Source organism: Hippocampus guttulatus, chromosome 19, assembly GCF_054856545.1.
Source record: "Hippocampus guttulatus isolate MCC_2025c chromosome 19, RoL_Hgut_1.0, whole genome shotgun sequence".
Taxonomy (NCBI): domain Eukaryota; kingdom Metazoa; phylum Chordata; class Actinopteri; order Syngnathiformes; family Syngnathidae; genus Hippocampus; species Hippocampus guttulatus.
Window position 1 is genome coordinate 6,220,825 of NC_141279.1, and position 137,633 is coordinate 6,358,457.

Here is a 137,633-nt window from a genome sequence, read left to right on the forward strand (position 1 = left end):
GGGGGATGACTCACGGCTCAACACCAAAAGAGCTCCATGATGAGGTTAGTTTAGGAAAGTGAGATTCTTAGCACCTGAGCCCCGTGCTAACACCCCTCCCCAACTCACCCCCAAAGTCGTGACCCTTTTTTTTTCCAGCCCACGTGAACACGTCAGTCTCTGTCTGCAATTAAACACTTTCCGAAAAGAATACATTGGTAAATCTCTAACCATGACCTAATCCTGTTCAGAGTCCTAAACCCAACCTGAGATACACACCTAAAACGTCCGAGACTGTAGTCTGCATTAAGACCAAATCTTGACTGAGACCCATACCTCGGGAAATCACCTTACACCAGGTACTAGACCTCGACTCAAACCTAAACCTTGCCTTCGATCTAAACCTAGTTCTAGCCTAGAGCTGAACAAAAACTAAGGACTAAAACTGGACATCTATTGATAGCAACACCTACTGCAAAACCAGTTCTAAACCTGAACCGAGTCTAGCCCTAACCTTAGACCTTAAGATAGACCCAAAACCAAAGTTTGGACCCAGATAAAATGGACACCAAAATGAGACATAATCCATGACAAGTCCGCTGCCTCTTCTTACATCTAAACTAGACCTTGACCAAAATCAAGACCTAAGACTAGAATGATACCAAGATTTTGATCTAAACCTGAACATATCTGGAGTGATAGCTCGACCTTAACTTCGACTTAATGTCAGTGCTATACCAGTCCGAAACATTCACCCAGACCAAGACTTCAACCCTTATATGAAACTAGACGTGCGCCAAACCCAGACCTCAACTTGGATGTAAACATAGTACTAGCCCAAGACTACATCCAAACCAAGACCCAAATGTGGGCTCGGACTAAAATTTAAGCTTCAAAAAGAACTACACATTTCAATGACGAAATCTGGTCCTTGACTTAGCCCTAAACCGAGATCAAGACCCAGATCCAAACGTTCACCTAGAGAGGAGGACTTGCTCCAGCACAGTAGCACCTCCTCCTGCTGGCCTCGCATGGGACTTGGTGGTGTTGCATAAATGGTTGCAGAGCCCCACAACATTCACAGTCGCTTTGGATTTTTGCCTCGGATTAAATCCCCATCATGCTCTTTTCAACGAGACCCAGCCAGGAGGGGGGGAAAAAAGGGACAGCGGTGGTGTTGAAGGAAAGTGGGGGTTCGTATGGTTGGAGGGGAGGGTGGGGGGCAGACGTCTTGTCTGGACACACTCTGAAAAGAACTTTTTGAAGAAACCCGATCAGCAGCGAAAACAAGAATGAAGTCAGATATTTATTGAAGGTGGCCAGCAGGATGTGAGATCTCCAGAGGAGAGAAGACAAGGAGGTCGAAGGTGGGTTGGTGGAACCCAACCCCCCCCCCCCCCCCACCACCTTCCGTCACCCTCCCTACACACCCACCGCCCCCCCTTCCCCATCGCAAACTCTTTTCTGAACGCTCGCCAGGAAAGTTTAATGGCTGTGGAATTTTGACAGGAAAAAGCAGGGCTGGAAGTTTGACAGGAAGTGGGAATTTGTGTCTCACGAAGGCAAGAACGCGCAGGAGAGGAAGAGCGTCAGAGCGCTTTTCCAACGGCGTCCCCTGAGGGGTGGGGTGAGGTGGGGGGGGTGCTTTTGGGTTTGTGGGGGAGGCTGCAGACTGACAGGACGTGATCATCTGGCCTCAAACAATCCAGGAGCGCCCGTGGAACAATGCGCACACACCGGGAGCACACGTCGTTTACATCGCATCAGGAGCCGAAACGAGATCTTCGCTTTCACGCACACTCATGCGGAAGCTCGCGGCAGCTGCTTCTGACTCGGGCCTCCGCAACAAAACCTCTGCTCGACTCTTCCCAAACCTTGAGACCTTAAACGTAGACTTAGACCTAAACCTTGAGCTATTAGCCCAAAACATACTGTAGACCTACTGCCGGTCTAAACCTCGGACCTCGGAATTTCTCCATATGAGAAGATACCTCTAGTCCTGGACCTTGAGGGACCCCTAAGTTATGGACATAGGTCTAGTTTTAGCAGTAAACCTAAACCCTCTAGCTAAACATCGACTTAGACTTAACTATCAACGTCCTCGATCAAGACCTAAAAACAGCTTCAGACCTAAAACCTAGACTTGCTTTGTGATGTAATTACTGTGTTCAAATCAGATTTTTAAACTCTGGTTCGTGAAGTAGCTTTTATCCGTGGTACACACACACACACACACACACACACACACACACACACACACACACACACACACACCCCGTTAGATAAACATTAGCGTCAATCATGTCCAGCGACAGTGGCGCGGTGCCCCCACAGCCTCTCACCATGTCACCCCTTAATGTCGGCACATGTGCTCCACTCCCCATCCTTCAGCGCACACCTCCCCGCCGCCCGGCCCAAAGACAGATGCCGAGACATGGGGACAGACGGGTCCGGCGCCCCACCCCCTCTTCCTCCGCTCCCCCCCCCCAACCCGCCCTGACCATCTAGCCACTCATGGATACGTTACATACTTAGTAAAATAAAAAGAGTCACGGGATGTTTGTGGCGGTCTGTGAAATGTGTCACAGGTTATTTAATTCTTAAGGGGGGGGGGTGTCATCACATGTATTAAAACAACCACATAGTTTTGCCTTATTGAGCAATTAGCCGAATGCTGAAAAAACCCCGAATGTAAAACATTGTACACAAATAGCGAAGCAACACATGTAGACAGACACATAATCTGAGCATATATTTTTATTTTCTGTGAAGAATAATTTATTACTACAGCTTACTTTTGACTATTTCCACATCTGTTTTATACTGCCCCCGGGTGGCCAGGGTGCACAGGTGACCAATAGAAAGAGCAGTCCAATGTCCATTAAATTGAAGCAAAAAAAAAAAAAAGATTTACATTCCGTTTAGTTTCACCTCACTTCTTGACTGAGAACATACAGTTTTCAGTCAACAAATAAAACGTCTTGGCCGAGTGCGATGCCGCACACTTTTGAAAGGCAAACGCACACAATGAAGAAAACGCGGCTCACCAAATGGTCCTAAAAGTCTGCGCAGCACTAAAACACAGCCTTTAGAGGCGTGAGGTCCGCGGCCCACATAAGTAAAATTTGACAGGGCAGACGTTAACTTTTGGCCCTCTTAGACAAACGGTAAGCTCAGCTGGACGCTGAAGGAGTCTTGAGAGAACTTCGGCACGCATTTGTGAACATGCGGTTGTCCGCAAAAGGGCCTCCAAGGACATTTTGAACAGAGTCAGTGCGAGACTTGAATTAGTGATGTGCATTTTGAAGACATATCATCAAGGCATTTTCCATAGAAATATGTCAAAGCAAAAATTATTTGTATACAGTGGACAGAAAAAGTCTACACCCCCCCCCCCTTTTTGCGTCCCATGGTTTTGTGAAATTAGTTGTGTAACATTTTTAAAACGTTCTCCACTCGTCTGATTTATAATTTTTTTTTTTAAGAAGGACAAATAAACAACTCTGATAATGTGGTTGCACAAGTGTGCACACCCCTTTTGAACCGCGGTTATTTTCACATTGAATTTGCTACGGTGCAAGTTTTACTCTTCGGTGCCGTCCAGTGGTTTTTACTTTGAATCGATGGAGAATGTAATTGCGTCATTTGAAAACCAAAGCAAATCAGAAACGGACTCCCGTTACTCTGGTTTGACGCCGGGACGCACGCCTCCCGTAGCCATCCACATGGATTTCATAACTCTTGTGTATACTTTGAGCTTATTACATGCAATTAGAAACTCCTCGGGCGGGACGTTTATGACTTGTGACAGCGCAATTGGAGCAAAGCTAAACATTCGTTCAAAGCTCACATTGGGTTTATTTGGCCGCATTACGGGCCTACAATCGCCTTGTGAATTCCTGCCAGTTGAGTCTTTAGTCATTCAGGGTGGGGGGGGGGGGGGTCAAGGCAGACCCACTCCTGGGGGGCCCTCCACTTTCATGTATTCCAAAGGTTTTGAATATGAATATTTATCATCAACTGAAAAGTGTAAATTCACCAAAAAAAAAAAAGATTTCCTGAAACCGGAAAAGAAGGTGGGAGATTATGCGCAAAGATTGGCTGTGTTTGTCGAATGCTAAGTCCACCCCTTGACTATCGGAGGGGGTGGGGGGGGGGGGTTCCTTGTCATAAAAGGCGATCATAAAAATGTCCGACCTCATTTGTTTTTCCGCTATGTGATCTTTCCCATGATTTTGCTTTTTTTGTATTCTGTGGCTGCAGGGATCGAATCGAAAGCATATCAAAGTACGTGTTTCATTATAGATGTTGGGGATCATCGTAGGCCAGACATCTCATTTGCGTGCTTCACTTTGAAGCGGGAAGCATCCGTCTGAAAAATGTTTCGTACCACTTTGCACGCGGGCCTCCTCTTGCCAGTTGGCCTGCGGTGTAAACAGGTGTGTGATCCACTTTGCAATGTCAGAGACATTCAAGGCCAAGCTTTTGAGTTTTCTTGGGATTTGTGCTCTTTTGTTTTATCATCATCGTGGCAAAGTTCAGCATAAGAGTTGCTACCTGTAGCAAGGTTTGGGGTGAAGCGTACTCGGAGGGGGGATCCCGATTGGGCCCTTGTGGAAGGGCCCGGGACGGCTTTCCACGGTAGCGGAGGGTCCTGTTTACTCAGCTGCGCGGCTCCAGAGGGATGAGAAGATGTGTTTGGGGCCTCATTAATCACAGCCGCTGCGGAAGAGATAAACAGGCCCGACCCAGCAGGGATGCTGCGGCTACCGCCGTTAAGACGGGGTGTAGCGGGGAGGTCACACACCGAAGGGGGTGTGGGGGAGTGAGTTTGGGGTCGGAGGGGGGGGGCGCTCTGCACCCCAGGGGGATTGACCATAACACTTGCTCTTTGGTTCCACATCTGCATGCCTGTGCAAGCTTGTAAATCTGCATTCCTGCTCTGCAGCGGCTGCAAGTGCATGAACCTAAAACAACCTGTTTTTTTTTATGTTTGTTTCAATTCCCTTACAAATGCACCTTAACGCACCAGCTTCAGGGTCGGTTCCAAAAAGCCCGATTAATCTTGCAATGTTGGACCCCAAAAGCCCCACCCACCCAATTACCATTTCGTATTTCCATCTTAATTGTCGTACTTGTTCACAGAATCAGCGCCGAAAACTTGCGCTGACTTTTCTTTGGCCCGAGCGAGTGACTGGCCAATCAGTTCGGGAGCACTGCAATAAGCCGAAGCGCCCCCCCCCCCCCCTCCAAATGGGTTTTAAGATATTGTATTACTCTGTTTATGTAAGACTACTTCTTAATTATAGCGCGCGTGTGCGCGCCAGTGTCCTTGTGCGGCCGCCTAATTGCTCTTGATAGGCTTGGAAAAGTGACATCATTGCCGCAGTCGGCAGAGGTCATGCTGGGGGTGAGGAGTGAAATGGGAGTGAAACAAGCAAAAAAAAAAAAAAAAAAGTTTGTCAGCAGTCAATCCAAATGCTTCAGTCGTGATGGACTGCAACTGAACAGCCAGGAAATGTTTTTTTCATAATGCTTCAAGTCATTTATTATAAAAAAAAAATGTACCCATGTCTCTCCATTTTTTAAAATTTTAATTCATATTTGATTAATTAATTTGTAAATAATAAACTACAGAATATTTGTAGAGTTGGCCAATATGAGTCAATACTTGGTCATGCTGCTTACTTTTTTCTTCTCCTCCTCTCGATGGCTAAAAAGTTGTCGTACCAGCATTGTATGGATTTTCAAAGGCAACTTCAATTGGTTGATTACTACTCTTTGAAAAATATTTCTTTTTATGTATTGTTTATTTGTTATATTTGATGTGTAAGTTGGTCTTCAAGAAAGGGACCAAAGGGGGGGGGGGGGGGAAGACGTTTGAGGGGTTGCTCAAAAGCCATTGTGTATTTTAAAATATTTAGGAATGACTTTTACCCACAACTACAGTTAAATTTTGCTCACGGGGCGACTCTAATTTATCTGTATTTAATGGGGTGCTTTTGTTTAGCGTAAATTAAAAATAATACCAGTAAAATAGATCGATAGACAGACAGACGTGCATGGTCTTTACATCGGGTCATTTATGCCACCTAGTGGCCACGTCAGTGTAGTACAAGGCATGTTTCCTACGCCGTTGTTTGGGGGGTAGGGGGGGGGGGATGTGTGTGTAGTTCTTTTTAGTTTTATTTTTTCCCTTTTAGTACAACAATTGAAGGATATATTTTCACCAGATGTGGTTCATCTTGCATGTTTGTTCAAATATTTTTGGAAAGCAAAGACAGCAATGGAGGCCTTGTAAGGTGGTTATGCCCCCTTTGTGGGAGTGCATTGGTAATAATAACTTTATTGCAAAAATACAGGTTCACTCTTTTACCCCCCTTTGACCACACGACTACCCCCCCTTAATCTCAAACAAACATCAGCTTCTTATGCCTCCTCATGCACTCTCATCTTTTAGTATACATTCATTCCCTCTTTTACTACCTTTTCTCTACCTTTTTTTTTTGTTTTGTTTTGTCTTGTTTTTGCATTCCATTGGTTGAAACTATAGCATAAATAGATGCAGAACAACAAAGTTCACCAGCAGCATTAAACATGAAATCTCCTCGTGGTGTTGGTGTTGTGGGTCGGCGGTTGTTGTGTGGTGGACCTCTAGGGAGGCTCGACTTGCATAGCGGACTCAAGCGCTACAATTGGGCTACATTCTCCCGCAACCTCAAAATAAATGTAAAAAAAAAAAAGAAAACATTTCTGGGAAATAATGCCAACCTTTGGTTTAGTTACAACGATCAATCTTTTTTTTTTTTTTTAAAATGTACAGCATGAAGCATTTCATTAACGTAGCTGAATAAAGGGGACGGGGAGGGGCGCGACTGTACAACTGGTTGATATCTCTCAGCGCATCACTGGCTGAAAATAGACCTCTTAATACAGCGTATAAAGCAACGCGTGTCTCGGCTTATCCAGTATAATAAAGTGTTCCGTGTTTTTTTTTTAATATATATATTTTTTTGCCCTGAGGTCCATTTTAAAGTGAAACAAGCATCCCTTTACAGTCAAGCATCTTCCCCCCCCCCCCCCCAAAAAAAAGGGCACTTCTTCTACCGCTATATCCGCTTCGCGAAGTGCACTAGAGGCAAAACTTAGTGCAGAAGGAAAAAGAAAAACCAAAACATGCTACATTCTCGCTCTCACCTGGTCTCCCCTCGCGACCGTCACCAGAGTAGACTGACAAGCAGCGGAAATAAATAGTCGACACACCTCTGTTCAAAAGACATCTTTTTGTGAACTTACTTTTTTTTCTCCGCCATTTAATCTGACTATATAACCTGTGCAACTCCATTGAAAGTAGGAATAAAGAACCGCGCACACCTTCATACCAGGGGATGTGGCTGAGTTCATAACTAACCAATCACATTCAAACTCCTGTCAAATAGGAATCACGGGAGTTATTTTAAAAGTACAGCTGATTAGGGCCAAATGAAGTTCAAACCTGATTTTCAAATATACGGCTCGAAAACTTCCCAAACGCACGTGCTGCGGTCCAGTGAAGTCGTGGTCAGGAAAAGCCTACTAGAACAACTAACTCTTTCGGGGACAGCTGGTCACTACAGTGGACAGCTTATCATGTTATTAGGTTACGGGATGCATGAAAGGGTTAATTTCACCCAAAAAAATTGCATTTGAACAGTGGTGTGTGGACTTTATACATCCAGTGTATGAAACCCAGGCCTGTGTGTAGGCAACCTTAACCCAAAATCTTAACGTTATTATATCAGACTGACGTACGTAACCCTAATGTGAAGCCTTCATATTTGGAAGAAAAATATACGATGAATAATTAAAAAAAAAAAAAAAAAAAAGAACATCCAAAGGGTGCCAGGAACTTAAAAAAAGTTTTAACAGAGGAGGCGCTTTTCTTGTTCAATCTCCCGGTAGAAACGGGAGAACTGTCTGTCATTCAGGTAGGTGAGCTAGCGGCGAAAAAAGTCGGAAAGAGGAGGAGGGCGGCGTTCGAGGGGCAAAAATACATCCCGCTCCGACACTTGTGAAGTGCACCCCCCCACTTCGATGTTGAATAGTCACAAACATTCCAGAAGGTCTTAGTTGCTACAGAGTTCATACATGTTCTGTACACGGCCTCAGGGGGGAGGAGGGATGGGGGGGCAACAACAAAAAGAGAAAATATGGCTGTCTAACAGAGAAACGGTTCCGCTGCTACGTGTGTGCGTCCGCCAGGAAATGCCCGTGGAGAAAGAGGAAGAGGCGTGGCTACTCTGAGCCTCCACGCGCCCGACCCCCAAAGTGTCATAAGGGGAGCAACAACAGGAGAGGTTTGAGGTTTTCGGGGGTCAAGAGAGACTGCATAGACAGAATAGTGGGACGAGAAAGAGAAAGGTGAGGGCGGGGCGTTGAGGAGGGGCTGAAGCAGGGGGGGGGGCTCTACTTTGCGCTGCGGGGGGTGTGCGTGTGTGCATGTTTGCGTATGAGCGGCGTCTCCGCCGGGGGGGAGGGTCGTCCGTCCGATCCAGGCCCGTTGAGGCGTGCGCATCCGGGATGTTGTTAGAGATCAGTGAGGACGAGCGGGACCCTGACCAGAGGACAGTTTGACCCCCGTCAGACACAGCCAGAAACTCCCGGCGCTCCCTGACAGCTCCTTTAAACACAAAGGGAAAAAAAGCCATGTTGAAACTGGATATTGTTTAGCCGCAATATGCTGCAAAGATATGTTTTAGAAAAGTTGTATCATTTAAAAAAAAAAAAAAAACTAACAGTGATATTTTTTCCAGAATCTTTTTGAGAAAGTTGTCGCGAATTTTATTCTTAAAATGAATTGGGGGGAAAAAACAACAACGAATAAAAGTTGGAGTGTAAGTTAATTTTTGAGAGAAAAAAGTTCAGAAGAGTATTTTGGACAATTGTAATTCTAAATCTGAGATCAAAGTCTCAATCATGCGCGAATAATGTATATTTCTGAAAAAAATACTGCTTTTGATATTGTAAACGAAACGAACATAGTAAAAACAAATCGGAACCTCCTAACGGATAAATTAAGTCCAGATCCTACTCACTCCTTTGTACCACAAACTATGATTTGTTTACCTTGTGAGACAGAGGAGGGAAGTGGTGATGACAAGGTGATGAAGAGGATGGAGGAGGTGATGGCGGTGGAATAGCGACAGGGACTCAGGACAGAGGAAGCAAGCAATGGGAGGAGCAGGCACTGACGTCAGCCTGCTTCGCCTTGGAGATGAGACAGAAAGAAGAAGAAGAAAAAGAAAGAGACACCAGACGAAGAAACAAAGGGAAGCAGTGCGTCACTCTGCTTAGCCACAAGGGGGCGGCAGAGCTGTGTACTCACAAAGCTGCGGGTGGCGGTCAGGCGGGCGTGGCGCGGGGTCACCACCACAGTGCCACTCAGACTACGCCCCATTCTCCTGGGGTTGTCCCCCTCGACATCTGGCCCCGCCCCCAAACGCAGACCCTGCAACATCATTGGCTGCGAGGCGCGAGAGGAAGAGGACGTCAGTCATGTGGATGGGAAGAAGACAAAGTGGGAGAGAAGGGGATGGGGGAGTGGTGGGGGGGGGGGGGGGGGGGGTCACCTTGTTGAGGTAGGTGGGGGTGCTGGCGCCGTCCGGCCCAAACACGCTCCTCTCCATGTCTGCGTTGGGGGTTCTGGAGCGAGCTTGCCCTCCCACCCTGGAGATGAGCCGCTCTGACGGGCTGCAGCCTACACAGGAAGAGCGACCAGTTTAGCAGTGGAAGTTAGTCAATTTAGAGAAGCTTTGAAACCGTGTCGTAATTGGCCGAGATCTCTTCAGACAAGGTGGGGGTTATCATTGACATATTCAGTGGTGCCTTGAGATGTGATTTTTTTTTTCTGTGACCGTGCTCGTAACACAAGACAATCCTATATGAAATCGTATTTACACCTTGAAATGAATGGAAACATTTTAACCCCCCCCCCCCCCCGGCTTTCTAGTTGATATGTCTTCTTCATTGCATTTTTTAAAATCACATTGACCCTAAACTTTTGAACAGTAGTCCGTGCATACCTGTCCTCCCAGCCTGCAGACTGGCCTGGTAAAGGGTGTCAAGCTCTGTTAGCGCTGTTAGCTCGGGCTCCTCACGCTCACAGCTGGTGGGATCGCCATGTTGCCCCGAGGCACGTTGGGAGCCGTAGTTCCCTCGAGCGGGGTGGCGACCGGCCCTGGGTGCTTGCGACGGGATGGCAGCGTAGCGGTCCGGTGGGGTGTCGTAGGGCGTCACCATTGCGTCGGGACGATCTAGACTCCAAGAGGACCAATGGCGGGTGGCTCCGTCGGAGGGCAGCCAAGGTTGAGGGGTTGTGGTGGAACCGGGCTGAGGGGGCTGCCAGAGAGGCGTGACAGGTTTGGTGACGGGAGGCGGCGGCAGAGGAGGAGGAGGGAGCGTTACGGGCGTCTCCCAAAAGCGCAGCGGGAGGGACGGCAGGGAAATGGCCAAGTGCCTCCCCAAGGGTCTGACGCTCACCCCCCCGGCCTGGAGCAACTCGCACAGCCTCACCCCCCCGCCGACGTCGCTGGAGGGGGCGCACGGGTGAGCGATGCTGAGAGTGAGCGCCGGATGAGGGGGAGCCACCGTGTGGCGGTAGGGTGGAGGTGGAGGCAGAGGGGGCGGGTCCTGGCTTGGAGCTGCATCCTGATTGGCCACAGGGTCCTCTTCCTCCTCCTGATTGGGCGTCAGCAGTACTTGGACTGGGCCAGGCTGTTCACTGGAGGGAGGGGGACAAAATAATTTGTTTTGACGTCCGAGTGCTTTGTGGGAAGGTTTCAACATGCACTTGACAGGGTAACAACCCGGCAACACACACACACACACACACACACACACACACACACACACACACACACACACACACACACACACGGCCTGATGATGTTTGGCAGGGCTTCTCAAACTTAGTGACCTTTAGGACCCCTATCGTGTTGAAATTAATTAAAAATTAAAATTAAAAAACAAGTTCTTCAAGAAAAGCTGCAGTGTGACCATAACAAATTCTTTTTTTGTAGGGGGGGCAAAGCTATGAGAATAATCCTTTTTTTCAAGGAAAAAAGATTGGCATGCACTTTTTAAAAAGATATGATACATTTAAATGCCCCAAGCCACAGCTAACGGGCACCCCCAGGGATCCAGGGACCCCAGTTTGAGAACCCCTGATGTATGGGATTTCACAGCCAGGCACAGGCACAGCACACACACACACACACACTCACACACACACACACACACACACACACTCTTTGTGATGCCAGCATATCATGCGTTTTAATCAGACTTTCCAAACAGCCATCTTCGAGCAGCGCCGCAGAAAATAATTCGCTCTCAGCAGTCCGCCGGATCACTTCATTGATTTACATGTGGGCAAGTGATGTATGCGCGACATTAGGGGATCCTATTTGCGCGTCTTATCTGCGTATGTGTGTGCGCGTGTGAACAGCTCGCGCATCAATTTTTGCTTTTTTTTTGTGTTTGTCTTGGTGTGTGCGTGCATGCACCCCCCATCATCTCTTTTCAGCCTTAGTAATTACCCAGCAGGCTTTGCAGCAGTGGCTATAAATCAGACACTAGTGTTGATCAATAGAGAAGAGGTAGGATGTCGAATTAAAAAAAAAATAAAGGCACAGAGGACTAAGTGTTTTCTCTCTCTTCCTCTCTGCGAACAGTTTGGCTTGAACAGTGAAGAAGTTGAGGGGGCAAAAGAGCTTTCTTGAGCCATTGGATGCCTTCAGGATCTCTGCAGACTGACACGCTGTTGCCCTCAAGCACATCCGCAAAACGCATCACACGACACAAAACGAGTGCGACCGCCATCACACGTCAGTACACAAAGAGGAGAAAGCAGTGGGAGGGGGCGAATACACAACTCTCCTTCTGAGCCCAGCCAAGCAAGACACACACAGCAGGATGTGCACAACAACAAAGCGCACGCACGCACACACACACACACACACATCGATGAGGAGTCCAGCAGGGTTGCGGCAAGAGGCAGGTGGGTCACAGTGGCGGCGTGTATACCTGCAAGGGCCCTGTGGGCGAGGGGCGCTTCCCGACTCCCGTTGCTGCACTTCCTGTTCCGGCCTGCCTCTGAGCGAGCCGCCAGCGCTCCTCATGCACGCGGCGGCTACGGGCGAGCCGCTAGGAGCGCTGGCCTCATGCAGGGGTCTGAGTACAGCTAAACCCGCGACAGAGCAAGAGGGGGAGTGGCGGTGGACAAGGGGACGGAGTGATGAGGAAAAAGAGAAGAAGAGGATGACAAAAGAGGAGAGAGAAGCAGATAGAGTGGTTATGTTGTCGGAGGGGGAGGGGGGTTTAGCATGCATCCTGCTCCTCTGCAAAAGGTGTGACATTGAAGGTGGGCAAAGTGGGGCTCCTGGGCCAGCAAGGTTCTTTTATCCAGCCTACCGAGTAGCGACTTCATCAAGAGAAATCAAGGGCGTGCAGAGGAGAGGGGGCCTGATGGGGCACCGGCAGCCACCGGGACATCCATCCATTCATTTTCCGTCAACAAAAATTCAAGGTCAAAAGACGAGCGAGACTATTGTTGCGTTTTGCCCCGGACTGTCTTGAGGGGCCTTGAACGCATCGATACGAATACTGCATTGCGAAGCAAACACTTATGTAAGCGCGCCGATAGTGAAGCCATCTGTCCACTCGCTTGACGTCCTCACACTTCAAGTTTGCCTGTACTCGCGGCCGCGTGTGTGTGTGTTTCAGTTTTATCAACACACTAAAGCACACACACACAAATCTAATAATCCCGCGTCCAGATTTACTTAGTGCTGAGCGGGGGGAACCTTCACACCTGCAGTTCAGGCAGGCAGGCGCATCCACACAAACGCACAACAAACACAAATGCATGTCTTCATGTCTCTGTGATGACCGGATGAATTAGCTGTTTGCCACAAACCAACACATAAACACACTTACATGTCTTTGTCTCTGTGTGAGGACCACACTTTGGCGTCATTTTTGCTGTGGGTCGCAGCGCACTGAGGACTACATCTTTAAATTATTTTTATGTCCCTGCGAGGATCACATAATATAATGTCTCCTCTACAAGGCCACCGGCATACACAAATACGAGTTTATGTCCCTGTGTAGATTACATCTTGCATAAACTGTGAGCCTTGAACACTCACACACACATGCGTTTGTCTCTGTGAGGATCACATTTTGCTCATTTTTTGCCGTGGACCACCACTTGTTTTCGAGCTGGAATGGTGCAAAACCAAAAGGAGTCATTAGAGGGGAGTAGAGCACTATCACTTCCCATTTCTAATCACACACACACACACACACACACACACACAGATGTGTAGCAAATGTTGCATAGCAGGACGGAGAACATCCTTTTCTTCGCCATGCCGAGTCTAGTCACGCCAAGTTTTTCTTCACGATTATTCTGCACATTAATTCATGCCGCCTCGCATCCTTTTTAATGAACTCTACAAAATGTCATGCGAGGTTGCTGCCTGCCATTTATTATTCTGGCCTTCCGTGTTTTTAGACGCACTGCTCGAGGAATTATTGCATATTCCAAAATGGTTCTTGTCCTTGGCACTTGGAATGCAATTAATTGCAAATTTGTCAAAGCACATTGAATTTTTGCTTTTTTAGGATCTGCAGATATTCTTCCAAAACATTCTGCAAAAGTCTGTGTGACATGGTGTTTGTGTGTGTTTGTTACAGTAACAAAAGCGGAGCAGCGGAGGGGGCTACTTAATGGAGAGACAGACGAGCAGATGGGAATGAGGGCAAGAGAAGAGGTCAGACAGACGTTTCCATATGCAAGTGACCTCGCAACCAAACAACTCGTTGCATCGCGTGTGACATCACACGAGCGGCCATTCATCAAGCTGAATTGCCGGATTAGAGTGACGTGGACTTGGTCGTACCCTGGTGCTGGAGCTGATCCAGGTCCATGAATTTGCTGGGTTTGGGGTTGAAGCCCATGGCCGCCTCCTGCTCTGCCTCCTTGCGCTTCTGCTGCTCCTGCTGGCGGGCTCTCCTGGCCACCTCCTCCTGGAGCTCGTCCAGCTCGCTGCGCCCTAAGACTGCCAAAAAAAATTGCGGTATTTGCCTGGTTTGGCTGACTTAGCTACGTAACATCCGGTAATCTAAAAGCTTTGAGATCCGAACGCGCCTAGTTGGAGCATTACCAGGCCTTATGGCGTGACCCCAGCTCGGCGAGGGCAACTCCTGCAGAATAGCACCGCTGCTTTTTGACTTGGGCACCGAGCGCCACGACGGTCCGGACATCAGCGCCCGTTTCTGTTGGCCCACCTCCCTGAGGGGTAAAACAATTCAAATAAAAATAGGTGATGATTTAGTTGTTTGTACAGCTGTATTATGGGTTTTTTTCTTCTTCTTACCTGTCAGGGCTACTGCTGTTCCTCTCGCTGCTCTCGTAGCCGCTCTCCATCCTCTGGATCAGGCGAGGCTGGTGTTCAACCCCCCTCGGAGGCGCAGGGGCAGGGGGGCCCATCATCCGTCCCAGAGTTCTGGGCTGCCCAACCAGTCCGAATCTGGCCTCCACCTCCGCAACCTGCCTGCCCTCGGTAAGTTGCGAGCTCCGCAGTGTTGGGGTGGTGGGCCGCACGCAGGGCGAGGGTGGCTGGAGCGGCGGCGGGTGAGAGGCTCCTGGCAGGGTGTGGTAACCCTTAGAGCAGATCCGCTGGCTTTGGCCCGAGAAGATGCTGTCGATGTTCAGGGCTTCTCTCCGGGGCCTCCAGGTGGGCCGGTAGCAGCCGCCAGAAGAACTGAACAAAACTTTTACTTCAATAATATTCTACAAGACGACTAACATCTCATAATGTGAATTCAAACATTTGATAGAAGACGGTCTGGTCCGTACCTGGACTTGCTCTCGCTGCTGGTGCTCTCATCCTCCCAGTGAGGTCCCCCGACGCCGCCCTCGCACCCTCCCACCCCCGAAGAGGAGGAGGAGGACAGTGGCCGAGAGGAGGACGAGGAAGAGGTGAGCGGCCGCCGCGAGGAGAGCAGGAAGACGGCCGTCTCCTTGTACTCCTGCAGGGGGGGAGAGGGAGGCCGACGAGGGCCCTCCACTGCTGACTCTGGAGAGACAAAAGAGTTAACTCATAAGGGGAGGAAACATCCTAAATATAGTGATGTCATTGCTCATAGATCGTAATTAGTCACGCTGTTAAAGATATACAGGCTGAGATTTCCATGGTGAAACGCTACCTCCCGCGTCGGCAGCGTGCGGCGGCGTTCCAAGATCGTAGTTGCAGACCACGGTAGTCTGAGAGTCGCTGGATAGGTGGCTGCCCGTGGACTGGTGCAAGGGCCGGCTGCGGTAGGCGCGCTGGCCGCAGCTGTCGGTCGACGAGTCCGTGCGGGTGTCGCTGGAAATGGACGGCTCCCGACCTGAAGGGAGACCTTTGGCGGTTAATCTCCGGCTCCCATATGTTTAGGAGAAATGATGCCGGGGGGGGGATTAGGAGGTTGAAGGTCGACCTCCGGATCATGGACGCATGTGCGTAATCCAGGAGTGGGCAAACGTTTGAGCTCAAGCGCCACATTTGGTTTTAAAGGGGAAAAAAAAAACGACTCTCAGGCCATTCCGAGATGAGATACGAGGTGATGACAAACTGTTTATTTCCCTCATAACTATCCACCCATTCAGTGAGCCGGGGCCGATCCCTGTGTATTTAAGGTGAGGGACGCGCGAGGTACGCTTTATATTTTGCATGAGAGAAAATCGACTCAATCATAAATCGCATTAGAACAAGAATGGAAACAAATCTGCAGTTTCATAACTTCAACTTCATGTTTCTTGAATCATCCGTCCATTTCTTGTCAATGCTGCAGATCCTGTTCGGTGGGGTGTGTGTGTGTGTGTGTTTAGCCTGGGTTGTTAGCAAAGTTAAGGAGAGTCATTGCTGCATTGGTGTAAAGTCTCTGCTGAGCGACATTTATTTTTCAGGAGGTAAAATGAGTTTAAAAAAATTAGTCTGTAACTTGAGATTTTTCGCAATTTGCAGCAGGGCTCGACCCCCCCCCCCGAGGTGTGGCGGAGGCATATACCCGAGTCTTCGCTGTCGTAGCCGGCTTTGCTACTGCAGCGCTGGATCTCCAGCGGCGGGTCGGCGCCGGCGCAGGGGCTGGCGCTCTCCTGCAGTATCACCGGCGTCCCGCGGGGGTCGGCGTAAAGTAGCAGCAGGGGCTGATAATGGCCTTTGATACAGCGGGACACCACGTCCTTCCACTTAGGGCCGATCTGGAGACACACAGGAACCCGCCGCCCGGAGACGCACGTGTATGAGGCAAGTAAACGAATCCATTTTCAGAGAGACCATGTTGACTTTATCGCCTGAAGCAGAAGGTCAGACACGTCTGCGGTATTGCTATCATGTGAGCAAGGACGTATAGCTTGACTTACACTCACCGGCAAATTCCTACAGAGTAGTCGCCTCGAAACGACCTTAACGCGCAAGCATAGGTGGACGCAAACGCACGCACGCACCTCTTTGACCTGGGCATCGTCGAAGTACATCCATTTGCGTATCTTGGTCTGGAAGAAGAAGGTGGAGTAGTGCTTGCCGTAGTAACACACCATCCCCACCAAGTAGAGCTCTGCCTGGCGAGCCCGCTCCTCTGTCACACGGTAGAACAACTACGGTGAGGGAGGGAGAGAGGTGGAGGGAGGGATGCGGGGGAAGAGAGGGAGAGAGGGTGTGCAGCGTCAGACAGATGAGTTCACGTGAATGCCGGCGGCTTTTTTTTTTTTTAAATGCCATATGTGGTAATTCTGCGCACCAACCGTTTCCCGTTGTCATATTTTGCTTGTTTAAAATAATCATGAAATCACTCAGAATGACAAGAAATGTTTTTAAGAGGATTTTATCATTATTATTATTATTATAATATCCATTACAAATTTTAATTCATATCATTTTGCTTGATAGGAATTTATCCCCAGTCAGTAAATACCGAAATAAATTTCCACCATTTTGGTTATCTACAATTAAAAAATAAAAAATAAAATACAGAAATGTCAGTAGGTATTATTCCAATGTATTTTGTATGTACGGTTTTATAAATAAAACATTTTCTACAAATTTCTTTTAATAATCGGAATTTTATATTTATTACTTCTTAATGTCTTAATTTGCCCGGCAAACCTAAACGCGATATGTCGTATAGAAAATTGATGGCTGGACTGATGGATGAAGGTTTTTAATTTTAAGAAACATAGCACAACATGGTTCCAAAATAATTGTTCTAAATATTGTTTTTCTTTCTGTGATACATTATTTGATAAATGTCAAATATAAATATATAAACTGTCTTTATGTGAAAATGGCCCCAAATACTTTGGACACTATACTTTGGAATTTGGACATTTTTTTGGGCAATTGTATGAAAAGGCATTCTCGGATGGCTTTGGTGTGGAGAAACTCAAGAGTGACCTTCAACCTAAGAAAAAAAAGTCTTTCCAGAAGAGTGTAAACGGTTAAAGCAACTCCCCAGGTGTCCGGATCCCGTTTCCCACTAATATATTTAATTACTAATCAGAATGAGACAGATTTTGCTGCCTTCTTTTGTCTGAAATCCCGAAGCCATTCCGTCAAATAGCGCGTTAAGCGGCGCATTGTCTCATTTAAGAGGCACGACGCACGTAATTATCCAAATTGTCGTCTATTTGTCGCAAATGGGCTAATCGTCTCGAGCGACGAAGAAAAGACGAGAGAAACGGCGACAGGAAGTGGAGGCGCTGCGGCGGCGGGGCATGTGGATCCACTTCTTGTGACACAAAAGCAGAAAAGGCATCGCGCCTGTGACGACGAGCTCCATCTCGGAGATGAAGAATGACAGGCAGCAGTAGGAGAAAAGCCGACATGACGGAAGGAGGAGTTGGCAGTGGTGGTGGTGTTGGGGGGGGGGGGGGGGGGGGGGGGTTGTGTGTAGAAGAACTTGACACGCTATAATGCTGACTTATGCATTATTCATGGAAATCACTTCAGAACGAGTGTGCCTGAGATGTTGATTGAAATGCACCGACATCGCTCGGTCATGACACCGCTTTGCAACACGTGTGCTTGCGTGTGTGTCTGTGAGGGCTGCCCGAGGAAGTCCCTGAATCACGTGTCGTGTCAATGTCTGTGCTCCGTCGATCGATGTGATGGGATCCAATACCAAAACACAGCCTTTACGAACATAACTCCGCTTTTGGGGAAACGGCTATTAGGTTTCGTAGAACAAACACCCTCTCAGTGATATGGGCAAACAAACCCTCCTTCCGTCATAGGTGGCGCTCCTTTAATAGTGAGCCTTTAGGTGGGTCAAACAAGCGCTCCCTTAGCCGAGACGTCTTAAGATTGAAAAGCAGTCCCTCAGTATTAAGTCTCAAGGGGGTCAAAACAAGCAATGTCTTCATGATTTAACTGAAGGGCAAAACAATCACTCCCATCTGTGGGCCAAACAAGAACTCCCTCGGTGATATGTCTTAAGATGGGCAAACCAAGTGCTCCCTCAGTGTCGCCATTACGAGAGCAAAACAAGCGCGGCCTCAGTGAGATGTTTGAAGGTGGGCAAAACAATCACTTGCTCAATTGGGCCAAACAATAATTTGGTCAGTGATCGCATCGATGGGGTGAGCGCATTCACCGGCCTCACTGGAAAAAAAAATTCAAACACGAGCTCGCGAAATGTGTCAAAATCCAACTGGACAGTGGGTGGGGGTGGGTGGGGGGGAGTGCCCCGTTGGCATGACAACCATCGCCCCTCCTCCCCCTACTGTGCCACGCTGTCCTCAGTCCACCAGGGTTTCATCAGCTCAGGCCACTAACCGCCTCCCTGTCCTCAATCTGAAGGTTACTTCCTTTTGCGGGAGCGGGCCGCCTCTGCCGTCAGGTCCTTCGAAGGTCAGAGGAACAACTTTTTCATATTCCTATTCGGTTTTGAAAACCTTGTGTGGTCAGAAGACGATATAGTTTCACGGCAGCATATAATACAAAAAGAAATAAATCAAGCGCTCTCTGTCTCTCTCTCTCAGTAATAGGCTGAAAAAAAGCATGCAATCGGACTTGTTCCGTAATGCCTATTACTGCCACCTACTGGACTGGAGTGGAAGAACCACACTTACATCTCCCAGGCGCAGGCAGGTGCCCAGGCTGTGTATGACGTCTTCAGCCAGGTCAGAGTGATCAGAGTCCCAGACCAGCCCAATGGAGACGATCTCCGGTGAGTTCATCAGCACACGGCGGATGCGCAACACCTCACCACAATTACTCTGAGAGAACAAAAAAAAAAAAAGACACAAAGGAAAGGACAAAAGTATTGAAACTCCCTCCTTTTTCACTTCCTTTCGGTCATATCCTGTGATCTGTGAGGACGACAATGACGTTAATGATGATTATGACGGATAGGATGCGGACGTCACAGGGACATATTTGCCCCTGGGGCCCTCTGCCAAGTTCAGGACTGCATGTACTGGATGGTTCCTTTTGAGTCATGAACTACCACCGAGCTGGAGCGCACGCGCAAGCATACGCGCACACACAGCGTTGGCATGGCCGCCTCGGAAGCAGCCTGAAAACACCCTGGCGACCGGTGGGCTTTGCCAACACAAACCTCCCACACACACATATGCGGCACACACTGGACTCCCTCTTTGAGGAAGTGTGGGGAGGGGACGGACGGAATGGGATGATGCTTTGCCAGTATCTGCCTCTCCATTCTCAAGAGAACCTTTCCAGCACGTTATATAATTGAACCGACGGTCATGAAAAGTGCGGGTTTGCCAGAATACTGATCACGGAAACTCCTCGCAACTCATTAGACACCGCGGCGAGGAGATAATCCACATTTAATCAATCAGCAAACGAAGGAGCGCTGATGATGATGTATTATCCTCCATGTATCCGATATGTGACTACAGAGCAGGTCAAATATTCAAATTTCCACAAAAACTAATATGGTTGGGTGCACAAAATCTATACCTGCACAATCGAGTGTTACCCAGGACAACAATGAGCCCTTGACAAAGATAATAATGCAATTTTTTTTTCTTTCAGCACTGCTACAGTTGTTACGGTGAGCGAACAAAAAACACTCCATCCCTCATTGAAGCGGGCCAACCAGCCGTTCTCTCAGTGGTCGTTTTCAAGGTGAGTCAAACGAGCGCTTCCCTCTGTGATGACTTAAGGTGGGCAAAAGGAGCACCAGAAAGGTTTGTCGGTCAGCAAAACAAGTGCTCCCGCAGTGAGATCATGAGGTGGGCATAACAATCACTCCCTGAGTGGGCCAAACCAGTGATAAATCTTTGCGTAAGCATAACAAGCCTTGCGATGTATTCAGGGGGGCAAAACAAGCACTCTGTCAATTATATGTCTTTAGTTATGCAAAACAAGCGCTCCTAAAGGAATATATCTTAAGTTACACACACCAAAAAAAGCACTCCCTCAGTGAAAACTTAATATAGCAGTGCCCCGCCAGTCGTACTGTTTGTCTTGACTTGAGGAGGGCAAAATGAGCCTCTCCGGTGTCTTCACTTGGGCGAAGCAAACACTCCATCAGCGATATGTCTTAAAATGGGCAAAAACAAACATTCGCTCAGTCATTTTACAAGGTGTTCCAAACAAGCGCTCCCTCTGTGATGTCTCCAGGTGGCAGTTGCTTCCAACATTTATCCCTTAAAGCTAACAATAAAAGTGTCAATCAAAAGTGGCCCTAGTATTTTTGGAGAGATGTGTGACAGGTTGCAGCAGCTCATGATGGAGGCAGGGGGATGCGTGAGGAGGGGGTCCAGAGCTTTGTAAAGAGGCCCAGAGAGGGACCTCTTTGTGGGTACACTTTTTGGCAAGCGGAGGAGCTGCTGCGTGAAGCCAAGCTGGATCTATTCACTTCCCCAATGTGGCAGCACAACACACACCATCCTCATGGAGTCCCTTTTTCCTTCGATTCCAAATTCTCCGCTAAGTTGGACAACAATCCCTGAATGTTCTCATCCCAAATTCTCTCCAAACCCAATTTTATTATTATTATGATGATTATTTATTTGTTAAAATGCAAAACGTTGCACTGCGTCATCGTGCTGCAACAAGCTGAATCCAGCCTCCCTTTACGATAAGGACAAGTCCGGGGGAAAAAAATGCTTACGGAGACGAAAGCGGCGGAGAACATGCAAATGAGCTGTTCATTATGTAAGCAACGCAAACACAATAAAACCATCTGCGATTCTGTTATGTAACTCCGGCATTATTATTATTATTATTTCATCGTCTTTATTATGAAGCACTTGTGCGGATAGGATAGATGACTCCGCGCGTAGTTCCTGCAACTAACTGCGTTTAAAATGTTGTGCAACTGCGAGTGAATGTGTGCATGGGGGCGGGGGTTGTCTCACGGGGCAGTTGCGCAGGTCCCCCATATTGCTGGCGTTGCGAAGAAGTTCCCCAAACATGTCCGGTGTGGCCCTCTCCCGGCACTCCAGCATCCTCACCGCTTGGTTACTGCAGCAACACAAACAACCACTGACATTAGCATAATATCTGTATTATCCATACGTCACATGACCATTTACAGGGGTATCTAATGAAGTGGCCAGAACCCCCCCCCCCACCACCAAACAACTGCTCCACAAATGGATTTTATGTTGCCCAAGACTCCCACTGCCCTCTCTTGGGTCCCTTGAATCGAATCGCTGATTGATGACTTCCGTATAGTATTGACTTCCTGTGTGTCTGCCTGCGCCATGTCGTGTACGCTTATATGTACGTGTGTGTGTGTGTGTGTGTGTGTGTGTGTGTTTTTACCATAGGGACGTGGTCGAGATGTAATGAACCATCTGAATGAAGGGCAGCGGGTCCGACGTGGCGCCGCAGCTGTTACAGACGCACTGCAAGTACAAATACAGATACTCAGCCACGATAGGCTTGTTATATTCATGGCGTGTGCGTGTGCGTGTGCACGTGCCTGCTCAAACAGGGTCATGGCAAACTTCTGGTGCGGGATGCAGTGTTTGGCCGTGCAGATGTCTTCTCGGCTCTCTGCGCTGATGTGGAAATGAATCCGCATCAGGAGGTTTTCCTAACAAGACCAAAAATCATTTTTTTTAAAAATTGGATTGTTTTTGTAAAATTCATGGCTGAAACAAAAAACTGTTTTTGGTGACTAGACTGTCTTTCTTTGTATGAATAACTAAATTCTCATCACAGCGGGTCTCCTCCAATCTAACTTTGCCAAAAGCTTTGGGTGCGCGCTGGCACCCGTGACTCACAAAGCACTCTGCAGCGTCATCCATGATGCCCAGCTGGAAGCGCTGTTCGTCCTGGAATGTCTTGGCCAGGGCGCTCCGAAGCGCGTCAGATGGCAACACGCGCTCACTGCTGAACTGAAACTGGGCAAAGATGTTCTGCAAACACATAGGCGAAGGAATGGTAACCCATCAAAGTGCCGAGCAACAAATGTAGAGACGGCGGAGGCGGCCGGACTTCCGTAGCAGACGCCATCAATAATACATGTGCGCTTTTCTCCCGACAAAAAACAGACCGCAGAGTGCTTTGTAGCGGAAAAATAGAAAAGCCGAGCAAACTGTTGCGGGCTGAAAAGTATGCCTTGAATCCAGACACACAAAAATAAACACTGCTATGCAACAGACTTTATTTGACCCCAAATTGTGGTAGCTCCAACCGTAAAGCCGGCAAAGTTCATCGCGAGATCTAAAATGGACGCCTTCAACAAATCCTCTTAAAACAGACTTTCTGTTTGGTTTTATTTCTTCAAAATTTAAAAGAGTTTCCAGTTGTCTTTAATAACACGTCTATATTTGCTCAGCGGCTCTCGCTCTAAATTTGCTTGCTAGGCTGCTTTTCATTCGTCACGAACAGTTAGCCTTAGCTAAAATCTTTTGCCTTACATTAGCCTTTCGCTAATGTTTTCAACCCTTCTGCTTGTAACGTAGCCCTCCATTAGAAACTAATAGTTTCAGTTAATGTACAGTATATAGTCTTGCCTTTGTTTGCCAGTTAGCTTTCTATTAGTCAACAATAGTTAGCATTAGCTAAGGCAGAAGAAGACTGGGCACCATGTTTATTTCATGTTTGTTTCGCCAATTAAATTACATGTGCGTGTGGGCTGTTAAGGGCAGTCCAGGTGATTGGTGGTTGTGGCGTCGGCAAAGGTGAAAGAAGGCACACAAGGACAGTTCAGCTTGAACGCTGAAGTTACTCAGTCGGAGTGACTGGGCGTGAATCGTCGCACAAAGCAGCTCTTGGATAAATGGGGCATTTGGTTACCGTTGCCCTGACGTTCCATATTTTTAGGTGTTTCTCTCATTTCTGTGTTTCTCATCACAGACGTCACCTTTGACCTTTGGGAGGCAGCGGAGCAAGATGGCGGCGGTCATACCACCGGAAGATGACGTAATAAAACAGCTGAGGGGGGCTGGCATTGGGAAAGGTAATGCCGTCGTGCTGAAAGTGTGTGTATGTGTATAAGTGCGTGTGTGTGTGTGTGTGTGTTATGACTGCAGCAATGCGCCAAGGAGAATGGAGGGGGAATATACCCTACAGAGAGAAAGGGGGAATGGAGGGAGGTTGGCGAGGAGGGGAACAAGGAAGAGATGGGGTGGAGTGAGTAAGCATGCGTGTCCATGTGTTTGTGTGTGTGTGTGTGTGTGTGTGTGTGTGTCTATGCGTAAGTGTGCATGTGCACCCAGCAGTCTAATTGCGAAGTTTGCAGCCATCTACACCAACTCACACATTCATTCATCTTTCTCCTTCACTCCCCTCCCCTCCTCCCATCCCATTCTACTTCTTCTCTGGTGGAGCCAGATGAAATGTTGCAGCAATTTCCAGTGGCCCAAGTCACATGATGCTGTTTTGTCCAACCAAGTTTAATGTGCTGATTTTTTTTTTAAAAACGGTGTATTTATAAATATACACGTTTGTCTTTAAATTGAAGTTCACCGAATTGACATAGGCGAGCGCCACAACACACCAGCGCGCGCCTACAGCAGCAAATCAAAGTGCACGTGGCGTGTACTGATATTGCGTGTAGCCGCTTGTGCGCGTGCGCGTGGGTTCTGCTTAGCTCGGCGCTTTCAGTCAGGCCAATTAATTACAGTGGAGTGCTGTGGAGACCCAACAGTGTGTTGCTGCCGCACTACAGCACATTAGTCACGGTGATACGCCTCCGTTCAGGCCACATGTTGGTCGCCATCCGTGCAACAAATGTGTTGCGTTCTATGATGGGGCTGTTATGTTAACGATAACACCAGATTTTGCCCTGCAATTTCGAAATCATTCAGCCTCTGCCAGTAAAACCACACGGTCCCCGATGTCTCAAAATCGTTTGACTCGTGTATTATTTTGCACTCACATGTCAACCTCTTTCAAATAAATCATATTTTGTCGACGAAACTGTATTAACGTTCTCGTAACAGGAATAAGCAACCAGGATTACCAGAAGGAGCAAACTAATAGCCGCCGTCACTGGACATCGTCATCGCTTAGAGAGAAAGCCACTCTAACTGTGGCTTTAAATGCATTATAGGTTTAAAAAACAAAAACAAAAAAACAAAGGCTGATGTGTTGTTGTTGTTTTTTTTTACCTTGAGTGCGCAGAAGATGCACGAGTCCTCCATGCATTTGTGCATGGTCAGCTGGCGAAAGCTCCTGCGGAAGATATCCAAATGCCACAAAACCTAAAGAGCAAAGCCGAGTTAAAGTAGGTCAAATTTAAAAACAGCAAAGACACTTGACAGAAATAAAACTTTCATTTTTATTTGACTTGTCTGTTAAGAAGAACACAAACAAAGGAGTGCTTTATCTAACAATGTAAACAAGGGAGGGTTATATCGTACGGTAGTTGGATTCATGTCACAATAAAATATATATCGTTACACGGCGCAGCTCTATTTGTGACCTTTAAAAATTAAGAAAATTGGATGAAAATGTGCCCCAATTTCCGATCAGTTTTATTTCTTAAAATAAAAAAAATAAAGATGGGGATGCATGCGCTTCTTTGAACAGTAATCCAGTGTTAAACACCATCTCAAAACCTTTGCTGCGGTGGCCTGATGCCGGCACACTGTTGCTGTGGAAACACAACATGCTTTTTTTCCAGCACGTTGCCCGTCAAGGTGCGTTTTGCTGTAGTCAAAAAATAGCAAGCGAGGCAGCCAGCGAGAGGCAGAACTACTCGAGGGGATCATTTGTTCCGACAAGCGGCGGCCATTATCAGCGCAATTTGTGGCCAAACCCCCCCCCACCCCCCCAAAACCCCTCTCAATGAGATCAGATAACGAATAGAGCACAACAAACCCAATTTACTGGCTGATTTTTATTTATTTATTTATTTTTTAAATGCCGTGACATCGAGCTACCATGTCGTCCTCATCGTATCTCCCTTTCCTGTCCTTCCCCTTTTTCAACAGTTCATCCTCAGCCCCTCTCTCCAACTTCCACTAAGCTTCTGCTGGAGCTTATCGCTGCATCCTCCCATCTCCTCATCTGGAGCGTGGAGGTGTGCGCGCGTGCCAGCTGGACGTCTTGAGAGGTAAGCGCGTGGTGTGCGTGTGCGTTTGTGCGCGCGCTTGAGTAAGCGTCCCCGCAACAACAAACCCACAGTCGCTCTTGAATGGTGCCAAAAGCAAAGCAGTAACATGCAAAACACTCATTAATAGGGAGCTTATCTCGCTGTCACGTTTAATTATCAGTTAGCTGCTATGCGTGTGTGTCTGTGTGTGTTTCTGGGAGAATTCGAAGCTTGCTTTAAAGTAAGCTGAAAGTTGTCATTGACAGGATGTCCACATGCGTCAATGGTAACATTGGGACTATACAAAGCAAGCTCTCTTTGTGCCGCAGGGTCCTGAATCAGCAATGCGATGTCCCAAAAGGCATGCTTGGTTCTGTTTAAAAAAATAAATATAATAATAATCATAAATTTAAAAAATGAATAAAATGGCGTTGGGCTTAAAGGTTGAGGGCAGGGGTCACCGTGCTGTTTTAAGCCAAGATCTGAAGGCCTTCCAGTTCTATACCCACTTCTGAAACAACAACTTTGCTCAAATGACCTTTGATGAAATGTGATTAGGAATAAATAAAAGCAGTCCGACTTGACGCTGATCATGTGAATGATTTCTCACTATGTTTCGCGGTCATGATTCCAAGAGGTCGGAAATGGATAAATATCAATACGCGACGCTTCATTTCTATGAATCCTCGCACGTTTTCAAGCAATCGCTCCTGCAACATTCAAATAATATCCCATCACTAGTGAGCTATTTTTAGAACACCCCTGCATCCACCCATGTGATCCTTAGGGGAGACCCGCTTGACTGTGGGCAACTTTTGGCTCGTTTCATCCCTTTGCACGTATGGCGAACCAAGAAAGAACACGAGCGCTTGAGATAGCTCACCAGTTGTGTTTGCGACGCTTTATTCTAGAAAACAACCATTGGGGGTAGTGCTTTTGTGTTTGGAATTAGGTTAGGTGAAAGGTGAGATTTAGGGGTTGAGGGTCTCTGAGTCCCAGCGTCACTGACCTGAAGGGCGCTGTTCAGGAAGCAGCTGTTCTGTCCCGGCTCATTGCTCAGGCCTTTGCTGGGCGCGATGGAGGTCATGGTTCTCGGGGTCGCCAGCCCCTGCGCCCCGCTGACCGCTCCGCCGCCGGACGCAAAATAGTTCCTCTTCCACGACATCCCTACCTGGACGTCCGCGGTCCCACCGAAGCTTCTATGTCACTCCCATGAGAGTGACAGAAGGCGAATGGGAGAAAAGAGGAGGGAGGAGGGGGGAGGCGGTAGACGGAGAGGACGCCGTGTGTCTTGGACGGGGATTTGGCCCCCATACAAGCCGGCCCCTTTCCAGCCGTGCTTTACTTCTTCAGAATCCGCCTGCTCGCTGCCAGAGCCGCTGCTGGCATCTGTTTGTCACTCGTCCTCTGGCAAGTGGTCGTCTGGCGGATCCTGTCAGATGGATGTTGTTTGGGCCGTCCAGACGCTCCCATGTCCTTTCATGCCCTGCGAGACACAAAAAAGGGCCGGCCGTCGGGCCGCACGGGTCAAACGCCGTCTACGTTGGGCAGGCGAACAACAACGAGCTCTCCCGAATTCCCACAGGCAGGGTTGTGAGGTGAATGGATCGGGCTGCGGCTCACTCGATACGCAGAAAGGGTTAGCCTGTTAATATTCAGCCAAATCTGCGCTCTCGTTTGCTGACGCCCATATGACTCGGCGGGCCAGGTGCATCCTTTTCAAGCTACACGCAGTCAAAGTCACCGATGCTACACCAGCATCTCACACGCCCGTGTTGCTGCGTTGAATAATACAAAGTCAAATTTTCGGCGATTTCTCAAATAATAGTAGGAAGTCGGCCATTTCGGATGAATTCCAGAGCAGAATCAGGTACCCTTGACGGATGGTTATGAAAGGTCAATGGGTCATCTAACCACCCAACAAACTGCATCCAACAATCGGACTCTGTTCTGCAAAGTTCCAACTTTAATAGCAACTAAAACAGTGTGTCCATTGTGCGACGTTGACAGACTTTTTGTTTATTACAACAGTAACATCATGATTCTTGTCGTGGTTGTGTTGTTCTGCCGTGGCGAGGTTTGAAGTGGTCTGATCTGTTTAATGGGCACTTTTGGCAGCCGGTAGAGTTTTCATTCGTCATCTAGCTCTTCACAGTTGACAGTCGGAAGATTGTAGAGCCTTCTTGGTAGATTTGGGGGATCCAATGAGGTCCAATATTACATCAGTAATGGCACACCGAAACCGAAATCTATTCATAATCACAATTTGACAAAAACTAGGGAGATTCTGCCAGTGGCTGTGCTTCTCCAGTAAGTATACGTGTTTGCATAACACCGTTGGGCAGCGAGCTAGCAGAGCCGCAGTGCCTTTCGCTACTTTTGGCAAAGTTCCCTTCCGTCGTCTTTGTTGCCAGGTTGCATTTTGGCCACGGCACGCTCCTTTTATCTATATCCATCCACCTAGCTAGCTAGCGATTTGGATTCGTGTTAAGTCTGTCCGTCTGTCTGTTCGTCCGTCCCTTCGTCTATCCCTCCATCCATCCAGAACAGAAATTCACATTCAGTACATCTGGGTGTAAATACACCAAATTTATAAAAAGGATTTGGCAGCCATGGCTCTGTTTGCCATTTTCCCTCCACCAAACAGAATCGCTAACTTCTGTTTCAGCACACAGCGACTGTCTGCGTGTGCGCGCGCACGTGTGCATGTCCCTCCGACGCCGAGTAGGTGTGGAGAGTGCGATCACACATCCTCTTTTTGACTGCACCCTACAGTCTCGCGCAATCAAGATCACACAAGTGCTGTTATATATGGCCCTTCTCTGTGCGCGTGAACACGCGTGTGCCACTGAGTGGGTGCGGAAAGTGCAATCGCACTTTTCTGACTGCACCTTACAAGTGCCGTTATATATGATGGTCCGCGTGTGCGCGCTGACCATGTATTCCCGTCTCTTCGGCTCGTTACCATGGAAATAGGCCAAGCAGCAGGCACGCGGGAGGAAAAGCCAAACCATGTGATGTTCACACAGACACACCTACACACACACAGCCACACAGACACATGGGGCCGGCGAGTGATGATGATGTGTATTGATGGTGGAGAGTTCCTGGAAGCCACAGCAAGTCAAGGCACTCGTCAATCATATTCCCTGACCCTGCTCTGGTGGCCATTAAGAAAACAGAGGAGTGGCGGTAAATTTACCCCGTGAGGCGTTCAGGATCACGGACCGTGGACTGAACACCAATCATCTATTCATGATTTTTTTAAAAAATGAATAATTTCTAGTATTTTTGTATTTCAACAAATTCACTTCAACTCAAAAATGTTAACGCTCTCACACAATTTGACTGTAAACAGCATGCTGGCTCACGGTGACGTCCGCACCCGCGAAGAGCAGTCAGCGCGGCCGGCGTGAGTCACGCAGCAGAGTCGTGACGTCGCCTTGGGAGGTCGGAATAATCCCGGACGCTTTGTCAGGACGACAGCCGATGATTACTCACCGATCGATGGGAGCCGGCGAAGGCACGGCTGGGAGCGCCGAGGAAAGACATCTGTTTCGGCTAAACTGTCACAAGTGCCGCTAGCACGAATGCCGCGACTCGGATGAGTCAATTATCAAGATGTTTCCCATCACAAATCATCCAATTCTATGTAAATTGGCTCGAATCCAAACTGTATCTTCGGCGCGCCACGTTAGCCGAGGAGTAGCCGATAGTGATGGAAAATTCCAGGGGTCACGTTGACCCATGAACGCTTTTTTGAAAACACAACAGGAGGGTTTTGGTCCGCGTTTATCAATAACATCCGACTTGTGCCATTGTTTGTGTCAGCGTGTCAGTGTACCAGTGTCGCCGAGGACAATAGCTCTCTCTCTCTCTCACACACACACACACACACACACACATATATATCAACCTGAATAGATTCTTTGAGTTTTTTGTCAACAAGCTCACCTTGTTGTTTCGTTCACTTTTCCCTCCAGTAACCTCTCCTTTCCCCATTCATCTTTCTTTTCCAGAAAGAAAACTTCACATCCACGACCTAACGCTTGCACACAGTGGGTTTCCTCGTAAGTGGGTTATGTGTAACTTCAAATAGCCCCGTTTCACAACAGGGAGAGCCTCAAGATCAGCCTCCCCTCGCTGCACTTCCTCCCGCTTCATGTTTGATACGAAGTTAAACATCCGCGCGCAGCATCTAGGTGCGTGAATGTGCAGCGGGGAGTCTGGGATTTTCTTCAAGGTCACTTCCCCGCATAGCCCGTATGACCGCACGGCACAAGCTAGATGCGGCATCGCAGCACACAATCGAAAACGGTGGAGCAATGTGTTTGATGTGGAGACTGTTACATAACCACACTTATTTACAGTCACATGACAATTTTGGGCTCGGAAGAAAAACAAGATGAGGTGATGATGACGTTAGATTTAACATGTCAAAGAAGAGTCGTGATTGTGGGTGGGAGGGGCGGGGCGTGAGAGAGAGTGCAGTGGCGGGATGGTTAAGGTCAAAGGAGACATCGGAGCGTGCGTTCCTCATCCTTCCCTCCTGCCTCATCCTCTGCTATTGTTTAATCTGCTCTTTCTTAAACCAAAACCTCTCAATAATCCCGTCCATGCAGTTTGGGGAGGGGGGCGGGGGGTTGACCATTGAGGCGGGAATGCTGCAACAAGGCGAAGGATGGGGGGTGGGGAGATATACAGGAGTCTCTCTAGGTGACTAACTGTACACACGAAAAATCTAAGCAATATCTATTTTTTGCAAATAGAGATGATCAATCCTTTACCAGTTGGATTTTGCCACTTGTTAATATTTTCAAAATATCAAAAGTAGTTTCCTTGGAATTACAGCAGGGCGGCAGTGAAAATAGCAGGGGCCCCAAGATAGAATCCTGCGCAACACCATACGACACAAGGGCAGAGCGGTACTCAGCCAAAGAATCTAAATGTGTCGCAAGATGAGTTCTAAAAGTGGACAGAGCATGCACCAGCGACCGACTCTTACAGGACCAAAGTTGAAAGATACGTTTTCAGCACAACAGTCATTCAGCCAATAGATTTGACTTTCCCCTCTTAAAATGAAAATAATATAAAACTAAAGACCCCTAAATTGTACAATGTATCCCCAGCAAAGTACACACCTTTGATAAATGTTTTGACATAAACTCCGGCTTGTAAAAAAACAAAACAAAAAAATATCGTGTTCGGGGGCATGCCGTCCTTTGCTAATGGTCTATTAATTGTGTTTAATATTCGATGAGGTAAGCGGCATAAAACCACGAGACCACAGTGTGAATATTTCCTTCCCGCTGAAAACTGGAACCACCAAGCAGAAATAATAAAAGTCGTGTAAAAGTCAGTTAAAATGATCGTTTTCAAGACCCCCCCCCCCCCCACCCCACCCCAAAGAGCATCTGACAGTAAGGTTGTTTGAGTAGGCCCAGCCGGCCCGCACTACATCAAAACAAAGTTCCCGGTGACCACAGAGAAGTCATTTAATAGGCTGATTACATCTCGGCAGGCTATAAAAACATACAGTAAATTCACAAAGCCATTATGTTCGCGTTAAAAGAAGGCACTCATAAAACAGCTCAGGTGCCTTTTAAAATGTTTTTTGTCGTCCTTCATCCGCCTCACACGCGCTGTTGAAACTCTCCATTACAAAGCAGTTCCGAGTGCAAGAGCGGCACCAAACGCGGACTCAGACTGTCAGCAGTCACGGTTAGTCAAATCAAGTGAAGCTCTCCCAAAGCTGCAATATTTTTAGGATTAAACTTCCTCCCCGCCTCCCCTTGGACACTTTCCCCCGGATGAGCCACAGTCGCAACAAACACTGGAACATTTGTGGGGTGGGGGTGGGGGTGAATAAAAGCCATTGGAAGACGTCCAGTTTATATCATCCCAGACTTGTAAAGCTCCACGTTGGCTTTGGAAAAACACATTTCAATACACAAGGACGCACGGCTAACGATTAATTTACTCAAGTACCTTACATAAGTTTCATGTTTTGCTGAACATAAATAAGTTTTTAACTTGAGTACATCTGAAATGTGAGAGGAATCATTCCACAAACATCAAATTCATAAAACAAGCCAGCCAGTTCAAACAACAAAATACATACAAGGCAAATTGGCAACCGGTTTTCTGAGGAGTCATCAAATTTCGAAATGACAAAAGTCAATATTTTTAAACATTAGAACTTAAGTAGCAAACAGATAAAATCTCTAGGACATTTTAAAGCGGAGGAAAAAGGAAAATAACCCCAAAATGGCTGTTTTCCAACATGACGTTAGATTTAACATGTCAAAGAAGAGTCGTGACTTCCCTGTGCTTTGAGATTTTTTTGTGTAACTACTTACAATATGCAATAAGATTAGTTGTTATTTGCAGATGAAAAAAAAAATTATTCTTGTGAGTGTTGCTACATTGACTGTTTACCTGTGTTGCTGCGCCATTTATATTCAACTATCCGTAACTTAACTGCCGCAACATGCGCGCTAATTTCGCTAGCCCGACTTTGGCGTTTTGCATTGTGTGTAAGCATAAAGCTAGCAGAATTTTGTCAGTTGTGTAGTTTGTTTTGAGACACGTCTTAAGTCATTCGCTTGTTCGTCAAGTGCCAAACTTCGGCTTGTCGTGAAATTTGTCTCTCAATTTCTTGCTTGCAGCACAAGACAAAAGAAACCGCCCGAGGCTTGAAAAACTTGAAAAAATCAGGTCAGTCGCAAAATGACATATTTGTAAAGTGTCAATCAAAACCGATCCCATCTTTGTGAGAGCAGAATTCTTATGCGCGGTGTGACATCCTTCTACAGATTTTGTTTTTTTCTTGGCATCGCACACTTCACCTACTTTTCCGCAAATGCATGTGTGTGTGTGTGTCTGCGTGTACGCAGGTTCGCAAAGCGGACAGCGGCAGCATCGCAGGAGTGATGTCGTCCCAAGTCATCAATCTCGCAACCGCAATGTTAAATCAATGAAGCGGCCACCCGGCAGCGGCTGACGGTGGAGCGTGAATGGAGCCCCGGTAAGAGGCTGCGGTTTGTCGCCCATCCATCAACAAATCCAACACAGCTCCTCACAACCTCACAGTCAGACCCGAGAGATGCAGGAACCTGACTGACTGCCTGACTTGCTGGACGTGGGGTGAAATTGAAAAGATGTTGGTGCAGAAATGAGCATGCGCCACGAACAAGTAGTGACCCTGCAACCTACACACACACACACACACACACACACACACACACACACACACCATATTATAATGATGGCCAAGACTCAGGCTGCCCCCGCCCCCCAACGCACAACTGGTTTAAGATTTGTGGCTTCTCCATCAACAAGTCCCCCCCCCCCCCTTCACATCCCGACAAACGAAATGAAGACCCCCCCCCCCGTGTAGGAACACGACTGGACACCTGTGACTGACTGTCAGGATGAACTTGAAAAAGATGCACACACATACGACGATGATGGGCAACACGCTGACGGCACCCCTGACGCGCGCGCGCGGCTCTGCAGCAGCATCGGCCACGGAGCCAAGTACACACACGCGCGCGCCCGCGCACACGAACTGTTCTTACTCACCCCGGATGCAGTCGCCGCCTCTCTCCGTCCGCTCGTGTGTCCCACCGTGTGATTTAACGGCGGAGAGGAGGCTGAGCCGTGGGCGTATCCGCTCCGCTCGACTCGGCCCCACGCAGCCCCCACCGGCGCCATCCGTGCAGCGCTGCGGTCGCGCGGTACGCCGCTGCTCTCGCGATAACTCCTCCTAACTGCCTTCCAGTTTGCGCTCATTGCCATACTGCCGCTTAGCGGGCCATCTGGGGTACTGAAATTTGTGAGGGGGAGGTGACGTCATCGCCGCGGGTTACCTGCGTATCCTTCACCCCCGATAGCAGTAGTGTGTGTGCTGCCTCTAGTCCTCACACACACACGCGCATACACTCAGATTCATTGGAGCTGCTGACAGCGACATGCAGAGGACATCTGTCCAACATTTGACACCCGCCAGCCTCGCTTTGCAGCCACAGCCCCGAGTGTGAGAGGTCGCGCGTACCATAATACACCTCCGTTTGGATCATGTTCCCATCACCATTTGCAGGCCTGTCATTTAATAATGCCGGCGGGTGATTATCTAGGGCAGTTTCCCCCAACCTTTATTCAGCCCAGGCACGTGTTTTACATGACAAAAGTCTCACTCGACACAACCAGGCCAAAATGTCACCCCCAATAAATCTATACAGTAGCAGAGGAGTCTCACCAAAATCTGTGCAACCCCATAATTAATCATCATGGAGTGCCCGGTTTGGTATCTGACAACTTAACCGATCACATTTTTATTTTCAAATAAATGTGTTGACCAGGATGGGGCGGCTCGGCGGGGTTTCACACAGCGTCCCCCAATATGTTTGGGCCCCCCAAAAAGTCTTCCCAATTCTCCTCTGAGATTGACACTCCTGTACAGTATAAATTGTTGTCCCCAAAATCACCACAAATGTGTTGAATTTAATGAAGACAAATAGCAGTGGACTGTATAGAACAGAGACTGGCGTAACAAAAACCTTACAGGTTGTATGGCAGTTTTTGACCCTGCAAGCATGCTGATTTATGACCCCTAAATACAGACTGAAAATAGATTTGTGACTTTGAAGGCAAGTAGTCCATAAAAGACTTCCATGCTTTTCTGGCCTTTACAGGGCAGTAACGAGAATTTCAGAGGCTCCCAGGGCATGCGTCCACCCCCTGCAAACTCAATGTTTAATGACCCCCCTCCCACAACTGAGACTGGCATTATGTCAGTGGCCGTAAAAGACAAATTGTCGTCAAAAGTCATTTTGTAGTTTAGTGTTGATGGTGTCAGCAGCCATCCTGGATCTCAGCTGACTTGGTGTGACAGGTTTGGTACACCCTGGACCCTGGATTAATGTTTTTTTTAAATTACACTGCATTGTAAGATGAGAAGGAATGGCAACATCGCTAGAGGGGAACTTTATTGCTGAATTACCTCGTTTTAAGAGTGCAGAGTGCTTGTTTTTTTTTTTTACTACTAGGTACACGTTAGCATGTTCGCACACACTATGCAAAATCAAAGCAAGGCTCTCTCAAATTGCAGGAAGCTACTTTGTCCCCCCCCCCCCCAACAAGTCACGTTTCACAGCCATGCATTAAAACCGCTATTCCGTTTGAATACGGACAAACAAACGGACGCGTTCAGAGATCGTCGGTCTCTCCGTCAAAGGGGATGGCGTCCAGGTCCATGTGGATGTGCGTGATGTCCTCGTTGCACACCCAGCCGATGGGCGTGCGGTTGAACGAGGGCCGTGAGCTGATGTCGGCCTGTAGGGAGGGCAGAGGCTCGAGCTCGTCGAGGTCGGCGCCGAGGTCGGGCAGCTCAAACACAGTCAGCTGAGAGACCTTTTCCGCCCCGCCGAAGGGCAGCGCCGTCCTGGGGGGGGGGGGGGGGGGGGGGGGGGGGGGAGCGGAAAAAAAAATGTCGTGAAAATAGTCCAGGGACACCAGGATTAGGACAGGTGCAGGACAAGAGAAGAAAAAAAATGAATTGATTAACAGGTGGGTCCCAATACTTTTGTCCACCTAGTGTCCTTTAAATGTCATTGTACGCCTGCTGTGGTTCCTAATGTCACCGCCCGCCCCCCCCCCTCCCCCGCACTGACCATTAAGAGCATTAGGCGAAGATCAAGGGATCACATTAGCTTTGAGATAATCACATCTGGGCCGAACATGTCGTCTCAGTGGGAAACCTCATCACTGGTGCATTTGCGCATCCCAGAAAAGCCTCCCGAGTTAAAAATAATAATAATAATAATAATCTGTTGTCCTAGCAATGCATACAAATCCGTGCCAATGTAAACAATGACGAAGAAATGTTATTTCAGGGTGTACCTGTTGAAGCTCTTGTACTGAGGGAAGTGGACTCTGCCGGGTCCAGGCATACTGGTTCTCATGGTGGCCGTCAGCTCCTGGTTCCCTTTCATGGCCCGTTCCCATGGCGACACGTAGGTGCGAACGTACTCCCTCCTCCTCCTCTCCTTCTCGGACTCCTTGTCCACCACCTCGTCCTCCTGCGCCGCTGAGGACGGGCAATAAGACAAAAGAATCTGTATTTTCTCCCAACATCATCAAAGTAACGCTGGTCACGAACGCTTTATTGGTCAGTCTACGTGCCAATCATGATACAGAGCACCTGTGATTGGTTGATGACATCACATTTGTTGTTGAGAAAAGCAGGTGATGTAAATCTGAAGTCTCACCTTCTTCCTTTGGCATCTCAGGCTTTGGAGGGACAGGAGGAGGTGACATCAGAAGGTTCTGCAGGTTCTGCTGGAGTACAGAAGAGAAGATTCAAGTCCCCGCGACCACTCGACTTGTTTGCCGCGCCATGGTTTTCTCCCACCATATTCTCGTTGGTCGTGATGAACTTGTCGACCCGCTGCTGCCTCTTGCGGAACATCTTGGAGCCTTTGTTGGTAAGTAGCGAGAGCTCCTCAAGCATCACATCTTTGGGGGTCTTGATCTTGGTGCCCAGGTCCAGCTCGGAGGCTTCGGGGTCAGACTCATCATCTGACGGGCAGCCGAGGGACGAAAACAAACTCTTGATTTACTTCTCAATTCATTTGAAGCTTTTTGATTGACCTTACGGGATCCAACGTGAGACAGCCGCGGATATTCAAAAATGTTGGACGACATGAAAAAGATTTCCCTGCATGCTAACACTGATACAAGATACAAGTTAGCGTAGCATGGTGATTTGGATTTAGTTTTGTTGTTTTTTTGGGTTGTTGAAAAGGAACTCATCCGGTCCCACGATTTTGATGTAAATCCCGCAAAAAAACAAACAAGAATTTCACATCAGGCTCAATGATCGTATTTGCTAGCATACAGTCCTAGCCTAAACAAAATGCTAGCACAAAGTGACGTACTCCGCACTAGCGTAAATGTTGTTATAGCTTTAAATTTAGCCTTTGGTGATGCCACATAAAATAATTTTTGGAATATGATAACGGCACTGTCGATTCCACGGCGGCATCGGCATTGTTCCCGATAAAGTATTGCGAAAACCTGTTTTGCGACGTTTGAAGATGTGGGCTTGCGAAACCACGGGGAACGCTAAAAATCAGTAGGTCAGGGTAATCAGACAAACGGCCCCGTAGGGGTTGGGGAGGGGATGTCACGGTTTGGTTTTCATGCTCGGACAGTGGGAAATCCTCACCCATGCCGCCACACTCTCTTTCTGAGACGGATGTGATGGATTTTTCCGCTTCCTATAAAACGGGGAGTTGGCATTGCAATGCTGCGGAGAGACATTCGCCGGGGGGCTCGTAAATCAGACCTGTGCAAGTGGATGTCTGTTGAGCGTGTGTATGTGTGTGTGTGGGAGGGAGAGAGAGAGAAAATAATTGAGGCTGCTGAGCAAAGTGAACTCTCCTGTGGGGATATTGATTTGAGCGTTAATTCCGAAGAACGTGAAACCGGAGCTTGACTGCTGACTGGGAGGAAATCGGACAGACGGGTGGGTGGAGGATGGCGAGGGAGAAAGGGGGGGGGGGGTGTATTCGTATAAGGGGTTTTGAGTCTGACGGACATGATCGAGGCACGGGGGGGGGGGGGGGGGGGGGGGATAAAAGGGCCAACAGCGACAAGAGATGATGGATGGATGAGTGGGCATTAACTGGAGCAAAATACGGGGATAAAGCGGGATAAGCCGCCGTGCGAGCGGAAGCACACAAATGTTGTATGTTGGCGCAGATGTGATAACAATAAGAAGACGCAAAGTGACAGCAGGTCACAACCTCTATTGAGCCAAAGTACGGATTTTATCGATGCCGTAGCACGCCGCTAGACAAAAATGACACCCAAAAAAAAAAATCTATTCACTTTTGTGTGTGTCTTACCATTCTGGCTGATGTTGGTAAAGTCTGTGATGATCTTGTTGGCCTTCTTCCTCTTGTTGGATGAGGCACCACTTGCCACCGACATGGCTAACTACAAAAAAAACAACAACAACAAAAGACACGTGTTGAAGTGAAAGTCTTTAAGCGTGTTGTTTTGCTTCCCTGTACTCATCCATCCTCTTGTAAGAGCTAAACGCATTTGGAGACGAGCATTTAAAGCAATTAGAGAAACACACCGGGAAGTAAATGGTGGCCTTGACTCCTTTTGGAAGGCAATTTGTCGCCAGTAACAAGTAGCCAACACTTCTTAAAAGGACTTTAAAGTTTTGTTTCAACCAGCTGGTACAGGCACAGACACGTACAAATATAATAAATTGATCCATTTCCTTTTTTATAAATGTACCAAATTATTCACATAATTGCTCTTATCTCAAATCATCACATTTTATTTTAAATTGATTCTTTTTCTTGAATCAAAAGGAATCTCAATGATGATATGAATGGTGTGCTGGAGGGTTTAAGTGAGCGGGGGGTTGGGGGTGAGGGGACATGACCATGACGGATTTAGCAACATGGCACTGTTTGACTGGCAGTGAAATGTGATCCAATTAAGGGCGGTATGCAGCCACGGCGTAATAAATAAAAGAGCACATTGGTGACGATAAAGTTGCACGACAGCCACCGGCTTCTTGCCAGCTCCGCCATGAGAACGTAAAGGACGCTGAGTGCGGCAGCGGCGCGCGAAGCGTGCAAGGCCCTTTGCCTTCAGGACGCTAATTCCCCAGCCGAGGCCTTCGTCTCCTGATGTAGGATGGCAGTGCGTCGCCGATGGAAAGCAATTACGTAAGGCGGGTGGGGGGGGGGGGGTCCCTGTTCGTGGTGGAAGGGGCTCATCCGCGGGGAGGGCGCTTCATGTAATTGCGTTTTATCTCTGTAATTGAAGCCATTTCCCAAGCCTGGGATTCAGCTATCCTACATGTTCACGTGACTGAAGATGAATACGCCGTAATGCCTGCTTTTGATTTTTTTTTTTACAGGTGCTTCTCTGCAATATTCTGGTTGCTGCGAGGCGCGAAGAGGTCCTGTTACCACATCAGCCCCTCGATCACACTTAACACCCGCCCACCCACGATAACCCGCCTGTTTTAGTGCCAAGAGAAATCTTGGAAGGGGACAGCTGAGGAGGAAGTAGGTGGCATCACGTCAGCGCATTCCCATATCAGCAGCATCCTCCAGAATGCCAACTAAAAACTCCTCCAAGGTGAGTTAACGTTCTGTCCAGGACGCCTCCATTCTCAAACTCCAAACATGGTGGCATAGATGCATCAGGAAACGGTTATCTTTGCTTGAGCGGTAACGAAACTAGTGTCATTAGGAGAGCTCGGACTCACACCCAAAATCCGCGTTGGCTAATCGTTTATCATCTAAGAAGTGAATAGCGAACCAACTTCAATGGGTTCCGGTGGGGCCGGACGGTGGGGGGGGAGTTGTCTCCTCCAAGGCCTTGCCAACATTTGCTGACAACACAAATCAAATGCATCTGACTGTTAAAAAAAAAATCCTCTCTTGAATTATTCAACAGCACCGATTGCATCGGTGCCAGATCATCCACCATGCAGCAGCGCTCAAGTCCTCTATAATCCACACAAACACACGTCTTACCCAAGACTTGACGTGTAAAACACAGGAGGTCGATCAGCTCCCGCAAGGTTCCCGCAGGAGAGAATTTTCCCCACCAGACTGAAGTCCTGGAGTTTTGTGTTGTGCCAGCGACTCTCGTCTTGGCCACCGGGGACGGAGTGAAACCTTATCAGGAGGTTCACTCCTGAGCTGTGAACATGTGTCCTCCTGTGGAGGGTGTGAAAGAGGGGTGGGGGTGGCCCAGGGGCGTGGGTGTGTTGTTCCAAGTTCAGAAGCCGTTTACGTATGATGTCCAAGGACCAACGTCCCAATCGTCACATGCCAATCATGAGATGTGAATTGATCGAAAGGATAAATGAAAAGAGCTGCGTTGTCTCCTCAAAAAGACCATCTGTTATTTCCAGAAGGTTCTTCCGGAATGGGGCTTTCCAAAAGTTTTACGGCGCAAGGCGCACATGACAAACTGAAACACAGACACTGAAACCTCTTGAATGTTTATTTTCATCTTTGAGAGCATGAATGAATCAACGACACGAAACTGAAAACGGGTGCGTGAGGACAGGAGCTTTTTGATCGTCATGCGAAGGGGCAGGATGACACCCCCCCCCAAGCCCTCTGCTCTCAATCACGCCGTGAAAAAAAAAAACATCGGAATTAAGAGTTTAACACTGTGCCAAATAGCCGCAGATTAACGGCTCCAGAAATAGGTGAAACCGGCGATTGTGTGCAGGGCAGCGAGCCGTGAATGAAAAGGGAAGAAGAGCCAAGCGCTTAAAAAGTCGTTTGAGGGAGAAGTTACAAATTGTGGAACGTGATGTCTGACTCTCCTCCTTGAAGCCTTCTTTATACATCCACTTATGGTCAAAATCTGAGTGTGTGTTGCTGAATCAGAGCAACTCGCTGCGTTCACAACTGTCGCGCATCCCCATTCACAGCCTCCATTCACAACTTTGGGTTCTCGCTTTGATTTTCATAAATCCCGTTATGAGGGACGTATGGTCCCAGATGAGGTATATTTTCTCTCTTCTGAGCTCGGGCCCTAATAAACAGCGGGTGCGAGGTTCTTCACCAAAGGCCACAAGCGGGCTTGTGTCTGGGCAGAACGAGTGAGCTTCAAGTGTCTCAACAGTCTTACACTGCCCCCATGTGGTAGAGATGGAAATAATTCACAAGATGAAATTATATTTCATTCCACCATGATACTTTGTGTGTTGCAGGTTCTTCAGCCGCCGGACCTGTTTAGACCAGACGAAACTTGGGTCTCAACTTTCCCCCGGACTTGCCCTGATCAACAAAGCGTCTTGAAACTTTGAACAAAGTTGGACTCACGATGGCATTATGAAGGTAAATACTGGTGGGGTTGAGGGGTTATTTATTAGGTTTGAGTGCCGTCACGAAGTTCAGGGAAGACTCAAGTTCGCCACCTCTGAAAGCCTTCACCTCAATATTTCATAATATTAGAAAGAAAACAAAAACAAAAAAAAAAACAACACAATATATTGTTAGATAATTACAAGCAAGCTTGGACTTGGCATTTCTACTTTGAACGCTCCGACAACACGAAGTTCATTGGATCTTCTCGTATTTCGTTCACCTTCCAATCAACAACTAAAATCTGTCTCTTTCCACATCCTCCGCACTTAATTCAACATCATTCCGCTGCCTTTCGAAGTAGCTAATCCTTTAATCTCTCTCTGGTACATTTGTTCCACCACCGCGTTGCCTTTAAATTTTCGCAAACTGTGTCAAAATGGCCAAATCAAAGCGTCTGCCCCAACCGCCTCCCTTACAAAAAGAAAATGGATCATTTTTGCTCGTGTTGCCCGTCCAAACTGCTCTTGAGATAAAACACGTGTCCGCGGACATGAAAAAGAATGTTACCAAACTCAAAACACGTGGACTTCCTTTTAAAATCAAATGCTTTACGTTCAGTGCAGACGAGAATGTTCAAGCTCAGTGCGCGGTGGAGCCGGGGCGCCACACGCAAGGCTGCAGGCCCAGGTTGGAGGTGCTGAATCTGGGTCGAGGAACCCTGCTGTACTGGCTGCCGGTGGATGCCTGCCGGGGGCCGCCAGGGGGTCCAAGAGGGCTCAGATCTGGGGCGCTTTTGAACTGCCTGTCAGCTCGTTGAGGCTGGGGATGGGAAAACGTGGGGGACTGGACTGCATTTGAAGGCGATGCGAAGGTGGGAAGCTGAGGGAGCGGAACTTTGGGCGCGGGGGGCGGCGGAGGAGACGGCGGTCCCGGGGACCACTGAGATTGGTACAGGGTAGGAGGCGTTTGAGGGTGCCGGGCGCTTTGTGGTGGCGGGGAGACAGCGTCGGAATGCCACAGTGGTTCTCCGAGAGTCGTGGCTGATCGAGGGACGATCACCTTCAGGGCAGGACTGGTGGCCTTTGGTGGGGGTGTGGAAAAGCGTTTCACCTCGTACACTCGTGCCGTCTTCTGAGGACCACCTCGCTGCTGCTGACCGGCGAACGAGTCCCGGGGCCCCCCATAGGTGAACAGAGACGAGTTGAGCTGGTAGGGCTGGTGGTTCGTGACATCCACCTGCTTTTTGGCACCTTTCTTCCCTTTGGATCCAGCCGGTGCTGACTTTGTCACCTCCGCCTTCTTTTGTGCTTTGGGGGGGCACGAGGGTGACAGGAGAGGATTGTAATTGATGGGAGGAGGGGCACGGATGTTGGAAGAGTACTTCCAGGTGGCCGGGAGGGACGGCGTTGGTGAAGGCTCCCTGGTTTGGGAAGGAGAGAACGGTGCCGGTGCAACAGAGGGACTCCGCTCAACAACATAGCGATCCATCCGGTTCTGTCGGCGGGCGAACAACTGACCCCCTTTCCCCCCCAGCTGAGGTGCCTGAGGGGCATGCGGTTTCGGGGCCACGGGCGGCGGCCCGCTTCCCCGCTGAGCCTGCATGAAGTTGCAAGCCTCCGCCCCCAGCCGCATCCAGTCCTCCTCAGGGCCCGACTCGTGACCGGCCTCACCGCCCGTTCCAACGCCTGACTCCGCCCCCGCTGTTTTCACAAAGCGGTCATCCATGTTTTGCACCATGGACATCAAGGCAGGGTTGGGAGACACATCTTTGCTCCGGATGGCGCTGAACATCGGCTTTTTGTTGCTGCGACCGCGGGCGTCATGCAGGATGCCAGTGCGGGCAGCTGGCACGGAGATGCGCTGTTCGCGAGTAGCCAGTGAATCTGAGGCCGGGGTTTGAGGGGGAGATGCAGGAGTCGTGGCAGCGGGGGCGTAGGGATGGCCAGCGGGGGAAAGCTGAGTGGGAGGAACCGTGGAGACTTGGACCTGGGAGGTGGGAGACACTCCCGGCGAAGGGGGGGAGTGAAATGGTTGCGGAGGGGAGAAGGGTTGAGCAGGCCGGGCTGCGGAACCTTGAGGAGCGACGAGGCCGGAGGGGCGCAAAGACGAAGGGGGCGAAAGAGCCGAGGAGCCGACCGAGGGAGCGGCGCCGTTGTTGCGAGGCGGGATGTAGAGTGAGGTGCTGGAAACCGCTCTCCTCCCATCCACTGCCGGATATTGAGTAGGCGTGATGGTCACCGTGGAGACGGCCGCTGCCGGTTTGGGCTGGGGAGGGCGGAACATCACGGAGGTCACCGACGGGCGGGGCGTCGCGGCGCCAGGAGTGTAGGGCCGAGCCGAGCGATTGAGAGCAGCGGAATTTAAATGTTGGTCAAGGTTTGGACTCGGACTGGGATTGACATGTGGGTTTTGATGAAGAGGGGGCGTCAAAGTCAAAGGGGGTGGGCTTAATTTCACACTGGCCCGGCTTATGGCGACGGGACCCCCATTGACAAGAGGCACATCTGGAGCTGAAGGCACAGCGGCGTCCGGTTGCTTCACGGCCTCCAGCCCGAACACCTCCAAGCTTGGAATTTGATTGACAGGTGCCTCGAAGCTGAAATGATCAGGCCCCGGGTGACCATTGCCAGCTGTCGGTGTGGCAGGCGGGCAGGCGGCGCTCCTCCTGTCCAGCAGGTCTAAGTAACCGCTGTCCCACGTGGGGTCAAACGAGGCTGAGAAACCCTCCTCGTCCACTTCGGAGCTCTGGATGGAGCTCCCGCCTTCCTCCTCCGTCTCCCCCTCGGTGCTTTCCCCCCCGTCCTCAGCCTTGCCGAAGCAGGTCAGCGTGTACTTCTTGGCTCTCTGCCGCCGTTTCTTGAACATAAGCACCCCCTTGGAGTTTGGGTTGGGAGCATCGGTCAGCAGCGAAGCGATGGAGCGGCATTTGGTGCGAGCTTCTTTCACCTGCTTCTCCACCAAACTCTCCCCGCGCTGCAACTCTGTGTAAGAACAAAGGAAAATGGAGGTCAGTACAGGGGAAAAAGCAGTTATGAAAGTCACAAGTATTTTGTTAGCAAGACTTACTCAATGTAAGATTTTTTTTTTTATTGTCTTAAGTATTGATGGCTGGTATCGGCAGCCTCCACGAGAGCCCGATACTTTAAAATAAGGTCGTATCAGACTAATAGTCTGATTTCTGTTCTATCAGGTATCAATACATACCCATCCCTAATCTGTAGTTGTACTTGGCAAAAAGTAGTCCGACCCCAAACTGGTTGACTAATTCCGTACGGTGACAGTGAACATTAGCAGTGACAGACAGCCGTATGTGTTACGGATTTACAAAAAAGAATTCCTGCTGCTCTTCCAACGATGAGCCACGCAGTCCACGATGGTTAGATCACAGAGACCGTTCTGTACACAGATGCTGTGTACAGTATGTCACCCCTGTTGAGTCTGACCCTATTTAAAACTATGATAATCTTTGCTAGTCTCACATGGATTACAAACAAAAATAATACAATCAATAAGTACGACACATAAAAAAACAAACAAACCCTATCATTGCTGACCAATGAAAAAACGTTTTTAAATAGTTAAAAAAAACTGTAAATAAAAGAAAAATATTTTTTATACAAAAACACGAACGTTGTTTCAAAATATAATTTTTAAATGTTTTTTTAATCACAACTGGAGCTACGTTCATGGATTTCATTGAAAAACAAAACAGAAGAAATTATTTACAAATAAATCTACAGCGAGGGAGACTGATTCTTTTAATTTAACAAATATCATATCCATATATTTGGACATATTTTTAATCACAAAATTTAGAGCGACATGCTTTTAATTGAACAGCAAAAAAAAAAACGTATTCAATATGACAGTTTAGTTCTATTTTGAGCACTGTGTTAGATGTATCCTGAAAGCTCTAAATATAAACATTAAATCCAAGGAGTGGTAACTTCAAAATCAATTTTAAATAATCAAACATTGATCTTAATATTTGATTCATCATCAGTGTCAAGACAGATGCTGCATTCACCATAAGAAGAACAGTGTTTGCATTTCCTCCAGTTAGGCATTTTTGGCTTACCTTTCTGTCGGCTTGTGTGTCCACCTGCTGAATGAGACGTCGGGTCCCTCATCTTTCAAGACTTTTTTTTTTTTTTTTGCGCACGTGTGTATGTTTATCCTCCCCCAGGCAATCCTACAATGCTCATATACACACACATACACACTCACGCACTGTGCCACTTGGAGGCACTTAGTAGCTGCTCTCTCTCTCTCTCTCAGTGTTAAAGACCTTTTGTTGTCTCTGTCCCGCCACCCAAAGTGACGCATGATGTCAAGCCACTATTCCCGTCCGCCTGACCCGCGTTAAAACACCTGTCATACACACACGCGCGCGCGCACATAGAAGCAGGAGACCCTCACCAGGAAATATTTAGGCAGCGATGTCATCTTTTTGGCCATGTCTGCGCATGGGAATATAATACAGTACGGTCGGGAGATGTGAGGCAGCGCTGGACGTTTTGCATGACAAACTAAAATATGTGAGCCGTACAATCTTTTCGCATTTCAAAAGGCCTTTTTTTTTTTTTTTGACCTAGTCCAACTCGACTTTAGAAACCAATGTAACGTGAATGTTAACATGATATGCATCCAGTTATAGATCATCGGGCATATGCTTCCTCATAACTTTGCTGACTCCCACCGCATATGCACAGCGCCACTCGACGCTATGGCCATCTGAATGTGTAACACGAGACATGGCGTGTCCCCCGAACGCTTCGTGCAATATTTTACCCTTACCTACATATACAGTCAACATTTTATTCCACATGAAGTCACAGCTATCAACTATCACAACAATACTGCCGAGAGGTGAGGTTGACACTTATTGGACACGTCAGCATCCCAAATGTCATCACAATCATGCATACTTATGATTTCTAGCGTACGGTGCATTCATGTGCCCCGCCGGTGTGGCTCTATAAATATATTTAGTGATGTGAAGAAGGCTGAGCATACGACAAAATCACCCAGGCCTGGAATAGAGCTTGACGTCACACTGAAATTACAAGAAATAGCCACTAGAGGACAGTGAGGTAACATCAAATGTGGTCTATAAAATTTTAGGCCTAACCCCCTCCCTCTATCTCTCTCTCTTTTTTGTTTTTAATATGAATTGAGATGCAGAATTTTTAATCCTCTTGTAATATTTGTTTCAATGTGTTTTTGTAACCCCCCCCCCCCACTGCATTTATTAAAAAACACAATTTAATTTGTATGTATGTATGTTGAAATCCATACCGCAAACCCTAACACAGGCTATATGTGTTAAATCAATGTAAAATTGTAACCGGTGACGCAAACTTAAAACAGATTTGGCATTTATACTCACTGGCTTGCCGTGCTTTCTCCACGTAGGTGGCGGTGAGCTCCTCGCTCACGGGGCCCTGCTGGGGTCCCACCATGGGCACCAGCTGACTCCTGGACCCCAGCATCAGGGCCTCTTTGGCCCGCTCGGGAGATACCAGTGGTGGGCAGGCAGTGAGTCCCACATAGGCCCCCGCATCCTGGAAGCCGCTGTCTCCTTCGCCCTCGGCCTCCGCCAAGGTCTGTTCCGGGGTTGGGGTGAGTGAATGCGGAGTGACGCTGCTGGTTGGGGTGGTCCATCCCAGTTGGGGGGGTTGATAGATGAAGTCCTTGTGCGGCACGCCGTGCCACTGGCCCTGCATTGGTCCTCCTGATACGTCATTAGCACTCTCATAGCTTCAAGACAAACAAAGGAAAATGGTGAAAGGAAAAGAAACAACAGAAAAGCTGGACTGGTTGTATGAGCTTCAGCAAGTGGGGGAAAAAAACATGACTCACGTGCATCTTTTTATGATAAATTGGCTTTTGGGCCATAAATGCCCCGTGAATTCGGCCTCGGCACAAGTGGCGAAACTGTCGTGATTACATTTTTTCTTTTTTTTTTAAATGTAACTACTTTTTCTTAGAGTGCGGTTATGGACCATGTAGCTGTCTGACTTTGACTGTGATCCTGCTCTCCTCTCTTCCTTACCCACTCATCTCAGACGTCTCCTCCTCTTCCCTCCCGTGGTTGTCGTAGCGAGCAGGTGAGCGGGCGTGAGGAGGCGTGCGGCGCTGGCGGCGTTGCGCCTGCGAGCGCGTGTCAGCATCGCTGTCCGTCTCACCGTAGTAGGCCTCGCTCCCCGGCGGCGAGGTGACGCCGCCGGGTGCGACGGAGGAGCTCACAGAGAGAAGCGGAGGTGAGCAACGAGCAGGGTACAGCGGGGGCCGTTTGACCCTCAGGTGCAGCGTGGCATTCTGGGAATCGATGAGGACCATGGCTTGGGCGTGGCTGAGCTCGGCGCATGAGTGGTCGCCGATGGCAACCAGCTCGTCGTGCTCTTTCAGCCCTGCCCTGCATGCTTTGCTGCGACGCCGTACCTGCACATAGAAACGCTGTTGAAATATGTCACTGTGGATCAAAATCACTCAGCCGGTGTAAGTGTGTGTGCAGGTATTTCTACCCTGTATCTGTCCACACACACACACACACACTTGCACTCATCTTATCAATTAGGTGCAAAGATGAGCATGTTCCCAGTATTTTGCCTTTATCAGCAACGCTGACATGTGCAAGGACAACTCCATCTGAAGTGTTTCCAATTTATTTTTACACACACACACACACACATTCCGTTGATCTATTGGCACACAGCACATGTGAGCAGAATGAAAAAGTCAGTTTGAACAGCTGCATCGCCCGTCTGGACCAAAGGAGGGCATGCCTGTCATTATATGTTGCCTGCATACCCAGAATAAAGCCTTTGCGGGAGAAATCAAATATGTCATGAGAAAAGGCGTAACATACAAGAAAATGTATATGTGACGTGCGTGTGCATGACGTGTCTTTATCTTTGTGTGCGTAAACAGGAGGCCGTTTTTCCATGACTGGCTTCCAGCTCCTCTTAAAGGTGCTATTCTTATCCTGCAGCTCTGTCACCCACCATTCCCCGACCGGGCTTATCTGAGGTATGCGCCACCCCCACCCCCACACACGCACATTTCAACAGCTGGATTCACACACATTGATCTGTAGCGTCAGAGGGCGGGAGCAAGGTCACAATCCAAATGTTCTTATGACAGGCAACACAAAAGTCCTTTTGGATGATTAAGCGTCATTTCAGACTGGCATGACTGCATAAAATCTAATGTGCGTTCATTATCTAAGGTCGGACAGCTACTACGTGCCTCAGTTAAGAAACTTGAGTCCATATCCGATGTGTGTCTGACTGTTTTGACCCATAAACCCGTAAATGAATCGCTCAGGGGCACAGCGGGCATGGCTCAAATAGGACAGCGAGTTGTTTTGAGGAGCACTTGATCATTTATTTTTCAGTCTCGTTGAGAGCAAATGGCTCGTAGGTCCTCGTCGCATTAATAGTGTGTCTATACCGGGCGCCGGATCGAGGACGGATACTATTTTGACTCACTGCATGTGGCTGAAATGGAAAATAGCCTTGGACTTTGACAACATAACCAGAAGATACCAAAAAGGCAAATAGCTTCTAAAGTTATTTTAAAAGGTCATGTTACTCTATCTTTGCGACAACTTACTGTTTTGCGCAATCACCCTGTTGTGAAAAAGGACTCATTAAAACAACTAAGCTCAGAAGAAACTCTGAACAAATGTGAAGGTTTTGAATCAATGGTATGTTCATACGGTCGTACCTTGATGTCACCTGACTCAACATGAAACAGATAATTCCAAATTGTGCATTTAAAACAACGACTTAGGTTTGCCTTAGGAAGTGCGCTTAACTTAATGTTAACAAACAAAGCAAAACGTAACAAGTAACCTGATGCATCGAATAAGTGTTGCTTTTTACAAAAACCGATATTTTGACATATATAGCAATTGTCACAGGCATAAATTCTTCATCCTCTGTGAAGAACCACTAATATGACTGCTGCTTCCTGAGGTGCTATGACAGTCCCCAGGTCTAACCATAGGTCAAGATTATAACGGCAGCCATAGCACACACAGTGTCTGTTGAACTTGAAGAAGAAAATGGGCCAAAAATGATTCAAGCTTTTATAATTTGATGATGTGATTCCAATGCATGTTTTCATTGGAATTGACATTCTTGCTGACTGAAATACCTAACATTAGCTTTATCGCATCATTCCTCAAGTCATTTTTGAGCAATTATGATGTTAGGCTAATATTACAAATGACTGACCATCACAAGTCAACGAATGACCACCATCTTTAGTAGTGCATCTAAAATGGATGACGGTGCCATACCTTTGCCACCTGTAGAGGCTTCTGCTGCTCCCTTCCTCCCTGGAGCCTGAACCCCCACGGCGAGCCCCCTGAAAGGGTAACCACAATCTCCTCCACCACCATCGATGCACCAGGTCGTTTTCAATGTATGTGTGTGTGGGAGAAGGTCTTCGCTTGCTCACACTTTGCCAGTGTCCAACGGCACCCAGCCCAAGTGAGGAAGGAGAGGCGGTGGGGCCTGGCTAGCTTGCATCTGCTTCAGTGGGAATGCTTGGTTGGAGGGCAGGCACTTAGGCAGTGTGTTGTGTGTGTGTGTGTGTCTTCATCATACCCTTTTATTCAACACATGCCATGTCACTCTGAGAGGATGCTTGCTCAGACACCATCCAGAAATAACCCTTCCCACCCACGCACACACACCCGCACACTCATACAGCCGCTTAAGCGAGGAGGGGGGTTCAACATGAGTGGGCCCCGGGTAGCGGTGGGTCTACTTTAAAGAATGTCACTGGGTTTATTGTCTTTTTGGGCTTCCTCAGCCATTCATAATGCTGTAAATTGGCCGATTGACTCTTATCACAATTGGATAACCTTTTAAAAAGGTGTATGTTTTTGTTCTTATATGTTTCGTACTGAAAAAGTGAATTAAAGTTTTGCATTGGATTATTTTTTTAACCAAAGCAACTATATTGTGTTTAATTGACAGTGACGACGCAATATTACTTATAGTTTGTTTAATACATAAATGTATTTAAGTATAATGTGACTACTTTGCCACTTCGGAATTAGATGAAATTAGTCCCTGCAGGCGGAAGTGGCTCCGCGCAGGGCGGATGTGGACGTGGCATACCGCTGCAGCACTTCCGCTGAATGTCCGCTTCTCACCCCAAGAAGGGATTAGGGAGAAACACACGGGAACGACATCCATTTTTCCTTTAGCCCCCCTGTCGCTTAGCCTATTTACGGTTCGCTACGAGCGCAGGGACGCCTTACTATTCACAATACTCTGGAGGTAGGTTTTGATGTGAAAAAACGCTCAAACATGAGCGTGACATCCACGTCCGGCTTTTTTGGGGCCATGTTAGAATGCTAATGCTAATTAGCGTGGCTAAAGTAGCTATGGTGTAAGCAACTGGATGTCACTTAGCTTTAGCTAGCGCGCTAGTCTGCTAGCTACGGTGGTGATATGCAGACAGCTGATTGAAACACCGCTGTCATCAGCGACTTGGCCGACACTCAAAAGTTAGCCGCCCACTCTCCGGGCCGTATTACTTTGGACTTTTGTTGAGTCAACAGTGTTGTACTTTGTCCTAGGTCGTCGCCAGTAAAGGTAAAGTGTGATATCTTGTGTTTGTTGTGGCTATGGTTCGGTCACGTTAGCCCGGCTAGAGAGTTAGCAATGCGGTAGTTAAACCAGGACGCTGCTTACCCTGGGTAGCGTTATCAATTAACTCCACACAGGATTTACTTTTTCAGCCACTTCACTTGACAACGATTTAATACGGCCCAGTGGAGTAATTTTTAATTCAACACAGCCTCAAGTGTCACAATCGTGTGTCACTCGCTACAGGCCCCGTCACGATAAAACGACCATCGCGGCGATTGTGTTTCTCGTCGAAGTTGAATTATTTAAAACTGCGCTCGTTTCTCCTCTGTCTTGATAGATGATACTCTGTTGTAAAAGTTAGGCCTCCAGTTAAAAGGCCTAAATGTCTGCCACTCGAGTACATTTGTTTGCTGAGTGACTGACATTGAATCTAGTGTCATGAACGTGGCCATAAAGTTACCCATCGCTTTCTTCCGGGACAAATGGACTCATTAAAATTTAACAAAAAATAGTCAATATTCTTCTGAGTAACCTCATGATCAATTGTCTGTATTAGGTTGAATAAAGTATTGTGAACCATTGGTTAGTACATCTGTCTCGGTGCCATGTTTGTGGTTCGATTATTGGCTCCATCATACATGGTAGGTTCACTGAACCTATAATATGCAGTTGTGTGCAATATTGTGATTCAGATGCCTTATGTAATTTACTCATTGATGCATGATCTGTGAGGGGTAATGTAAGTATAGACAAACAGGGACCCTATTGGAGTTAATGAAATAAAATATACACTCTTTGGATGATAAAACCCTCCAGATACTATTGCCGAACGGACGGAAATGCTGCTGCCATTGTTTCTCTCTCTCTCTCTAATTATAATAATTGCATATCTTACTGGTGCAGCTCTTGTATACACGACTTGTATTCAATCGTGATGCCACTGTGGTTTTGTTTGGCCAGGAAATATGAAGGGCATGCAATGTCACGGGAATGTGAATTCCCATTACAGCAGTTTCGGGTGTGTATTCGAGTCAAAGCAAATAAAGGTGTTGTCACTAAACTTATAAATATTAGCATCATATGCGCTTCAGTTTGGAGATGGTTAAACAGTGTCTTATAACTGCTATCTATTTAGTGCCAAACAGTTAATGATGTCCCCATGTCGTTCAGATTTCGGGATGAACTGAAGATGAATGTAAACCAGCACACTCCCATGGCCTCTCCTTATGGCCAGCCTCAGCCTGGTTACGGGCAGCCCGCCTTTGCATCCTTGGACACCGGGTACCCGCCCCCCTACGCACCTTACAATAGCCCTGTGTCAGCCTACCAGACTGGAGAGCCACCACAAGGTAAAAACTCGACACACACGTGGCTAGATTTGATATTTGTAGAGGTGTGTCGGGGGCCACACAGAAAATTAAATCAAAAGAGTTACGATTATAATTTTGAGGAGAAAGAAAGTCCAAATGTCAGATATGTTGTAATTTCAAGATGGGGAAAAAAAAATCTGAGTTGGATGAATAAAGCGCATGATTAATTATGATGCATGGTTACGGTTTTACGCTTTCACACCTGTCAACCTTGTTCCCACGATGCTAATCACAATCTGAGCTGCCTTGACGTGACTTGATACTTTCACCCTATCGTGTCCTCCTCCCATTATCAAACTTTTCCCCATTTTTCCTCGCTTGCATTTCAGGTTATTCATCTTTCACCACCTTCCCCTCTAAGGCTGTGCTAGCCAACCCCATCTCAGAGCTCTCCTCTCCTCTTGACCTAGGTAACGCCCTCCTCTGCTTCCTTTCACTTTGCCATCATCCAATCCTCTCCGTAACTGCAGGCGCTTGTTTTTCCCATAATTCGCTCCACAGTAGCAGACTTAAGGGTCATCCCCACCCCTTTTTTGTTTGTTTTTTGGGGTGAATTGAATTTATCCCCATCTTTCAGGTCACGGAAGGGCTCCTCCCACTTCAGGGCCACCGCCGGTATCAGCTCCTCAAGCGTACAATCAGTATGGGGGTCGGCATCAGAGCGACATGCAGAATGGCCCCCCACCTATGACACAGGCACCCGCAAGGTGCTGGAGCAGATTTTATTCTCTCAATTCGCTAGTTTTTATTAAAAGGTGATCATGTTCTATTATGTTTTGTGTTATTTGCAGGCCAGTTGTGTCCCAGTCATACAACCAAGAAAGGGTCAATCTGTCGGGACCACCCTCTTCTTACCCCCAACACTACGGATCCCAGCCCGCAATGTCCCACGTCACCAGCCAGATGAGCGGCATGCAGATTAACTCAGGGCTGCCGAACACCGCCGGGCCCGGATATGGTACAAATGCTTCCAACAACACTCCGGGTGGATCGATGTAGTTTCCCTCGCATGCAAAGGAAATGCTGATTGACGCATGTTGCCGTGTGTGTCTCCTCAGCACCACCTCACAGCTCCAAGCCTCCCGTCAGTAATTCCTTCTCAGCCGCACCTCCCGCCACCTACACGCAAGCTCTGCCCCCAGCGTTGTCCGCGCCCACTCAGGCGCCGCCTACTGCTTCTCAACAGTACTACGGAGGCCCCCCTCCTTCCTCGCAGCCGCCATTCAATTCGTCTCTGCCTCCGACTTCTCAGCAGCCTTTCACCCCCCCTGCTCCTCCTCCCCCATCCAATCAGCCGTCCTTTGCTCCTCCTCCCTCGTATTCGGGTCCCCCGCCGGCTCAGGCTCCCTCCCCATCGATGTCGCAACCTCAGCAGTCCTTCCCCCCCACTCAGTCTGCCTTCTCCTCAGCCCCTCCGGGCTCTTTCCCTCCAAGAGCGCCCCCTCCCACCTCCTCTCAGTATCCTCCTCCTCCGACGTCAACCCCCTCCGGGCAGTACCCGGGCCCCTTGCCGCCTCAGCAGCAACCCCCTTTCTCGTCAGGTCCCTTTCCTCCCAGACCCCAAATGCCTCCGACGTCTATGTCTCAGAGCAACCACTTGCCTCCAGAACCACAGGGCCCGCTCGGCCCTCCTGGACCACTGCAGCAAATGCCCCCACCCCAGCATGTTATGCCAGGAGGGTACCCTCCCCAACAGAATGGTGAGCCAATTGACTGAAAGACGCTGTAGCGACACGCAGTTCATTTAGTCAGCTGCTGAGTATCAGGCATCTTTTTGATGTTCTTTTTTCCACCCCCAGCAAAATATTTTTTCTTTGGGTTGGGGGGATAGTATGTGCATGCAGCCAATCTACAAATAATTTCCAAATGTTGTGTAGCAGCGTTCCTCCTGGAATGCTCCATATGAACTTCAGCTGTTCATACTGCCCCACCTGCTTTGAGGTGCATTCAAGACACGTGTTCATATCGGTCAGACTCAAGTTATTTACCGCTAGCTTTTATTTCCTGAAGTTTACCGAGGCATGGCGCTTATTTGTGGACAACACTACACATGTACACTGTGCACTGATGCTTATCTGTTTTCTTTGTTTGTCTCTTCAGGTGCATTTGGGCAGGTAAGAGGGCCTCAGCCCGGTTTCACAGGCCCTTATCCTGCCCAACCGAATTACGGCGCTCTGGGACCAGCACCGGGCCCCGCCCCATCGACACAGAAAAGACTGGACCCAGATGCCATTCCTAGCCCTGTAAGAAGCTACAAACCACTTTTCACATCCATGCAAACTCTCCTGCCACCGTATTATTTCTCTGTACTTGCGCATGTTCGGCAGTAGCAATAATCTCTTAACAGCTCTACTGACCAATGTATAAAAATAACAATTCTTGCAACATCTCGCTGTCTTTTCACACTGCTGCTCCTTTTTGGGGGTTTTTGTCTTTCAATCTATGGTGTTGATTAATTGTTGTCCTGTTTTGCACAATGTTGCCGGACAAACTCTTTGAATGTAAAGCAAGCGTCGGACATGCCGACCGTGCAGAAATCAAGACATAGAATAGACCCAGACGCTATCCCCAGCCCAGTAAGTGTCCTCGTGTGGCTCTTCCTCTCGTCCCAGTGCTGGCTTTCCCAACGCATCCCCACCACCGCTTGACCTTGCACCGCCAGTTCCAAGCCACTATTTGCTTTTCGTGTTTTGGATCTCTCTGTGTTCACAAATGATTTTATTTTTAGGGACTGATCAGTTTTCTGAACCACCCTCCCCACTTACTCTCCATTCGCTGCATGTTAGTCTTCACTTGCATGCCCGCAGAATCCACCCTCTTTCCTGGGGATATCATTTTGTTTGTCGTGTCAACATTATTAAGTGCGTGTGTGTTAAAAAGCTGAGCGTCTGAGGATGTGTGTGTGTGAAAGGGATAGTGAGAGGAGGAGTGAATGAGTTATAGGCAGAATATGTGAGTGTGTCATAACGGTAATGTAAGAGGGCCTCAGTGTGTGTGAGTGAGAGAGAAGCGTCAGCCAATTGCTCTTCAGAGAGTCTGTATTTTGTCAAACCTCAAAGCAGGTCCCGACTAAGGACCTAAGCTTACCTCTTGCTATTAAATTGCTCACTGAGAACAGAGAGGAGTGAATGTTTTTGTCTGTGAAAAGAGAGAATGTGTTTGTGTTGGGGACAGCGCGTATTTATCATAAAGAGAATAGCCAGTGTGGCATGTTTGTTCAAAGTTGCCGTTGTGTGTTTCGTACATTTTTTTTCCTTCCCCTTCAACCTTTGTATCCATCTTGCAGATCCAAGTAATCGAGGATGACAAGGCCAAGAGCACTGAGCCGTTCAGCACAGGCGTCAGGGGTCAAGCGCCGCCACTGGTCACCACAGACTTCCACGTCAAAGACCAAGGTGAGACCTCCAGCATCCCCTGAGCTTGCTGTCACTCAAAAAATGTCATCCGTCATTTTTCACATTTGCGTGTTTGTAGGGAATGCCAGCCCCAGGTTTATTCGCTGTACAGCCTACAACATTCCCTGCACGGCAGATATGGCCAAGCAGTCTCAGGTGCCGTTGGCTGCCGTCATCAAGCCCCTCGCCACGCTGCCGGTGGATGAGGTCAGCCATCCTCTCGCCTCTGTCCATGCTTACCAAAGGAGTGGGATTCTTGTTTTTTGTGCCTGTAATAAACAAAACATGTGAATGTGTTTTATGAGCACAATTGTTTGATGATATGCAGATGCCGCCGTACCTGGTGGACCACGGCGAAGGAGGTCCCATCCGTTGCAATCGCTGCAAGGCCTACATGTGTCCGTACATGCAATTTATTGAGGGAGGCCGTCGCTTCCAATGCGGCTTTTGCTCTTGTGTCACAGAAGGTGAGTTGGTGCGTGTTATTGGGTTTAATTCGGGCTCATGATGTCCTTTGGGTGTATGTGTGTGTGTTTGTCCAGTTCCTCCTCATTACTTCCAGCATCTGGACCACACTGGGAAAAGAGTGGACTTCTATGACAGACCGGAGCTTTCGCTGGGCAGCTACGAGTTCCTGGCTACCGTCGACTACTGTAAAGTGAGTCCTCTCTAGTCTTGCGACATCCTCAAATACATAAGTCACTCACGTTGCTCTTTTGTTTCTAGAACAACAAGATTCCTCAGCCTCCAGCCTTCATTTTCCTCATTGACGTGTCCTACAACGCCGTCAAGAGCGGCATGGTCGGCATCGTCTGCCAAGAACTCAAGGCCCTCCTGGACCGGCTGCCCAGGTAGGTGCTCATGAATGAATAGAGAGTGGAAGGAATACAGTGAACCTGAGGAAAATCACGTCCCTTTTTGGCAGAGTTAAGAAGCCAGAATGCGGCACAGCTTTCTCTCTTTCGAAAATCAGAAAGGACACACATTATGGCTTTATTCATTTAATATCCCTTCACATCTAAACAAACTAAATTTGAGGCTACAGGCCAAGGACAATTCAATTTGTCGACCCGATGACAGCTCTGCACTCTGATCAGAGGAAATTTGAGGTGTTCCAGGAATGCTTCCCGGCAGTGCAGGAACAGGTCCAGGGAAAGCAAAGCCCTTTTCTTTGTTGTTGACTTTATTTAAGCTGACCTTTCCACTTTCTGGCTCAGAATGGTCGCTGAGACAACTTTTCCAGGAAAAGTTACATGTTTGGCTCCATACACGACTGCAAGGCAGATTTCTCCACAACGAACAGAATTGAAATTAAATATCGATCCAGACTCCAAAGATGTCCCCTTCCACATGTGTAGGAGAGTGGCCCTGACTCTATCCAAGCTCAGGTTTAAAATCCTGTCGAGATGCAGATAATTCACTTTAGATCACACCAAATAGACATTAGGAGCTTTCAGACCTTTTGTTTGTGAAATTTTCTCCAAATGGATCTCTTTCAAGTTTAGTTGAATACTCCTCTTTTAAACTCCAAATATTTCCCAAACTATGATCCTGAAAGACTTAAATATCATTTCAAATTCATCTTACAGCCTGGAAAAACACCGGTGATTCATTTCCTGCTATTCATTTGACTACATTTTTTTAGAGAAAGTCAATTGAAACAAATGTTTTTCAAACGCAAACAATACAGCCACAAAACCCTTTTCGATGTCTGATTTGAAGATGAGAGAAAAATACGTTTTGTTTCAGCAAGAGTCTGTCTCATTGTTGTCTTCTCCAGAGAGAACCCAGACTTGGACTCGACGGTGCGAGTGGGTTTCGTTACCTACAACAAGGTACTCCACTTCTACAACGTCAAGTCCAGCCTGGCCCAACCTCAGATGCTGGTGGTCTCGGACGTGTCGGAAATGTTCGTGCCACTGCTGGACGGTTTCCTCGTCAACGTCGGGGAGAGCCGGCAGGTCATCGAGAGGTGGGTGAGACGTACAAACTGCGGGTTTCCACCAAGCGGGTACGGTTTAGGGTCTATTCCAATTTTAATGGCAGAGGAAGGGGTCATCCATTTTCTATGTTTTGCAGTTTGCTAGACCACATCCCGGAGATGTTTGCAAACACCCGAGAGACGGAGACAGTCTTTGGACCCGTCATACAGGCCGGACTGGAGGCGCTCAAGGTAATTTTTGCCGGTCCAGGTGTTAGGGGCGGTTCTCTGCTGTGAGAGTGTAAAACTGGAAGATGTTCCTCAGGCAGCAGATTGCGCGGGGAAGCTGTTTGTCTTCCACACTTCGCTACCCATTGCCGAGGCCCCCGGAAAACTGAAGAACAGAGAAGATAAGAAGTTGATTGGAACTGATAAGGAGAAGGTAAGAAGTCCAGGATTTCCCTGACATCATATATAAATGCATCTCGAGATACCATGAAATGAAAGGTTGACTGACACGCAAGAATCTGAATCTTTGTTTGTAAATGTCGGTGGCCTCTCCAGTCTCTGTTTCAGCCTCAAGTGAGTTTTTACAACACGTTGGCCAAAGAATGCGTGGCACAGGGATGCTGCGTGGATCTCTTCCTCTTCCCCAACCAGTATGTGGATGTGGCGACGCTCGCCGTGGTCCCAGTCTCCACTGGAGGCTCGGTCTACAAGTACACTTACTTCCAGGTCAGACATTCTTCAGGCTTCATCCTGAACTGTTTCCTGCTGACCTTGTAGCATATTTAGCACCCAAGCAACAGGCTTGACCCTCTCGGAATGGCTGTTCATTATTATCCTTCTGCAAGTGTCCGTTAATTGCTGCTGTCAACGTTAACTTACAATTTCTATCTTTCCAGGCGCAGTCGGACCAGGAGCGGTTCCTGAACGACTTGAGACGAGACGTTCAGAAGCCGATTGGCTTTGATGCTGTCATGAGGGTTCGAACCAGCACAGGTAAATCTCTTGTTGTTTACAGTAAGCCAAAAAGATTTCGATTGTGACCGAGCCCTCCCGAGAATAATAAATCTGTGCATAAGGAATACGAGCGACAGACTTCTTTGGCTCGTTCTTCATGAGCAACACCACCGACGTGGAGCTTGCCGGGCTTGACTGCGACAAGGCGGTCACGGTGGAGTTCAAGCACGACGACAAGCTCAGCGAGGAGACCGGGGCGCTCGTGCAGGCGAGTTCTAATTCTTCGCATTGAAGCCGCTCGTTGTTTCTTTCAGTCTAAACTCGATTGCTTGCGCCCCCTGCAGTGCGCCGTGTTGTACACCAGCTGCGGCGGCCAAAGGCGCCTACGTGTCCACAACATGGCCGTCAACTGCTGCTCCCAGCTGTCCGACCTGTACCGCAATTGCGAGACGGACACAATCATCAACTTCCTCTCCAAATATGGTGAGCACCTACACTCTCACTGGGGGCTTTTTTATTTGTTTTTTTGCAGCCGTCAAATACTGTGTTTTTCTTTTTTTCCCACAGCTTTCCGCGGCATCTTGAACAACCCCACGAAGGCGGTGAGGGACACGCTTGTCAACCAGTGCGCTCATATCCTGGCCTGCTATCGCAAGAACTGCGCCAGCCCCTCGTCGGCTGGTCAGGTATAACCCTAAAATCTCCAACATGAACAAAGAAACGCACAGTCAATATGAATCTGAACTATTCTTAAACAATAAGTCCACTCATGGAAAACGAACCGACATCCTTCTACACCAGCAATGTTTTATTGAATTTTTTTTCTCTTCCAGTTGATCCTCCCCGAGTGCATGAAGCTGCTGCCCGTCTACCTTAATTGTGTGCTGAAGAGTGACGTGCTGCTGCCCGCTGCCGACGTTTCGTTGGACGACAGGGCCTACTTACGACAGCTCATCAGCGGCATGGACGTGTCGGAGACGCACGTCTTCTTCTACCCGCGCCTGCTGCCGCTGGTACGCCCCTTGATAATATCGATGCTTGGTGGGCAGGAAAGAGAAGAACCTAACAAGAGTTTCCAGTCTGCTTGAAGAATAAATAAATGATAAGCGCGGTCTGGACGTTCTTTTTTTCATAGATGAAGCTAGAGAGCGGCTCGTTGCCGGTGGCGGTGCGGGCGTCGGAGGAGAGGCTATCCAAAGGCGGTGTGTACCTGTTGGAGACGGGCCTGCACCTCTTCCTGTGGGTGGGGGCCAACGCGCAGCAGGAACTGCTGCTCAACATTTTCGGGACGTCCAGTTTCGGCCAGATCGACACGACAATGGTGAGAAGATGCCGGTCAGGGCCACTGTTTTCATTTTGAGTGTTTCTCTCCTAGAGTACACTCGTTTCCCTTCCGATTGGTAAACTGCACAGGTGTCGAAATGCATAGTCTCGTGAAATGAGTTCTGTATCTCTATGTATTTGCCATGCGATTTATTATTTTTTTTTTTAATTGAATGTTTCAGACGTCTCTGCCTGTTTTGGATAATCCTTTCTCACAAAGGCTCAGAGACATGATCGACTCCTTCAGAGCCCAGCGGTCACGATACATGAAGGTAAACAGATGCTGCCTTGGTTGTTCATTTCTGTCTTGCACAATATTACTCGATTTAGAACTGAAGCATGTGGCACCAGCCGGAATGTTATTCATCCAAAGTCAGGAAGTCCTGACCATTTTAGGATTGATTTTTGTCATTGCTCACTGGAAGCGTGTTGTGGAATTTCCCTGTTTCATTTTTGCAAGGTCAAAGTCCACAATTTATTATTAATTGTAACTTACTGCATTCCCCCCCCCCCCCCCCCCCCCCGCTTTCTTCTCTCCTGTCGCAGCTGATGTTAGTGAAGCAGGAGGACCGCTCGGAGCTCATATTCCGACACTTCCTGATGGAGGACAAGAACGCGAGTGGCGGCGCGTCCTACGTGGACTTCCTGTGTCACATGCACAAGGAAATCCGCCAGCTCCTCAGCTAGACACTGCCGCCGCCGCCACCACCATCTTCTCCTTCCCTCCTTTTTCTCCTCCTTCCTGTTTTTTTTTTAACTGAATAAACTCCTCATTGTGGAGCACCGCAGCTGGCAGATTACATCGTGTGTGTGTGTGTGTGAGGAAATGTGTGTGGGTGTGAGATAATCTGATGTTAATAGAGCTTCACTCCGCCTCAGATTGACTGCGGGGGAGGAGGATGAAGAGGAGGAGGAGGAGGGAAGGTGATGTATGTATATGTGTACACACACACACACACTTAACACACTGAAGAAAAATGTATGCAACGAGACTGTATGTATTGATTGACTAGCACTGACTAAAGGCTGTTTAAAGCACCCTTTCCCATACATGGCTTTTTATATAGAATCCAATCCCGTTATATCGGAAGTCTCCATAATAGCAAGAAACCAGTGGAATCAAATAAATGCTGTAACCTGATATCCGCCGCCCCCCCCCCTTTTAATCATTGCCTTATAGCGAGCCGCTTCCTCCGTTTGTGTGCGTGTCTGTCACTGTATTGAAAAATAAGTTCCCGTCAGCATCTCAATGGCTTTTTGCCTTTCATTCGGCACGCATTTAATCCCAAAATCTTGCGATGGTTAATTTTCGTTTTGACTAACCCATAAATGCCACAGTTAAAATGTTAAGTCTTTAAAGGCCACCAAAATCGAGCATTATCTCTAATAATTGTGGTTTCCAGGCGTACCTCACGCCGGGTCTTCGCTTTTACAGACTAAATTAGAATTTTCGATCGACACACAAAGGTTTCATGACGACCGGTGTGTTTGAGTGTACCCAATGAAAAGTCCCCTCTTTTATTGCCAGTGCTCGTTTAATTATGCCACAGGAGATGCATGACCTTATGTAAACACCCCTGTGTTGGATCGAATGAGGTTGTGCAGGAGTACCTAATGAAGTGTCCTCGATAATAATGTGATAATTAGCGTATTGCTCATCGAATAATGCCACAAAAACCGCATTGTCTTTTGTACGGTTCCCTTGGGTTAGGCTCCATGATGTGTACCGAATGAAATGTCTCAATTTGAAACTTGGAGGCAACCTCTCAACATTGCGTTTCATAATGCCACCAAAACTAGCCTTTTGTAAAGCAAACATTGGTGTACCAACTGAGGTGTCCACTTGGCACATGGAGGCAAGCGCAATAATTAGCATATTTTCATTTAATAATGCTATGAAAAAAAAACTAAGCCTTGTATTTACGGTAGGTCCCATTAGAGGTCTACCAAATGAAGAGTCCTCATTTCATGTGAGGAAGTGTACAGGTGGGGGGCCGTCCTGCGCTCTAATTTCTGCGCGGCATGATTAAAGCGTACGAATGGACCCTTGCCAAACAGTCTGTGTTTATATATAAATATATCAAATATATATAATCTGTACAGAATTCATAGAGAAAAAGGCTTCTAATCCAAATGTGATGGGTTTTGTTATTTTTTTTGGCCATCGCAAATATAAAAATTGTGGCTTTTACTAATGAACGGGGGTCAATGTCAAGACTGACTTATTTTGATGAGTGAGCGCGTGCGTGTGTCGGTCCTAGTGAACATTCTCTTGAGGAACAGAGGGACCCGCTAACAAACTCACCAAATTAAAGTCAAAATCACTGATCGTTCCTTTTCAAAAATTTGTATAAATGCGTTTGGTGTGTATGTGAAGCCCTGTGTTCCGTTAACTTGATTGAGCCAACGTCTTCACTGTAATCTTCATTGTTTTTGTTCCTTTTTCTGTTTTCTCCTTTATCATTGCTCTTGGGACTGCGAATAAAAAAAAAAATGCTTGTTTCAAAAGTGAAATTCAACGCTAGTCTTCCCATGTTGGCTTCGTTCTGCACATGGCCACCAACTTCAAATGGATGTCGTCATCCCCGTAGAACCGAGGCATTTTTCTCCCAAAACAATCTCATCATAATCCATTTGAATTATAAATAAGCGGAAAAAAAGATTTTTAATCTGCAACTAACTCCACACACTAAATTAAATGTCAAACGTATGGTTCCAGGAATATATTAAAAGAATTTGATGTAATTAATAAATTAAAATGTTGTATAGCAAAAAATATTCTATTGTCGTCCCCCCCTCAAACCCTGAGAAAGTAATACAGGTAGTAAGAAATAGATTTAAAAAAATGATATATATCTTAAATTTTCGACATGCTACATTTTTATAATCCCACTTGATTTTAAATGTCATATTTGTACAATAGTTTAGAAATAAGACTCATAAAAATGAATCAACTATTTTCTCATGTTATGTCTAGTACTAATATATATATATATATATATATATATACACACACTGTATACCAGTCTCTATTGCGAGTAACCCCATTAGGTTTTCCAGTTTCATTTTTCTCCACTGAGAAGCTAAAACAACCTTTGCAGCGCACTGCCACATTTCAAAGCGCACCCTGATACTGTCCTCTTAAATAATGCATCCGGGATGGAATTTCCCCTCAAATGAGTCGTTCAAACTTGTACTTGGCAAAAGACCCAAGCCAACTAAGCCGCAGCAACAGGAAATAAAGAAATCACTTAAACCCTTCTTGGGGTTAAAAAAAAGTGGATTAATTTTGACCCTCCCGCAACCAAGAGAAAGTATTTATGGTGCATCTGTCAGGTTGTTGTTTCAGCTCGCTGAGCGTGGCCAACATTGGTCAGGATTTGACTGCACGCCACAGTTAAGCGTGTGTGTCTCCAGTGATTTTCAATCTTTTTAAAGTAGACATTCTACATTCCCCCTCCCCCTTTCACCATTTAAAACAGTTTTCAGCTGTCATAAGATTTATGTCGCATCAAAAATCCCCCATGGATAAAAAAAAAAAAGACATTTTTACAGTATATTCATTGTCATGGTGAAATTCAAGCAAGTAGCAATTAAACTGCATTCTGACTGCAGAATTTCTTCACCAAGAAATATGCAGACAAAAGATTTACTGGGTTGTTTAATTACAACACTTGATGAGTAGACAGGAAGTACAGACACAACGATTTGTATACAAAACATTAAAAAGTCAATTTTCCAGAATAAATGGGAGTGAAACATTAAAAGCAGGATTGTGCTGCATCAGCACAAAAACCACTGGAGGTCAGCAAAAGCACACTTTCTCATTGTGTTGGGAAATCACTCCCAATTTCGTAAATGGCATTTTAAAATCAATATATATTTTTGAAGCTATCTTAATGTAGTCACTTAGTGAGAAGCAGGCTCGTTATGTATGTGCTTAAATGTATTTTTTTCCCCTCTGCAATTGCGACCGTTCAACAGAGGAAGGACAGGACAAATTCCAGATGATGTGTCCCATTACTTTTGGAAAAACTACTTTCATGAGATTCTCCGAAAGGATTTGGACTTTATGTATGGGTGTAACGTGTCTCAATACTTTTGCCCACTCATTTTATTAGACTCGGAACACATTCTGTGGACTAAACTGATCGGGACCCACGTTCACTGTGCCGTGAGAGCTCTAACGTGCCGCGGCAAATGATCAAATTTCACTTAATTGATGATAAAACGATTTTTTAACAACAAATAATGTCCCTCTATCTATGCCAGTCACTTATAGTGACAAAACAAATAAATGATCTTAGATGGCAAAATGTATGGCATTGATATATGTATCTTATGACTTCAAACTAGTACATCTCAAGGAAAAGAAAACAAGGGGGGTTGTGGTTAGGGGGCAAAGGAAGTGTGTCATTACTCAGCCCAGTGGCCCCATCCACCCTCTCATCATCATCATCTAGTGATGATGTAACACGCACAGCGTCGTGGTCACTACTAGTCTCAATATTTTATATTTTTTTAAGTACAAAAGATGCAACGGTAATGATAATAAAATCAAATGCTGTCTTGATCATGACGCTGCGCTTCGCAAAGATCCCTTTGCTTTTCATTTCGACGCCTCTTCTTGTGGCTAATAATAGCCGTGGACTACACAGACACACAGTGGAGTACTTATGATTCATCAAACGATCAGTTGCCAGGAAAAAAAAAGCCCAAAACGCTGTTTCGCTTGCTCATTTTCAAATGTCTCATGTATTAATGCGCTTACTGTTGCATATGCAGTCATGCTACATAGAAGAAAATTTGTACGACTACTGAGAAAAGATAAGTGAAGAAGTGGGTGTGTTGAATAATACTGTTACTTCAGTACCACGGACAGCTCCGGGGATATATTGAGAGACAATTGCAGAAAACACCCGAATGACGACGTCCGCTTTAGAAAACTGATGCATCGTTTAAAAAAACAAAAACAAATCACTCTTGTATTTGTCTTGTGAGTTTGACTGTAATGGGCAAATTTCGTACTTTGCGTCGGTATTCGAACGCGACATGCGAGCTTCCGATTCCGGCTCAACACTGAAAAAGACCATAATGCTTTTTTCTTCTCGAGGAAGAGCAAAATGCGCAGTTTTTTTCGAGGCTGTCAGCGTGGGAACACACACACACACACACACAAAAAAAAAGCCGCAACACGGAAAAGTTCAAATATGAAGAAGTGGTATCTACATGCGCGGCGTTGTGTGCGCGATGAATAAAAGAAGGCCGACGCGCTCGCGCGTGTGTGCGTCAAGACAAATGAGTCGCGCGCGGAAAAACGTAGGCTGCTGGCCCCGCTCTTGCCCTCCTTTTCCTACGTGCGAACCCTGCCGCCTCGCCTCCTCTTCCACCACCTCCTCAGCCTCCACACGCCGTTACATAACGCTCAACTCCTCAGCCCTTTATTAGCGCACGACAACCACACACTGCGCGCCTCGGCCACCCTCGGCGTTGGATGGAGGAACCCAAAGTCTTCTCCAAAAAGCCAACTAGAGCCAAAATGGACACCACGTGTCTCACTGAGCTGCTTAGAAGACTTCTTATTCAATTCTGGTAACATTTTAGGACAAGGGAACCATATTTGGTCACTTGTGCCAAAATGGATGCCACTCAACACTCTAGTAAATAGTAAAACCCTGTGATTTATGTGATTTGGACCCGAGGAAGACCTTAAAATTCATTTTGATAGCTTTTGTGCTGGGCATGGGTGTGTGCGTTTAGTCCACGGTTGTAGAACCTCTATTCCCACAGTCAAGCAAACCGTATGAGATGTAGCACATCTCATAAGGCCGTAAAACCATGTGATGCAAAGCCTAGGAAGTCCTTAAATTCAATTTTGCTTTTACATAGGATAAGGGAACCATATTTGGTAACTGGAGCCATAATGGATGCCATATACTTAAAAGACAGTGGAGAGGAGAAAGACATGTTCAATTTTGCTATCCTTTTTTTTTTTTATATATAGGTTACGGGCAACTACACAGCCGCAGGAACCGTATTACATTCACATAGCTCGTTGATAAAGGGGAATGAACTATATTGGGTAACCAAAGCCAAAATGGACACGACATGACACATTACCATGACACACTACAAGGCAATGAACCATGTAATGTGTGGGGCATGGAGGACCTCATCCAGTTTTGGTAGCATTTTAATAGCAAGGGATTTTGGTAACTACAGCCAAAATGGATGTCCGACACCCCATATTTCCTATTCTCTTTTTTTTTTTTTTTTTTTTGCAGAGAAGGGTCTAAACATGTCCCAGCTTTCTGGGAGCTCCACGGCCCCCACCCGGCCTGGCCTGCAATGGCCTCACGCCACATTAAACATTTAGCAAGGCACTCTGAAAGTGTCCATTGTCGTCTTTTAGAGCCGCCGAGCTAACAGTGGTGCAGTCCCTCTCTGTGTTGCTATCGCGAGCTAGCTAGCCCATAACTCCCCTGCCCTTCCCTTCGCCCCCCCCCCCCCCCCACACACACAACTACCCCCTCCCTGACTGACACACAACCATATGCAAAAGCAAAATCATTGGCTCGGAAAGGCCAACTATGTTCAGAGCAAGACCTGCATTAATCAATATTGATCCATGCTGTGTGTATCTCTATCTGCCGATACTTATGCAATGTGTGGGTGTGTGAGTGTGTGTTTGAGTGACCAGCCGCCTTGCTGCCGCAGTCAAGTGTTACAAAGGCACCATAGCACAGAGAGTTGTATTGTACCTTTAAAAATGCTTGTTGAGATCCACAATTTATCATAGCAGTCCAAGGAACAACACGCATGAGTTAACATGATTGTGAGTGCTTGTCTCTCAGCATTCAAACATTTTTACAGATTTTAAATAGCATGAATGCTTGTCTGTCATTTTCCCACTATTTTAACGTGCATTAATTATCATTGCTGTGAATACTTATCTCTCAGCCTGTAACATTCAACATTAGTGTTGATGCTTGTCTTTCAGCATTCAACCCCATAATGGCAATACTATGACAAATTGTCTCTTAGCATTCAACAATTTAAACATGGATTCACATGACCATTTTACCACACGTTTTAGTGTGAATGCTTGTCGCGCATTCAACTCGTCGGGGGCTACTATGAATGCTTGTCTCTCAGCATTCAACTATTTTAACACATATTAGTAATCATGATAATACCTGTCCCAGCATGAAATCATTTTAAAATAGTGTGAATGCTTGTCTCTCAGCATTGAATCCACCCTAGCAATGTTATCAATCATTGCCTCTCACTATCCAGACAGATGTTGATTTAACATCACTGTGAACGTTTGTCTCTCTGTAATCCCATAAAAAAATATTCGTGATGTGTTAGCATTAGGTGAAATGAGATTAGATTCTCGCCATTCATGAGGCAAAGTACACATGTTCACACTTGTCTTTTTGGAGTGATTTTATTTCAGCACATCTCGCGAGAACTGCTGCGCTCTGCTCACACGCGCCACCAGCGTCACTCCTCCTCTCGCCAGCTCCTCCCTTTCCGTGTGTGCGTGCGCTGTGCTCTGCTCTTCAGACTTGCCTGCCTGTCACTTCGCTTGTGTCGAAAGGCTAGGCTACGCACCACACGATCGGACCCGCGCACGGAGAGCCAGCCGCCGTCACAACCCCCACCCCTTCCCCGAGGCTCGGGATCGCCCCTCACGGCACCAACCATGGCGACCACCGCAACGTCCACCCGGTTCACTGACGAGTACCAGCTGTACGAGGAGCTCGGGAAGTAAGCGGCAGCCGCGCACACACACACTACACACAAACGCACTGGGTTTGTCTTCCAGTCCCCCACCCCCGCAACAACCTGGCCTCACTTTATTGCAAGGCTGGCCAGCTAGCAGGCTAACCTTTTCTGGTAGCTTTGGGAGGGACCGCCGGGGCTGTGGCAATATGTCGCGCGCGCTCGCTCGGTCGCCGCCGCTAAGGGCAGCAGTTAGTCGGGCTATGGGCTCGAAAGCGATCGCGGTACTCCACTAGCCCTGTTAGCCCCATTTCAATTTTTTAATCCAAGAATGGTGGTTTGTGAACGTAGACGCAACCACCATTTTGTGCCCTCGCGGAGCCCCCTCCGGCCGCTGACATTTCCCCTCTACCCACAACCCCCCACCCCCGTCCCATGGTTTCTTCTTGACAGCTCCGCGCGGGCTCCCTCGTCCGGAGACTGTACTCGTTAGGCGATCGCTTTTTCTGTTTTTTTTTCCGCCTCCCCCCACCCAACACCCGCCCACCCCCAATGAGCAGCTGCAGATGATTTGTGCTCCCGTGTTGAGTAACGTTACATAGCTCCGGATCACCTAATGAGGAAGTCATGCGGTCCCGGCTGCTTTTATAAATGTCTGCGCCGTAACGCCCCGTGCACCAACTGCCCCCCACCAGCGCTGTCCTTGAACGCATCGTGGTTTGCTCTCAGTTTTTGCTGTATTATTTTTAAAATTGGACCTACTAAGCACGCGCACGAGGTGGTGACGTACGTTTTCGCGGTATTTTGATGACGACATCACAACCGCTGCTGTTTCATCATCATCATCCTCCTCATCATCACCCCCCCCCCCGCCCCTCAAAGGCAGCATCAGCCATGCCTCTTATAAAGATGTTGAATACTGACTCTCCTTCAACACTGACCACTCGCTCCTGTTTTTCTTTTTAATCACTAATGCATCTTTTCCACCATCGCTCATTCTCGTCAAGTTATTTCACGTGGGGCCTCATGTCACCCGTCACCTCTCGTTTGCTGCTTAATAATTGAAAGCGAGAGGAGAGTGCTGGTAGTGAGGAGCTGAGTGCTACGGCATTGGCCGCGGTGGATACTCTCATGGGTTGACAGGTCGCCAGGAGCCCCCTCCCCTGTAACTGAGTGCTTACGCAGGAGATGTTGGTGCTCTGAAAATGATGGCGCAGAATCGCGGTGTGGTAGACCGTGGAGTGTTCCATCCGGGGCTGTGTGTAGAATAAACCTCGGGCTGTGTGATTATGACAAATGTAATTCCATCTGCAGCATTGTAGTTGCGTGTCTATGGAAGATTAGTCAGAAGTACTTGGTCGTTGGGCTGTGTAGTCCATGACCTGAGCGGATATTAGGCCATGTTTCCACAGAGAGGTCCTGTTCAGTTAACCACTACATGGTGTGGAGTGGATAAATCCTGACATCAGGTCAATGAGAGCCCGTCTTTTGGCTGCAGTTCGGCGTGAGGGTTGAGGTACCCCCAGTGGTATGGTACGCAATGCACCCCCCAGGGGTCTTCCTGTGACGCTGTCCTCTGAAGGACCCTTCGCAAATGGTGTCCTTCCAAGGCTGCTCCTCGTGGAGCTTGCGCGGATCCCCTAAACTGTGGCAAATTTGGACAGGCCTCGCGACTCACTTGATTGTCTGCTGTACCGCCACAAGATGGCGGCAATGTGCTCGGCTACTAGAGACGAAGTGTTGAAGAAGTGCGGCGTAGAAGAAGAGTGAAGCAGTGTAGGCTATAAAAGGGTCCTGCGAAGCAGCCTACGCTCGGGCCTGTTTCCATGGAAACAATGGTCAGATTTGAAGGGTGGATTTGGACAGCAGTGTCCAGTCGCGGCGCACCGGAAATTACGCCATGTGATCTTTGAATTTGGACTTTGGAGGACACAGTGCAACCAGGGTGGTAGAATACCTATAGGGCCTGGAACGAAAAGGTACCACGTTTCAAATTTTTGAACTAGTGTATAAACCCAAAACATAATTTAGGGGTTAGTATTTAGTTCATACTACCTATTTTCAGCTTTACATTGGAGTATTACCATGGTGGCATCTCAGATGTTGCAGTAGATCTAGTAATGCTTATTTCATATCACTTTGACAGATAAGAGCTGTGTTTCCACCTCCCATTTTCGGGAACTTTTGGTTATTTGTATTTCAAGCAGATTTGTTCCAGGCCTGAAAGGTTCCCGGACCTTTAGTTTCTGGCTCCGGCATTAATGCGATGGAAATGCGCTGAAAAGTGCCTATTTCGTAACTCTCTGGTCTTGTTTTTGTAGGGGAGCTTTTTCAGTGGTACGCCGATGTGTCAAGAAATCCTCCGGACAGGAATACGCCGCCAAAATCATCAACACCAAGAAGCTGTCTGCGCGAGGTATGCTAACATGCACGCACAAAATGGTAGGGGTGTAACAAAAAATTATTTGAATCGGAAAATACGTTTGGATTTAACCCATCCCAGTCAAATCATGACATTACATTACGAACGTACCGTCTTTGAATTGTATCACATCCCATATATCGAATAATCTTTTATGAGAGATGCACACTAGGCATACATCGGTGTGATGTTGCTGATTATTTGCCGTTTCTTGTTGTTGTTTTTTTTTTAGTTTTACCATTTTCAACAGGCAGACTGCATTTTGACTGCACTGCATCACACCAACAACCATTTGATTATCTTCTTTAGTCTTCTTACCTATCTGAATGTGTATATCGCAACAGATGCGAGCTTATGCATCGAATGGAATTAAGATGGTGTGAGTGTACCTAATGAAGTAGTCCAGTGAGTGCCGCATGTATAAAAGCAGGACGCTTTTGTGTTTTGTCTCTTCTTCGCTACCGCCATAATTCCAACAGCTGAGGCGATATCCAATTCAATCATAAGCTTTTATGATCAGCTTTAATGACCCTGCCTTTTTTTCAAAGGCTGTATTAAATAACTTTGTTTCTCCGGACAGCTTCTGTGCCGTCAATTGATCCAAATTTCCAGCGAGGGGTTGGTAGCGTGGTGGTGGTTGGGGGGGGGGGGGGGGGGGGTTGGACAGCACTGCTGGGCTTGCGAGGATGAAATAAAAAACCGCAGCGGTAGCGGCGGAGGGGCAGGATGTGAATCAATGTAATTGTTGCCGTGGCGTCTTCGCGTAGCACTGCAGCTCTCGGGGCCTGAATTTTATATGCCGCCGCATCGCCGCGCAGCTCCACGCCCACACACACACACACACACACACACACAAAGGCTTGCTGCTGCCATGTTGTAAGCATGGCACGGACTTGTGTGGAACCTCCCTTGGCTTCACAAACCTAATTGCCTCCCCCCCACCACTACCCAATTATGCTCCGTGCTAGCATTAACACACATGCTCGCGTCTCCCTTTGTTCTCGTCAAGTCCGTCTTTCACCCGTCTTCCTCGTGGCCTCTCTCTTGTCTCTCCGTAAAAGGGGGATTGAGGCTAATCCATTTATGCTAAATGTATCTCGTCAAGCACTAAGACCCCACAGATTCCATAGGCGCCTCCCCGTTTGCCCTGTTGTCGTCTGACGGCATTTGTGTGTGTACGTGTGCGTGAAGTAACACTAATATAGCACGCATCCGCGAGTGCGCGTTACCACAGTTATTGTTCCATCTCTGGCGTCCAGCAGTGGGCATCTTGGCGTGGGCTTCGGCGATATGGCCTTAAAATAAAATCTCCACGTATTATTTTTACACATCAATCCAATTGTAGTATATTTCTTATCTCAAATTCACTTTCCCCATTGAAATGAATTGAAATGCCATTAATCTGTTCCAACCCTCCCGCAAGAAAATAGCATTCTGTACAATTGTACTTCATAAAAATGTACAATAATGATATAATTGCCCCTTTCGTTAGCTCGGCTGGTGCTTTAAATTGCTTGTTACCATTAAGCTAAGCGGACCTGCCTAAGGCAAAACTTTGTGCTTCTTTTAAATACACAGTGTAATACTATTTATTTATGGGTGCTTATATATCCTATATCCTTTATTTGTGGGACAAATAAAGGATATCTTAATCTTAGACAGTAAACTAACTGGGAGTGGCATTAAACAGCCCGAAGGCTCTTTTTTTTTTGAAGACTTGTTCACTATCTGCCATACTGCTGCTTGTTATGTGTAAGTTGAGTTATGTTGACTGCCACCACACAGTGCTCGTATCTTAAATGTTCCCTTGCAAGTCAAAGTAAAAAGTCATCTATATCCTGTGTTTGTCACATGCGTTGCTATTCCCGTGACTCTACTACACGCGACAATATGCCATAATTCCTTCTCACTTGAATCCTGAAGTTCTGATTCGGTGTTGGTGTTTATTGGCCAATCGGCATCTCAATTCGAGTCACCGCAGATTCACGCGCGGTCCTCACAAATACCCATCAACAGTAATTTAGAAAGATGTGACATAGCGGGGGGGCGCCGGATGAATTGCAGTTTACCGCAAATCTCTATTTCTTCGGCAATGTTCAGCGCGATGTGACTCGGTGTTTGCATTCCCTTGGCCTTCTTTCTCGTCATACGGGAAAACAAAATGTGAAAATGGTTGCCTTCATGTTTCTTAGGGGATAATAAACTTTGTTTTGTCGCAAGAGGGGTCAGAAAAGTTAACTCGGCAACAATGACTGAAACTCGGCTTCTTTTTTTTTTAAACTAGCTCCACTCCATTCGAAGCCTTGCTTTTGAGGCAGTCGGGACAAAATCGTTGCAACATGACATGAAAAAGTCATAATAATATAAAGCCAAAATAAAATGCCGTATATTATTTAAAAATGATGAGTGCTAACTTTAGATTTGAGCGCTATGGCCAGTGCAGCTAAGATTTGCAATAGCAATTATTTTGACCCAAGAACAGATGAATATTCAGTTTCAACTGCCCTTCGTTCACACGAGCGTCCCGGATTATGTTCGACCTTGGAGGTTTCAACCAATTATTAGTGAATTCATTTCATATCGATTTTGTCCCTCATTCAGTGATGCTGGTGTACCTAATGTTTTGTCGGGTGAGAGTTTTTCTAGAAAGGTCAGTTCATTGGCTCGTAGCAGTGGGACAACATCAAGGTGAAGACTCGAGACTCAAGGAGTCGCACAATAGAGTCAAGTGTGGAGAAACCCACACACACACACACACACAGAGTCAAATAGCAGCGCAGTGTGTGCAGCTGCAGTGACATGCACCTACACGCACTACGGCAAATGCAACATCTACTAGTTACTCCCAGGCAGGCTCTGCGTGAGGATTTGACTGGTAGGGGTGGGTTTTTTTTGTTTTTTTTTGGCCCGATGGTGCGAGTGTGACCTCACGCGTGGCCTGGTGGGTAAGTCTCGCAAAGCTCTGGTAAACACTGCAGTAATCTGAGGGGAGGGGAAGGCGGGAGGGAAGGAAAGAGGGTGTCGGGAAGCAGCGAGGCAAACGGAAGCAATGGGAACAGAAAGGAAGTGTTGTTAGGCACTCAAGTTTGTGTGTGGGGGGGTTGTTTTGTTTTTTCGTTTTGCTCCCTCTACTTCCATGAGAGCTTCCTGACTAAAGGCATTCAGAAGGTAGCTTTGAGTCAGGGAGCGGCGTCATTTACATGTTACATGCAGGTTGACAACCCCCCCCCCCCCCCCCCCCGCCCCCCAAATCCTAAATATGAATGATCAGATGTTACCAAGATGATAATGCGGTTTGCGTGTGTGTGTTTTATGGACTGGCAGAACTTGTTGACGCTTCAAGGATTTATTTGATTTGCTTCCAGTGCATGGCAGGTGTTCATGGTGCAGCCACCGGAGGCAAAAAAAAAAAATGTTATAAAAGATCACAAGGATCAAGTCGTAATTTGTCAAATAAAAACTAAAATTGTTTTAAGAACAGTCTTAAGCCCTCCATGATTCTGCAAGAATCTGATACATAGAAAAGTGGTCCTATGAATGACACTCCCTTTTCCTCGAATTATTAATGTACTCCCTGCTGACACTTGGTAACACAATTTTTGCCCAAAAGTAGATCATCGGGCGCCCCGAATTGTCCGTGATGTAAGATGGCCGCAGGGCCCGCCCCCCTGGCAACGCAGATGGCCAATTAGAGAGCATCAGGAAGTTCCAGTGTAATTATACTCCCCCCCCCCCCCCCCCCCCCCCATCTTCTACCAACACACGCACGCACATCAACATATGTGGGTGGGGTGGTGGATTGAATGAATTAGTGAGTGCTGCAGTGACACTGCACCATACCGGGCACGCACTCCCAAACACACACAGGGAAACGTGTGATCCTCTTCGAGCAAATGGACGCCGGGTGTAATCCACCCTCCTTCTCGCTGTCTGTCCCGGCGTCCTGCGTCAGCGGCGTAATTAGGCGGCGCTTCGGGTCTCTCCCTCCATCTCTGGAAATCTACACCTTGCGGGGAGGAAGGAAAAAAAAAGAGACAGTGAAAGAGTGATCCGAAATAACAGACTGTTGCTTTAAAAGCTCTCCGACGTAGCAACAGGTTGGACAAAGCGAAACAAAGAAGCCGCATGACAGCTCGAGAGAAAGTGTGTGTGTGTGTGCATGGAGGTGGAGAGGGGGGGGGGGTCGCTTTTGTTTTTTTGCGTTACATCTTATTAAATGTTGTTATCCTCAAATATGTTAGTGTAAAAGCAGTTTCCTCATAAGATTGTATTCTGTGACAATAAAAGCACTGAACCAACCAAAAGAAAGAGTAGACTCTCTTCTTTCACCAGAACGTTTTTCTAGCTTTTGAGTTCTTTTGTGATCATTCGTCTAACAGAGGTTGCTTTCACCAAAAACACGGGTTTCAGAGCAAGCAGTAGAGAAAGCCGGCTTTTTGTGAAAAGAAACCCGTCAGGAGAAATGTTCCTCCTGTTGCCCACTGCAGATCGCTGTCATCTGCTGAACATGATGGTACCTGGCGGATTCCAGTCGAACCTCGTTTGTCAGACCATCCTTTGCATTACAAAGAGAAAGGGGCTCAGATGGGATCCCTGATGGAGTCCCACCTCCACTGTAACTTCTCTGTCACACCCGCAGCACACTTGACCGCAGTCCTATTGCTCTCATGAGTATCCCGTGCTACTCTAACATACTTGTCTGCCATTCCAGACTGACTTGACTCAATGTCTCGACTTAACTTCTTCTTCATTTGTGTCTTTTATTGAATCCAAAATGACTGCCTAAGTCTCTGACTCTCTTCCATCACACCGCTCTTGGCTGCCAAGCCTTCCTGATAATCTACTAGTTGCAAATGTTGCTACTCTTCCGCTAACATGGCGTCTTTGAATGAATAGTGTGTTTGCGTGGCATCCTCGGGTGGTACAGAAAGAGCACAAGAATATGTAAATGATGACGTTTTTCACTGGATAGTTATTGGGGAAAAAGTAGTGAACTCATGTTCAGACAACATACAACTGTAGACCATTCCAGGAGCCGAACAAATCCATAAAACTGTGCGCACGCGCATTCCCATCCAAAAGTGCAAACGCAGCGAGAATCCACACGGGGATGTTATACACCCTCATTAATTTCCACCTGTCCTTAAATTACCTTAAATAAGAGCACATATGCAAACCTCTTCAGTGAACCCTTTTGCTAACAATAATGTGACTCCTCAGCTGCACGATTGCATTTTTAATTGGTTGGTATCAACCGTGAAGTCCGGCTGACTGATTCTGTGAAGTCAAAACCCTCCATTTTGTCTCTCCTCAGACCACCAGAAGCTGGAGCGCGAGGCTCGCATCTGCCGACTGCTCAAACATCCCAACATTGGTGAGTTTGCTCCTGCGACTCGCCCGCAGAATAGACGCCTCGCCTTCTCATGGGGATGTGAAAAGGGCAAGGAAGGAGGAAATGAGGAAATGACTCAATCAATGACACCTTTCTCATCACGCTCACTTCCTCACGTCCTACATTTCTTTCTTTTTTTTCTTCCTTCTTTACACCCTCGCTCGATGGATTTTCACTCGCTTGCTCGGTTTTGACACATTTTGGCACGGGCTGTGTTAAAAGTTTGGACAAAAGAGGGCACAAGAAAGAGACAGATGGAGAGACGCGAGCGAGGAGAAGGAGACAGATGGAGGAAGGAGCGTGAAGATGGAGGAGGAAAAGGAATGAGCAGTCACTCTGGTTTCTCGCCGCGGGGCCAGCCATCCTACTTGGCCATATTATACAAGTGATATTCTTTTTTTTTTTTTTCTCAACGCAACGATAAGCCTTGACATGCTGAAACGAGGCCTCCGCTGTGTCTCGAGCTGGCCCTCTGACGGTTGCGTGTCGCTTGAACGCTGAACAGTTGACACGATTTCAATTTGGACGGGTGTAAACCCGAATGTGGCGTGAATAGCCTGGCGTCACAACAACAAAGTGAAAGAAGCAGGAAGTTGACACAGTAAACAAAGGAGGACATCTGTGTTCTCGTAGTTACGTTACGGACAGAAGAGCGCACATTTGTGTTCTGACAGCGGCTGCGCAATATGGCCTTTAAAATAAATAGCAGTGAAATAATGGAAATAAATATTGCAGGCTTTCCAGATAGTGAGATTAAGTGCCTCCTCTTGGAAAAAATTCCCCTTAGTCAAAACAAACCGTTTCATAAATGAACATTTTAAATGTTAAACAAATTAACGTCAGTTTTTGCTAAGTGGGCAACATGTAACAATGTTTGGCTTGATTGACTCCACACTTGCCTTCCACCAGGCTCCAATCTTGTCATATGCAAAGCAGTGGGAAGATAATTCCACTTGTGTTTTTCGAAGTCGGAACTCAATAGCTTGTCACTTTTTACAAAAAATCATCTTTATAGGAGCCGGAAAGGTCGGCAGCCAAATTGGCAGCACTGACTCTGCTTTTGAAAACTACCTTAGCGCCGCTGTGTTGTGGTCACAGCCATGTTGTTAGTGTAAGCAGTGCAGGTCAGATGGGACACGTTGATTGATCATTTCTTCCAAAATTCGTACAGATAAAAACTATAATTGTGCAGCCGTTTTTAGTTTTAATTCAGTGGAAACTACAAACGTCAAATGCCCCCAAATTTGTACATTTTGGAGTTCCAACGAAATGTTTTTAAGCAATTAAAAAAAAAAATGAAAACAGTTTTACTCTGGAATGCGATGAATTCACCTTCAGGATTTCAGGATGTTACAATAATAATAATAATAATTATTATTATTATTATTTCCGGATGTTACAATGTGCTCATCAAACTGGAATTTGGGTTTATGAAGGCAGAATCTCTTTGATTGGATTTCATCTGGTGGTGTAGGCGTACCTAATGTTGTGGCTCATTCGTACCCTGTCATGAGCCGACTTCCTGACTCATCCACACATGGTCCGGGGGGGGGGGGTCCCTTGAAGGGAAAATCGCCCGGTTTGATCATCGTCGTCAAAGATGTGGCCTCCTATCTTCATGACAGTGTGTCTAGAATTGGAACAAAATGGTGGTCACTTAGCCACTTACCCGCTAGCGGGGCTGTCACGTTAACGAAATACACAGTGGCGAACAGCCATTTTTGAGAGAAGAAAAAAAAATAGTCATTGTAAAAGCCACATTCATTTGAGGCGTGCCGGCGTGAGGAGCCATGGAATATTCCGTCGAGTTGTGCCTGTGGAGTATCCAAAGAAAACCCACAAAATAGTTCATCGGGTTCAAGAAGAACGTGACGAGTCAATGTCCAGACCTAAACCCGACAGAGAATGTTTTACCTGCTAAAAAAAAAAAAAGGCTTGAATGGAGTAACCAACAAAACAAAGTGTCATTCTTGATTGAAGAGTGTTTTGACCAAAACATGTTTCAGACACTTCTATGAAACACGTTTTAAAGTGTGTGCAAATGATGGTATGTCCTTTTTAAGTGGCAAGTGTACTCATCCACAAGTGTGAACATTCACTCTCCCTCCTCATGTCTTTCAGTGCGCCTGCATGACAGCATTTCAGAAGAGGGCTTTCATTACCTCGTCTTTGACCTGTGAGTCTATTGTGAATACACACACGCAAGCACGCACGCAGACACGTTGACATTTGGTCCACGTGCGTGACTGCGGCTTGTTTGTGTATGCTAAGCACACTCTCCCCCTGCTAACCCCCACCCAGGGTGACAGGAGGGGAGCTTTTTGAAGACATCGTAGCCAGAGAGTACTACAGCGAGGCCGACGCCAGGTACGCGCTTCATCAATGCCGCCATTTATATTTCATAGCCGCCTCTCTTTTATACGTCTTGTAAATTCAACGCCGGCATTCACAGTGACAAATGAGGCGTTTCCGAGGCCGGCGCGTAGCTCGTGCGCGGTGGCCGCCCTCCGATCTCTTTTTCCACTTTTTCCTGCCATTTTGTTTGACACTTAAGTCACATCGTCCTCCTCAGGTTTCCTCGTGTGCTATTTGGGTGGTGCAACAGCTTAAAGAGTTGGGTGGACAACTGGATTAGCGCTCTTTCTCTCTTGCTGCACACCAGGGGGGGGGGGGTGTTTAAAGAGCCACCGAAGCCCCCTCTCACGCACTGTCTTACATTCGAATTAGGCCTCAGCCGCTCTTCTACAGCGACCTTGCCGACGCTAACCTTTTGCAGAGACGTGACACAAACATGAGCCCGGAGCAAGGGGACTCGCCGAGGCCTGACACTGCACACTGCGTAAGACCGTCATCATGATGCGGTCGGGCCGGCTGGCCGGAGGGAACTTTTATTTATTAAAATGTTTTAAAAATTTCATACGAGAGCCTGCACGCTCACGAGGCGAGTGTGAAATTGCGGAATAACAGCAGCTTGCATGGACGCCCCCGCCATTAAGATGGCTTCCCACACGCGTTCCTGGTGTATCGATTGTTTAAACTGCAGCGCCTGTGTTATGTCTCAGAGGAGAACGCCTTGTTTGCGAAAGGCTCGTTATGCAACTTAGTGCAGAGCGCGCTCTTTTCTTTTTGTGTTTGGACATGATTTCATGCGCATTACCGCCGCCATTAACGTAGCGCGGCCCATTATGGCGAATCGCGCCCACAGTTGTGAGTGCAAGGGAAGATTCCCATTCTTGCATCATTTCACATTCCTTAATAGCAAACAAATGCGATGTGATGCATCTATGATATACGTTTTTTTTTTTTCCTTCCCAATGATAGCATCTGACGTGTCTATCTTTGCGCCCCCCCCCCCCCTCCTTCTTTGCTCCCCCAGTCATTGCATTAGTCAGATCTTGGAGAGTGTCAATCATATCCACCAGCATGATATTGTGCACAGAGACCTCAAGGTGAGTGGCTGCCCGTTTCCGTGACAACCGCACTCCCTCACACACGCACGCGCATGCACACACACATGCACACACACACCTCTGCTTGTGGCCATGGCAACACACAGATGGCTCCCGGTTTCTCCATCGCTCGCTTTCTATGGCTCGTCTTTTTTTTTTTTTTTTTTTGGTCCTGCTTTTTCTTCTTCTTCCTCTCACATCCGCTGGTTCATCCTCCATATTTGTTCTCACAGATGATGAGTCATGACCATGTGAACAGCGTGCGTGCGTGTGTGTGCGTGTCACCTATGGCAAGGAAAAAACAAGGACACACACACATACACATTGCACTGACATGGGTGGGTGGTAGAGATATAGATGAACCCCTGAAGTTGCCAGGACAACTCGTGTGACATCACGCCACCCGCGGAGCGAGCAAGGGGAGGGGCTTATTTCACCGGCGTGCTGATTGACACAAACGGCTCCTCTTTTGCCTACTTTGAGGCGATGCGGACAACATGGCCTCGAAGAAGGATAGTCATCATCATAATAATAATAATTGGGATTTTTGTGTCGCTTGTCCCGGGGGCGGGGGGGATGTCAGGTTTTCTTCCCCTTGTTGTAGCATAACGCTATGATCTCGACGCGCTCTGCTCGTCTGATTTGTTGGCCTTTTATCCTGAGTGGGCTTTTACCACAGGCCCTTTATGTCCTCCTGCCCAAACAACGGCCATTTAGAGCGCCGCCTCTTGCTAAGTACACTTTCCATTTAGCGTGCTGTCTGCGGCGCTGCCTAAATAACTCCCCGGTGGTTTCTATGGCGACGGGCTTACGTCCATATAAGGTACTGCTGTTGCTGCTGCTGCTGTGGAGATTCTCAACCCACCCGTCCGCTCTCCGCTCGTCCCCGCCCCTTTTCCCCTGCCATCACTGTGCGCTCTCACACCTTTGCTGCCCGCTCCACACACACACACACACACAAGATCCATATTGAATTCATCTGAAAAATGGCTTCAGCTGAGCGAGGCTGTCACTAACTGTCTCTCACAGTCTTGATCTTCTGTCCTGCATTCTGCTTCACCATGTGTGTCTGCGTGTCTGCTCCCCAGCCTGAGAACCTGTTGTTGGCCAGTAAGATGAAGGGAGCTGCAGTGAAGCTGGCAGACTTCGGCCTGGCTATTGAGGTGCAGGGAGACCAGCAGGCTTGGTTCGGTGAGAAAGCACAAACAGACGTCAGTCATTTTTTTTTCTTTCTTTCAAGATACATTTATTTTTCTTCACCGACTTGTTGGCTATTCTGCTTTTCCTTCTAAGGAGAACAAAAATGTTTGTGCATACGCATCGCTATGTCTTGCCAACGCGGATCACAAAAACAAGCTTGCCCAGTATTTTTCAAACGTTTCGAGTGAACATGTTCTCACCAAACATCCCAAAAAAATTAATTAATTGTTGAAAGTCTGTTGGATTTAATTGACATTTAAAGTAAATATATGATATATAGTGCGAGACATAAAATAGTTTTACAGTGGACTTTGACTTTAACCCATTTGTATTGCCTGCTTTTCTCTAAAGCAGTTGATCACTTAAATTTAGGGACGGTCTCAAGCATTCCATCACGCATAAATGGACATACATATATATACAGTGTATATATATATATATATATATATAAATATGTATATATATATATATATATTTATTTTAAATAATTTTACGTCATTAAGGGTCTTTTGCTTGGCTTCAATGCTTAATTTCACATATTTATTACGGTGACCACTGGAATTGACCCAAGAATGTTATTGCTGTCCGTGAGAAACAAATGTAACAATTATTATTTAGATGGAAACACAAATGAAGGCCCTGGTGGCCTCGTTGCATCGGGCGCATTTCGTCATATTGTTTTGTGTTTTTTGTTATTGTAAAGTGTCCTTGGGTGTCTTGAAAGGCGCTTATAAATAAAATCTATTATTATTATTATTATTAAAACCAACGTAAATTGGTGTGAACGTTTGTTTGTTCACACATGCTCGCACTGATTCCGGTTCACGCTTAGTTCACTGTGTCTTGGCGCAGGCCCGAGCAGCGAGCATTTGGCCGACCGTTAAGCACAGGCCAGATGATTAACGGGCATTCGCTTGTGAATCCGCGCCGTCATAATCTGGCCTTGCATTAGATTCCGGGGCGGTCAGCGGGGTCTGAACACCCATCGCTTGCGCCCAACCCCCTTCACATAAGCACAGGAAAATAGCCTTGATGAGCAATAAAAAGATATGACTTAATTGTGTCCTCTGGCTCATTTTCCCCTGTCGGGCAGGCTTTGCGGGCACGCCTGGCTATCTGTCTCCGGAAGTCCTTCGGAAGGACCCCTATGGCAAGCCCGTGGACATATGGGCTTGTGGTGAGTCGTCCTCCATGAGTGATAGCTTTGAATTTTGCACTGTCAAGATTTGGGTAGGTTGCTTGATGTGACGCAAGCGTCATGAGTCAAACCCAATAACAACTAATAACTAGCAATGAATGCTTTTGCTTGAGAATTTCACCCCTGAATTTCCCTCCCTTTTAGCGCTCACATTTCACGAGGGAATTGTCACTTCTAGTCACCGCAGTAGATTTCACGCTACTCTTTCAGGGACCTGTTGATCAAGTTTCTTTCAATGAAATGAAGGGATTGCATATAACAGTGCTCTGATGTTTTCTGTCAGGTGTTATTCTCTATATATTGTTAGTTGGATATCCTCCATTCTGGGATGAGGATCAGCACAAGCTCTATCAGCAGATCAAAGCCGGAGCTTACGACGTAAGTGTTTGTCTGGATGTGTGCGTAAAGGGGTGGCGTCGCGCGGGTGCGGTCCAGGGCTTTGCGAAGCAATTTTTTTTGGAGTGGGGGCGGGGGGGACTGTTTAACTCATTCAGTACCAGCCAATTCTGGACCAAGTCTGAAAAGACGTTTAAAAACGTCTTTGGGAGTGAATGAGTTAATAGTGTCCAATTGAGAATTGGTCCAAAGCTATTGATCCAGTCCGCCTCCCTGACGCATTGCAGAGATGTATGCGCGCGCATGTGGTCAGTCGTTGTAAAACGGAGACATCCGCCAAAATATGCGCATTTTATATTTGAATTCGGGCTCCGTGGCACTTCATAAATTGCACCCCTGCTATATCGTTGTTGCAGACAGATATGTAGAGAGAGAGAGAGAGACATCAGTCAATTTTAATGCCCTCCCATGTGGGAAAGGAGAGCTACATTACTCCGTGCACTTTTCACTCAGACGCAGACTTACTGTTACGCACCAAAAATCATATGCTTGTACACCCAAAAAGTATGTTTGTGTGTTCATATACATTTACAATGTGTTTAAAAAGTGTATGGGGAGGATGAAATGATGTAAATCCCAAAGTTTATATTCTCTCGCTATATGAGAGCTTTTCACCGACTTGCCGGTGGGTCTGACACGTATCCCTTTCACCGTATGGACATGGCAATCAGCCATTCGTAACCTCCTGTGTCATGACTTTTAGTTCCCCTCCCCCGAGTGGGACACAGTGACCCCCGAGGCCAAGAACCTGATCAACCAGATGTTGACCATCAACCCGGCCAAGAGAATTACTGCCGAGCAGGCTCTCAAGCACCCGTGGGTCTGCGTAAGTCACTCCAAAACAACAGTCATTGAGAGAAAAGAAAATATCGGATAGGAAACACCACCCACGTCTTTGCTATATTAAGAGCTTTTTAACACCCTTGTTGGATGAGTAAATGTGTGAAATTTGTCTCCCCCCCCCCCCATTCTGCAGCACCGCTCCACAGTGGCATCCATGATGCACAGACAGGAAACTGTTGAGTGTCTCCGCAAGTTCAACGCTCGCCGAAAACTCAAGGTACCGAGTGAATCTTCACTTTGTTATATTTTGCCAAGTATGGCCCTCAGGCAGACTTGTAGTGTGGCAGAGTACAAATGCTTTGTGACTGTACGGATGTAGAATATTCACGTATCTGTACATTGGATCATTGAAAATTGTAACATTTCACTTTTACTTTAATACATGTCCTGAATAAAATGCATACTTTTACTCAGTTAAAGTATCCCTAACCATTGACGTGGCTGCAAAATAAAATGTGACTATTGCTAATTGAAGAAACGCCTCAACCGTGGCACAACAGAGCGTGCCATACCTCACTTTTGCGTTGTTGTCACCTATGACTGTGCATTTTGAGCTGTTTTTATTTATTTTTTTAACTCACAAAGCTCCCAGTTTGACTTAGCGAGAAGTTCTTATGCCACCGAGGCAGCTTTGAACAAAGCCAATGCGTCTAAAAGCCACACAAAGCCGTCTTATTCGCTTTCATCACCGAGTGTTAGAAAATAGAGCCGTTGAAATTTGCATTTAGAAACAGAATCGACTGCTTTTTAATTCCCTTCCTCCCTCGCTTCTCCTCCTGCAGGGAGCCATCCTCACCACCATGCTGGTGTCCAGAAACTTCTCAGGTGGGTGTGCCCTTCGCCCTCCTCCTCCCTCCCCCCCACGCAGCACACGCAGAGCAAGGAGAGTTGGATAGAGTTGGAGTCCTCTGCACCTCCCCTGCCTCCCTCCTTACCGCACACGCACACACCTTGAAATAACACGAGTGAACAAACAAGTAGGACCAACGTCAACAGAATTGTGATGTACAGTGGCAGACATGCCGTTATTGATTGTATGTGGTCACTTGTGTCTTTGTCCATTCTAATATGTTTCTCCCTCGTTTGTGTGTGTGTGTGTGTGTGTGTGTGTGTGTGTGTGTGTGTGTGTGTGTGTGTGTGTGTGTGTGTGTGTGTCCCTCTGCTGCCTGTGGAGCATTTGCATGTTTGCAAAATAGTCTAGACAATTAAAAAAAATAATAATATATACATTGGGGCAAGTGTGGTGCCGTAAAAACAAGATTGTTTTTTGTTTTTTTGTCTGAGCCTGCTGCTGAGGATGTCTTGTTTTGGGGCCTTGTTCCCAGGTTTTGATTTCGTTGGATTGATTTTGTTTTTTCCATGGGTAACAATTTCGACCCCAGGCCTGGGAATCCACGGGGTGTGCCTCTTTTTTTTTTTTTTTTTTTTTTTTTTGCTTTCAGTCCACTTCTATCCAGCGCCGGCGATGTAGTCAGCGCTGAATCCGCCCGCCCCGTGGCTTCCTAGACTCCCCTTCGGTCGAAAAGTGCAATTTGCATAGCCCCTCCCAACTGTAGCATTTCTCGTCCAATAGTGGGCCGGCAGCATACCAACTCTGCTGCTGCCGCCTCCTCCACTGCCTCACTGGCTCAGGAAGGTACGTCCCAGAAGACACGCCCATCCACTTCCTCTCCTCACTCACTCCTCACAGACGCACTTTTTTTTTGGGGGGGGGGGTTCATGGTGCTGAGGAGGGGGTGGCTTGTGCATGTGCCTCCACCCTCCGGCGGCATCTTCATGACCACACATCTGCATGCGTACACATTGAGCTCATCTCCACAGGGTGTCTGCAGATCCCACCATGTTGTATGTAGAAAGCTGCGGATGCATACGTCCAGGTGCACTTCAATGATCAGAATGTCAGTGGAAAACTTGATTTCAGTAGTTCGATTCAAAAAGCCAAGTAGTTCATGATTTTATTTTTTAAATTTGGATGATTGGAGTTTGCAGCTGAGGAAAAGCCCCAATTGACCATTTCCATAAATAAGACCACTGTTTAAAAAAAAAAAAAAAGTATTTCCCTCTCTTGAATGAATCTGAATAAGCTACTGTATGTCTAGTTTCCTTTTTCAGCAAACGGTGATTGTGCCACAAACTGAAACTTCAGCATTTCAAACTCGTCTTGCAGTGTCCTTAAAAATCGCTGGCTTCCAGAAGCATGTTTGCACGCACATGCAGCAAAGACTCGCTTTAACCTCCACTTAGCAACCGCAAGCTCACCGGCGCTCATCGGCCTACAAAGATGTTCGTCTTTCACTCAAGATTAACCTTTAACATAGTGCCACTGCACTATTTACTACTTTCCTATTGCCAACGTCATGTGATATCAACTATAGGTGAATTCGTGAATATTGGAGTGAAGTGAACTTTTTTTTTTTTTTTTTTTTTTTTTTTTTTTTGCAACGTTCTAATTTATTGAGCTGTACCTGGACGTGCGTTATCTGATTGAACCTACATGGCCCTCTTTCAATGTCATCTTTAATGAGCGGGAGGCCTTGAAAAGTGACTTTCTGAAGCACGCAGATACCCTGTCCACAAACAAGTGGTTGTCCAATTTGATTTAATGCACCAAAACCACATTTAATGCCAATCAGTTGACCTCCAGAGCAAATCCCCTCCCCCCCACATCAACACCTCACCTCTCGGTCTCCTCACCTTCTGCTCCCCACCACCACCGCCACCACACCGATTCCATCTGCAGAAACGAGCCCATGTCGCCACTGCTGACGGGCTCCATCCAGACCTCCGTCTGACCCTCAGACGCCCTCTGAGCAGGCGTTGGCTTGCGAGGACGGGTTTGGGGGCAGCAGGGGATGAGGAGGGGCGATGTATCCTGGGGGCGAGGAACTGACACTGCAGGGGGCCGGCAAGAGCTGGGTTGGCGTGCTGCCATCGTCGGACCTGGGTCTGCTGGGGAGGGATAAAGGTGCGGATGTAGGAAAGGAGGGGGGGGGGGGAGAGCTTTCGAAGCGAGACGGAAGCTGGGCTTCCGGATAATTCTCTCGTCCCCCGCCCCCATTCCTGTCATCTGTTTTAGTACTTACCACACATGCCTCCGTGAAGGAATGCTTGAATGTAGGGCTGAATGATCTGACTTTTATGCCAACTGTATTCGATAATTGTTGCATTTTTCAGAGTTGTCCAGGGTCGTAGTTTGGCCCTTGGTGTTGCCGTATGATGAAAGAAGAGCATTTAAAAGAACAGCGATTGCAATGGCAAGTAGGTAGTCATTTATTCCATTTTTGTGTACGGATGAAGCAGAAGTTTTGAGTCGTAGCCAATCCCCTCGCCTCACAGTTCTGAGGTTTGTAAAATGGTTTCCTCAGGCAAATGAATGATCAAACAAAGTTTGAGCGCCCCGATCTTCGAACTTGGCGCAGATCAAGTTGTTTTGTCGTGAAGTCAACGCGATGTCAAAATCAATAGCTGCAACGATCTCAGCTCAGCCCGGCTCGTCGTCGTATTTGAAAATTGGATTTGGACGACCTTGCAATCGTATCCCCAATGCCATGAATCATTCAGCCCGACTGCCATCCACCACGGAATACGCGGTGGCAAGTACTGAAATCAGACGGCTCTCATCCCCGCCGGGTGGGAATGTGCGCTGAAGGTCGGCGATTCCGATGGTGGCTCCATTAGATCCGAATGCAGGGCAGTGTAGAGCGCAGCGGGTTCTCCGTCACCGTTGTCAGCCACACGGGAGGGTCCGCTTTGCTCTACACTGAGTGAATCCGAGTGTGATGAAGGCGGATTAAAACGTGAAAACGGGAGGCAGGGCAGGTGTTGCTTTGGGAATGTCTGAGTGGTGTGCTGAGATTCCGGAGGGTGCTTGTGAAGGTTTGTTTGTCAGTTGTGGAGCCCTTTCAAGGTTTGCGGGCTCCCCGGACCAAGTTGCCTGTTTTGTAAGTTGTCCCCCTCCCGCCCCCCCCCTCACCCCTTTTCCTTCTCCTCAATATAAAGTGTGACATGAGCGCTCCTCTTTTGTTTTGCTCTTGCATTTCCTCCCCCACTGATGGTGTCCTGCATCACTGATCCTGTAACTCCTTCTTTGCACCCCTTTTATGCAGACTACAGCCCAAAGTTTGACAGGCTTGAGCCTCATGTTGCCTCTTTGTTATGATTCTTCTTATTATTTAAAGAAGCCTCAATGCCACACGAGTGCGCGTCGTTCCATGCAGGAGCAGTTTGCCTTCCTGCCCCTCGCATGCATTCTAAGTACAGTGGAACCTCTAAGGTCAAACGCAAGCAGTTCCAAGACGCTGCTGGCAACGTCGGACGTATTCAAGTGACTCATGAGAAACGAATTTGTCCGTTTCAGCACGGCACCTTTTATGAAAGGTCCAAGCGATGCTTTCCGCAAGGCATTTTAATGTTCGCGAATGTCTTCAAAGTGTTAAGATAAATTAACCAATGTCATTAAAGTGACGACGAGTGATTGAGAAGCCAGTTTATGCTCACAGCCGAGTCTGCCTACAAAAGTAATTTCACCTAATTGGTCGGAAAATTATTCATTCACGACGAATAACGTTCATCTTACCGTATCGGCGGCATATATTGACAGGCAGAACAATGAAATCCTCAGTACACATTTCAGTGTACTGTATACCCTTTTTTTTTTTTTTTTTTTTTTTTGTAATTGCAGGGATATAGCAGTATTCCACATGCGCTACTTGCGTAACATCCGACGTTCAGAGGTTCCACGTATTTCATCGAATGTTCTCGGAGGCGTCGTCTCTGCCGCTCTCTTGAATCCATCCCGCCCTCCGCCGCCTTCGGATCATCTCCACAAAGTGCGGCGGGGGCGGGGGTGTGTGTGAAGGGGTGATTTTAGCAAGCGTATGAACACAACGCTGGTCACCCCAAATGCTTTTTGTGCGGTTGCTGCATGGAAAGGTTGAAGAGAAATGAAAAGGCAAGCTAAGAATACAAAAGCATGACCTTTTTTTGTTTTTTGTTTTTTGCCGCCTTTCAACTCTGTGCCCCTTTATCTTTATTCTCCCATGTCCGACCCCACTTTCTCTCCCCCCCCCCCCCCACTTTTCCTACTGGAAGGTAAGAAACACAATATTGTTTTTGTGTGTCATAAGATCGAGTCGATTGAAAGGTGACCAGGGCCCTTGAAGAGAAATCAATGGTGATACATTAAGACAGCTTACTGCTCCCCTTTTAGTTGTGGGGGGGGGGGGGGGGGTCCTTCCTTCCAGACAGGAAATGGATTCAGGAAGTTTACTTTTGCGCTTGGGTTGCTTCTCATATCCCCAGGTGATAATGAATGGATTACGATGGGAATGGCTTTAGCGGAGGTTAAAGAAGGAAAAAAAAAAACGGTCGACATGTTTCGTGAGTTTCGCGTGGGTGACGTCATCCTGACGTTTGCTGCCTTTGCGCCCCCCCCCCTCCCAAGAGGCGACCGTTGAATCCATCGCCAAATGTAAAACTCAATTCTCTGCCCGTTTCCCTCCCTGTCTATCCTTCTCTTTTCCCCCTTTTTCTCCTTCTTTTCGCAGCATGCAAAAGTTTACTCAACAAGAAAGCCGACTCTGCTAAGGTAAGTTTGTCTCGTCACCATGATGTAAGCGCCCGCACCCCCCTTTTTTTTCCCCCCCTGTCGAATTATTCCCATTGAGTTGATTGTTCCTGTTTTTAGCTCCCGTGTGTCCTCTGGTTTTGAGAAATCCTTCATGTCCCCGAGACTCAATTTCTTTTGTTCCACCCCTCCATGTAACAAGCAGCCCTTGCTCTATTCAAGATTCACCTTTTTTTTTTTTTGTACTTCTTCACTGCGCTCTTTCCCAAGAAATCCATCTTTGTCGGCTATTAAGCATCATTCCCTCCCCTTGCCTAGCGTCCTCCCGCCCCTGGCGGCTCTGTGCAGTTAAGTGGTCGAGGCATAGAGAGTTATTGAGGCAGTAAAAAGGATGATCTGAAGGCCATTCTGTGGCACTCACCCTCTCATTTGCCCCGTTAGCTCTCTCTCAACAGCTTGCAAGCCTTGACTAACGTGAGCCCCATTTCCTGAACGGCGTATGATTCTCATCTGTGTGTTCACTCCGAGTGTTTGCGTTCTTGTCCCAGCCTTCCACCAACAACAGTAAGAACAGTATAGTGAGCGCCATCAATGCCCTGAAAGACAGCAACATGGCAACCAACGCCCAGATGGTACAGTAGGCCCGCCGCAGTGTTGTTGGTTCCTGCATTTTAACGCCCCGCCCACCCCCTCCCCAGTCCTCGTTTGTAGCGCCATCGTCATTGCATTCGTGACGTCTGTTGTCGTCCTCGTTCATCAGATGTTGCACCCGTCCTCCGTAGGCTCCTCCACTGAGGTGCACATGTGCTATCCTGAATTCAAGATAGAGAAAATGAGGAGGCCCCCACCACTCGGGGCTCTTTTTAGTGAGCCTAGGGACCAAAAATTGGAATGGAGTTGGCGAGCATATGCATCTGACCCGAGGCAACCTTTGGCTGGGCAACATTCCAAGTAGGCCTGGGCTCTCATTCTTGAACTCCACCGACAGGCATTTGGAAAGGGGGAAGGTGAACAAAGAACTGGCGGTAAGAAGGGACTCGCTTCGCGTTTTTGTCCAATGTGAAGCCGATCTTGGGCAGGAAACGTTGCGCGGAAGCCTTGCTCGACGTTCCCTGTGGAGCTCCACCATCGAAAGAAAACAAATAAAATAGTTCTGCAAATCTAATAATGACTTGGAACTTTGATCACTATCGGGCATGGAGGGTTGGGGAGTGAGGATTTGGACTCCTGGCTGTAATATTTATCGACCTAAACAGAAGAAAGAGCATTTGTGAGCCATTACTTTCTTTCTTTGATGGGATACCGATGACATTTAAATGTCAGGATGCACACGTTCACCTTGTTTGGACGTCAAAGGAGAGCACGAGCTCCAAGATGATGTGTCAGTACAGAACTGTAATCTGGGTTCAACTCGCCATGCCTGCTGATTTTTGTACGACAGATCAGTATTGTATGTGGCGACGTAGCACATTCAATCCATTTTGGAAAAACGACCCTTTTGTGACTATCTCCTAGCTTCACCTTACACTTTTCTGTGCCCGACTCGTCTTCCTCCTCCTCTTAGTAACCATGTTAAACCTGACTTGTGTTGCTGCGCCGTTGTGGCATGTTTTTTTTTTGTTTTGTTTTGTTTTCGGGGGGGACAACGAGCACGCATTGCATCACGTAGCTTCCGTAATGCGCAATTTGGTCTGTTTGTCAACCGAAGAAAGGAGGCGAGCGGGACAAGTCAGTTTCCTCAAATCTCAAGTTTAGTCGAGTCCCGATGACCCCATTGGATGAGGCACCGGTCCTTAAAAGGCACATTTCCACCAAGCAGTCCAGTTTAGATCACCCTGATCGAATTTGGAAGGAGTAAGTCACGATCTTGTGTTTCCGTGAGTGGAGCTTGTAGGCAGGATGGCAACACGACCTAAATGGGAAGACTTTGCAATTCACAAGGGAGCTGGCGGTTTGGTAAGGGCTCCAGCAGTCCACGTATTTGTGTACGGCAGCAGTTTGCAGCTTATGTTTCGTTTTAGATAATCGAGTCGAGGGAACTGAACAACTTGGTGGAAACGTGCTTGAAGTGGCGCTTCTCCGCATGACTGACTGACTGGTTTGTTTGTTTGTTTTTTTACGTGGCAGGAATCCCAAAGCACAGTGGTGCACAACCCGCCCGATGGCGTCAAGGTGAGCGGCACGGCACGCACTGCCACTTCTCACCTTGTGACCGGTTGCCGTAATATGTCTTTTTGTGTTTGCGGTTCCGCAGGGATCAACGGAGAGCAACGCCACCAACGACGAGGAAGAAATGAAAGGTAGGCGAGGTTACTCCCGTTTGTTTTTTGACGGTTTGGATTTTTCTGTCCCATCCGGCGGGGCGGGGTGGGGGTATTTTGGGCTGGGGGGGGGGGGTGGATGCGCTCTTGACGGTGTGTTTGTACGTGTTGTGCGTCTGGCTGCATCGTGCGTGCGTACACACGTCTGTGTGTGTGTGTTCTAGCGGACAGTTCAGCGCTGAGTCAGAGCAGCGCCACCGAGGAGATGCCCCCACTTCTGCCCTCACCTCAAAGCTCACCTGCCAGTAAGTTTGCTTTAAAACAGGAAGCTTTGTGGTGGAGCTAACAACCGACCCCCCCCCCCCCTTCAACCTCCCACCGACACCCTCACTTCCTCCCACAAAATCCCACCTTAGCTTCCTCTGGTCACCAGGAGTGATGGCTTGCACATTCACTCTTTCTCACCCGCCAAGCTGCGGGTTCCCACTGCTTGTGGGATTTCAATACATTTTATGATTTTGGGTGGGGGGGAAAGAAAAAAAAATTGCTCACAGGGTTCTCACGGCCCCTTAAAAAAAGGGCTTGAATTTTCAGGATAAAATGCTTTGGTGCCGCTTTGTTCGCTGCGTGGCAATATAAATGAAAACATAAACCTGTGCACAACAGCTTTTCATTCTAATGCGGTCTGTTTTTGTTGGCGTGAAACATAAAACTGTCTCTTTAGCCTGAATTTACACTCGGGTTGTTTTGCCCATTTTCCGTTCTGTATTTTTTATTTTATTTTTTTCCTTCCCAGTGTTCTTGTGTTTACAGATGGGAACGCATAAGCAACCCGCATGCGCACATTCCCAAATTGCACATAAATAACGACACAAGCATCAACACTGGGCAGCAGTAACTCGGAAGAAAACACAAAGGCATAAATAATCCAAGCCATTACAACGTTGCGTTTCGTTGGCCTACGTTGACTCGACCCAATTGAATTTGGCTGTCGACTTAATCATTTGGATTTGATCGAGGCAAAAATCTACGGATTGGCTTGAGTAGTTGAGTCCCTCGCATGTGTGTTGCCGTTGCCGCTTCTCTGCATGGACTACAATAATTGGACCTTCCAGCCGAGGCCCGATCCGTTCTGGCAATGTCGGCGTGTTCCCAAATCGTGTCATGAAATGTCATCTTGACCAACTGTGGCTACCCACCCAAATTACATGGTGGGTGGAGCGGGGGTGGTTTTGGGAGGAAGGGTAGACGTTAAATCCCTACCTTGTGTTGAGACCCTCGAGACTCCCGAGTACCCTCAGCTGTGGCATACACTCCGAACACAAAGCTATTGAAGCCGTCTGGCCCACTGTGGGCACCCTCAAGTGTGTGTGCGTGTCTGCGTGTGTGCGTGCGTCTGCGTCTACCTTGTGTGATCACTGCATTTTCCCCTCTTGTTCCTAACGTGACAGCTCCAGCTGGACGACACCCTCACTCCCCTTGCACCTGCGTGCCCGGGAACCTTTTCACGCCCACTTTTTCCACTACTTTCTCCCCCAACCTCTCTGCTACTATATTAACGCGTGCTTACCTTTTTTTTTTTTTTTATATATCTAATGGTTTTTTAGGAAGACATTTTAGGGAAGTTACAGACCACAAATCGTCTTTCGCTCTGGTCACTTGTTGCTAGGCAGATTTCATATCCCATTCATAACTGCCATCCATCTATGATACCTGTGTTCAAGGGAGCTGGAGCCTTTCGCGGTTGACACGAGCAACCATTCACAGTCATATTGGCAACTCTGGGCAATTTAGATCATTTTTGTGTTGGATTTCAGAGATTCAAACACAGAACCAGTGACTGTGAGGCAGGCTTGCGAACCACATCTACCATGTCCCAACTACATAACCACACCAGAAGTCTTTTTTTGTTTTTTTATTTACAGGACCAGACAACCAAATGCATTACTACTCTGTATTATTTCTAAACTATGTAGTGTACTGAAATGAAAGTTGATAGCGATGTGCATGTTATCCACAAATTATTTTCTTCTTGCTTCCATAGGGCTATATTGGCCTTCCACTTGTGGTTTATAGCGCCACCTGCTGCACTCCCATCCACTCGACCGCCTTGCTGTGTTATAGTATTATTTTAGGACGTCGCCTTAATCTTGTTACTCACCTCTATTGTATTCTGAGAGCTCCCTGCTAATCTTTCATGTCAGAAAAACCTGCACAATCATCCAAAGCCCTGAAAGGCGCGCCCTTAACCGCGGGCGATGCCAACGTCGCCTTCTGTCCTTTCTCCTCAGAGGACACCGTTTCATTGTCGCAAGCATTCAGAGCAGAGTGCGCAGGGCCAGCAGTTACATGCTTTGCACGTCATCATCGGCGCCACGCTCATCCAGCTGCCATCTTGTCTCTGACTCTGTGCGTGTGTGTGTGAGACATTTGTTCTTTCAATTGGCAAATGAAAAGAAAAAAAAATACGGACTGATGTAGTTTTTTTTAATCTCACATGTAAAAAAAAAATAAAATAATCATGTTTCATCTTTTTAAAAACCTTCTGCCATTCAATTGCCAAGTGAAAATGGAAGAAAAAACAAATGTTTCTCCTGTGCACACCTGCTTGTGTCTAACAAATCTTTTTTTTTTTTTTTTTTTTTTAACAGCATGAAATGAGCATTTCAGTGTTTTCCCATAACCTCCCGTCTGTCTTTCCACGCATGGTGGGTGTTGACCATCCATTGTGTGTTTCAGTCCCACCGCATGATGTAAAGCGCATGGCTTGGAACAGCACGGGCAACAGTGACTCTGAACTGTCCTGCGCGCCCGCCGTCGCCACCGCTCCAGTAGGGGGCAACAACTCTGCCGCTGCTCAAAGCAACGTTAAGCAGAGTAAGACCACCTCAGACACTCACGGACCACCTGCGTCGTCTGCCAGCCCGCCACTACTAACTCCCACCCTTGCATTCCCACTGCGATGCTCACCAAATACCTCTCATGCTTTGAAATAACTTGGCTGCAGCCTAATTTAAAGCCGTGACATGATTAGAGACCCTAACTTTAATGCTTAGCCAGATTTGAACCATCAATCCAATAGGGAAATAGTCGGCAGATTTCAGAGTGCTAACAATCCTAACTCTGACTTGAAACCCTGATGTAAATATCCCACACTTATTTGGAACCTTTCCTCAAAACTGGTGCGGGAAATTTGAAGCATGCAATTGTCTGAAAATATAAATTCAGTTTATTTGTTGGACGACTCCGGCTTTCTCTCCGACTTCGGACTGATTAGTTGCCATGTGCACGGAAAAAAAAACACTGTGTGTTGAATTGACTTGATTTTATTTCAAGTGGCTTCTCAAAATGATCTGGATTAAAAACAAAAAAATCTGGATCCAGATGATTTTATTTCGTGCCACCACACCAGTAAATTGAACTCAGACTTTTTTTCAGTGTACGGTGGCGCCCCCTGTCCGTGTTACTCAGCTGGAGTCTTGCTGACGGCCACCCGATAAATGGGGCGGATTCAGTTGATACTTGTCCCGCTCCATCGGCTTTCATGACAAGTAGCAACCTCGTTAGCATTTGTAACCCCGCCCGTGTACTCTTGCATCTTGCAGCCCGCAAGCAGGAGATCATCAAGATCACCGAGCAGCTGATCGAAGCCATCAACAACGGCGACTTTGACGCCTACACGTGAGTGCCCACACGCTTTGGGGCTTTACCCTTTACCGTCTCCTTGATTCTCACATCTCTTTGCGTTGGTCCCGGTCGTTCCCGGCGCAGGAGGATTTGCGATCCCGGGCTCACTTCCTTCGAACCCGAGGCTCTGGGCAACCTGGTGGAGGGCATGGACTTTCACAAGTTCTACTTTGAAAATTGTGAGGTCACGCGCGCACTCGTACACACTGTTTCAGAACCATTTTTGGAAAGTATACTCTTGAAAACCCGAATCCTGTCTTGAAACCGTTCTTTCAAACCTTAACCCCGACTTTACACGTCGCTTTGAAATCCTCGCCCTTTAAAACCCTCATTTTGAAAGCCGAACTCTTGTTTGCCCAAACTTTTTTTTTTTAACTCATTCACTCCCAACGACGTTTTTAAACGTCTTTTCAGACTTGGTACAGAATTGGCTGGTACTGAATGAGTTAATAAACCCTTATTTAAAACCTTGGCGCTACCTTGAAACCCGATCCTGCTAACACCCAATCATTTCCATTTTTCAAAACATTTATTCTAATCAATCTGATAGTTTATTGTAAGGCATATTACATTTTTTTACGTGTTTTGTTTAAAGAAAACAATAATTCTGAATCATTCAGTCATACAAGAAACCTCAATTTGAAATGCTAAACTTGACGTTGAAACTCTAATCGTTTCCTTAAGTCCTACACACTGATTTGAAACCCAACTCCATTCGCTTTGGCGGGGGTCTCTGTTCTTGTTTTGAGCCTCGGACTCGTGGTCAGCAGTTTTTGGAGGAAGTAATCATTTTGAAAATGCCGTGTGTTTCAACCCCGTCTGTCCGCATGGGCGCAGTGCTCAGCAAGAACAATAAGCCGGTGCACACCACCCTGCTCAACCCGCACGTGCACCTGATCGGCGAGGACGCGGCGTGCATCGCGTACATCCGCCTCACGCAGTTCGTGGACTCGGGCGGCCGGCCGCGCTCCAGCCAATCGGAGGAGACCCGCGTGTGGCACCGCCGCGACGGCAAGTGGCTCAACGTTCACTTCCACTGCTCGGGAGCGCCCGCCGCGCCACTACAGTGATCAGGTACGGCCAAAATCACCTTCAAAATGCAAATTGGATGTGCTGAAAAAGTGTGACCCCCTAACCCTTATTTTTCATCAAAACCCTTGACCCGAATCCCCATCCCTGGCTTGAAACCCAAATTGTTAGCATTGGCCTGTAATTGGCATTTTTCTTTTTAATACGTTTCGTCTTGTTGTCGTTTGTTCCCACAGTGGTCCTGAGCCTCCACTGTGCCGGTGGAGGCGTTTTGGGGGGCAGTTTTTTTCCGGCGAGTGTGTTTGGGGGGGCCCCGACCCCCCCGCGCGGATCGGCTAGCGCCAGGAGCCCGGCCGGGCCAGATGGCATCCCTCTCCGCGACCACCAACCGAACCCCGTCTCCTCCTTTGACCCGGCGGGGGGGGGAGGGCGCCGGCCTAGCACAAGACAACGCCCGGCCCCCCCCTGCAGCCCGCCCGCCGCCGCCCCCTCCCCCCACGTGGGATGTGATGCATGCATCTTGGCGCCCGCCTGAGCGCGGAGGGCACGTCTTTGCCCTCCCGTGCCTCCCCTCAGCGGCCGTCTTTGTTCAGCCCCGCCCGCACCTGACGAGGCTTTGCGGGGAGGAGGCGACTTACACTTGTGACAGTTTATGAGTATGAGTTATGAATATACTGTGTAAATTATGACTTAGATGTTCCAGAAAACCACCAAAACCCCAGCAAGCATTTATCTTGTCTGTGTGATGAGGGAGGAGCGGAGACATTGGCTTTTGTCGCGGCAGGAAAGGCGCTTGTGACCGGCAAGTTGACGAGAACGAAGGGAGCGTGCGGCCGAGTCCGAGCGGGTGACGACAAAACTTGATATCACGAAGCACCAAAGTGTAGAACGTTTTTACGCTTTTTACGTGTTTTGCTCGTTTTCTCCCCACCCCACACTTTGGAAAGCCAACTTAAGCTCGTGTTGTGTTTTTAGCGTCCTGTGGCGAGCCTTTACCTCGCTTTTATTTTATTTTATTTTTTTCGTCCGATCGGCTTTGTTTTGAAAAGCGCGTTATAGAAGGGAAAAAAAATGGAGGGATTTTTATCGTGAGTTTAAAAAAAAAGCTTCTCGCGCATGTCCTGTCCTGTCTTGTCTGTATGCAGCAGTGGGGGGTGCAGCAGGGAGAGGGGCTAGCCTCCTCGCGCGAGGCAATTGCATGCGTGCCCCAACCGCCTCGTCCGTCCGTCCTTTGCCTTCCCGTCCGTTTTTCTTTTTTTTTTTTTTTTGGAGCCTGGTTTGTTGCTTCTCACTGTGTAAATACTGTGTAGAAACGTGTATCATATGTACATGCATCCTGTGCACCTTCCTTCAAGAGCGTTTGCAGGTTCCATTACATTTTTATTTATTTTGGGGGTGGGGGGGCGGCCCAAAGCTTTGCATCCCGTCACTTTTTCAGCGTCTCATAACACGCACGCCTGGTGCCGTGTACCGTATCCGCCCCACCCGCCACATCATGTTGTAATCTGCACCCATCCCACCCTTGTTTGATCTGTACTGCCCCCAAAAAAGCGTGTTGTCCACCCCCCCCCCCCCCCCGTCACCATTTTGTGTTAATGCACACCGCCCCAAAACATTGCGAGGTCCACACCGCCTCACAATGTTGCGTGATCCCCAGCCAACACATTATTTGTGATCTTCTGCCGTCCCAAGGTGTTGCAGGATCCACACTTCCTCGCGTTTTATAAACCCCACCAGTCCCACGCTGTTATCTCCGCCCTTCCCACTTTTTGGGTGATTTGTCCTTAACACGCAATGTTGTATTTTCCTCCCGCCCCACAGTGTCGTGATCCAAACCGGCCAGAAACATTGTGATTGACCCCACCTCATTATTTTGTGTGATGCGCACCCACCCCACGATGTCATCTGCACAAGGCCGCAATGTTGTATGATCGCCTCCCCGCCCTCGATGTTGTGCACTCTTTTTCCTCACAGCTTAGCGTCCCTGTGCCTCCTGACAGTTTGTTGCATTGATGTTTTGGGGTTTTTTTGCAACTTGTCGTCGGCTGTCAACTTTTAGGTGTTGTTTTTTTTTTTTTTTTTTTTTTTGGTTGGGTGGGTTTTTTTGTTATTTGCCGAGTTGCCATGGTGGAGTTCTGCACGTGACCCGCAGGAAGTGAGGCAAGGAAATGAACGCGACACACGCAAATACACACACATGCACGGATTTAATACGATTGCGACCTAGAATCCGCCGCCTGGTGGTTTTAAAATGTGCCTGCTCAGTTCTAGAGGTGTGTGGGGGGGAGGGGGGGGATGAGCGAGCAGGAGCACTAGTTATTATGCATGTTTCAGTTACGCATTTCTACCATGTACCTACCTGAATGATGAGGGAGCTCTACTCGTGTTAATTATTATGATGATGACGACGATACTTGCATCTTTTGAGATTTCCTCCATCTCGAATGTGATTAGGTGACATGACAAATATTTTTTTTGAAATCAAAAAAAGAAAAAAAAAACAAACCAAAGGGGGGAGAAAAAAAAGGATGCCGGAGCTGACGCTTTGTATGAGGCCCTCGATGTTTTTTTTCCCCCCTGCATTGTTTATGGTATGATATTTGGGCTGCGCTTTTTTACCCCCCCCCCCCCCCCACCACCACCACCACCATCCTTCCCTTCCCTTACCTTACCCAGCCTTCACGCAGACGCTGGAGTTTTTTTTTTTGTTCCATTTTGGGGTTTATTTGCATGATCATGATGTACAATGAAATACAACAACCATTTGAATTGACGACTATAAAGTGTTTGTCTGAGTGTTAGTTGGTCTTCATCCTTAGCTTTGTTATTCTTCAGACTTGGATCTTGAAAGTATTTAATAAAAATACTATTTCAGCACCCCCCTTGCTCCAGACCCGCCCCCCCCCCCTCATTTGCGATGCTTTTGGGTCTTTTTTTCAGTCATGCGGAGTGACTCTCTCTGAACAGTTTGTCACAATTTTAAAAGATTTCCTCGGCGTGGTAACATGTCCAGCTTGCTTTCGTCAAATGATCAAGAATCAGAGAAATATTTTTACATCCCCCCCCCGACACACTTTGAGAGCATCGCTAAAGATTTAGTGTGCATTATCACATGCAGCATTTCAGCACCAAGCACGTGTCAGTGGAGCCGTGTAATGCACGGCACCAACAAATGTATGCACCTCAACCGCATCTTCAACTTAGCTGGACGTTATTCGAAGATTTTGATCAGAAGCTGATGCATCTCTGCTTACCTTATGCCTTTGACACGATCCCCGCTGCGGCACCACTGACCGATTCTCCAAAAGTGGCGTCTGACTAAAGATATAATGGATGTTGTTTTTTTTACATTTAATGAGTGGGCTCACTCTCCAGACACAATTTCTGTGTATACAAGACATTTTAAAAATAGATTTTCCGTAACGTGTCGTCTTTGGCTTCTGTAATTGTCTGTCATTCTGGTAAATCCGCCTCATCTCCTGAATAACCCCCACGAGGCCCTCGACCGCTTGACAGTTTGTTCATCACTCGCTGCCTCCCTTCTCGGATCTTGACTAATGCGGCGGTCTTATTTTTGAAAAAGGTGTCATTTATGACGGCAGTCCACGGGATGTAGGACAGCTCCCACTGGTTCATCTGGCGGCCGTGATTAATGAGCCCCGGCGCTTTTTTATTCCCCCCCCCCCCCCTCGCTCTCTCTCTTTCTCAAAGACGCACAAAGTCAAAGAAGTCTGCGGGGACGTGCTCTGGTTAGCTCACCGTGAACTCCCAAGTCAGGGAAAGGTCGCTTCACACAGACTGCCAAGAAACTGCGGCTGGTCGTGCAGAAATTACTTGACTTTTGTTTGAGAGTCATCAGTGCTTTTGCAGTGACGAAATGTGAAATCCAGGTGAAAGGAAACTCAACTGTCTTTAGAGAGAACAGTTAAAGGTCAGTGGTGACCATCCGAACTTGAAACTTGAATGTTGATTATGTCCAGAAGCAAAAGTTCTGGAAGTTTGGATTTTTATGATGTGCAGAATCAAAAGTGCTGAAAGCTTCAGCGTTGATGCTTTAATGTTAATTCTGTTGAGAAGTGCTTCAAGCTTCATTGGTGATTATGTATCGATGGTTTTGTTAGATGCTGATGGTCGATGATAACCCGCAGACGGAATCTTTAATGTGGCTCGCGTACAGAATCAGATGCCATCTGCTTGTGTGTTGAACTGCTGAAGGAAGCTTTATGTCGATTGCGATCATCAGAAGTCGAATGTCGATTATGTGCACAACAGAACCGGGATGATCTTTGCCGAGGCCTGCTGCCGGAAGCATTATTATGTACAGAATCGCCAGCAGAATGTCATGATTGAGCCGCTGATGGAAGGTTTTAATGTTGATTATGTTCACACTCGGAAGCACCGGTGACCTCCGCTGCCGAGACGCAATGAATCACAACACGACGCACAAAGTCCCAAACTATTACAGCGCACTGATTACGAATCGACAAAAATCATACAGACAAAACGGGCCGTGGCGCCATCTAGTAGTCGGAAGCTGTATTCTCATTGAAATGTTCACAGGCCACACTAACTCTTATCTAGCTCTACTCCAGGGGTGTCCAAAGTCGGTTCTCAAAGGGCCCGCGCCCCGCCCGTTTTCCAGGCCTCCCGACCGCAACACACCTGATTCCGGTGATCAGCTCGTCAGCCGGCTCCGAAGCAGCATTCGAACGACGCTGATGATTCGAATCAGGTGTGTTGCCGCTGGAGAACAGGCAGGACACACGTCCGATGGCGGAGATCGACTCGAGTCTACTCTAATCTCCCCCGACTTTCAATGGCTTTTTATCAAATTCTATATATTAAAGGACCATACCAGTGTTTTTGTTGATGATTACAATATTCATGAATGACTATGTTGCAGAGGCCTGCCTGATCCGGGGACCGCCATCTTCAAGGTAAATCAGGCAAAGCCAAATGATTGTCCTTTATTAATTGTTGTATGCTGCGCTCAAGCTTGATTCTTCTTTCGAGTAAATGCAAACATGAAATAACGCACCCTGATATGTTCGAATGGCCTTATATTGTTCATCAACCACAAATACTCCAATTATGCTGGTCGTCTTATTTCTCACTGGCCACAATATTAGGTACACCTTCGGGGGTTGCACCTTTCTGCGATGTTTGTCACATGTGATGTAGAAGACACTGGTACGGTTCATATTGGAACTAGCTCAGTCATCCGTTAGGAGCCTGCAAAGAAAAGCCCTTTTTTTTTTAATGTCATTGCATGTTTATCAGCTGTACATTAATTAGCAGTTTGCGCTAATTCTAATTGTTGTCTTAATTGAGCACCCTGCCACATGATTGACTGAATTTAGGTTGTGAAAGCACATGCTGATCGGCCATCTTTGTTTGGCCTCTGGTTGGGAAGCAATCAAGAGTTCACATTTTCTCTGGTGGTCCCGTGGCACAGGTTTGGTAAGCCAGTGAGGCCTCGATCAAACCGCCACCTGCCGGTGCCGTGTGTGTTTTGCGTGCGCCTGATGTCCGATGTCGTTTGTTTCCTCTCCTCGTCTGCCATTTTGGGAGTCGGCGCGGATGACGTCATCGATCCAGCTGCGGAAGCGGCTAACGCGCGTGTACAGTGCCGGCGAGGAGGGGTCCGCGCAGCCGTAGCGCCCAGCAACCACTCCCGTCAGCACCCACCGACCGGCCTCGGCGTGACACAGCAGGCCGCCTCCAGAGTTGCCGCTGCAACCTTCGCCGCTGGTGTCCGGGGGGCTGCCGGCGCACACGGTGCCATGGCTGGAGAAGCTGTCGCCGTGGCGCTTCTTGCATTGCCACGATGACATGATCGGAACCCAAGACGCCAGCACAGAGTCTAGGACACAGAAACGTCATCAATAAACGCTTCCAAAGTTAGCTTTAGCACAAGCTGTCATATTTCGATATAAGCTTTTGAAATGAGTTAACTGAACCGGTCGGTGGGCTACATCTGGCCTGCCACAACTTTTTCTTTTTATCGGATGAAGAGGGGAACGTTGGCTTCCGACATGAGCTTCAACATCACCCACCTGATGCGCTCCACCGTGTGGTCACCAGGACGACGCAGGCAGCCGGCATGCTGCTGTGGTCATCGTCGGGCAGGCAAGCGGCATTGACGTGGGGATCAAAGGTAAAGCATTGACCCTTCTGTGCGCCGGGCAGTTTGAGCAAGGCTAGGTCATGACCTCCGCTCTGGCCTTTGAACTTCTTGTGGACGACCACGCGCTCTGGGGTCAGAGTCCGCTCAGAAGCCCCGACCCGCACCACATACCTGGATGGCTCCGTTCCAAACCTGATGGTGATGTATGTTCTAAAAGCAGTAGGGTGATGATGCTCGAGACCGGTATTTGGAGTTACCTGGCGAAACAGGTGGCGGATGTGAGGGCCCAGCAGGAGCCGATCAGAGTGGCGCTGCAGAGGGGGCCGCTATCTTGACTTTGGGACTGAAGCCACACGGACGCCTGCCAAGGCCACGATATCCTGCAACAAGTGGTTTGCAAATGCGATCAAGATCTGCTCGTGTATATTATTTCCAATATATTCCATTTCATTAATTTGACTTTGTTTCATTCATGATTTTTGTACATTTCCAAATGGCTCTGAATCAGGTCATCGGACGTGCAGTGACCCATGACATCCACCAGGTAGCGCTAAAACCAGCAAACTAGTGGAAGACCACCCACCTGAGCGTGTTTCCTCCTCCCTCTCCGGCCTTGCTTTCACCACCGTCCTCCTGAAGCTTCCTCACCCCACAGCTGGCCTCCAGGTGGCGTCCTTGAACCATCGGGTAGGACGTGGAAGCAGCGGAGGTGTCACACTTGACCCCAGCCACTTGCCCATGCCGGCAGCCCACCATGTTCAGGCCCAGGGAGGGACATTCCCCCAGGAACTCCTCCTTGCCTGTGCACCTCACTTGGTCCAGGTGGACCGGTCCTTTGCCCTGCCCGAAGCCCCGAGCCACCAGAGCGCCGCCACTGGCGAAGAAGGAAGACCGACTTTAGCTTCCAATGTTAGCTTCGGAGTTGGCTTCTCATGTTACCTAACGATAAAGCCTAGGAAGACCAACTTTAGCATGAAATGTTTGATTCTGAAGTTACCTTGCACTCTTAGCTTCTGAAGTTCGCTTCTAAAAGCCATAGCATTGAGACTAACATTGTTAGCTTCTCAATTTAGATTCTTAGATTAGCATTCGATGTGAGCTTCAGAGTTGGCTTCACGTTTTCCTAACGATAAAGCTTAGAAGACCAACTTTAGCTGCAAATATTTGATTTTGAAGTTTCTAATGTGCCATAGCATTGAGACGAACATACAAAGTGCTGTACATGGAGCAACTAACATATATACAACAATAAAGATATCAGAAATAAAGCTTCAGAGTTGGCTTCTCCTGTTACTTAACGATAAAGCTTAGGAAGACCAACTTTAGCTTCAAATGTTTGATTCTGAAGTTAGCTTCCAATGTAACCTAGCCATAGCATTGAGACGAACATTGTTTGCCGTCTCCATTGTTGGCTTCCCAATTTAGATTCTGAAATTAGCATTCATTCTTAGCTTCAGAATTGGCTTCAAATGTGACATAAAGCATAGGAAGACCACATTTAGCTTCCAGTGTTCCTGAAGTTGGTTTCTAATTTGACCGAAACAAAGCACCAAGGAAGACTAATAATGCCAGCTTCCAAAGTTGCCTTCTTTGTTGCCCCCCATGTTGCTCGTCACCTGTGGCCCAGTTGCCTGCACACCACAGCGGCGTTGAGGTCGTTCCACCCCGAGTCACAGATTGTCCCCCAGTCACCGTGGAGATAGACCTCCACACGCCCCTCCTTCCTATCGGCCCCCCCAGCAAGACGCAACAGAGGACCTGAAAATATTCCGAAAAATATTAGCTTTGATTACAGTGGCGAAAGACGCCCGCAATCACAAGGTTTGTGTTTCTTTTGTTCTTATTTTTCATCGTATTCGTCTTTCATTTATATACAGTAGAATTGGAAATGCTGTGTAATCATGTGACATATTTAATGTTTTGATCTTTTTGTGGATCTAGAAAGTGGCAAAAGTATCCATCAAAAGTGAGCATCGCATTGCACCTATTGAAGTGTCCCATGCGCACCAAGCCTCATCACCTGCGGATGGGGCGACAACGGGCACATCGTTGGTCTCGTCTTCAGGCTTCCCTCTGCAACGCACGCCAACGTCCTCGGCGTGGGAGCAGTCGGTGCGACCCCAGATGCCGCGGCGGCAGTCCAGCAGAGACCTCTCGGAGCCGTCGCAGTGGACGTCATCCAGCAGGATGAGACCGGCCCCCTCCCCAAACGTCCCGCCTGACACTACCTCAGCATAACCCCTTTGAGAAGAGAAAAAGAACGGTGAACCCCCGTCTATTTTTGGTTTGTGTTCACAAATTCACTTAATTGTCCCTTTTCTGTTGCCCGAAAATCAATTGTATTTTGCGCTCCTTCCATCATGCCCAAAGATGCCACAAAATGACGCCAAAGCCCTAGAAAAGTCACCGGTGCCAAGGAATGTTGGAAAAAAAAAAAAACAACTCTTTGCATGATGGGAAGGAGCCAAGTTTCGCCCCGGTTGTTTGTGGAAATTAGTTTTCCCGGCAAGTGCACTTAAACGCGGAGTTCTGCAAGCTAATTTGGCCAAAGTAACTACTTTTACAAATTAGCTTCAGTCTTTTCATTTGTAATCAAATTGGCTTACAGGGAAGTTGTTTGAAGAACCAGACACATCAGCGAAGACACGATTTGAACTACGGACGCCCAGGCCTAATATATAGATAGGGAGGTGTGTGTGTCTGTCATACATGCATGCATCATCCATCTGTAACGCGTACCTGTATCCCAGTTGCCCACACACCACCTGCGCGTGCTCTTGCGTCCAGTGGTCGTCACACACCGTCCCCCAGTCGCCGTTGTGGAGCACCTCCACGCGGCCCTCCCAGGGATTGTCGCCCCCCACCAGACGAACCACTCCGTCTGAAAGCATCAAATATGGTATAGTTAGAACACTCACAATGTTCATGACCATGTTTATGAATTTCATGTTAGGCCATTTGTTTTTTTTCCCCAACATGCACCTTAAAACATCCGTTATTTTCCTTTTTTTCTTTTAACGTACTTGTTTTCCTACTCATCTATGGGCCATCACTCTGTGTATCGCCGAACCTGAGATCTGGTGTGTGCATCCTCTGTGTTAATCAGCCGCTCCATCACCGCGGCTGGGTTTTCGCTTTGTAATTATTTATTGATGTAGAGGATATAAATAGAAACTATTAGGGGTGTGTGTGTGTGTGTATACATGCACTTGTGCGTCATGCCTGTGTAAGGGCTGCAGGAGACTCCGGCGTCTTCCATGTGATCGCAGTTGTGCTGCTCCCAGTGCCCGTGTGGACACTGATCCAGGAAGAGTTCGTTTCCCGTGCACTTGACGGCATCCAGCAGGATTGGACCCGAACCCTGACCGAAGTGAGCCCATGCCCACGCCTTGGCCACACCGCTAAGACACGTACACAATCAATACTCTCTCTCCATATATATATGAAAAATCATATTTAGTGACTTGGCAGCACCCACCTGAAGCCCAGCTGCCGGCACACCACCTCCGCGTCGCTGTCGTCCCATTGGTCGTCGCATATGGAGCCCCACCTGCCGCCGTGGAAGACCTCCACACGTCCTTCAAAGTCTTCCTCACCTCCGACGAGTCGTAGCGGAGGTCCGCTACCTGGTAAATGGCACGTTTACAATTTACTTGTTTGATGTATTTTCCATTTCATACAGAAAGTGGGTGTGTGCGTTCACGTGTGAAATTCTCCTGTCTGACCTTCAGGAGGCGCGCACAGGACGGCCGCCTCGTTTCCATGGTTACAGTCCCCGGTGATGAACGTCCTGCTTGCGCAGGCGCTCACGCTGTTCTCGTCACCGCGGCAACCCAGACGCTCAAAGTGGAAGAGGCCGGAACCCGAGGCAAGCTGGGAGTGTCGCAACACCGTGCCGATGTCGCTGCCCAAAGGAAAAAAAAAAAAAAACGATCGGGTGTGTCTGACGTACAGGGCGTGGGAAGCGACGAGACCGGATCGTCCTACCTTAAGCCCACCTGCCTGCAGATCACGCTGGCGTCACGGTCGCTCCAGTGAGAATCGCATATCGCTCCCCATTGGCCATTCAAGTACACTTCAACCCGCCCAGTGTTGGACGACGAGTCGCCGACCAGCCTGACGGCACCTATTGGACGAGATAGTTGAAGGTGCGTAAACGTCAAAGAAGATTACGACCTTCAATTTAGTCTTTGGAAGTGACGGCTCTCGACGTAAAACGATTTAATCGAGCGCAGACCAAGATACGTCTTTTTAAAAATGAGAGACAATTTTGAGCCTTTGAAATCAACATCTTTTGGTTAAACGGCAGACATCCGAATTTTAGGTCCCAAATTTGATGTACGTCTTTTGAAAACCTCAAATAGTCATCAAAAGTAACTGATGTCGTCGTGAACCTCAAAGACGGTCCACAGTGCGTAAACGATTCTGAGCAAAGTCCTTTTCAAACATCAAAAACCTACGAAAGAAACCGCTTCAAATACAAAATTCTTGATTGTTCAAATTTTTTTTTTTTTTGCCATACCTTGGTGACAGTCACAGTAGGCCCATCCGATGGCGCCCGAGTTTTGCCGGAAGAAGCACCAGGGGTTGGACTCGCGGTCCGGGTTCCGGCAGTAGCTGTGCTCGCCGAGGCCGCGTCCCGGGTACTGCACCACGTAGTCGGGGAACTCGGTCCACTTGAGGCACGGGGCACCCGAATCCGTCTGGGACACGGTGCCGTTGTAGTAACCCAGCTCGGTGAAACCCTCGGAGCAAGATAGGGGGACTGACGGGGAGGGGCCGGGATGACGAGATCAAAAGAGAGGATTCCAAGAGCGTTCTTGACATTTTGTGGCTTCTTCACAGAGTAGCTACCAAGCAAACCTCTTTGAAGTTTTTGCCATTTTTCAATGAGTATAAATATTAGATCAGTAGACGGTACACAAACGGGAGACGACAAAGAATCGTTTTGGGGGTGCAAAGTTAACGAGGATTTTAGTGAACAGCTCTGCCCAAAAATGTGCATCTGATTGTTGTTGTCGCGCAGACACACCGTGCGCTTGTGATCTCGGCAGCAGCTCGTGTCCCGTTCGAATACGACGCTTTGCGTATCGCTCCGCTATCGTCTTGTACGTCGTCATTAATTCATGTCGGACCGCTCCACGAACAAAGTACTTTTACGTGGTAAAAATGGACTCCTCTTGTGTGTCTATTTACTCACTTTTTTTTTTTATTCCCAGTAACAGGAAATTTGGGCGATTGAATCCTAAAAATATTTTTATAAAAATGACGAACAGACTTAACCTCCCCCATCCTGCAGCGCGCACGCACGCATTTGCGCTCTCCATCATCGCCACGACAACAACCCTCTCCCCATCGCCATGGGAACACTCAGCCTCTCTGCTCGTATAATCCATTTCCCCGCCACAAAGCGCGTTCGACACGCTCCGCACTTGCTGTATAAAGGGTTTGGGGGGGGGGGGTTATTTGGGGGGGAGGGTGTTTATCGACGGAGCCAAACCAATAACCACAATGTGTCGTAACAGCTGCACTGGCGACCACCTGCAGGTGTACCTCACTCTGCGCGTGAAAGCCTTTTTGATTTTCTCACCCAATATGCCCCCCCACCCCCGCCCCGACTTGGACGTACGCCATGCCCCCCTCCCGTTCACACCCCCTCTCCAAGGGAAAAAATAAAAAAATGGTGGAAGGCTTCCTGCTGGAGGCGAATACGAAAGAGGAGCTTCCTCCCGTCCAAACAATGCGAGAATAGGAAATGGCGGCGAGGTCAATTTGGGAAAGGGGGGGGGGGGGGCCAGACAGAATCATAGGATGCACCGGTCACCTACCTGAGTTCTGCACCTCGTTTAAGTACGTCTCGTCAGCAACCACCTAAACACACACACGGCAATAAATTAGACCATTAAAAAAAATATATATATATATACTTTGATTATCCTTGACTTTGTGAATGTTCTTTTTTTAAAGTGATGATGATGATGTCCTTTTTAAAAATAAGCACTGGGTAAAAAGTCCATTTATTTGCCATTCCCATACAATACACGCACACAGACCCTCGCCTCGCATACCAGCACGCCTCTAATAGCTTGCGAGCAGGAACATGTGAACCTTGCTGGTGAGAACACGGACGGCGATATCACCAATCATGTCGATCACACGCCTCCGTTACCAACCTAATGTGCTGTGATGCGCTTGCACCTGCTACCTCCGTACTCACGCGCACATGGCGCGCGCACCCGTGAACACAGACGCAGGCCCCCGATTCACAAGGTGCCAGAGGGGGAGGCACGCTGAATGTAAGATGAATAAAAATCAATCAAATAAGCGTATGCTGTATATTCAAAATGAAGCTGAAATGATTTAAATGACCTTAATTTTTTTTTTCAATTTTTCAACTTGGGTAACGATTAAAAATTAAATCAAGACATTCACGCGCCCCCCCCCCTCCCAAAAAATATATAAAAATACACATAAGTACCAATTTCATATGACAATATAGTAAATAATAAAATAAAGAATCATGAGGTTTTAAAAAAATCTAAATGTTAAAAAGTTGAAATGTGGCACTACTGATGAGTGAAAGCATGTTGGCAGATGTTACCAAAGTTCAACTCATGTGTTTTGCTTATTTGGAGGAACATCTTGTGTGCGTTGCTGTGCTGCTGTTGTCTTAATTAGCAACAATGTGGGAATCTGCTCGTCTTCTATTTGGTGAGTATCATTAATTTCCCCGCACCCTGTTTTGCGATAATGAGTCCACACACACACACTTGTACAACACGAGCAGCAAAGCGAAACGTTATCTCCCGATTAATTGATTCCTTGATCGTTTTTTGATGTCCTCTCAAGCAAAGTCAAACATATTGGATCCCTGTGGCGTCAACCTCGGTCTGACTTGTCATTCGCAAGCTCTCGTAATATCACAAGACTGGGGGGAGGAAGAAGGAAGTGAAGGCTCTCCAAAAGAGAGCCCTCACAAGAGTAAATGTCTCCCAAATTTCTACTATGTCGAGTATGTATGAGGACAAGGTGAGAAAATACCGTCGCGTCCAAACATTTATTGCCTGCAAATTCTGCCACATCCTGATTTTTCTGCAGGCAGAAGGTTCCCTTGCGCCGGTTTGTCAATTTGGCAGGCTGCTCTGTGCCATGCTGGACGTTGCGTAAAGATGCGGAATTTGGTGGCTGGAAGTCGACAAGCACGCCTGCTTCCACCACGTCTATCGCTGCAGGTAGTGTCACATGGATGACAACGGGCAACAAATCTTCTGAATCGTTACCAGCTCATTTAACGGGGGCACCTTTTTATGTTGTCTGTTGCCATACCGGTGAAAAGCAGTGACGATGTTCCGGTCACGCACCATGCACAGAGATTTCTGCATGTGAAACGTGAGTACGCCACATTTAAAGGGAGACTCTTTGATTGGCAACGAATGATGTTGGCTGTGTTCACACCCACAGCGGCGCAAACTGCCCTTTTTTGAAAATGAGCGCGTTTGAATCTGATTCAATTTTATTGCCATTTGCAGTGAAAGGTACATTCACAACTATGAGTTTTTATACGGGCCAACTGTGCATCATAAAACATAAATGATAATAATAATATAAGAAAAAAATGTAATAAGCTATGCCTGTCCAAAATTAAAGTCTGCACATATACGCTGCACACCACTCTTGATTTATGACAATCTCAAAAGTAGAGCCCTGTGCATGAATTTCGAGAAACTAGACGGCATGTGTTAGCAATGAGAAGAAGAAAAAATAGTGCATGGTTGAACAAATTTTTTTTTTTAAATAGTGTGCTTTTAGAAATAGAAGAAAATTGACCCTACGCATTAAAAAAATAAACGGCATGATTTGAGAAATAACGGCATCCTTTCAGAAAAAGAAGAAAATAACCAGTGTGCAGAACAAAACAAGGAAATGGAAAACATGCATTAAGACAGAATAAACCGACAGTATAGACGGTAGCTTTGCATTGAGAAATAGAAGAAAACGGATGCTGTTATAAAAGAATATAATGAGTAATGAAAGAAAATAGTCTACAAAGAAAATACAAAGTGTTCATCAAAATATGGACAAAAATAATGGTGCTTAGAAACGCAGCTAAACAGTGTGGTCAACAATAGGCCAAAACCAATGTGTGCATGGAAATATGGAGATAAATGGACAAAAATATAAACAAGCGGCGAAAATCAATTATGCAAATACAGAGAAAGTACAGTAATGCAGTATATCAATACATGAGCTAATTTTCCTCTTTTCCTCATACCCTCCATTGATTTGACACAGAACAAGCATCATCATCATCATCGTAATGCTCCTCATCCTCAATTGACACGTCTACTCTATGTCCACATGTGACGAGGGGACGATCGTACCTGCGCGCCCAACGGCAAGGGCAGCCCCAGGCAGGCGGCCCCGATCAGGCACAAGAACCGACGGCCGCTTGGAGACATCTTTTCCCGCCTTGCGTGGCCGCGTCCGTGGCAGGCAGACACCAACGCGCCGAGTGACGTGAGAGGATGAGGCGGATGCTGGTGGTGGGGCTGCTTTGGGAGAGGTCTCAACCGACCACAGGGTGCGGCACCGGATGGGAATGGAAGAGTGCGCGCACACACACACGCACACAATCTGGAAAGGAATTGTGTTGAGCTCTGCATAAAGCACCCTCTACCCCCCCCCCCCTACGTCTCTCGCTCTCTCTCTGTCTCTCTCTCTCTCCCCCCCCCCCCCCCCTCTTGTGTGTGTATTGGCAGGATTATAGTCTAAAAAAATATGATTTATTAACCTGACTATATTTGCATTCATTAGGCCAAAGTGGGTGAGTTGAAGAGGGGTGAGCTTTCGGAATGGGTTGTTACATACACGAACATCACCGCTTAATGGGCACTCGTTTATGAATCGTATATGGTGAATCAGCCTCACAAAAGATGTATATGACAAAATTAAGAATGAATACAAATGTCATGAAGATCAACAAATCTTGACATATTTGATGAATTTTGGTTCAACCATATCATTGTGATTTTATTTCATTGCATTTTGAACTTTGAGTTTTGTTTTTACATTTTATCGACTCCTATATTTGGAAGACTCCTATTTATTTTGCACGACTGCCATCATGAAAGGAGTAAGTGAAGGCCTTGTTTTTCCTTCAGCTAATGGTGTTTGTGTTTTTGTCTTTTTAGGTGAAGTCTGTGCCATCAAACTATTAACCTCCTCCTGCTCCCCCCTCGGGTGGTTTCGTAGGTCAAAAACCCGTTGAAGTCATCCATATTCAGTAGTGACATCTTTGTTCTTTCATTTTTCTTATCTCTCTTCCTGCATGCTGCGATGCCTTCCAGCTGTGAGCTTAAATCTACTCATCCGTTTCACACACTTTGCTTGTACCCACCCGCTCCAGGCTGGGAGATTAGCTTTTTTTTTTAAATTTCCTTTTTAAGTTTCGTGGGGGGGGGGGGGGGGGGGGTTCCCCCTGCCAATGCAACCAAGCACAGCCCGCTATCTTTTAACCCAAATTGTTTGTCATCGTTCCTTGCTTTGATTATCTCGGCTGGGTGCTTTTTGAGCCATTTCTAATATTTTTACAATTTCTTGTGGCTTAAAAACAAATCGGCTCAAATGCTAACAGTTGACATGCTAACATAGCAAGATAGACGTTACAGTAAAGAAAGTGCTGAGGGAGCTATGTTTACCTGTGCGTGTGTGTTCATTGTGTACACGCACACAATGTATTTGTGTCTGCGTGTTTCTCTCTATCTCTTTTGTCAGACCCCCAAAAAGAAGCTGGTTGTCATGGCAACACACCAACCTCCTCTCACAATGGGACTGTACTGTATGACGACCCAAAAAAAAGTCATGTATTATAAATTTGATTATTACACACACACACACACACTGTTTTTGTGCTAAAGTTGTCGCCAGGAGCCTTTTTATCGCCAATCCTGTTACACGCTCTTCGTCCCTGATGCTTATTGCCACGGCGACCGGCACGGCAAGGCAGCAAATTTGGCCATAACTGTTCGTGTCAGGAAGAGAAATTGTGTGCGTGTGTTGGGGCGGGGGGAATTACACATTGTGACACACACACTAGACCCCCACTGTGCTCTGTGATGTTTCAATTTCCTTCCCTGGCATTTATCTGACTTCCTCTCCCTTGAAGAGACTTCAGATACCAGTCTCTCTCTAACACACACAAACACGCCCTCACATACACATATATCAAATAAAGAGGGCTTGTCGGTGACTTTGTCGATTTGCCTTTAAACGAGTGGAAACAAGAAGCCGTTTGCAGATCAGAAATGTGCCTCACTTCATTCTCTCCGCCGTCCCCTCTCATGTTTGTCAAAGCACAGATGGGGGAGGACGGAAGACCCCTGGAAGATGGACAAATGGGAGCTGGCGTCCCACAACTGTGAGTAATTTGAATCCGTTAAATGCCATGTTATTTATTATTAGCACATGTTCCAGTCAAAGCACGATTGAGGTTTGGACATGGTTAATTTATTTGTGTTTTAAAGGCACAAGGTCACTGATGGTGTAGTGGTCCATTGGCGTGACTTTGGCGCAGGCAGCGTGGCTTCAGTTCCCACTCGGTGGCAGGGTGAGTGCGAATGAGTGTCGCTGTCTATATGTGCCCTGTGATTGACTGGCGGCCAATCTGGGGTGTCACCTGTCTTTCGACTGAAGTCAGATGGGGTGGACTCCAGCTACCCCGATAGAAATGTAGTTTTGTATTACTTTTTATTTCTCAACTCAACTGAATTTATAGAGCACTTTTAAACGGCCATCGGTGCATACAAACTTCTAAAATATATCATTTGTTTCGTATAGTTTTTTCACCAAGTCATTTTTACTCCTATCACCTACCACTTTAGCGTCTTTAATTTAGTGCACAGTATTCATCTGGATTTTGAAGCAAATTTTTCCCCTCGATTGAAAATAATGGATTGTTTTTGCCGCATCAGCGCCCTCTTGTGGACAAACTCACTGCGCACAGTTAATTAATGATGCACATATAGAGCCGCAGGTGCAGGCGAGCTAAGTCGGTTTCTATACAGGCACAGCAGTACCGGAAGCGTCTTTCAAACCTTCGACGTAAAATGTAAGGCTGAAATAACCAATGAACAACGCCAATAAAAACGCGGGTAATAACAATACTGTTGTAAACACTCATTCAGGGCTTCAATTTGCGCTTCGAAACTTAATCGAAACGATTTACCACGCCTCTTTGAGCGGCCTCTATTATCCAGAGCTTTTAGTTTGAAGTCACTTAACAACATGTCAATACTTGACACATCAGACTTTCTTATTAGCGTTATCCGGCGATGCTTGGTGCACCGGTACAGCGGCTGCAGCGAGCAGGAGCAGCGACGCCGTTACCAGTAAAATAAATGCATAAATAAAATCACCCCTAGAAGCCCGCGTGCACCATGCCAATTCGGACGAGGATTTGACACTGAACGAGGGTGAGTATTTGTGGAAATTGTAGCCAGCCGCCGAGATGTTGACGGACATGAGCGTGGAAGAGGAGTTCGAGCTGAAGGAGGAAGAGCCTTGGTACGACAAGCAAGACCTCGAACAAGGTAACCTTCCCAACCTCTGTTTGCTTTCGGTTGAGTTCAGGCCGCGTTTTTATTGATTGCGCTCCTTCTTAATTTGACTAATTGGAGGAAAGCTTAGTAGTACTGTACTGCCAATGGGGCCAATTCACATGAACACAAGTGGGTCAGTGAATCACACCTCGCACAGTTTGGACACTCACTTTTGTGGCTTTATGCGTTTATGCAGTCTGTGTTCATGTCAAAATAGTAACAATGTCCACGCTGTCTTGTTTGTGTCCGAACACAGATGTTTGGGCACACTATTACGGTGTCCAAACCAAGCCGGTGTGCATGTCTGTTTCCAAACTGTAAATGTATCCAAACTATGTCCGAACTGTAAACAATCGTCACCAAAATTCAAATGGACATCTGCGGTGATGTCCACTTCAGCCTCTGAAATGATTTGAACGATTGCCTCACTCGCCCGAGTCGCTCACGAGTGATAAATTATGCTTGGTGAGGAAAACACTTGATGCCCATAAAATCCAAATTATTGGGGCGATCATTTTAATACTTTCAGAAGTTGAGGTGGGCACGATTCGAGCTGTGACCGTTGATCATAGTTTTCTAACATGAATCGATCAGTGTCGTTTTCCCCACCGGTTCTTTCCTCTGCAGACCTTCAGCTGGCCGCCGAGGTGGGCAAGTCACTGCTGGAGAGGAACCGTGAGCTGGAGCAGAGCCTGCAGCAGATGTACTCCACCAATCAAGAGCAAGTGCAAGAGATTGAGGTAAGACCCCGCCCCCCCAGGACCCTGACAACCGGGTTGCCGAGGTTACGCTCATCGGCCGTCGGACACGCCCAAAGTCTTTGGAATGTCTCTACTTCCAAAAAAATTAATCTTTTCAGCAAAACAAAAAAAATGTGATTAAAATTGAAAATGTTTGCAGACAAGCATGTTTGAGCACATTTTTATTAGTGCTCCTGTTTTTTGTTGTTGTTGTATTTGTGCATTTGAGTTTCAAGAGAAGCCGTAAAACCTCAAAAGGTCCTTTAAGAAGTCCTTAATTTTAGCCCAGTTCAACTCTATTGGCTTGTTGACATTTACTGTCAGTCAAGTGTGACGTCGAAGATCGATCAGAGGACCCCCCCCATGCATGAGGGCGGAAGTGAATATTTAGTGGACTGTTTGGACTCGTGGGGGAATTACTTTAATGTCCCCTAAGTCGGCTTTGTCTGACTGGCGAGCCCTTCCCGACGCTGACGTGTCGAATTAATCCCACAAATCCTAAACGGAGACGTGATGGCACCCACGCGCACCCGTGGCGCTTCTTGAGATTGTGCGTGTGTGTCAAGAGTGAAGGCAATGTTCATTGACAACGGGTTCAAATTGCCGTTCCGATAAGATAAAAGCCATCCAGCCATCTTTGGCTCAATTTGTCGATAATGCACGGAGCTCTTTCGAAGCAGAAATATTTCCATGTACCAAATGACATGTCCTTGCAGAAGCTTTTGCTGATGTCGGAACAGCGCAGTTGTCGTAAATGACATTTGAAGGCCACCTCAAGGCAAAGATATGTCCGCACTTTAGTCGTTGTTGTACAATGTATTTCCAGTAATTGTTCAATGACCAAAAACGGGAAAGGCACGTGGCACGGAATAGTTTTGAAATGTCCAATGTCTTGGTGTATTTGATTTCTGGTCCTTTTTATTATTATTTTTTGGTGGACCAGTACCTGGCCAAGCAGGTGGAGCTCCTGCGGCAGGTGAACGACCAGCACGCCAAAGCGTACGAGCAGCTGGACGTGGCGTCTCGCGAGCTGGAGCAGAGCAACCGCGCGCTGACTCGGGACAATCGCACTGCCCAGCACAAGATCCGCGGGTTGGTCTCCGCTCGCTAAAAATCGCATTTTAGGATTTCAGCCCGACGCGAAAGGTGCTCCCAAGTGTCATTTGTTACGCGCAGGCTGACGGAAACGGCGGACGAGCTGCAGACGCGCGTGGACGAGCTGCAGCGGGAGGCGGACGACATGAAGCTGGGACCCTCGCAAGTGGCCCGGGGGGACCGGCGGAGGTGGCGCGGCGGCCAGAGTCTGGAGCAACTGCCAAAACTCAGGTTTAAGACGAAACGGCTTCTCGGCTGACCGTTGGGGTGGATCGCGAAATAGCCGCGAGCGCCGGCGCGGACTAAAAGCGGAATTTGGGAATTTTTAAAAACATGCGGGATGTGACTTTTGAATAATACTGGAAAAAGTGAAGCGGCGTGAAGGGTTCTGCTGCCGTATTGTAAATCCGAACGTCGGCCTCTTATCGCCTCCCGCGCTCGAGATAAAACTTAAATATGATGACTAGTACGCCGTATAATAAGGTGGAGGTAGGAGAAAATTGTGTTCTCTCAAGAGTGCAAAGTGCACGTTGCATCATGCCCCGCACTGCACTTTTACTTCAGCTTTCAAACCAAAACTTTGAAGCTTTCACGAGCTTCTATTATTATTCCTGAATTTGATTCTTAGACGTTTTGACATTTTGAGTCCAATGTTACTTACAAAGATTTTTCAAATATGTATTGATCGGCTCATATTTCATCGGGCGAAACCTCCGCCGTGGTCTTTTGTCTTTCTTAACAATATCTGATGAAAAGAACGCAACAATGTGCGTCTTCGCGGAGGAAAGGACGACGCCCCCCTCCGACAATTGGTGACCCCGACGTGATTTCGGACCGAGGTTTCGGTCAACGGACAGAACATCGGGCGCCCAACAGATTGACAAGAGAAGGGGAACATTATCCTCTCAATTGATCTTCTGTCTGTTGGCCGAGATCGAGGGAAGAATGACGTCTCGGGTTGACATTGGAAAAAGAGAACTTGCGGCTGGATGAACGGCGAAATGCGCAATTGTAATTTTACCCGAGGAGAGGCAGGGGCGGTTCTGGATCAATTTCACTGAGGGGGCCGGGCTGGGGCCAGGGGTTTTGATGGGGGGGCACATTCAACCCAGGGCTAAAAAGACAGATTTGAAATCTTATTTGACTTTTTATTTCTTCAGACTTTGAAATTGTAGTCATAACATTGCAGTGATGAGAAAAAAACAGTATTAGGAGGGCTAAAATGTCTGCAAGCGTAACAATACGCCGTGTCCATCTGTTGAGAATATTCAAGCCAGGGGATGATATGGTACCAGCCCGCCGGGGACAACCATTGCAAATACACTGAAGCTAGATGTTTTACATGCATATAATTATCCAAATTTTAAAAGGCAATGTCTTATATATTGATCCTGTTAAATAAAAATTAAAATAAAAAGGGAGACTAAAAAAGTTACACGCGCGCACACACGCGCACACGCACACACACACGCAAATAGCACTCGTGTCGTGGTAATATCCTTCTCTGCGGACTGCTTCTCATTTTCCCGCTCATTTTTAAATGGCGCAGCGCACTAAAGGGTCCGACTAGAATGTTAAATCACGCACTTTGGTTCCACCTTTCACGTCGGCGACTCGGCACGACTGCGTAATCTGCGCTCGGAGGGGGGGCCAGAATCGGTGCTACAGGGGCACTGGCCCCCGCTGCCCCCCCCCCCGAACCGCCACTGAGGAGAGGTTGTTTAGTTCTGTCAAAGAATCCTTAGAAATGAGAATTCCTCGAATAAAATCAAAACATTTTAAGAATATGTTTGGAGTTAAGGGATTGGGTGTTTTTGCGTGAGAAAAAAGAATCGAACCCCTTTGGAATAAAGATTGGAGTACCCCGATCTACCATCGGGACCGGATACTTTGGAAAAAGAGGATCGAGTACTTTTTGCTCTTTTTAATTGAACATAACCAAATTGTCTCAACGCTGAGCAAACATGAACAAAAGCAGCGAGATTAGATTTTTCAGATTCTTCCCAGAACCGTATGATTGTTCTATTTCTTTTTTCCCCCTCAAATTTGCAAGCAAAAAAAAAAAATTGTCATTTTATCATGACTTCAGTTTTTATTGAGACGCTCTCCTGAATAAGTTGCCCCGAGTATTCGAATAAAGTGAGTCAGTAACTTGCGAGTGCCGCCATTTAATATTGCACATCCCTTCAATCACGTCTTGAAGGCGGGCATTTTGATTTCTCCCCGTCCATTTTTGTAGGCGCTGTGACGACGATCCAGAAGAAGCCCATCTCGGCGTAGACTGGCGCGACGGCGTGCGGCGGTGGCACGAGGAGCAGCAGGCGTCGCTGCGCCGCTCGCTACGCAGCCTCCAGGCTCGGTACGCGGGAGAACGCGCTCGGCGGGAGGAGGCCGAGCGGGAGGCGGGGCTGCTGAGCAGGCAGAACGAGGCGCTCGAGCGCCAGCTGGCCGGCATGGAGACGTGCAGGGTACGCGACCGGGTCGCCTTCAAATGTCGCTGTACGCGTCCTCACTTGTTTTGCGTTTGCGCGTGCGCAGCTGCGAGTGTCCGAGTTGGAGCGAGAGGCCGAGGAACTTCGTCACCTCCGGAAGTCCGAATCCTTCTCTCCGCTGAATGTGGCTTACGCCCTCCCCGAGGAAGAGGCGGAAGTGGAGTGCGACGGCGAAGCGCACCCCCGCGGCCGGCGGCCCCTCAAGCGCTGGGCGAGCGAGCTTCTCCTTCGAGCCGAGCACGAGTGCCGGTGCGCTCAAAGGGCCGCGGAGGAGGAGCGGGGCGGCATCTCGCTGCTCAACGAGGTGGACGCCCAGTACGGCGCCTTGCGGGTCAAGTATGAGGAGCTCCTCAGGCACTTTGGATTACAGCAACATCACCGAGAGGAGCCGAGGCACGAGGCCGTCCAGGCCGCCGAGCGCAACGCCGGCTTCCGGCAGCCCGAGTACAAGGAACTGTTCCGAGAAATTTTTGCTCGCATCCAGAAAACCAAAGAGGACCTGGAGAAGAGGGCCAGGCCGCCCCGCACCCGATGCCAGGCGTCGGGGGAGATCAAAAGCAGGTGAAAGACACGCTTTGAATGGCAACCCAAATTTCTTTTGGGCCGGGCCATGCGGCCTGAACATCGGTGACCATTCGATTGCCACTTTTGTCTGCTTTTTGCAACGTTGCAGTGAGCGCCGCGTCTCGGCGGGAGGACTTCCTCCGGGGTCCTTTTCATGTCAACAACGCGCTACGTGAAAATGACGGCGGCTTCCCCAGAGGTGAATTTGTTGCTTTTTAAAAAGAAAAACGAAGGTCAAGGAAGCCACTGCTTGTTTCGACTGGCTCCCCTCTGTTTGCGGCGACGATGTCAAACGGGACGATAAGACTAAATTGATGAATCACCCGACCCGAACTTGTACTTTTAGTTTGTGGAGAAAACTGTGGCTACCCCACTGTTTGTGAATGAAAGGGAATGATCATTAAAAAGAAATAATCATGAAAAGTAGTAAGACATTGAATAGAAATGATGCTCAGACATCGCTTGCGCTTTGCCGTTAAACGGCCGTATGGATTTATTTTTGAAATAAAGCCACGAAACGGGGCCGGACCAAACCGACGGCACCATCGGAAGAGACTTTTTCCTCTCCCTCCAGGAAGCAAGCAGAGGAAGGAGGTCGGCTCGGAGACGACGCACGCGGTGACTCATCAAAGTGCGCCGCGCAGGTGCGGCAAGATGGCGACCGCCCGGTGGCCTCTTTTTCTCAGCAGGCGAGCAAGGAAGTGAAGTTTATTGCCCTTCCTCCCAATGAGATTTTGCACAATTTGCACACTTTGGGGTTTGAGCTCAGCACGTCACAATTGACCTGGCTTTGCCGGATTGACCACTGTCCGTTTCTTCTTCCACCGTTTCAAATGTGTCCGGGTTGCTTGTTTGCTCTGAATGCCGGCTAATTGTCTTGCATTGTTGTAATTTTTTTGAAAACCAGACCAGAAAGAGGAAGGCGTTTTCAGAAAAGGCCGTGAATAGGAAAGTGTTTTTGCTGGGGAAAAAAAAGTGTACAGTCAAGCTTCTTTTTTTTAATGACAATGCCAGGGTTCCCACAGGTCCTTAAAGTTCCTAAAAATCCATGAAAAAAGTTGTAAAATGATGTTCTTAATTGTCCTTAACTGTTGCGGAACGCTTCTAAAATCATGAAAAGAATTGACCTGCGGTGTTCATTTTTGTGTATGTCACTGAATAAAGATGTGCCCTTCCTTTGGCAGCAATGATTTGAGCGCCAGCTCAGCGACATGTGGCTTTCTGTCCATTCAATCCACCGTGAATCCCCTGCCGAATGGAGAAAAAGGCCTTAAGAAATGGCTGAATTAGCCCTCATAAGGTCCAAAATAAAAAGCAAGTGGAATAGTGGGAAGCCTGCAAATGCCCTCGCCCCAAAACATTCCCAAAAACCACAAAACGTCCCCAAAATGCCACCAAACGTTCCCTAAATGCCACAAAACGCCCCCCCCCCCCCAAACGTCCCCACTAATGCCCAAACCCCAATTCAGGCTTCCCACTCTCCCACTTGCTTTTTATTTTGGGGCCTTTTAAGGACTTCTGAGGACTAATGTAGCCATTTCTTAAGGCCTTTTTCGCCATTCAGCAGGGTGGGATTCACGGTGGATTGATTGAACAGAAAGCCACATGTCGCTGAGCTGGCGCTCAAATCATTGCTGCCAAAGGAAGTGCACATTTTTATTTTTAGGGGCAATCAGCTAGCCCTTTGACATACTGCGGCTCATTTTGGGCCAATTTGACAAAGTGATCAGCGATCATCATCGGTACTGATCGGAGACTGCGGGAAAAGCAGAGCGCGAACCAGGAAGGCATACACAAATGAAATGAACACCACAGGTTAATTTTTAAGGACACAACCCTGTACAGTCAGGCGTTTTCAAAGAAAATGATCATGTAAATAAGGACAAAAACGACCATGTATAGTAAGGCGTTTTTGACTGAAAAAAAACAATGCGACCATAATTATTTTTTCCCAAGATGGTGCCTGTATAGGCAGCTGGCAACTAATCTTCAAGAGGCTCGCGTTAGTTGTTTTTGTATTTTATCACATGTTACGTTGTGTGAATTGTTTTTCAGCATTTTGGCTCATGAGATTCATCAAAGAAGAAGAATCTGTGCTTGGTGGTTGCGCCTTCTCAACAGCATGCTTGTACCGCCACTTGTTTTTTTTATTGGTAGGAATGTCGGCGCCATTTGACTGTTGTTGCTGAACAGCCCGGGGGCGCTTGTTTTGCGCCTGTAATGGGCAGCATTTTCACAGCCCCGCTTTGCTCGTCGAAAAGATGGTCGCCGTTGGACAGTCTGCGGCCGGATGGATGCATGGCTTGAGGAGCCGACGATGAGAAGAAAGGAGCGTCAGCGGAATTGCATCATCACCACTCAGTGACATGAAAAAAAAATCGGTGCCAAATGTGAGTAAAGCGCAGATTAAGTCACAGTCGCTCGCCGGCGTTGGGTGCAGGCAGCGCGGGTTCAAACCCTGCTTGGTGACATGTGAAAATAAAACGTGTTCCTTTTTCCTGCTAAACCTCAAAACGTGTGAAATTAATAACTAGAAACCTCAATTGTGGTGTCAAATACGACCACGGTGCAGGACTAGTCACCGCCACCGGTAGTGTAGAGATATACAACTGGTGTTCGGTGCAGGCAACCCCGGTTCAAATCCTGCTAGGTGGCATGTGAAAATCGAGTCCTTTTTTACATGTGACACGCAAAAACGCGTGAAAAAAACAACTGGAAAGCTGAATTGCGACGCCAAATGCGCCCTCTGCGCCGGCCAAGTCAACGTCACTGCGGTGTAGAGGTAACACAACTGCGTGTGGAGCAGTCGGCGTGGGTTCGCAACCCACCTTAGTGACAGATCACAAGGCTAAGGCTGGGATAGGCTCCAGCACAGAGCGAGAAGGCGAGGAGACCACCCCCCCCTTCCTTGGGGGGTGGGGGGGGTGTTAGAGAAGGGTCCAGCGGGTGCGCGGGGTAGGAGCCGGCAGGGAGTTGTAGAGCAGGCAAGCGTCAGAAATAGGGGTTATAGTGCAGAGGGGAACCTTTTGCCTAGCAGCACTTAGGAGAAATTTCTCCTAGGTGTTGCTGCGCAGTCAGACACGCACACATGTGCCATTACACTCTGCCGCAACTTCTTGCATTAACTATCCGTCTTGCATCTGTTATGTATTGAATTATCATGTACAACAATATTATAAATTTGATTTTTCTTTCCCCCCCCCCCAGTCTTTTGCGGGTCACAAACATTTCCCATTTCCCCTCTGACGGTGCGGGTCTCCTTGCCGCCTCGCTCTGTCCTGGAGCCTTACCAGCGTTGGCGGTTTTATCTGGTCACCGAGGAGGGGTTGCGAACCCGTGCTGACTGCTCCACACGCAGTCGTATAACCTCTACAGTGACGTTGACTTGTTTTCGACCATAGGCGTATTTGACATGCACCTTCGGGAAAAAAAAACGCACAAACTAAGCGGGGTTGCCTGCACCGAACACCAGTGTGTATACCTCTACACTGGCGGTGACTTGTTCTGCACCGTAGGCGTATTCGACACCACAATTGAGGTTTCTAATTTTTACACATTTCGAGGTTTCACTGGAAAAAGGAACTCAAGTTTTATTTTCACATGGTTATGTTTATTCCCGGCACTAAATACAAAAACAGACCACATATTGTAAGATCTTTTCAGCCTAAATGAATGACCGAGTACAGTAAGGGGGGGGGGGGGGTCGCTCAAAAACTCCTTACTATACATGGTCATCTTTTTCGGTCAAAAACACCTGACAATATTGGTCGTTTTTTCGGGGTTGAAACACCTTACAAATCAAGTACAACTTTGTCAAATGTTTCTTCCCTCTCAACCGGACAACAAAAAGAGCCGCTGCGCATGCCGCCATCGAATAAAGAGTTAACATCGTGACAAAATACAACACAAGACACAGACAGTCGTGCTATCTTAACCACTTTTCCATGAAAGAAGTGAATCCAAGTGTCCTTTTCACCCACCGGTGGATCGACGACATCATGCTGAAATGTGCGCACTTCTTCTGCAAGCTAGTTTGAAGGCAACTAGAAGCTGTAGTCCATTCAAAAGACATTGGTTTTGATCTCCTGTCCCATGTAAATCCGCTTCAAGTCCAAGCCTCGACTCGCGGCTGCGCAACCGCCAAGCACAGATTCTCCTTCTTTGATGAATCTCATGGGCAAAAATGCTGAAAAACAATTCACAACAGGTCCACACAATGTACCATGTGATAAAATACAAAAACAACTAACGCGAGCCTCTTCAAGAGTACTTGGCAGCTGCCTACTCAGGCACCATCTTGGGAAAAAATAATTAATGGTCGCATCGTTTTTTTCGGCTTAAAAACGCCTTTCTAGACATGGCCGTTTTTTTCGTCTTAAAAACACCTTACTATGCATGGCTGTTTATTTTCAGCTAAAAGCGCCTTAATATACATGGTTGTTACTGTGTTCGCCCGGTCGGGGGTCAGTGGGGGCCTTCGGGCTCCTCACTGGAGGGCCGGAGCGAGAGCGAGCCTTGCACCTCTGCGCTAAACAGTGGACCGCAGTTGAACTCTGTTTACTTTCATTATATACTTTGCTGTTTTCCAATGTCTCTTAAAATATTCAAATTACTTGCGCTGCCAAACTCAACACTTCCAACAAAACGTTTGCGTTTTATTGATCATCCGCAACTGTTCCTGTGCATCCAGGAGAAAGGCAAACAAAATGCAGCAGTTAAACATTTCTCCCTTCTTTCAAACCACCGTCGTGGTGAACACAAGTCCGGGTGCAAAAAGTCACAAATGACCTTTTCTGAGCCGCGACCGGCTCTCACCTCGGTCGCGTTCCCTTGGGACACTGTGTTTGGCTCAGGGTGCGGGGCGCTTGGGTCAAGACTGGATGGTTCCCTTCAGGTACCACATACCGGCGTGGCTGCTGCAGCATTCCTGGAGAACAACAAAAATCCATAAAATGAAAAAGAACAGTCAGTTCACTTTTGGGGGCGGGATGAAAAGACAAAAGACACGGCTCGCCGTCTCAACGGGAGGGATTCACCTTGAGCAGCCGGTCCACGTCGGCCTTGGCGACGTCGCCCAACTCTTCGCCAAGTCGGGCTTGCACCGCGCTCCGTTTCACACGGTAGGTTTTGGTGAACATCTCGTAAAGCAGGTGCCGATGCTATGCTCCCCCCCGCCCCAACCCCAGGAGAAATACATTAGCTGAGCATAAGATGAGCTGGTTTTGTTGTGGTAAAATGAAACTATGCATTGCACCTATTTTCTTTGAAAACGCCTTAGTGTTCATGTTTTATTTAAAAAAGCCTTAGTATTCATTGTCTTTTTTTAAGGCCTTATGATACATGGTTGTGGGGGAAAAAACGCCTTACTATACATTTGGCCTTATTTACATGATTATTTTCTTTGAAAACGGCTTACTAAAAATTCACATGGTTTAAAAAAAGAAAAAGCCTTCCTATCCGTGGTTGTGGAAAACAATAACTCCTTACTATTCATGGTCTTTTTGTGGCTTGGTTTACATTACTTTGAAAACGCCTTAGTATACAGGGTTGTAAAATATATAATTTTTTAAAAACCCCTAAGCCAAAATTCCCACATGTCCTTCAAGTTCATCAAAATAAGTTTGAGATGTCATTTTCCCCCACCCTTCCAATTCAGTTTTGTCGGAAAATGCGAACACCAGCTCAGCGACATGTGGCTTTCTGTCCATTCAATCCACCGTGAATTCCACCCTGCTGAATGGAGAAAAAGGCCTTAAGAAATGGCTGAATTAGCCCTCCAAAGACCTGAAAAGGTCCAGAAATAAAAAGCGAGTGGAAGAGTGGGAAGCCTGAATTGGGGTTTGGGAAATTGTTTTTTTCAGGGACATTTTAGGAGGTTTTTGGGGACGTTTATGGGTTTTTTTGGGGTGAGGGAGTTTGCAGGGTTCCCACTCTTCCACTTGCTTTTTATTTATGGACTTTTTAAGGACTTTCGAGGGCTAATTCAGCCATTTCTTAAGGCCTTTTTCGCCATTCAGCAGGGTGGAATTCACGGTGGATTGAATGGACAGAAAGCCACATGTCGCTGAGCTGGTGTTCAAATCATTGCTGCCAAAGGGCACATCTTTATTCAGTGACATACACAAATGAAATGACCACCGCAGATTAATTTTTAAGGATTCTTAATATTAGAAGCGTTCCTCAAAAATTAAGGACATTTAAGAACATAATTTTACAACTTTTTTCATGGATTTTTATAAACTTTAATGACCCGTGGGAACTGTAGCCTTACTATACATGGTCTTTTTTAGGCCATATTTTAAAAAAACACATTACTACACAGTCGTTTAAAAAGCCTATTTTCGGATTTGTTCACATGGTTGTTTTCTTCTCTGGTTTACCTTGTCGACGTCCTCTCCGGTCTCCCACAAGCCGAACACCTTTTGCTCATCGGCAGAAGCTGCGGTCAGAGCGGGAAACTGCATACATTTCGGAGAAACAACAGTGTTAAGTTTCAGCAAAGCAAACATTTCTATGTCGCACACTTCCGACACAGGGCAACATCTAAAAGCAACAATAATAATAGTACTGAAGACATTCGCAGAGCAGGGAGGACAAAAGCAGCTGGTTGAAATGACTAAAAGAAGAGCATATTTTCACGAATGCACATGTGCAACCAAGAGAAAAGAGGTAAAATAAAAGACCTTAAAGCATTCTGGATTTGGGCAATAATTGTGTTCGGTGGCCAGATGAGGCTGCAGTGGGGCTAAAATTTAACCCATAACTCGGGACAAGATTTCAAAGGCGGTAAATGCGGCAAAATTGACCAGAAGATGGAGAGCGGTTGACCGGCATAAAGACTCACAGGCACCATGATCTGTCTGCAGCGGCTGAGCAGCACGGCGTCCTGCAGCATGTGGTCCGACACGGGTCCGAAGGGGATGTGTCCCGCCGGCATGGCGGCCAGGTGGAGGCTAAAGAGCCTCTTGAGCTCGTTGAGCGTCAGGACGGGATTCTTACCAAAGGTCTTTGTCACAAAGCCCAGCAGCTCTGGCGAGGGCGCGCTGGCGGGGCTGCCGCCGTTCGCGTGCTCGGCGCCGACGTAACCGTTGAGGACGCCCGACCGGGACGCCGGAGGAGAGGACGTGTCCATGGGCTCGGCTTCGCCGTCGCTGAGGGGCTCCTGTTTGACGCGGACGCCGCCGGCTCGCTTGGCCTCCAGATCCTTTTGGAGAGAAGCCCGTTTCTCCTGAGCGCGCTCGTGGGCTAACTTCAGACGCTGCTCGCCGCTGATGTGGACCGACTCTGCACTTGCTACAGTGATCGAGAATCAGAATCATTTGTATGAACGGCAAACAAGCTTCTTTGACTATTTTCCGTTTTCTCGGCATGATCTAGTCATTTATTTTATCCGGCAAGCAAGCCAGCAATTCATTCAGGTCCAACCAAACGGCAACCTAAAAGGAGTTTCATCCAAATTTTGGAGGGGAGGTTCCTATTGAAGTCGCTTAGATCACCTTTTTGGGCTCTTACAATTTTGGGAACTAAAACGCCTTACTGGTGTTTTAATCATCATTGGGGTCGAAAGCATCAGCATTACTATTCTGATTATACTCATTGTAAAAACTCTCACTCGGAATTATTAGCATTACCGGGGCCTGAGCCAGAGATGGGATTGCCATTGCCTTGATGCTAGCACCGAAAGCTCCTTTTTTAACACCTTACATAATATATAATATATATAAGATTCTATGAGTGTTAGCAACTTTTCATGGTTATGCACAGAGGCACGACTACTTTTTTTGGGGGGGGGGGGGCGTTTATTCTTCTCGGCATTCCAATGATGGATGAAGCATCTCGTATTAGGATTCTCTGCTGGCTGAAGCGGCTCTTTACATACCAGACTGGGGAGCCTTCTTTGGCACAAAGTCATCTTTCGAGAAGTTGAAGACTTTTTCCAACCTTCACAGGCAATAGACCAAAAATAGATCAAAAGTTGTACAAAGTCCCTTGGCGAAAACTTGCGACGCGACCCACTTGCTCTGGATGCCCAGCCAAAGCATGTGCTGCCGGTGGCCCACGTCGGCGTGCTTCTTGACAAAGTCGGGGTCGGAGGGCAGCAGGAACTCCCAGCCGCGGTTCACGCGTGGCACCGCCACCTGCTCGAGGAAATCCTTCACATCCTCTGGAGGAAGCTGCAAAAAAAGAGCAAGAAGGGAGAGGAAGCACTCACTTACGTTCACCTGAACGATTACATTTGAGCATGTTTGTTTGAGGACATTGGAAGGTAGCAATACCAAACTAATTCAACGACAGAGGCTTACTTTGATCACGGCCGCCACTTCCTTCCTCATCAGGGAGCGTTCCAGAGTAAACCGCCACATCTGCAGAGTGACAATTTTAGGAGGGCGGGGGGGCAATGACTTCGGCTTGGCCATTATGGCCTTCAAATATTTTAGAAAATACAACATTTTAAACGAGTGTTTGTGCCTTGTTGTGACTTAGATGGTCAGATCACATTTTACCAGCGAGCCGCGAAGAAATCCAGTTAATTCCAATGGGATCACCTTTATGGTTCGCTTTTTTTTTTGGTTGCAAATTTAAAACTAGCATGGAAAAAAAAAACACTGGTAAAGTAAAAATCCATCACCACAAAGTCTCGCGCCCGACACAGCACGTCAGCCGGAACTCCGCTGTGAGGACTGCATGTGTTTCTGGGATACAGAACGTCACTGAAAGGATAAAAATAAAAAAGAACAATTCAAACTAGCCGTCTCCGACTTTTACAAAGTAGCTGGGCCTCGTACCTCTTTACCACCCAATTGCCCTGGACTAGCAGCGCCACTTGTTGGATGCAGCGTAGCACAGCGGTGGCATCGGTGCCCGAGGCCAGCAGGCCCATCAGGCTGGCAAACTGGATCACCTTGACTGCAGGCGACAAAGACGACACAATCTTTTGTCCTTTTAAAACGAACATGGAAGGCAAAACATTGATAGGTGAGCTTAAAAAAAGATATACACACACAAGAATCCTTGTATCACCCCTCGGGTAGTGTCCATCCCCCATTCAGCTCGAGTCCTCTACCAGAGGCCAGGAAGCTTGAGGGTTCTGCGCAGTTGCTGTTCCCAGGACTGCGCATTTCTGGACCGAGATGTCCGATGTTCCCGGGATACGTTGCAACCACTCACCTAGTTTGGGGGTCACTGACCACCCCAGGCACGACCGTCACCTTTACCTTCCAGGCTCTCTCCATCTCCTCTCTGAGCCCTTGGTATTTCTCTAGTTCCTCATGTTCCTTCTTTCTGAGGTTTCCATTTGGGACCCCTACATCCACTACAACAGCTTTGCCCTTGATCCATGGTCACGATATCTAGTTGGTTCGCCATTACCGTCTCGTCAGTCGGCATCTGGAAGTCCCACAGGATCTTCGCTTGGTCATTCACCACCTTTGGAGGCGTTTCCAGTCCATACTCCGCACAGACGATGGTCCCTCTTCTAGCACCTCATCCTCCGTTCCCCATTATCTGAGACATTCCGAGTACGCCATCCGTCTGAGCCTTGATGTATTCTTGGAGCTTGGACGTTTCATCCTGGACAGTGGCTCTTACGCTCACTAGACCCCGGCCTCCTTCCTTACAGCTTGCGTACAGTCTCAGGGTGCTGGATTTGGGGTGGAACCCTCCATGCATGGTTAGGAACTTCCGAGGTACATGTAGCCGTCCTCAAGGTTTACTTTTATATATATATTATACCGTATTTTCCGCACTCAAAGGCGCACTTCAATGAATGGCCTATTTTGTCATTTTTTTCATATACTGGACGCACTGGATTATAAGACGCAAACTACAATGCATCCATTAGATGGAGCTATGCTCCTTCCGTTCGACTCTGAAAAACGCAAATTAACGATTACTTCAATGAAACTACAAAAATGTAATCATGCATCAAAACAGAAAATCAAGCGAGTAAATGACAAAATTAATTCTGTAGCCCCCCCCCTACAGAATTTATTTGGGCATTTCCGTGAGCATAGCTCAACAGAGCTATCACTCGTCAGTAAAATGGAGGAGACTTGACTGTCTCAGAAGTGTTTATTCTTTGTTGTGTACTGTATTCACAAATGAAGAAATCACAAAATAAATTCTGTAGGGGGGCTACAGAATTTATTTTGTGATATTCTGTTTTGATGCATTATTTTAAATTTTTGTAGTTTCATTGAAGGAATCGTTCATTTACGTTTTTCGGAGGCGGTCGTGAACGCCTCGAGTCGAACGGAAGAAGAGAAGGCACAGAGACGAACAAAGACGTAGCTGTATTTGTTGAGACTGAAAACTATTCGAGTGTTTTGAAAAAAAAAAAAAAACTACACCACAGCTCTCCTTTTTTCGGAGCTGCAACAAAAGCTTATTTAATAAAGCAGCGAGACAGTTCACTGAACCAACAGCAAGTTAGAACATTGTAAGCATGTCTCCAGCAAGGAGCCATCTTGGGGTCGTCATTACAGTAATGACCATACACAAGGCGCAAACAGATTTTAAGGCGCGCTGTGTCCATTTGAGAAAACAGAAGACTTTTCGGTGCGCCTTATAGTGCGGGAAATGCAGCATAATTTATTTGATAAAAGTAAACAAATAGTGAATCATACAATTTAGGCAACCCATTTTCATACAAAAAAAAAATAAAAGGAATCACGCAACAAATAGTCCTTATTCTCCTCTGGGAAATGTAAATGCTCGCCGAGTCAAATACATACTGTATATTCATTTGTGTTAGCTCACCGTTCTTCATCAACGTCCTGATCTGCTCGCCGAGCGGCAGCGTGCGCAGCTGCGCCATGGAGAGCACGTTGCTCGGGCCAATGGGCTTCACGCTGCCACGGGAACAAGGACGGAGGTCATGAAAAAAAAAAATTTTTATTAAAATAAAAATTTGGTGCGAAATAAGAGACCAACACTTACACTTTTTCCTCTGCCAGCGGTGGCATCAGCATGGTGAGGTACTCCCTGCCAGGACAAAAAAAAAAAAGTTCATTGTTCTCACCAAACTTTAAAAAAAGACATCTTGTACTGGATGTCTATTTTGTATCTCTGATTGTGTCGATGTATTTAATGGAGGCTCTGCCATAAATATATAACGTCCTAAAACACTACACCGTAATTGATGACGAGGACCTCGGTTTTGGTCGCGTGAATAAAGAGACGCCTGGCATCAAATAAACGCGACAAGGGGCACTTTCTGAAATTCACATTTTTCTTGAACGGCGATAAAATCAGCCCCCTCTCCACCGAATTCCCTATTGACAGATTGTAGTAACACTGTATGATGGAGAGAAACATCTGCCATAAAGTGGAGCAAATAAATGGCTAAAGGGCCACAATGTGAGGAAATCCTATCTGCGACTCGAAAGCACTCACATGGGCGTTTTGACCAGCTCAGAGTTGTCAGAGGCGTCCCCGTGCCGACAGAACAAATACTGCCTCTCATGTTCCGACCGCCCATCCTGAGGCCATACAAAATGGTGGACCCACATTAGCGGCAGTCAAACGATACTTGGTGGGCGGCGGCGGGGCTGTCGTCAAGACATGTTACATGGACGCCGTGGTGCTGCAAATGGATCCAGGGCTCCTCGGCTTGCTTCTTCTGGAGGTGCTCGTATGACTGGATCCTCCTCTGGCGCGCTTGCTCCGACTCGGGCCGAGCGAATCTCACCTGCGGGCGCAGGAAAAAAACAGGGTAGACGTGAAGTTATATCGTGATGCGTTTTGAGTCAGCAGAAGTGTTTTATTTCAATTTCCCCGCCGCCACCCGGGCATATGAAATTTGGAAGCAGCCACCTCCGACTCATTTTGTGCGCTTCCGCGAACCCGCAAAGGCACAGGCCTGCAGTTGAGCCAAGTTAATTCTTCATTTTTGTATTCTTACTCCATATTTGAATAAGATTTAATCACAATAAATTTCACGATACGTTGAAATACTTGAGGGGTGCACGGGCGCTCAACCGCTGATCAGTTTGAGAGGGGGGGGGGAAAGTCAGCACTTGCCGAAATAGCTTTGGCTTCATCCTCGCCTTCGTCCTGGGACGAGTCTCCACCTGCGTGGAAGGGAATACAACATATGGAAGCGTAAAAGTAAAAACACGGGAGGGGCTCGTTTAAGTCAACTCGCACCTTCATTGGCCGCCTCTCGCTCCCGGGTTCTGTTGTCGGCCTTGTCCATGTACGCAAAGTTGGGCCTCATCTGCAGGATTCCCGTCAGCGGAGTCATGTGAAGCTCGCCTGTGGACAACGGCGGCGGCAACAACAACAAGCTGCATCTAAACTTCCATTGTACGGAATCAGAACTAAATGCTTTTAATGCCACGTTAAAAAGGGGATATTCTTCGATGAGCACAATGGGCCCCTCTGGGCATTTTCCTCACGGGTCCCAATTTGCATTTTTCTTTCAAGAAAAAGAACAAGTTGATACCTTTTCGGAAGACGGCAGCGGCGTATCGGGAAGTGTTGGTGGTGGCCTGGATGGACGAGAAGATCTGATGGTCCATCATTTTCCTGCACAAAAGACATCGGCTCCGGGGTTACTTATATACGCTTCTTTTTAACAACCTAATAGAAGGACCGCCTGAAAGTCTCATGGAAACCGAATGCGGCACCGAGGGCGACCCCGACTAACGATCACGGAAACCAATGGGCCGATATACGCTTCGGCATCAGTGACCCGAGAGATGCTTGGCTCCCATGGTTGCTCTTCTAGTCATGGCATGTTACCCACCACGGGTTCTCCAGGGTTAAATTATATCATATTGGCAAAAACAGGAAGAGATATTTCATGCTGTTAAAAAAAAGTTTGATAGTTCTTGAAATTTGTTTTCAAGTGTGTTATAGAAATGATACATTTTTATTAAAACTGATTTCCAATAAAAAGTTTTATATATGCAAGTACATTTTTAAAAATAGATATTCATAAATATGTGAATGTAATATTTTTTATTGTACATATAAGACTTGTACAATCCTGACAAAGCCTAAAGATACATTTTTAAATAACGTAGTGTTATTTTTAGTTACCGTAATATAAATTAAACGCGAATGATATTGTAATTTTTTTAATTTTTTTTTTACTACCCCGCCCCCCCACTCCAATCTGGAAATAGCGGCGAAAATATGATAATCAACTTTTACTTGTAAGACAGCGGGACATCGAGCGGTGCTTTCCCAGCCTAACAGAGAAACGCTAAATGTTCTGGAGCAAGGCTCATTTCGCCACAAAAAAAAAAAGAAAAAACCTACACCGAATAGGTGTTGTTCTCGTCGTGGCCCATGCCGTCCACGTTCAGCGCCATCTGCTCGCCCTTGCTGCTGCAGTAGTTGGGGCTCTTGGTGTCCATGGCAACCTGAAGCTCCACCTAGCGGCAAGGACAGCGCCATAATCAAGTCTTTCTGGAATCGCTTTAGAAAAAGGCACGGATGGATTCAAAGGTTTGCTAGCTACCCGCTGCTGCTTGGGTTTGATCTTGGCAGCCCTAAGGCTGATGTTGTCGTAGGTCATGGTGGATGGTCTCACAGGGTACTGTGACGGGAGGAAAAAAAACTAATTTTTTTTTAGTTTATAGAGGGAACCAATTTACCCTCCATGCAAAACCAACGACACCCACCTGTAGTAGATAAAGCTTCTCAGCTAGGCTCTTGGCGAGATAGACGTCAATCTGGAGTGGCAAGGAAAAAAAAAAGTGATCAGCGCTGATTGAGTCAACAGCAAGAATGTTTCATCTTCCCGTGAGCGCATACCTCCTCTATAATGGGGTCGTCGTCATCCCCGCTGGCCATATTTTAGCAAGCAGAATCAGGAGGTATAGGGAGAGTGAATCCAACCTTTCAATAGGAGACACAATGTCTATAATTTTAGACAGTACGGTCAAACATGTCTGTTGTCAAAACACAAAGAATCAAGAGAATTTTCCAGTGTTATTTCTTGCTCTGGTGAAACTGGCTCATTGTAGGGGCGGATCACATCCTATCCTGCTGGGCCAATGACGAGGTCTCCTTTCGTTAGATTGACAACCAGTGGCCTGGATCTCGCCCGGCACTTCCCCGAGGCCTTCTCGTTGCAGAGCTTACAGTGAGAAACTAAAGCGACCGCCCTAAGTAAACAACTCCACAAAGCAATCAAGTGTCACTTATGAGAAACATCTCTTACTCTAAGCGAGCGGCCATTACTTTTCTTTGCATGATTACTTGTGATGCACCATTTTGTCATTGTGAAATGACTTCAGTCGCTCGGACTTTTTAAGTTTATTCCAAGTGAGTGAGCGTGCACCCATTGCATAATATGTTGCATTTTATCACCTGGCCCTTGAAGTCCACGTTATGCAATGAAGCGTTGAGGCAGATGACATCAACAAACAGACACCACGACCTCCCAGGCAGACAATTTTTTGGGGGCTGCCATGTCAAAGTGGCTCTTTGGCTTCCAAACTTTGGGAGAGAAACTTGGCGTGATGGTGGTTATGCTCATTATTGGGCTTGAGGTGCAACACATACAGTAGACACTTATTCAGAGGTACTCAGATAAACGTTTTATATGCTACACTTAATACGTGGCCAAGCACTAAAGAGAAGCAACTATTTGCATACAAACATTAAAAACGCAAATTTTCCATCACGTCAGTTCTAAAAGCTTCAGTGGAACACCCCCCCCCCCCAATTCTGTGAGCCGTGGCAGCTCAAACGATGTTTCACCTGCAAGAAAATCAACTGTTATGCGTCAGAAAGTTACATTTTAATGTCTAAACACGACATTCATGTGATGACTCAGTGCTCGAATGCTAATAGAAGCAGGTAAACGCTACTAATGAGGTAAAACAGGTGATGCAAGACCGTGAAATCGAATTACTTTCCGAGGTCTAAACACGTTCAAACAATCTAACTTACACCGCCGGGCAACAATTATTGATATTAAGGCTTTTTTCGAGTCGTTATTCCGCAAAATACATACATTTCGAGGTGGGTTAGCACATTAGCAAAACACAGCAAATTGTCAGGCGGGCCTGCACGAAAGTCGGCCAAACTAGTAAATAACGTGCAAAAATACCACACTACGTGCGTTTGCAAAACCCGCTACACGAAACCCACGTAAAGAACAATATGTTCGAATAACACACATAAACGTGACGAAATGAGCCTACGTTGGAAGTAGCCGCTAGTTAGCAACTTTAGCATAGCTACCTAGCTTTGATTCACACATGCCGGTTGAAATAACATTTGGGCGAGGTGTGGAGGGGGGGGGGGGCTGATTTCAAGCGTAAATTAGCCCTGTAGCGTATCACACCAACACGAAATAATTTACCTGCACAGAGCCGAGTGTGTCGAGCTATCTCACAAGCGTGACATTTGTCCGACAAACTGGACGCCGCAGAGAAAGGATGAGAGCGAACGCACGTGAAGCGGGTACCATGTTAACTGGGATCCACAGCCGACACGTGGGGAGCGAGGCCGAGCCCACAATGCAAAGCGAGAAAGTTACATTTTAATGTGATCATATTCAGGTGTCACTTTTGGGGTGTTGTCAAAAATCGAGGGGTGGGGCGTTTTTTATGGTTGCATTGTGAGTTTGCGCAACATCGTGTCCCAAAAGGTATGGCAGCGGTGGGATTCGAACCCACGCCTCCGAAGAGACTGGAGCCTTAATCCAGCGCCTTAGACCGCTCGGCCACGCTACCGATACGTGCGGTACCTCCTTCCTATGTACATGAAGAAAACCCAAAGGAAGTTATGCAATGGAGAAAAAAAACAAGAATATATAAACGAAGTCTCAAAATCATACAAAATCGGGTTTCTCAGCTCAAGAGTCAGGGCGCCATTTTAACGGATGCTGATTTTATAATATAGCGTTTGTATCCTCTCTTTATTGTTGTTTTGTTGTTTAACTTTCGTCTTGGTCCCTGTCATTTGTATGGCACTGCAATCCAGTTTGACGTCAAGCATCCATAATCATTGGCGCCCCCCGTTCACATGTGTTCAAGATTGTAAAATGAAATCAGTTATTGCAGAAGGAAACTCTCGTCCTGAGAATTGTAGAAATGGTTCGTCACCCGCAGAATCATGCTGCCCCATGGCCATCCCAGTCCCCAGACCTCAACCCCAGTGAAAACGTGTGGATCTAGCTCAAGGGGAGAATCCATAGGAGAGGACTTTTTTGGGGGGGGGGGGGGGGGGAGCAATGCATCTGCACGGCATGTCCGGGATGAGTGGAACGGACTACAGCCACACAACCTATGATTCAAAAATCCCACAATACCTATAATTAAAAATAAGAACAAAATATTGACTGATAAAATTCAATGCAAACTTTATTTCTTTTTTTTAACAGTCACATTATGATATCCTTTTCTTTGTTTTTAGACACACTCTTCCAATAGAAATGTGTTAAGTAAACAATTGGATTGTTTTTGGCTCCACGGACCACATTCACAGAATACAAACTCAACGATAAAAGAGTAACTTCCCCGAAAAAACGAGAATCTTGCGCTGAAGATTTGAAGAATCTTAAATGGTGAAAGGCTTAAACATGCATAGTCACGCAAAGCACCGTTAGCTAAAAACCTGTTATATAAAAAAAAAATATGTAAACGCAACCCGTTCAGCATCTGGCAGGACATATGAAGCTTTTTTTTTGGGGGGGGGGTGGTAAAAGTGCGCAACGAGTGCCGTTACTCTTCCATCAGCGCCCACGCCTCCTCGGCTTTCATGTAGTACTGGTTTGCCGAGCGCCCTTTCATGGCCTCCATGGCAGCTTCTGCGGCTTCTGTAAACAGATCGCCTGCAGAGAATGATGCGAGAGGTTAAAAGGGTCACGGGGAAACACACCTCAGCGGCCGAGATTTTAAATTTGCCGAGACTGCAAATGCAGGACAACAGAAATGACCCGCCGCTGCATGACTGTTGTCATGACTTCTCTTTGTGGTTCTACCTGCTTTCTGGGGGTCCGCGGCGAGGTTGTACCCCCCCACCATGAACATCTCGGCCTCTCTGGCCAGCAGGAGGTAACGAGGGTCGTCCTGTATGCCGTCGAACTCGCCGCCCTCGTCGTGCTCGTCCATGTTCAACGCGCCGTCGTACCAGCGGATCGCCTCCTCCCAGTCTTGCTGTCTGTTGTGATGAAGAAAAAGGAAAGCGATAGCACAGAGGCTACGTACGCGCTGTAGAAAATTTTTTGCACATTGTGTGACCAGCAACGGATTCAAATATGATCTGATAATCTCTTGGCAATTTGGTTGGGAATCAGGGAACAATAGCAGAGTATTTCCACCAGGGGGCAGTACCTTCACACAAACGGAGGCACAGGCCTCACAGAACTCACTTGTCAGCTGACAGATTCACTCCCGTGTCAAAAGCTCGGGCCACCGTGATCATTGAAGATCTGTCGCCGGCTTCGGCAGCCTGCAGGAGGTAATTGAAGCCTTTCATTCTGTTTCCTGCGTTTTCCTGAAAGCGACACCGCGATTTCAACAGTCAGGCGATGGTCGGAGAGAAAAACGGAGCCGGCGGAAGGGGAATTTGTACCTCCAGCTCCATGTTGGGCAGGATGTGGTGGGGCAGCTGCAGGCAGCACTGGCCGATGGCCACGATGGCCTCCAGCTCGCCGCACTGGGCGGCTCGCTCCAGGTGAAACATGGCCGAGTCCTCGTCCCACTGCTCGTCCTTTTCGCAGAAGCGTCCCGCCTCGTGGTAGCGCACCATGGCCAGGTGAACCTGGACACCAGGAAGCTTCAGATCTCAAAACGCAAACTACTCTTCCGCTCCGTCCTCTTCTACAAAGGCCGCTGTTACCATGGCGAGAGGCCCGATTGCATAATCAGACATACCATATGCGGACGTGGACTTATATTTTTGGACACTGTGGATTATTTTTAAGCGTTATCTTTTCACCTTCCCCAGGATGGACTGCCCGATGTGCTTCTGCATCAGCGAACTGAGTCGCTCCACCTCGGTGACCACGCAGGAGGATCTGTGCACGTGAGCGCGCGATGAGTGGAAGAAGCTCCACTTCTCCTCGGTCAGCTGTGTGGAAAACACACACACACACACACACACACACACACACACACACACACACACACACACACACACACACACACAAATACAAAAACGGTTTAGCGGCGAATTCTTCACGGGGTCCCCATCGATGAAGCTCAATGTGCAGGGTTGTACCCCTCGACTTGATCAACTTGAAGAGTACATCCCTGTTGGTATGAATGGAAAAAAAAATCACACAAGAGGAATAGAAAAATAATGCAAAAACACACACACACACACACACACAAAGCAACAAGTACATGGAGGAAACTGAAGAGGTCGATGGTTGGTTTGCCTTTTTGATTTTTCTGTCCAGTGCAATTAACACCAAATCTCTCATGCTGGATCGATACGACATGGACAAAAGTCTTGAGACAGGCTCTTATTAGCAAGACATTTTTGGACACGCTCTCAAGTTGCTCTTCAATGCGTGTTTGCGTGCTGAGCATCCTGACCTCAAACATGAGTGATTTCCGGTTAGGTGCAACGCTGACCCAAAACTTTCATCCGTATTGTGTATTTGTGCTCTGTGACATTGTACAGAGACATGGCATGCTTGTTTTGGGGGGCGGAATCACCCCTTCTTGGTTTGGATTTAAGATCTCTGAGCCTCTTGGTACTGTATATCAACCGGCGCCCTCTAGTGGAGCAACATGATAAATGTTTGGATTGTGAGGTTAGAAGAGGAATGAGATGCAAAGGAGAGAGGTCGTTTGACCTCCCGCGGTGATGATTACGTGTGGCACACCGGCGTCTCGTATGTTGCTTTACCCGTCTGACACTGTCCTCGTCCGACTCGGAATAATGTCTTTGGTAGTGGTGGCGGGCCTACAGCGTTTCGAGATAGGACATGCATCATAAAAACGACTGCCGTGGGAAGAAATGCGAATGAAATACACAAAAGTAGCAGGGGGGTGGGGGGGGGCGCTAACAGGCTTCAGAATGCATCAATACGTTGGACCGTTTACCCCGTCTGCGTGGTCGTTGGGGTCTCCCTCACTCCTCCTCTCGCTGGGGTAGCCGCTGTCCCCGCCGCTGTCCGACTCCTACGCACACAGACGGCAAAAAAATGTGAGACTTCAGCTCAGTGGACTCCACCCGAACGGCTCAAAGGTTTAATTTCATACCCTGTGTTCCCCTGCGTTGTCGAGTCGTTCCTGTTCGTACATCCCAGTGAAGGATAAGCCTGTAAAAATGGAACCATTTTTTTTTTTTAGAAATAAAATCTAAAATAATCATTTTTAGTGAGTGGATTATCGAGCTTGAAAACGCAAATCGATCTCTCCTTCCTCCGTTGTTATTTTCAGTTGTTCACACGCTAAAAATGCGACGTGGGGCAGAAGTCACGTCACTCCCCCAGAATCCGATGCTAAACTGTGAAGTCCTAGAATGCTTCACTTCAATCTGTAAACAATTCAGTTCATTTTTCTGACGTGTTCCAAATTCGTTATTTGCTATATGCCTTTAATCAAATGTTTCTCACTGCTGCGCCCTTGTGGCGACCGACTGCAATTGCACTTGCCAGCGAATAGCCATTTTAAAGGAGATTGATGTGGGACCTTTTTGTTTTTGCAATATAATAATTACAAAGTAACTTCCGGTGACTTTTATGAGTAACTGTAGAGTGATTACTTCGCATTAGATTAGTCCTTTCTGTACAAAGTGGACATAATAGCGTCATGTTACTTTTTATTTTCGTCGCGTTACGGGCATGACTGGCAAGCATACGCACCGGCTGGAGACCTTGACATGCACACGGGCGCCACCAGAGGGGAGCAAGGCACCGAGTCCACGTCACTCATGCTCTCGTCGACCGACGAGGTCTCCGACAGGCGGGACAGCAACGGCGGCGCCCGGCTCCCGGACATGGTGCGGACGCGGGGGGAACCGCATTGCTCCTCGCAGCCTCTCAGCACCGTCTTTGCGGACTTCTAACGAGAGAGAGAAGGGAAAACGTCAGGAGAGCCCACGCGATCGCAAGCCGCGACGGGATGGCGGCAGGTGCCAGTGAGGGCGGGTAGCCGACCAGCAGTTTGTTGGTACAGTCCAGCTGCTGGCTCTCGGCCGGGGACAGGTCGAAAGGCGTCAGGCCCATGCACTTGCAGATCTTGTTGCACATGTGCGAGTGGAAAAAGAGCGCCATGCCTCGCACGCCTGGTGACGTAAAGACTCCTGACTTCACCGCGCACGATGCCCCGAACATAACAAGGGGGAGAGACATACCCAGATTCCCGTCGCCGAAGTCCGTTCCCTTTTCTGTGTGAATCTGAGGGTCGGTGTAGAGATCGCCGACGCCCTGGATGTCCACCACGATCAGCTGGTGGCCCGAACGCTCAAAGGTGAAGTGGCTAAACGCCTGATGGACAAAAGACAAGTGTGAATACGATGCGGCGCTTTTTCACGATGACCTCGTTCTCACCTGCGGCGTCAGTCTGATGTTATCGTCCCTCACGAAACCCGAGTTGGAGTTGTACTTGATGTACTTGCCCTCGATGTAATGCTCCAGGTGGAAGAGCGGCTTGTCCGGCCTCTCGGTCATCTCCACCACGCACATCTGCATGATGTCCACCTAGCCCGCGTTTCGCCACACCCCCCCCCCCCCCAAGATGTTACGGTTTGCCGCATCTCCGATTGGATTTCAAGCGATGGGGGGCTGGCTTGGGGGGCTCGTCTACCTGCTTGGGAGGCTTGTGGCGATTGAACTCCTCGCCCCAAAGTTTGGCCTCCATCTGCAGACGCACGTCCTCGAAGTAGACGTTCCTGTCCACCGTCTCCATGTAGCGCTTGGCCACGTAGTTGCAGGCCATCTTCCA

General features: G+C 47.4%; 9 protein-coding genes, 2 long non-coding RNA genes and 1 other non-coding gene across 33 annotated transcripts in view; 5 read left to right on the plus strand and 7 right to left on the minus strand.

Annotated features, from left to right (window-relative positions):
- Positions 1 to 6,274: 6,274 nt before the first annotated feature.
- Positions 6,275 to 33,255, minus strand: usp54b (ubiquitin specific peptidase 54b). Of its 4 annotated transcripts, XR_015104124.1 has the most exons (21): positions 33,115 to 33,255; positions 26,540 to 27,016; positions 24,605 to 24,697; positions 22,271 to 22,405; positions 21,967 to 22,080; positions 21,807 to 21,889; positions 21,398 to 21,503; positions 19,136 to 19,282; positions 16,514 to 16,663; positions 16,075 to 16,267; positions 15,232 to 15,414; positions 14,882 to 15,101; positions 14,400 to 14,786; positions 14,187 to 14,314; positions 13,923 to 14,081; positions 12,043 to 12,199; positions 10,041 to 10,738; positions 9,588 to 9,715; positions 9,344 to 9,481; positions 9,085 to 9,225; positions 6,275 to 8,638 (listed from the first exon to the last, which is right to left on the minus strand). XR_015104124.1 is itself a non-coding variant. In XM_086138833.1 (20 exons), exons 2-20 carry the CDS (start codon positions 26,693 to 26,695, stop codon positions 8,552 to 8,554), a joined length of 3,462 nt encoding a protein of 1,153 aa, XP_085994959.1. In that variant the 5' UTR covers positions 26,696 to 27,016; positions 33,115 to 33,255; the 3' UTR covers positions 6,275 to 8,551. The 4 variants fall into 4 exon arrangements, 1 of the variants encoding a protein (XP_085994959.1); XR_015104122.1 differs by having other exon boundaries at positions 9,085 to 9,481; XR_015104123.1 differs by lacking the exon at positions 33,115 to 33,255 and adding an exon at positions 29,032 to 29,282 and having other exon boundaries at positions 9,085 to 9,481.
- Positions 33,256 to 33,897: 642 nt separating this feature from the next.
- Positions 33,898 to 39,261, minus strand: myoz1b (myozenin 1b). Its single transcript, XM_086138397.1, has 6 exons — positions 39,105 to 39,261; positions 37,443 to 37,533; positions 35,945 to 36,111; positions 35,802 to 35,868; positions 35,434 to 35,620; positions 33,898 to 34,975 (listed from the first exon to the last, which is right to left on the minus strand). The coding sequence occupies exons 2-6, from the start codon at positions 37,525 to 37,527 to the stop codon at positions 34,741 to 34,743; spliced, it is 741 nt and encodes a 246-aa protein (XP_085994523.1). The 5' UTR covers positions 37,528 to 37,533; positions 39,105 to 39,261; the 3' UTR covers positions 33,898 to 34,740.
- On the plus strand, positions 38,548 to 47,327 carry LOC147189840 (uncharacterized). Its single transcript, XR_015104030.1, has 4 exons — positions 38,548 to 38,703; positions 40,301 to 40,427; positions 45,813 to 46,019; positions 46,466 to 47,327. It is a non-coding gene; the product is annotated as an uncharacterized LOC147189840 (long non-coding RNA).
- synpo2lb (synaptopodin 2-like b) lies at positions 39,587 to 48,807 on the minus strand. Its single transcript, XM_086138395.1, has 4 exons — positions 48,706 to 48,807; positions 46,453 to 46,841; positions 45,787 to 46,157; positions 39,587 to 43,378 (listed from the first exon to the last, which is right to left on the minus strand). The coding sequence occupies exons 1-4, from the start codon at positions 48,805 to 48,807 to the stop codon at positions 41,037 to 41,039; spliced, it is 3,204 nt and encodes a 1,067-aa protein (XP_085994521.1). The 3' UTR covers positions 39,587 to 41,036.
- On the plus strand, positions 47,372 to 61,497 carry sec24c (SEC24 homolog C, COPII coat complex component). 6 transcript variants are annotated; one of them, XM_086138391.1, is made up of 25 exons: positions 47,372 to 47,429; positions 51,182 to 51,360; positions 51,711 to 51,791; positions 51,959 to 52,088; positions 52,173 to 52,339; positions 52,440 to 53,081; positions 53,482 to 53,624; positions 53,889 to 53,957; positions 54,668 to 54,776; positions 54,856 to 54,983; positions 55,105 to 55,243; positions 55,319 to 55,434; positions 55,503 to 55,627; positions 56,557 to 56,748; positions 56,856 to 56,949; positions 57,023 to 57,139; positions 57,262 to 57,432; positions 57,603 to 57,699; positions 57,783 to 57,928; positions 58,005 to 58,143; positions 58,228 to 58,346; positions 58,494 to 58,673; positions 58,796 to 58,981; positions 59,166 to 59,255; positions 59,530 to 61,497. In XM_086138391.1, exons 2-25 carry the CDS (start codon positions 51,201 to 51,203, stop codon positions 59,668 to 59,670), a joined length of 3,681 nt encoding a protein of 1,226 aa, XP_085994517.1. In that variant the 5' UTR covers positions 47,372 to 47,429; positions 51,182 to 51,200; the 3' UTR covers positions 59,671 to 61,497. The 6 variants fall into 6 exon arrangements, with proteins under 6 accessions (XP_085994517.1, XP_085994515.1, XP_085994518.1 ...); XM_086138389.1 differs by lacking the exon at positions 47,372 to 47,429 and adding an exon at positions 49,518 to 49,696; XM_086138390.1 differs by lacking the exon at positions 47,372 to 47,429 and adding an exon at positions 49,797 to 50,014.
- Positions 61,498 to 66,509: 5,012 nt separating this feature from the next.
- Positions 66,510 to 97,031, plus strand: LOC147189843 (calcium/calmodulin-dependent protein kinase type II subunit gamma). 10 transcript variants are annotated; one of them, XM_086137908.1, is made up of 23 exons: positions 66,510 to 66,756; positions 69,033 to 69,127; positions 74,448 to 74,507; positions 76,647 to 76,701; positions 76,827 to 76,892; positions 77,902 to 77,974; positions 79,063 to 79,165; positions 80,268 to 80,351; positions 80,656 to 80,750; positions 81,472 to 81,594; positions 81,745 to 81,828; positions 82,394 to 82,436; positions 83,185 to 83,247; positions 87,158 to 87,198; positions 87,726 to 87,809; positions 89,305 to 89,349; positions 89,432 to 89,477; positions 89,663 to 89,743; positions 92,178 to 92,315; positions 93,044 to 93,119; positions 93,210 to 93,304; positions 93,963 to 94,199; positions 94,391 to 97,031. In XM_086137908.1, the coding sequence occupies exons 1-22, from the start codon at positions 66,692 to 66,694 to the stop codon at positions 94,193 to 94,195; spliced, it is 1,848 nt and encodes a 615-aa protein (XP_085994034.1). In that variant the 5' UTR covers positions 66,510 to 66,691; the 3' UTR covers positions 94,196 to 94,199; positions 94,391 to 97,031. The 10 variants fall into 10 exon arrangements, with proteins under 10 accessions (XP_085994034.1, XP_085994037.1, XP_085994036.1 ...); XM_086137911.1 differs by lacking the exon at positions 92,178 to 92,315; XM_086137910.1 differs by lacking the exon at positions 87,726 to 87,809.
- A 1,463-nt stretch (positions 97,032 to 98,494) lies between these two features.
- On the minus strand, positions 98,495 to 108,922 carry LOC147189844 (neurotrypsin-like). Its single transcript, XM_086137905.1, has 14 exons — positions 108,663 to 108,922; positions 106,110 to 106,152; positions 104,804 to 105,046; positions 104,269 to 104,407; positions 104,007 to 104,185; positions 103,760 to 103,907; positions 103,504 to 103,682; positions 103,021 to 103,162; positions 102,302 to 102,522; positions 101,898 to 102,039; positions 100,865 to 101,155; positions 100,539 to 100,661; positions 100,211 to 100,473; positions 98,495 to 100,017 (listed from the first exon to the last, which is right to left on the minus strand). Exons 1-14 carry the CDS (start codon positions 108,738 to 108,740, stop codon positions 99,635 to 99,637), a joined length of 2,574 nt encoding a protein of 857 aa, XP_085994031.1. The 5' UTR covers positions 108,741 to 108,922; the 3' UTR covers positions 98,495 to 99,634.
- Positions 108,923 to 109,763: 841 nt separating this feature from the next.
- LOC147189845 (cerebellar degeneration-related protein 2-like) lies at positions 109,764 to 117,944 on the plus strand. Its single transcript, XM_086137919.1, has 9 exons — positions 109,764 to 110,698; positions 110,805 to 111,869; positions 112,506 to 112,618; positions 113,562 to 113,710; positions 113,795 to 113,944; positions 115,953 to 116,181; positions 116,252 to 116,766; positions 116,879 to 116,968; positions 117,344 to 117,944. Exons 2-8 carry the CDS (start codon positions 111,788 to 111,790, stop codon positions 116,943 to 116,945), a joined length of 1,305 nt encoding a protein of 434 aa, XP_085994045.1. The 5' UTR covers positions 109,764 to 110,698; positions 110,805 to 111,787; the 3' UTR covers positions 116,946 to 116,968; positions 117,344 to 117,944.
- A 922-nt stretch (positions 117,945 to 118,866) lies between these two features.
- polr3e (polymerase (RNA) III (DNA directed) polypeptide E) lies at positions 118,867 to 132,258 on the minus strand. 4 transcript variants are annotated; one of them, XR_015103900.1, is made up of 23 exons: positions 132,092 to 132,258; positions 130,534 to 130,617; positions 130,401 to 130,451; positions 130,238 to 130,315; positions 130,036 to 130,151; positions 129,215 to 129,297; positions 128,917 to 129,024; positions 128,791 to 128,840; positions 128,339 to 128,458; positions 128,164 to 128,249; positions 127,708 to 127,752; positions 127,528 to 127,619; positions 125,556 to 125,676; positions 125,399 to 125,480; positions 125,073 to 125,132; positions 124,786 to 124,943; positions 124,649 to 124,710; positions 123,614 to 124,062; positions 123,150 to 123,227; positions 121,806 to 121,928; positions 121,585 to 121,696; positions 120,750 to 120,955; positions 118,867 to 119,071 (listed from the first exon to the last, which is right to left on the minus strand). XR_015103900.1 is itself a non-coding variant. In XM_086137906.1 (21 exons), exons 2-21 carry the CDS (start codon positions 130,570 to 130,572, stop codon positions 121,640 to 121,642), a joined length of 2,058 nt encoding a protein of 685 aa, XP_085994032.1. In that variant the 5' UTR covers positions 130,573 to 130,617; positions 132,092 to 132,258; the 3' UTR covers positions 121,404 to 121,639. The 4 variants fall into 4 exon arrangements, 1 of the variants encoding a protein (XP_085994032.1); XR_015103899.1 differs by having other exon boundaries at positions 118,867 to 120,187; XR_015103898.1 differs by lacking the exon at positions 118,867 to 119,071 and having other exon boundaries at positions 120,251 to 120,955.
- Positions 119,010 to 124,532, plus strand: LOC147189847 (uncharacterized). The gene is made up of 2 exons (XR_015103901.1): positions 119,010 to 119,159; positions 123,636 to 124,532. It is a non-coding gene; the product is annotated as an uncharacterized LOC147189847 (long non-coding RNA).
- Positions 132,259 to 132,382: 124 nt separating the features above from the next.
- Positions 132,383 to 132,464, minus strand: trnal-aag (transfer RNA leucine (anticodon AAG)). The gene has a single exon. It is a non-coding gene; the product is annotated as a tRNA-Leu (tRNA).
- Positions 132,465 to 133,068: 604 nt separating this feature from the next.
- Positions 133,069 to 137,633, minus strand: part of eef2k (eukaryotic elongation factor 2 kinase) — a 9,208-nt gene continuing 4,643 nt past the window's right edge. Inside the window, exons 7-19 of one of the 2 annotated variants that reach the window (XM_086099290.1) lie at positions 137,496 to 137,633; positions 137,240 to 137,389; positions 137,044 to 137,176; positions 136,847 to 136,974; positions 136,553 to 136,751; positions 135,948 to 136,006; positions 135,789 to 135,866; positions 135,592 to 135,648; positions 134,674 to 134,805; positions 134,308 to 134,496; positions 134,105 to 134,229; positions 133,715 to 133,893; positions 133,069 to 133,564 (exon numbers count right to left, since the gene is read on the minus strand). The exon at positions 137,496 to 137,633 is cut by the window's right edge and continues 34 nt beyond it. In XM_086099290.1, coding sequence (XP_085955416.1) covers positions 133,455 to 133,564; positions 133,715 to 133,893; positions 134,105 to 134,229; positions 134,308 to 134,496; positions 134,674 to 134,805; positions 135,592 to 135,648; positions 135,789 to 135,866; positions 135,948 to 136,006; positions 136,553 to 136,751; positions 136,847 to 136,974; positions 137,044 to 137,176; positions 137,240 to 137,389; positions 137,496 to 137,633 — 1,677 coding nt within the window. In that variant the 3' untranslated portion in view covers positions 133,069 to 133,454. The remainder of the gene's footprint in view (positions 133,565 to 133,714; positions 133,894 to 134,104; positions 134,230 to 134,307; positions 134,497 to 134,673; positions 134,806 to 135,591; positions 135,649 to 135,788; positions 135,867 to 135,947; positions 136,007 to 136,552; positions 136,752 to 136,846; positions 136,975 to 137,043; positions 137,177 to 137,239; positions 137,390 to 137,495) is intronic. The other variant, XM_086099291.1, reaches the window with a different exon arrangement.

What these genes read in the sequence shown, in the direction of transcription:
- LOC147189843 (XM_086137908.1), top strand. Translation starts at nt 66,692, where the DNA reads ATGGCGACCACCGCAACGTCCACCCGGTTCACTGACGAGTACCAGCTG. An exon ending in CGACGAGGAAGAAATGAAAG is followed by an intron (nt 89,478 to 89,662) that starts GTAGGCGAGGTT and finishes TGTGTGTTCTAG; the next exon opens with CGGACAGTTCAGCGCTGAGT. An exon ending in TCAAAGCAACGTTAAGCAGA is followed by an intron (nt 92,316 to 93,043) that starts GTAAGACCACCT and finishes TGCATCTTGCAG; the next exon opens with CCCGCAAGCAGGAGATCATC.
- myoz1b (XM_086138397.1), bottom strand. Translation starts at nt 37,527, where the DNA reads ATGTCGGTGGCAAGTGGTGCCTCATCCAACAAGAGGAAGAAGGCCAAC. An exon ending in TGAGATGCCAAAGGAAGAAG is followed by an intron (nt 35,621 to 35,801) that starts GTGAGACTTCAG and finishes GCCCGTCCTCAG; the next exon opens with CGGCGCAGGAGGACGAGGTG. An exon ending in CAGTACAAGAGCTTCAACAG is followed by an intron (nt 34,976 to 35,433) that starts GTACACCCTGAA and finishes CCCCCCCCCCAG; the next exon opens with GACGGCGCTGCCCTTCGGCG.
- LOC147189844 (XM_086137905.1), bottom strand. Translation starts at nt 108,740, where the DNA reads ATGTCTCCAAGCGGCCGTCGGTTCTTGTGCCTGATCGGGGCCGCCTGC. An exon ending in TGCCGGCAGCTGGGCTTCAG is followed by an intron (nt 103,683 to 103,759) that starts GTGGGTGCTGCC and finishes TACGTGTCTTAG; the next exon opens with CGGTGTGGCCAAGGCGTGGG. An exon ending in GGAGGAGGAAACACGCTCAG is followed by an intron (nt 100,662 to 100,864) that starts GTGGGTGGTCTT and finishes CACTTGTTGCAG; the next exon opens with GATATCGTGGCCTTGGCAGG.
- sec24c (XM_086138389.1), top strand. Translation starts at nt 49,518, where the DNA reads ATGTGGACGTGGCATACCGCTGCAGCACTTCCGCTGAATGTCCGCTTC. An exon ending in CCGGACTGGAGGCGCTCAAG is followed by an intron (nt 56,950 to 57,022) that starts GTAATTTTTGCC and finishes GATGTTCCTCAG; the next exon opens with GCAGCAGATTGCGCGGGGAA. An exon ending in AGCGGTCACGATACATGAAG is followed by an intron (nt 59,256 to 59,529) that starts GTAAACAGATGC and finishes CTCCTGTCGCAG; the next exon opens with CTGATGTTAGTGAAGCAGGA.
- synpo2lb (XM_086138395.1), bottom strand. Translation starts at nt 48,807, where the DNA reads ATGGTGGTGGAGGAGATTGTGGTTACCCTTTCAGGGGGCTCGCCGTGG. An exon ending in GAGACGTCTGAGATGAGTGG is followed by an intron (nt 46,158 to 46,452) that starts GTAAGGAAGAGA and finishes TTTGTCTTGAAG; the next exon opens with CTATGAGAGTGCTAATGACG. An exon ending in GGAGAAAGCACGGCAAGCCA is followed by an intron (nt 43,379 to 45,786) that starts GTGAGTATAAAT and finishes GTTCTTACACAG; the next exon opens with AGTTGCAGCGCGGGGAGAGT.
- usp54b (XM_086138833.1), bottom strand. Translation starts at nt 26,695, where the DNA reads ATGTCGTGGAAGAGGAACTATTTTGCGTCCGGCGGCGGAGCGGTCAGC. An exon ending in GGGACCTGCGCAACTGCCCC is followed by an intron (nt 19,283 to 21,397) that starts GTGAGACAACCC and finishes TTGTTCTCTCAG; the next exon opens with AGTAATTGTGGTGAGGTGTT. An exon ending in AGCAGCGAGAGCAAGTCCAG is followed by an intron (nt 14,787 to 14,881) that starts GTACGGACCAGA and finishes AGTTTTGTTCAG; the next exon opens with TTCTTCTGGCGGCTGCTACC.
- LOC147189845 (XM_086137919.1), top strand. Translation starts at nt 111,788, where the DNA reads ATGTTGACGGACATGAGCGTGGAAGAGGAGTTCGAGCTGAAGGAGGAA. An exon ending in GCCCAGCACAAGATCCGCGG is followed by an intron (nt 113,711 to 113,794) that starts GTTGGTCTCCGC and finishes TGTTACGCGCAG; the next exon opens with GCTGACGGAAACGGCGGACG. An exon ending in TCGGGGGAGATCAAAAGCAG is followed by an intron (nt 116,767 to 116,878) that starts GTGAAAGACACG and finishes GCAACGTTGCAG; the next exon opens with TGAGCGCCGCGTCTCGGCGG.
- polr3e (XM_086137906.1), bottom strand. Translation starts at nt 130,572, where the DNA reads ATGGCCAGCGGGGATGACGACGACCCCATTATAGAGGAG. An exon ending in ACGACCCCATTATAGAGGAG is followed by an intron (nt 130,452 to 130,533) that starts GTATGCGCTCAC and finishes TTGCCACTCCAG; the next exon opens with ATTGACGTCTATCTCGCCAA. An exon ending in GCGAGAGGCGGCCAATGAAG is followed by an intron (nt 128,841 to 128,916) that starts GTGCGAGTTGAC and finishes CCTTCCACGCAG; the next exon opens with GTGGAGACTCGTCCCAGGAC.